Raw genomic sequence first — 116702 nt, 5'->3', positions numbered from 1 at the left:
GACCAGGAATTGAAGGTATGCACTGGCCTGGGGGTGAGGAGGTGGAGCCAGGGCGGGATTAGGATTCAGCGTTGGGCCCTAGCCGTTTAGGAAAATTATCTAAAAGTAAAGGGGTGGGGCAGCAATAGAAATTTAAACAGGTCTAAAAAAATGGGAACAGAATAATGGGTTTAATTGAGCATGATTAGGGTTTTGAGGTGTAACGAGTGGGGTAAATTAGAATAGAAATGCGGACCCGTTTAGAATGTTGAGTCCAAGGGAGTAGGAATGAGAGGCTGAACCCCATCTCCCCACCTCGCCCCCCCCCCCGACCCCCCGTGGAAGCCAGGTTGTGAAACAGGTACCTCCCCCCCAAGAGTGGGATTAGGATTTGGGGGCAGAGCCAAGGAAGGTCTGGTTAGAACCGAGGAGGCGGGTAAGGGCAAGGGAGGGCAGGTCCTCTAAGGGAGGTCTTGATAGGTTTAAGCTCCTGAGGTGGGGGTGGGCTAGTGTCGGAGTAGTTTAGGATGGTGGGTGGGGCCGGGGTGCCCAAGCGCTCTGTCTTTGAGTCACGTGTTGGCCAAGTGTGACTGATCTCGCTATACTAGATTATCTTCTCGATTGTAAACAGGGTTCTGTTGGGGTGTGTGCTGCTTCGTGGGTCCCCTGCGAGAATTAAAGTTGTCTGAGCCTCATAAACTACTTAGCGCGGAACGGCAGTAGCCAGGCTCAATCATGATGAGGGCGGGGCTCAACGGGGGTGTCCCGGGTCTGGGTGGAGGGGTCGGGAACTGTTCTCTGCTGACCTCCCTTTTTTTCCCCAGAGTCTGGCCCCGAGGGCCAGGAGACAGCAGAGATCACCGACTTCCAGAGGGTGCGTTTCTGCAAGGTGGTGGCAGCCGCTCCGCCACCGGGGGCCGCCCGCTGACCGCACCCGCCGACTGTGCACTAACATCCCGCCGCCTCGCTCCTCTGTCCTCTGCTTCCGCCACACTCCAGCCAGGAGAGGGTTAAATGTAAGGGGGGAGGAGTCAGGGACGGAACGGGGAGGGGCCAGGGCAATAGACCAATCTCACAAATCGGGGGCGCCCTGGCACCCGAGTGCTGAGACGCCCCCGGGTTACCCACCTGTGGAGGTCTTGTGGGGTAGGTGCCAGTATCCGGGCCGAGTTTCTCGCCTACAGAAGCTTACATCTGGGGGCATGGCAACTAGCCGGTGACTCTTCCGAAGGACTTGAATTTCTCAGCCAGTGGCCCGGTCTCTATTAAAACGCAGCGCTTTCGCTAATCTTTGAACTGTGTCTCTGGCGGGGGCAGGCTGGGTTGCTGTGCTTCGCAGGCTTTTCCGTGGCGGAAGAGGCGGGAGGAAAGGGTCTTCCTTCCTCCACCCGCCCTGATACGTCTTCCCTTCCCCCCCTCCCGCAGGCCTCCCCGAATTCCTGAAGACGCTGCTGGGAGGGGACTGAAGCTTCCCCGCCTTGATGGGGAGGGGGGCGGCTGGAAGGGGTTATTCTGGCTCTCCAGGCTGTGATCTCTCCTCCTTGGAGCCCACTCTGGACCCCACTGTTTAGAGAAAGGGAGAAATTAAGGGTGGTGGGGAAGGGGCGTGATTGGATGTAGGCTGGAGCTGGAAAGTGCGGGCGTAACCTTTGACCTCCGGACACAAAAGTGAGGAGGAGGCTGGTCCCCTGAGGGGAGTGGTTAGGGCTCCTGGGCGGGGCCGGAATTCTGATGGGCGGGGTTAGGACGCGAATCGTCAGGAAAAGAGGTGGGGCTACGAAAGCCGGTTTATGGGAGTGCCTAATACTGGTGTGGGGGCAGTCACCGGCGGAGAGCGTAGTTAGAATTTGGTGCGGAAACGGGTGAGGAAAAGGAAAGGGGAAAAGGGAGGAGCCTGGACTAGAGAGGGGTGAGGCCAGGGAGAGAAGAGGGCGGAGTCGAATGCTGGAGTATAGTCTGATTCGGAGTAAAGCGAGTTGGAACTGGGGCGCCTAAGGAGGGGCGGGACTTGAGAGGCCTGAGCCAGAAGGAGGCGTGGCTTGGGCGTGGCTAGATGCCTGGAAAAAGTCTGAGTCCCGAAAAGGGGCAGGGTCAGGCCGGGCGCGGGGAAGTGGCCCCCAAAAGAGGGAGGAGCTAAGCGTTGGGGCGGGCTCACATTTAGGAGGCTTGGGTATAACTCAGAAGTCTGTCAGTAGTCGGCTGGTCACAGACCTGAATTTAAGGAAAGATCAAGTATTATAAGCCTGGGGTTGGGGTCAGAACGCTGTGGTTAAATTTTAGCTTGATAATGGTTGGCTAGAGGCTGAGGAAGGGCGGGCCTAGAACGCTGAGGAGGCCCGCCCGCGCGGGGGCGTGACCACGCTGGCGGGGGGGCGCGGTTGGACCAGGGAGATTTAGACCGCGGAGGCGGTCCTCCGAGGGGGCGGGGCCTATGGTGCGGGGGTGGGGTGCGGGCCTCCGCACCCAGCGGAGTGGGCTGCGGGGATGCGGGGCACGAGCTGCGTGGGCGGCGGCGAGAGCCCGGGTGGCGCCGGCCTAAGCGAGGGCCCGCGGGGTCGCTGGCTGCGCCTGGCCCCGGTCTGCGCCTACTTCCTCTGCGTCTCATTGGCAGCCGTGCTGCTCGCCGTCTACTACGGTCTCATCTGGGTTCCCACGCGGCCCCCCGCGGCCCCGGCCGGCCCGCCGGCCAGCGCGCGGTACCCTCAGTGCGCCGCCCGCCCAGGCGCTCCGCCTGCTCCGGCGCCCGCCGCTGCTTCAGTCTCTTGCCTCCTGGGAGCCCCCGACGGGCCGCGACCCCAGGTTGAGCTGCCGCACAGCCGCCGCCGCCGCCGCCGCCGCCGCCACAGCGACCGAAGCCGCCAGACGCCTGGAGAGACGCCGGAGGCCGCGAGGAGGCGAGGGCTCGGGTAATCATCCCAACTACGCTAAGCTAGACCGCTGGTCCTGAAGAGCCCGGCGCCCGCACCGTGGATCCGCCGTTCCCAGTTGGGCCCGGACTCCGTCTTCATGAAATCGCCTAGCGTCTCTGGCGCCGTCATCCTGAAGAATGGGGGCGAGGGGGAGGGCGAAGGGGAGCTGTCTTGGGGCCTCGCGGTTCGCAGCTCTTCCGCTGTTTGGCCCGGTCCTCCACCATCTGGCAGACTACATTTTGACCTCTTTTCCTGACCCTCCGTAGGATTCTGAGCACATAGCCCCCTCTCCGAATCTCCGTATCCAGACGTCCACCTGCAATAAACTCCAGTCCCAACTGCCTCGTGCTTGTTTGTCGTGTTGTCTGCAGAGGTGCCTCCCCTCTCAAGTTTGTGAGGGAAGTCTTTCCTGGCGTCTTAGCTTTGTCTCTCTTGTTCTCGGTGGGCTGGGTGGGTTCTTCCCTTCCCTAGGTGGTCCTTTCTCTTCCATCGCCATCATGTAGTTCTTGGGTTGGGATGGGAAGAAGAGGCTTATCTGCAACAGAGTACTTGAAGATCTGACGGTGTGAAGGACTTCACAATTTTTTGTTCGTTTGTTGTTTTTTTAATGCTTGAGGCAGAGAATAAGCGCCTTTGGAGAGAAGTAGAGAGTCCGCCCTGCTGTTACAGCATGGGGCAAGAGGAGAGGTGGGATGATTTCAGGCAAGAACTGGGTTTCTGGGATTTGTGCTTAGTATAATTATAATGTCAGGGACAGAGTAAAGTCATCCTGAGATGTCCAAATGCTGCTGGGAGGCAATGATGCCTTGTTCCTTGGGTCTGAAAGATGAGGGAGAACGGGTGGTGCTGGGGCTTCGCTACCTCCTTGGAAATCACAGAGGAAGTTCTCAAGGCAGTGCGCTGCCTTTGAACATTAGTACAGCTTCTCTGGCCTTCAATGCTGCTGGTAAACCAAGGCAGAGAAACTGAGGTTCCGCTGAAAGAATCAGAGGTGAGTCCCTTTTCCCACCTGGAAGACTGAGGTCTGACTGGTCTGGGCAGGGCAGTGGACCCTTCATGCAGTAGGTAGTTATCCTTTCCAGCCTGCTGCCTGGAACTGGAGACTTTCTCAGGAGAGTGAAGCTGAGCCTCCTCCCTCAGACGGGTATCTGTGGATGTGGAGAGGGATGGGGTCAGTCATTCTCGGCATGTCCCCACCTCTTGTCTGCCTCTCCAGCACCACTTCCCAGACTGAAGAGAAACTCAGGAAGCCAGTACATCTTTACAGTTAGCATTGGTGGTGGTTAGGGGGGCTCACTTTGGGGCCACGGTGCCCTGATTCAAATTCCAGCTCTTTCTCTCGCTAACTGTGTGACTTTGGGCAGGTTACTCAACCTCTTTGGTCTTGTAAAATAAAGATGATGATAATACCTATCTCACAGAGTTTCTCTGAGGATTAAATAAGCTAGTGATCCAAAGGTCTTAGAACAGCATCACATACTCTTTACCCACCTTTGTCCCTCAGGGCTTCAAGAACCACAGCTTGGATCCCAAGGGATATCAAGTCAGCCCAGAGATCTGGACATCAGCAAACGGTGAATTAGAGGGAGGGACTTCATCTCTGTCCCCACTGGCCCACCCATTTTTTTTTCCAGCTCTCTGCTCCCAGCCCCATTTTTCTCGATCTCTTGGTTTCTCTTCTTGTCTCTGTCTCTCCCTCTCCATCCTCCTCTCTCTCCCGTTTTCTCTTTCTGTTTGTCTCTCTCTCTCAATCCTTGCGTGTCTCTCCCTGATGTCTCTTAACTAGTCTGTATCTCTTACTCTCTGACAGACTCTAATCTCTGTTGCGCTCCACCCAGCTCTCTCTGTCTTCTGCCTTCCTCATTTCTCTCCCCCTATTTTGCCCAACACCCCCACCTCGCTCTTCTTTCCCATTTCTCCCCTAGTTCAGCTTCTCTGACTCCCATATCTCCTCCCTTTGTGTCTCTTCTTGCCTCTCTTTTGGTCACTATCCCTTAATCTTTCATTTAACAAATATTTTGTGAGCATTTACTAAGTGCCAGGCCTTATTTTAAGCACTGGGGACACAGCAGTGAACAAAACAGGCAAAAACTCCTGCTCTCAACGGCACTGACATATTAGTGGGGAGACAGACAAAAAAAATGATGAGTAATTTAAATATATGTTCTGTCAGGTAATAATAAGCACAAAGGAGAAACAGGGTAAAGGTGAAAGGGCGTGATGGAGTTGCTGGTTGCTGAGCAGAAGCTTAAGAGAAATGAGGGTAGGACTTGCACATCTCTGGGGGGAGAGTGCCCAGGAAGTGAGAACAGCAAGTGCAAAGGCTGTGAGGCTGGAGGTGGTTGGCTTGTTGGAGGAACAGCAAAGAGGCCAGTGTGTCTGGAACAGAGTGAGTGAGGAGGCGAGCAGGAGGAGGTAAGACAGCAGAGAGTGGGGGATATTGTGTAGGGCCGAATGGGCCACGGTGAGGACCTCGGCTTCTACTCTGAGTGAGGTGGAGCCATGGGAGACTTCTGAGCCGTGGAGAAATGTGAGCTAACTTAGGTATTAACAGGCCCCCTAACTGCCGCGTGGGGAATGAACTGTAGGGGCTAGGGTGAAACCTGGGAGCCCAGTGAGGAGGCCACTGCCATGGTTCAGGTGAGGGGTGATGGTGGTTAGACCAGGGTGGTGCCTGGAGAGCAGAGAAGTGGATAGTAAGTGTGTGTGTGTGTGTGTGTGAAATGCACATAGCATAAAAGTTACCATTTTAAAGTGTTCAGTTCAGGGCATTAAGTACATTCACAATGCTGGGCAAGCATCACCACCATCCATCCAAGATCTGTGAAAGGTCAGAGGGAAGGAGGGACTGGGTGAGAGGAGCCTCAGGCCGTAATACAGTTCTGAAGAAGTCTGGGTGTATATGTCCATGGGGTGGGGTCCTTGAGCAGAGTTGCCCATCAGAGGAGTCCTGGGTCAGGTAGTGGACTGGCACTAGTACCCACTGTGTTCTGTCATTGGGAACAACCTGAAAGAGGTATAGCCTTGGCACCAATGCGGTGGGGCTGTCAGACAGCTGGGCTCTCAGCAGCAGAATCTTTTCCCCCCCTTCTGCCTCCCCCCTCCCACTCCGGTTCAAGCCGTTGTTTCTCAGTCTAGTTGTGTAGGACACAGCTCCCTGGCCCATGCTGGTATATGAGCCTTGCTCTTCCCCCAGCTGAGGCAGTCAGCCGCCAGTCATTGGTCAGCCGCTCACAGCAGCCTGTGGCAGCTCACGCCAACCTCCGGCTACTCACGGCCACCTAGCTCCAGGAAGAACTGTTGTTCACAATCTTAGCAGCTCACTGGCCCATGTGGGAATCGAACCCGTGACCTCGGAGTTAGAAGCGTGGCGCTCCAACGCCCTTCCATGGCCACTAGGGCCTTAAACTGTTTCTAGTTCTTTCTGCGCACGGGACCAGTCTTATCCCCAGGCGGCTTCGCAAAATGCTCACAGATCTAGGCACCCATGAGCGCCTCATTCCCATCCCTCAGATATAAGGAGGCTTGGCCCCTACCGGTGAGCTTAGGGGCTTTACTTCAATCTGATTGGATCAATATGGCTCACATGACAACCCCAGAACAAATGCCTGCGCCAGAGGTATGTCAGGTGCTGGTTGGTTAAGGCTTGGGTTTCTGAACCACTCACTGGCAAGTGAAGACAGGATGACTCTAAAGGTTTAGACCAATTAGGACTCATCGCTGGATTTGGCCAAAGCCAGTTGACATCCCAACTCCGCAGCCGAATTGCAAGGGCTGGGACTGCCAGGAGGGGGCGCCGAAGAGTCGCTCGCCTCCCGGATCTTGCGGTCCTTTCCCCTGTCCATTCCTGGAATTGAAGATTTACAATCAGAACAGGAATATATGTAGATGTACGTGTGAGGGGCCTGCTAATACACAATCCCGCATCATTTATCTACAATTCCAAATTCCAAAAAGCTAAAAACCAAAAAATATTTCCTTGGGGGTAATTTTGGCCCAGTCTCACGCGGTGGGAAATAAACAAATATCAGTTATTTATACTTTTCATTTATCTTTTTTTGGTGTGAATTTTCACACAGTTTGCTGCAAATATAGTAACATGTCTGATGGGGAGGGGGCTGCTTCAGGCTCTGTGAGTGTTACATAATACATGGCATTCCCTCAGAATTACTTTCCTAAAAGTAGAACAATTTTGAGTTCTGAAACGCATCTGTCTCCAAGGACTTCAGTTAAGGGATTGTGGACCTCTAATTGGGCAGACTGCCAAAACCTAGATTCATTTTAATTATTTGTTCAACATTTATTTAATGGCTTTGGGTAGAAACTCATTTTCAATTGCAGTATTTTAAAAATAGAAAATGACGTTCATTTACTACCGTTATTCCCTGAAAATAAGACCGGGTCTTATATTAAGGTTTGCTCCAAAAGACACATTAGGACTTATGTTCAGGGGATGTCATCCTGAAAAATCATCTAGAGCTTATTTTCCGGTTAGGTCTTATTTTCAGGGAAACACGGTAAATTCCATTGTTAATGATATACAATTTTTAATGTGTGTATCTGTGTATTTGAAAGTGTCTGTGACTATGTGAGTGTGTGCCCATGTGTGAGGTTGTGTCTCTTTGTGTGTGCGTGACATTTCTGTGTGTGCACATACGTGGGTCTCTATGAGAGATGGTGAGTGTGTGATCGTGTCTGTGTCTCTGTGCGTTTTGTTTGTGAACATCTAGTTGTTTCTGTGTGTAAATGTGTGTATGTGTGAATGTGACTGGGTCTCTGAGTGTGTGAATGTGCATGAAAAGGAGGCATGGTTCAGGATTTAAAGTTAACATGCTGAAATAAAGTCCTCATTTCAGGCGATCATCTCTGTTTTGGGATCTCAGCGGACTCTACAATGTAAATTACTCCCCAGAGCAATTTCTCTCTGTCAAGCAATACCTTGTACTTCCACTAGAGGTCGCCTGCCTACTTTGGCCAGAAGAAACTTAAACTACCTTACTGCTATTTAATTCCTGGGCGTTTGCAGTCAAGTGCCAGGGGCAGCTAGCTCAAGCTCACCTCAGCTGTATATAGAGCAGCGGTTCTCAGACTTGTTGGTCTCAGCATTCTTTTATACCCTTAAAAATAAAAAATTATTTAGGACCGCCCAAAGAGATTTTGTGTTGGTGGGATTTATCTATCAATATTTAGGTATTAAACTGAGAAGTTGAAAAAAGTATTTATTAATTCATTTGAAACTAACCATAGTAAATCCATTGCATTTTTTTTAAAAGATTTTATTGGGGAAGGGGAACAGGACTTTATTGGGGAACAGTGTGTACTTTCAGGACTTTTTTCTAAGTCAAGTTGTCCTTTCAATCTTAGTTGTGAAGGGTGCCGTTCAGCTTCAAGTAGTTGTCCTTTCAGTCTTAGTTTTGGAGGGTGCAGCTCAGCTCCAGGTTCAGTTGCCATTTTTAGTTGCAGGGGGTGCTGCCCACCATCCATTGTGGGAGTCCATCGGGCAACCTTGTGGTTGAGAGGATACCCTCCAACCAATTGAGCCATCCGGGAGCTCAGCGGCAGCTCAGCTCAAGGTCCCATGTTCAATCTTAGTTGCAGGGAGCAGAGCCCACCATCCCTTGCGGGACTCGAGGAATTGAACTGGCAACATTGTGGTTGAGAGCGCACTGGGCCATGTGGGAATTGAACCGGCAGCCTTTGGAGTTAGGAGCATGGAGCTCTAACCGCCTGAGCCACTGGGCCGGCCCCAATCCATTGCATTTTTGGCAATTATTTTATTGTGGTAAAATATACATAACATAAAATTGACCATTTTGACCATTTTTTTTGGAGGGGGGAAAAGGGAACAGGACTTTATTGGGGAACAGTGTGTATACTTCCAGGACTTTTTCCAGGTCAAGTTGTTGTCTTTTCAGTCTTAGTTGTGGAGAGCGCAGCTCAGCTCCAGGTCCAGTTGCCATTACTAGTTGCAGGGGGTGCAGCCCACCATCCCTTGTGGGAGTCGAACTGGTAACCTTGTGGTTGAGAGGACACGCTCCAACTGCCTGAGCCACCGGGCCAGCCCCATTTTAACCATTTTTTAAGTGTACTGTTCTGTGGCACCAAGTATAAATTCACATGATTGTGCAACCATCACTACCATTCAACTCCAGAACTTTTCCGTCCTCCCCATCTGAAACTCTGTACCGTTTAAACACTAACTCCCCATTTCCCCACCCCCAATCCTAGGTAATGTCTATTCTACTTTCTGTGTCTATAAATTTGCCTAGAATAGGCAAATTTATAGAATTTGCCTAGAATAGGCAAATTTATCCATGCAAATGGAATCATACGTTTGTCTTTTTGCATCTGTCTCATTTCATTTAGCATAATGTTTTCAAGGTTCATCAATGTTGTAGCATGTGTCAGAATTTCCTTCCTTCTTTTTTTTGTCCCCCTTTTCTTCTGCCTCCCCCCCTTACTCTGGTTCGAGCCATTGTTTCTCAGCCTAGTTGTGTAGGACACAGCTCCATGGCCCATGCTGGTGTTATGAGCCTTGTGCTCCCCTTGCTGAGGCAGTTGATTACCAGTCATCAGTGGGTTGCTCACAGCAACCCACAGCAGCTCATGCCAACCTCTGGCTGCTCATGGCTGCCCAGCTCCAGGGAGAGCTGTTGTTCACAATCTTAGCTGTAGTGGTTGCAGCTCACTGGCCCATGTGGGAATTGAACCAGTGGCCTTCGGCGTTAGGAGCACAACACTCCAACCACCTGAGCCACCGGGCCGGCCCCATTTCCTTCCTTTTTAAGGCTGAGTAATATTCCATTGTACACAAACATTTTGTTTATCCATTCATCTGTTGATGGACATTTGGAAACTCATTGTATTTTAACATCAATAACATTTGGAAATGCTGTATTTTCAAAAAAAAATAATGAGGAAAGTGGCATTATTGTACATTTTTTAGGATATTTAACATCTGCTCAATAGAAGACAACTGGAATCCTCATAGCTGCTTCTGCATTTGATGTGTTGCAGTATCACATGTCATCTAGCCTCCAGAAAAAAAATCTGGGTGAAGTCCAGCCACGTCATGGGAAATCCTGAGCATGGATTTTTCAAGCCTGTTAGCCCCCCTCCCCCAACCACCTCACCCTGAAACTTATGTGGTTGCAAAACCGCCTTTAGCCTTCCAGGTCATCTGAATTTAACATCTGGTTCTGGGAAACAATTTCCCACTATTTTGCCAACATCATCTTGCTCTGTGGATCATAAATAAAATAAAAATAATCTGGTGGTCATATACTCACATTGCAAATATGTAATGAGATGGTTTGTGGGTATACCGCTGGTAATGTATCAGTTAACTCTTTGGGTAACAAACAACCAAAACTTGTGTGTGATGTACACATATGGACATTTATTTAGCACCATGCATCTGGGGGTTTGGCTGAGGGTCAGCTGATTGTGGATGGGTGGCTCTGCTGATCTTGGCTGGGCTCTCCCATATGTCTGAAGTCATCTGGCCTTGATTGACTAGGGCTGGGCATGGCTGGGTTGCTCGATGATCTTGACTGAGCTCCCTCGGGTGTTTGTGGGTGGGCTGATCTTGGCTGGCCTTGGCACATGCCTCCAATGCTTGGAACCAGCGGGCTATTCCAGGAATATCCTTCTCATGGTGATAGCAGAGGTGTGAATCCAACTGCACAAGTATATTTCCAGTCTCTGTGTTCTGTGTGCCATCATCCTATTGGCCAAGCAAGTCACATGGCCAAGCCCAGTATAAAGGGGCAGAAGTACATTCCTTCCAAGGAAATTAGGTGGATGGATTGAAGACTTCTGAAGAGTAATCTAATCTGCCACAGGTGGTCATGTCCCAGCTTAGGCCACCATGGGGTGGGTGGGAGAACCTGGATATTGTGCTCAACTTTGAAATTGAGGATCAACCGATGAGCATTCGAGAAGGCATGGTAAAAGGGCATTAATATTAATCAATACAGTACTTCAGAGAGGTTAAGTAGTAATTCGCGGAGCAATAAGTGTGTGTGTTGGGGGTGGGTCGGTGAGTGGGAAGATGAAAACCAGGCAATCTGACTCTAAACTATGCCCGTTTCACTTCTCAGCCCAAACCGTATGGAGAGCCCACATGTAGGCACTCTGGTTGACAGTCCCAGCTGTGCTCCCACTTTATAGCCAGAATGAACTGCCAGCCATGTGAGCGAGCTGCCTGGCACGTCCAGCCCGGTTAGACCTTCAAGTGAGTACAGCCCCAGCCATCATCTGACTGTAACTGAATAAGAGGCCCCGGGTGAGAACTACCCAGAAGTCCATCCACAGAATCTTGAGAGATTCTATAAAAACATTTTAAAGCTACTTTGTTTGAGATTTGCTGTGCAACAATATAGGAATAAAACCATGCTCCAGGGGCAATCCTCGACCTGTGGGTGACGGGAGTCGGTGGACAGATGGCTCAGCTTCTCTCTCCTAGGAGGAGAATTCTGAGGCACAATCTGCTTGGGTTCACAGGTGTCCCTGTGATTAAGCCCCATCTGCCCTCAGCAGTGACCTACTCATGAGTACCCCCTTTGTTAGATGTCTGCCCGTTCCTGATTCACATTCCCCACTTGTGATTTCTGGAATCGCCTCCTAAATAAACTGCCTGCACTCAAGCTCTTAGAGTCTGCTTTTGAGGAAACTCAAGCCAAGACAGCTGTGATGGTGATGATGATGATGGTGATAGAGGAGGAGGAGGAAAAGATGAGGATGTTATGATGGGGTTAGTAATGACGATGATGCTGGTGAGGAAAGTGACGGTGATGATGATGGTCGTGGTGATTGTTATACTGAGTGCCTGACTAGGAGGAGGGGCCTTCAGGAGGTGTTTAGGTCATGAGGGTGGAGCCCTCACGCATGGGATTCACCCTATACAGAAACTCTGTACCCATTAAGCAATAACTGCCTGTTTCCCCCATACACCCAGCCCCTGGTAACCTTTATACTACTTTCTGTCCTTGAATTTGCCTACTCTAAATATTTCATGTAAGTCTAATCTCAACGTTATTTGTCCTTGTGTATCTGGCTCATTTCACTTAGCATAATGTCTTCAAGGTTCATCCATGTTGTAGAAAGTATCAGACCTTCGTTCCTTTTTTATGGTTGAATAATATTCTATTGCCTGTATACATCTTATATTGCTTATCCATTCCCATGCTGGTGGACACTTGGGTTGTTTCCACTTTTTGACAATGGTGACTAGTGCTGCTGTGAACACTGGTATACACGTATGTGTTTGAGTCCTTGTTTTCAATTCTCGAACTTGTTGCAATGATGTTGCTAACCTTTATTTTATATCAGAGGGATTATTCATTATGAATTTGTACTAACTGGACAAACAGTTAACTAAGTTCACTATTTGGAAGTGCTGAAAAGGCTGCGTGAAAAAGTTAGACAACCTGAACTTATCACCAATAATTCATGGCTCTTGCATCACGACAATGCACCAGCTCACACGGCACTGTCTGTGAGGGAGTTTTTAGCCAGTAAACAAATAACTGTATTGGAATACCCTCCCTACTCACCTCATCTGGCCCCCAATGACTTCTTTCTTTACCTGAAGATAAAGGAAATATGGAAAGGAAGACATTTTGATGACATTCAGGACATCAAGGGTAATACGACAACAGCTCTGATGGCCATTCCAGAAAGAGTTCCAAAATTGCTTTGAAGGGTGGACTAGGCGCTGGCATCAGTACATAGCTTCCCAAGGGGAGTACTTCAAAGGTGACCATAGTGATATTCAGCAATGAGTATGTAGCACTTTTTCTAGGATGAGTTCGCGAACTTAATTGCGAACTTAATTGTCAGACCTCATATAATTAGGACTAGAATTGCTGGGTCATTCTATGCTTAATGTTGTGGGTTGGTTTTTTTTAAAGATTTTATTGGGGAAGGGGAACAGCACTTTATTGGGGAACACTGTGTACTTCCGGGACTTTTCCACGTCAAGTTGTTGTCCTTTCAATCTTAGTTGTGGAGGGTGCCGTTCAGCTTCAAGTTGTTGTCCTTTCAGTCTTAGCTGTGGAGGGCACAGCTCAGCTCCAGGTCCATTTACTGTTGCTCGTTGCAGGGGGCACAGCCCAGCATCCCTTGCAAGAGTCAAAGAGTTGAACCAGCAACCTTGTGGTTGAGAGCCCGCGCTCCAACCCACTGAGCCATCTGGCCGCCCGGGAGCTCAACGGCAGCTCTTTGACTTCACTCTAGTCGCAGAGGGCACAGTTCGCTGGCCTATGTGGGAATCGAATGGGCAGCCCCGCTGCCCAGAGCTTGCGCTCTAACCAACTGAGCCACCCGTCTGCCCCTATGCTTAATGTCTTGAGGAACTGCCAAATTGTTTTCCATAGCAGCTGCATGCAATGACTTTGTAAATCACTGATTTCCCTGCATTAGATCCCTTTATGCTTAAAATACCTAGAGTGACATGTCAGTCATATAAGCTACGTTACGCTGCAGTAACCCCCCACCCCGGCCCCAGTGGCCTAACACACAAAGGTTTATTTCTCGTTCATGCACCTTGTCAGCTGGGAGTGCTATTACACATTATTTTCATCAGCCTGGGTCCCAAGGCTGATGAAACAGCCTCTAGCTAGTCGCCCCAGCCAAGAGAAACTTCAAAACATGGTCAAGTGTGTACGAGTTCTTAAAATTTCCATTGAAGGGGTGCGTAGTCCCTCCTCTCACATTCCACTGGGAAGGTAAGTCACATGGCCCTGCCAAGCTTCAAACAGGCAGGGGTGTGGAACTCCACTCTGTGTGCAGAAGGAGAGCCAGAGTATTTGAGAACGTCTCTAATGACTGTTACAGATGGACTGTTTCTTGGCACTGAAACGTAAGTCACTCCTTCTACAGATCTCCTCTGAAAGACACTCTTTTTGACTAGAAATTGGGCTTGCTTTCTCTTTCTCTTAATATAAAAGAATAGGCTCACAGTTGCCCATTAGGGTCACATAAAGAAAAAGTGGCCACAATCCCCCCACCTATGGCCTTTGCATCGTGACTTTGTAGTTCTTTCTCTCAAGGAATGGAGTCAGTTTCCCCACACCTACAATTTGACAGGCCTTGACCAATAGAATGTGGCAGAAGTGACACTGTGTCGGTTCTGAGTCTAGGTCTCAAGAATCTTTGTATCTCCTGTCTGCTCTCTGGAAAGTTTCCACTGCCATGGGGATAAGCCTGGGCTAACCTGCTAGAGAATGCACTAAATACACCTAGGGCTCCCAACTGACATCCAGCCAACTTCCACAAACAGAACCACCTACCAACCCACACCTGACAGATGAGCTCATCCAAGACCGAAAGAACTATCCAGCTGACCCGTAGACTGGTGATCAACAACCAAAGATATTTTTTAAGCCATTAATACTTGGAGATTTTTTTTTTCACCTCACTGTCTTAGTCCATTTAGGCTGCTATAACAAATTACCATAGACTGGGTGGCTTAAACAACAAACAATTGTTTTTCATAGTTTTGGAGGCTGGCCAGGAAGTGCATGATCAGGGTACAGGGTCCGAGTCTGGGGAGGGCCCGCTTCCTGGTTTGCAGACGGCCATCTTCTTGCTGTGTCCTCACATGGCAGAAAGAGTGAACTCCGAAAAGCTGTTTTCATCACATTTATGGTTTATTACAGTGAAAGGACAGAGCTTAAAATCAACAAAAGAAAAAGGGCCGCGTCCAGGAGAGACCAGGTTTGAGCTTTCAGTTGTCTCTCCCCTTGGAGTGATGTGGACAGCACATTTCTCCCAGCCGCATCACGGGACAGCACACACAGAATATTGCCAACTAGGAAGGCTCACCTTGGTGTCCAGAGTTTTTTGGGGGGGAGGTCAGTTATATAGGCATGGAGCACCCAGGGATCATTTTTCTGTCTTCCACACTGTACAATGGAATACAACTTAGCAAGAAAAAGGAATAGACTCCTGGTGCTTGCAATGACATGATGAAACCCCAGAACATTATAGTGAGTGAAAAGCCAGGCCAAAATAATCCTCTCATAGTGTGTGATTTCACTGATAGGAAATTCTAGAAAATGCAAACTACACTGACAGGAAGCAGTTTAGTGGTTTCCTGAGGATGAGAGTGGAAGGAAGGGTAGATGACAAAGGACCCCAAAGAAATTTCTGTGTGTCATGGAAATGTTTGTTAAATTGATTGTGGTGATGGTTTCACGTACAAATTTCATTCTAAATATGTGCTGTTTTATAGTACATCAATTATACTTCAATAAAGTTGTAAAAATAGTACATAGTAACTATATTATATACTTAATGGATTTACTAATGAAACATCTCACTTTGATTTTGCATCCTTAGCTGTTTTGTTCAATTGCAGCAATCATTCTATGGTCATTTAAAAAACTTTATCATGATATCTCCCATATGATCAATGGCATTCTGCCAAGCCTATGAGGTAAATATTCTTTTGTATCTGAGGTGGGGATTTACGTTTATTTATGTTTCACAATTTATGTACCTGACTTCATGGTTCTGAAATATAAAATGTTTATTCTCTTGAAATCAAACAACATACATTTATGTGCTACTTTATCGTAGATAGTAGGTTGTCATGAGATAAATATTCTTCTCCTCATTTTACAGATAAGGAATGGGGTTTAGAGGAGGTGAAAAGCTTGTCTAGAGTCACGTACTGGGTTTTCCCTGATTGCAAAGACCTCTGTGGATTCTGAATTCTTTTTTTAAAAAAATTGAGATATAATTGACATATAACATGATATTAATTTCAGGTGTACAACATAATGATTTGGTATTTGTACATATTGGGAAATCATCACCACAATAAATCTAGGTAACATTCATCACCATACATAGTTACAAATGCAATGCAGTATTATTAACTATGGTTACCATGTTGTACATTGCATCCCCATGAATTGTTTATTTTATAACTGGAAGTTTGTACCTTTTGACCACCTTCACCCATTTTGCCCACTCCTCACCCCCTGCAACCACCAATTTCTTCTCTGTAGCTATGAGGTAGGGTGTGGTTTTTTTTTTTTTTTAGATTCCTCATATAAGTGAGATCATATGGTATTTGTCTTTCTTTGTCTGACTTAGCATAATGCCCTCCAAGTCCATTTATGTTGTCCCAGATGGCAAGATTTCCTTCTCTTTAATGGCTCAATAATATTCCATTGTGTGTGTGTATATATATATATCAATATGTATATGCATAGATGGATAGATAGATAGATAGATGATAGATAGATTTTATATATATATATATATATATATATATATATATATATATATATATATATATATATATAACATTTTCTTTATCATTCATCATCTATGGACACTTAGGTTGCTTCCATGTCTTGGCTATTGTAAATAATGCTGCAATGAACATGGGGGTGCCTGTATCTTTTTGAGTTAGTGTTTTAATTTTCTTCAGCTAAATATCCAGAAGTGGGATTGCTGGATCGTATGGCAGTTCTATGTTTAATTTTTTGAGGAACCCTCATACTGTTTTCCATAGTGGCCGCACCCATTTACATTCCCGCCAACAGTGCTTGAGGGTTTTCCCTTCCCTCTCATCTTCACCAACATTTGTCATCTCTTGTCTTGCTGATCGTAGCCATTCTGACAGATGTGAGGTGGTATCTCATTGTGGTTTTGATTTGCATTTTTCTGAGGACTAGTGATGTTACGCACTTTCTCACGTGCTCACTGGCCCTCTGTATGTCTTCTCTGGAAAAATGTCTATTCAGATCCTCTGCTCACTTTTTAATCAGATTGTGGGTTTTTTTGGCTATAGTGTTGTATGAATAAAAAGGTAGGCCACCTTTTCATTTCACTGATGGTTTCCTTGCTGTGCCGAAGCTTTTTAGTTTGATGTAGGCCCACTTGTTTAGTTCTGTTTTTGTTGCCTTTGTTTTTGGTATCAATACCATGCTCTCTCATTGTTTTCTTTTAATTCTTTTTTTTTTTTTTTTTTTAAGATTTTATTGGGGAAGGAGGACAGGACTTTATTGGGGAACAGTGTGTACTTCCAGGATTTTTTTCCAAGTCAAGTTGTTGTCCTTTCAATCGTAGTTGTGGAGGGCGCAGCTCAGCTCCAGGTCCACTTGCCGTTACTAGTTGCAGGGGGCACTGCCCACCATCCCTTGTGGGACTCGAGGAATCGAACTGGCAACCCTGTGGTTGAGAGGATGCGCTCCAACCAACTGAGCCATCCAGGAGCTCAGTGGCAGCTCAGCTCAAGGTGCCGTTTTCAATCTTAATTGCAGGGGGCAGAGCCCACCATCCCTTGCGGGACTCGAGGAATCGAACTGGCAGCCTTGTGGTTGAGAGCCCACTGGCCCATGTGGGAATTGAACCGGCAGCCTTCGGAGTTAGGAGCATGGAGCTCCAACCGCCTGAGCCACCAGGCCGGCCCCTCTTTTAATTCTTTACTCTCACCTTTCATCGAGTATATCAATTACTTTTCTATACTGCTTTGAAAGTTTCATTGTAATCCCTTTAGTGATTCCCCTAACTTATTGAGGGACAATATGAACACTTAATTTTTTCTTATCAATGTTTGAATCAAACAAGGCAAGAACCTAAGCATGCCTTCACCTTCCTTCCTTCACTTCCACCTACATTTTGATATCGCTGAGTTTTATATACAAATTTGTATGGACGAGGATTTCTTTTTATGATCACTACTGTTTTTTTTCTCACCTGTCTCCAACAACTTGTTTCTTCCTCTTGAATTAATTCCGTTTCTCGTTTCTGAGTTCTTTCAAAGAGTGACTAGGGGAGGCAAATTTTCTGAGTTTTTGAATATCACCCTCCAGTTAATAATCCATCATCTGGTTATTCCATTCCACATTTAGACATGTAATCTATCGTCATGTCGATGGTGTTTCTCCATTATCTCTTTGCATCTAGATTTGCTGTGGAGAAGTTGATGCCAATCTGATTCTTATTCTTTTTATTTTTTTTAAATATTTTATTGGGGAAGGGGAACAGGACTTTATTGGGGAACAGTGTGTGCTTCCAGGACTTTTTTTTTCCAAGTCAAGTTGTTGTCCTTCCAATCTTAGTTGTGGAGGGTGCCGTTCAGCTTCAAGTTATTGTCCTTTCAGTCTTAGTTGTAGAGGGTGCAGCTCAGCTCCAGGTCCAGTTGCCATTTTCCAGTTGCAGGGGGCAGAGCCCACCATCCCTTGCGGGACTCGAGGAATTGAACCAGCAACCTTGTGGTTGAGAACCCACTGGCCCATGTGGGAATCGAACCGGCAGCCTTTGGAGTTAGGAGCACGGAGCTCTAACCGCCTGAGCCACCGGGCCGGCCCTGATTCTTATTCTTTAATAAGTAATGTCTCCTCTTTTCTGTCTCGGGACTTTTGTGACTTTCTCTAGTTCTTTGATATTTTAAAATTTTGCTAATATTTATCTCATTTTGTTACCCCCCCTCACCACACCTGTCCTGCTCATCATGCAGTAAGCATTTCAGTATCGAAGTACTGTGTCTTTCGTTCTTGGTTTATATTCTTAGTTATTATTTATAATAACAATATTTGTTATAGAATTCTTAGTTAATATTTTCCACACAGTGCTTCCCTAGACACTCTCTCTTTTCTCTTCTTCAGAGAGATTCTATATGCTAGAAGTTAGGACTTTTATTTATATCATCCAAACATCTTAATTTTTTCTTCCTTAGAGTTTTTCTCTGCCCTTTACGGATGCCTTTTGGGATTGTATTTTCAGCTCACTCATGTATTCTTTAGCTGTATCTATTCTGCCAAAGAACACCTCTTGAGTTCTTTATTTCAATAATTACATTGTTCATAGCCTTTATCTACAGTTAGTTTCTACTTCATAACATCCTCTTCTTGCTCTGAGTTTTCAATATCCTCCCTTATTTCTCTAAGGATATTTATTATGCTTGTTTTACATGCCCTATTAGCTCCACTTCACTGGGTGTAGTTTCCCCTGCCTGAGCGAGAGAGCTGAGCCTCCTGGGCACGCTGACAATTTCGCACTTCAGAAAAGGTAACAATCCCGTGCTCCTTAAACCTGATAGTTTTACATTACGTTTCTTGGAACATTGACTGAGGTGAAGTAGAGAAATGATGTCTATTCACCAAAAACACATGGGCAGAATGAGAATTACAGCTTCTGGCTAGAGCAGAGACAATTTTTTGGTAAAAAAATAAAATAAAATTATCCAGGGTCATCCGCGAGTAGGAGACACTGTGGGTGCCCCTCCCCACCTTTGACCCACCCAGGCTCACCCGCCGCTGGGGCTGGCAGTTTCCAGTTGACAGCCTCAGCTCAGTACCCATATGTCTCCTTACAGCTTTCTCTGGCATCACTCAGCTTACCTGGACTCCTTGTGCAACCCCAAAAGTGAGTGGGGGCAGTTAATGTCCCCTGGAGAAACCCATACCCAAAGGGGGGTGGGAGGGAGAGCACCAGTGCCCCAGCTTCCCTGTGCTGCAGTGGGAAGATCCTACTGGTTCCTCAGAGGGTCCCCAGCAGGATTGAGCCCCAGTTGCTCATAGCGGTACCCCACTGACTAACACATCCTTCCCTGGCTTTTCTCCCTTCTCTGACTCAGTTCTCTCTTTCCTCATTTCTGTGTCCTGAGATCACCTCCCAAATAAACTACCACCACCCAAGACATCGTCTCAGAGGCTGCTTTGGGGAAAGTCAAGCAAAACTGCTTGACTTACTCTCTAGGTCTAGTTCTAGTTTCATTTGTCTCATGTTTTTTTTGTGTGTGTTGTTGTTTTTTCAGACAAAGTCTGATGTCCAAGAAAACATCTCTGCCTTTATTTTCAGCTGATTGCAAATGTATGTACCAACAATAGAGATAGACCCTAAAAAGGAGAGGGCTTAAAACATCCACACAGGGGGCCACCATCCATGTAGTGAGGGTGATACAGGAAGTTTTGAACAATTTCTCCCAGTGAAGCTCTAGCCCAGCGTTTCATAGCCCGTAAGGCGCCTAGGAATCACCTGGGCCTCTTGTTAAAATACAGGTTCTAATTCAGCAGGGTGGCGGCGGGGCCTGAGTTTCTGCCTTTCTTGCATCTCAGGAAATGCTGATGCTGGGTGCTGGGGATTGTACTTTGGGGAGCGAGGAGCTAAAAGACGGCCTTGAAGATGGCTAACCTAAGAAAGTGCGGTAGCCCCACCTGACCCGTTTCTCCTTATTCCCCCTAACCCTGTTCAGTTTAGGATCTTTAAGACAATCTGCTGGTGGGAACGCAAAATGGTGCAGGCATTTTGGAAAACTATCACTGTAATATATTGAATGGTGTCTCCTCAAAAGATGCATCCACCCGGAACCTGTGAATGTGACCTTATTTGGAAAAACAGTCTTTGCAGATGTAGTTAAGGATCTCAAGATGAGGTCATCTGGACTTATCTACATTGGTCCCAAATCTAATGACAAGAGACGGAAGAGGAGACATAGACACAGAGGCCATGTGAAGACAGAGGCAGAGACTGGAGCGAAGCAGCCACACAGAATGCCTGGAGCCACTGGAAGCTGGAAAAGGTGAGGATGGACCCTCCCCTAGGACCTTCCAAGGGAGCACCGCCCTGCTCACACCTAGATTTCAGACTTCTGGCCTCCAGACCTGTGAGGGAATCAATTACTATTGTTTTAAGCCACCCAGTTTGTGGTCATTTCCTTTTTTTAAAAGAAGGGCGCCCAAGCAAGGATTGAACCGGCAACCTTGACGTTATTAGCACCACACTCTAACCCACTGACTTAACCGGCCACCCCAATTTGTGGTCATTTGTTACTGCAGCTGCAGGGAACTAATAGTCCGTTTCTTATAGAGCTAATAATATACTTACCATAGGACCCAGCAATCCTACTCGTAGGTTCACCTTGGAGCAGGGAACATTTAGGATCACAGAAAACCCTGGATGAGAATGTTTACAGCAGCTTTTTTAGTTACGCAAATATTAATAATAACTCAAATATTTCTCAACTGGTGAGCGGATAAGCAGACTGTGATACACCCATACGATGGAATACCGCTCAGCTACTGAAAGGAACCTGTGATACACTCAATGAGATGCATGAATTTTAAACGTATGACGCTAAACAAAAGTAGTCAGATTCGGAAGATCCATTTCTTGTATGTTCTGGAAAAGGCAACTATGGTGAGGGAGACTAGCTCAGTGGTTGCCAGGGGTTACAGGAGGGGGACGGGCTGACTCTAAGGAGGGAGCCTGAGGGAGTTTTCTGGGGTGATGGGACTGTTCTGGGTCTTGTTTGTGGTGGTGGATACACGACTCATGCTTTTGTCAAGACCCATAGAAATGTATACCCGGAAGAGTGGGTTTTACTGCATGTAAGTTAAAAATAAATTAGCAGCAATTAAAAAAAAAAGAGAGACTCTTAGAACTGACATTTTAGGATCAGAGATGCTATGCTCTTCATACACTTACAGCATTAGAGTTAGAAACTTCTAGAATTTTCAGAGTAGTAATAATATAAGCTCCCATTCTAAGTTCTGTCAGGGTTAACACTTCCCATCTTAAACGGCTTTAGTTATTGTGAAGTGCTTGGAGCAGCACCTGGCACGGGACGATTGTTCAGCGAGTGTTGGCTATTATTATTATTATTATTCTTGCTGGTGGTGGTGTTTCCCAGCAGCCTTCCAGAGGCTCTCTGCCTGATGCTTCCTCAGCTCCTTCCTCCAAGCCTCCCTCCGGGGCTTCCTGCACCCCTGGTTCTCAGGTTCAGCTGGTGCCGGAAGCGCTGGTGAGCCAGCCTGGCCAGGGTCAGAAGGCTGTGGGGGCCCAAGCACTGCTGTTGACGGGTCACCACATCCTGCCTCAGAAGCCACTGTGGCCACACCTGAGGCGCCTCGGCATAGATGGCTAACATCTGGCTGGCTTTGGGCTTCCTGTGGCAGCCAGCAAGGTGGGGGCTGGCCATCGCTGCTTCTCTTTAAGGTGTGGTAGTTGCAGCCACTTGCTTAGCCCAGTCCTTCCAGATGGGGTTAGGCTTTGCCCAGTGCTAGGGACTGTGGTTACAAAATAATATGCCACATAATCCTTTTTTTCTTGCCTTTCCATTGTGTAAATTTTAAGCCTCTCAGGCCTACTTAAAAAAAACCCCACAACTTTCATTGACGTAAAATACACACAGAAGAGTTCACAAATCATAAAGGTACAGCATAATGAATTTTCACAGCTGAGTGTCCCTGTAATTTACATCCAGATCAAGGAAAATAATGCTTCCAGGCCCCCAACCCCTGCCCCAATGCCCCTCAAAGTTTCTACCCCTCCAAAATAACCTCTATCCTGGATTATAACAACAAAATCTACTTTTGTCTGTCCTTGAACTTCATATAAACAGAATTATACAGTATGTATGTGTACTGTCTGCTTCTTTCACTGAACAGAATGGCTCTGAGATTCAGCTATGTTGTTTGTTGCATGTATCCGTTATTTTACTATTAGTTTTTGCATTCTTCTTTCTGTTATATAGTATTCCATTATACAAATATACAACTTATTTATTCATTCTACTGTTGATGGACTTTTGGTTGATTTCCAGTTGTTGATTATTATGAATAAGGCGGCAACGAACATTCTCGTACATTCTTTTGCTGACACATGCTTGCTGTCTGTCAGGTAAATACTTAGAAGTGGGATTGCTGGGTCAAAGGTTAGGTGTGTATTTCGTTGACACATGGTGCTACCATTCAACAGTTTCTGAAAGTGGTTGCACCATTTTTCACTGTCTCCAGCTGTGTATGAGAGTTCAACTTGCTCCACAGGGTCATCAGCACTTGATATTTTCCTTCTTTTTCATCTTAGCCTTTCTGGTATGTGTATAGCAGAACCACATTGTATTTAATTTGTGTTTCCCTGTTGACCAGAAAAGTCATCAGCACCTTTCTATGTGTTGATTGGTTGTTTGTATATCCTTGTTTATGAAGTGCCTGACCAAACCTTTGGCCCATTTTTCTATTGGGTTATCTTTTCCTTACGATTTGTAAGACTTCTTTACAGAGTCTAGGTACAAATTCTTTGCTAATGTATCGTCTCCCACTCTGTGGGTTGTCAGTCCTACCATTTTTTGTTGTTGTTTTTGTTCTCTTAGTGCTAGCTGAAAGAATCTCATTTCAATTATTTTGAAACTGTAGGTCTTTCTAACTCCTGGTGAAAACAAATTTCAGCAAGATAAGAAAGAAAGCTTTACCCTTTTCCTCCACAATTTCAGGAAAGCAGACATGATCCTGCATCATAAGAATACCCCTGTAAATACGTCTAACAAAGGGATCTTACAAGCTATCTAAACTTCAGATTTAGTTGTTATAGCCTATGTAAGTAACTTTTTTTTTTAAATAAAATTTTATTGGGGAATATTGGGGAACAGTGTGTTTCTCCAGGGCCCATCACCAACAAGTTGTTGTCCCTCAATCTAGTTGTGGAGGGCGCAGCTCAGCTCTGAGTCCAGTTGCCGTTTTCAATCTTTAGGTGCAGGGGGAGAAGTCCACCATCCCATGCGGGAATTGAACTGGTAACCTTGTTGTTCAGAGCTCGCGCTCTAAACAACTGAGCTACCTGCTGCCCTGTACGTAACTTTTAACCCCAGAAAAGTCTGTCATTATGATTGGTTGCTGTGTAGTAAAAAATTTAACCTTGTCCCAAAGAGAGCTCTGGCCTTTGCCCTCAGCCCCTGGGAGGTAGTCCTAAACCCTTGGAATATCCTGCCTGATAAAAGTGTCTTTGTTTACTTATGGCCTTGGGCCATTCATGATAATCTAACAGTGTGCTGGAGGTGCTGGAGACCAAGATTACCACGTTGGTCACTAGCCAGGTCTACATGACCAAGTCCCAGCAAAAAGACTCACCAAAGCCTGGGCAAGCGTCCTGGTTGGCAGTACTCCATTTGTATTGTCACACATTGTTGCTGAGGATGAGCAGTCCGTGACTTCTCTGGGAGAGGACAAATGGACAACTGGAAGCTACGGGTATAGGACTTTCCTGGATGCTGCCCCATGTATCCCTTCCCTTGACTGATTTTAATCTCTATCCTTTTGATGTAATAAACTGTAACCATGAGCATAATAGCTTTCAGGCAGTTCTGGTAATCTTAGCAAATGATCAAACCTGAACGGGGTCTTGGGGACCCTCAAACTTGCAGTTGGTGTCAGAAGTGAGGGTGGTCTGGTGGGTTGTTCGTGTATCCCATAGTTGTCTGACTTAATAAATATTATTATTTGAATTGACATCCCTGTCTTCTGGAAAATGTAAGTATGTGTGAATTTTCTTTAGTAAACCAGAAGAAAATCATTAGCACATCCTTCTCCTCTCACACATGTTCCTCTGCTGAATTTCTTATTTACACAATAATAAGATTGTCTTATTTAAATTAAAGCTACCCTTCTTGATGTTGTTTGTGACTGATTTCTAGTTGTCGTCTAATAGCTATTTTTCCATTTGTTCACTAGAATAGAGTTTTAACAGGACACAGCAACACCCAGCTGAAGACCAGATTCCAGCCTTCCTTGTAGCTAGGTGTGGCCAGGTGACGACGTTCTAGCCAACGGGCTGTGACTGGGAAGCAAAGTGTGCCACTTCTGAGTCTCATCCATAAAACCTTGGACATCTACACTGCTGACTCCTTTTTCTCTTTCTATTGGGATGTAGTGGGAGCTCAAATAGCCACCTTACACCCCAAAGTAGAAGCCATGAGTTGCATATGGTATGTGAGAGAAAAATGAACCTAAGGGTAACACTCACAAGTGGCTCTCCTTGTCAAATTATGTGTGTGTCCTGGCATGGGGCTCTAACTACCTGAAAAGGGCACCTCTTTGTAATTCACACAAAGGCTCATGGTGGCTCTAGAGCAGTGTTGTCCTATAAAAATACATATAATGTGATCCACAAATGCAAGCTTCAGAGGTAATCAGAAAATTTCTAGGGGCCGGCCCGGTGGCTCAGGCGGTTAGAGCTCCGTGCTCCTAACTCCAAAGGCTGCCAGTTCGATTCCCACATGGGCCAGTGGGTTCTCAACCACAAGGTTGCTAGTTCAATTCCTTGAGTCCCACAAGGGATGGTGGGCTCTGCCCCCTGCAACTAAGATTGAACACGGCACCTTGAGCTGAGCTGCCTGCCGGATGGCTCAGTTGTTGGTTGGAGCGCGGGCTCTCAACCACAAGGTTGCCAGTTCGATTCCTCGACTCTCACAAGGGATGGTGGGCAGCACCCCCTGCAACTAAAATTGAACACGGCACCTTGAGCTGAGCTGCCGCTGAGCTCCTGGAGGGCTCAGTTGGTTGGAGTGTGTCCTCTCAACCACAAGGTTGCTGGTTCGACTCCCGCAAGGGATGGTGGGCTGCGCCCCCTACAACTAGCAACGTCAACTGGACCTGGAGCTGAGCTGCGCCCTCCACAACTAAGACTGAAAGGACAACAACTTGAAGCTGAACAGCACCCTCCACAACTATGATTGAAAGAACAACAACTTGACTTGGGAAAAAAAAAAAAAACGTCCTGGAAGTACACACTGTTCCCCAATAAAGTCCTGTTCCCCTTCCCCTTTTTTTTTTTTAAAAAAAAAAGAAAGAAAAAAATTCTAGTAGTTGCATTAAAAAGGTAAAAAGAAATAGATGAAATAATAATAGTAGCATATTAATATGGTTATATATTAGATTAATATCAATGATATTAATGATATATTAATATATTATAGTCATAGTAATGTTAATTTACATATTTATATTATATTGTTACAATGATCTTTAATGTGTAATAACAATATTATAATTAATAATATATTTTGCTTAACCCAATTTGTCCAAAATATTATTATTATATTGTTTTTATAAAAGTTCATGAATTTTTCTTTTTTTTAAATTTTATTGGGGAATATTGGGGAACAGTGTGTTTCTCCAGGGCCCATCAGCTCCAAGTCATTGTCCTTCAATCTAGTGGTGGAGGGCGCAGCTCAGTTCCAAGTCCAGTTGCCGTTTTCAATCTTTAGTTGCAGGGGACGCAGCCCACCATCCCATGTGGGAATTGAACTGGCGACCCTGTTGTTCAGAGCTCGCGCTCTAACCAACTGAGCCATCTGGCCACCCCTAAACAAAATGTTATTTTAATATGAAATACAACATAAAAATTATTGAGATTTTTTACAATCTTTTCTTTTTTTGCAGGAAGTCTTTGAAATCTGAAGTGTGTGTACTCACAGCACATCTCAATTCGGACTCACAACATTTCAATTAGTTGCCACATGTGGCTGATGGCTGCTGTATTAGTCAGCACAGGTCTGGGTCTTGCATAAGAGGATAAAAAAACACCAGCATTAGGGTTACAATTTCATTTCTAGAGAGTTATCTTCCATAAATACTTGTACCACAGGCACCAGGATGTATTTACGAGGTGTTCACTATGGTATGAACAAAAATATTGAAAACCACCTAAAGTTTTAGCCATGTGAAAGTGGTTAAATAAGCAGGTTTCAAATGAACAATGGATTTATTATGCTATTAAAGTGAAACAAGGTGTTTTAAAATGTACTTACAAAAACATTCTGAAAAAAAGTAGTGATGCAACGACATTATTGGAACCATTGATGAAGTTTGAACGAGGACCACAGATTACATAATGGTGGTGTACCAGTGTCACATTTCCTTATTGCAAAAGCTCACTGACTATGACAAAACACTCTTGCTCTCCAAGAGATACACTGAAGCATGATGAAGCAAAGAGGCATGATGTTTCCAATTTACTCTCAAATGATTCAGGGAAATGCACAATAGATATATAGATACAGATATGTAGATATATAGATATAGACATAGACGTCTTGTATTAGTTTCCTAGGGCTTGCCAACCCCCACAATTGCATGAGGCAATTCCTTAAAGCAAATCTCTCTCTCTCCCATTAGTTCTGTTTCTCTGGAGAACCCTGGTTGATACCCGCTCCACCCTCACAAGTATACAGTAGGAGCATACTAAAGACAAAGGGCCAATGCAAAAATGAAGGACTCTAGGTAAAGGGCATATAGGAGTTGCTTTTATTCTCCTTGCTATTTCCCTTTAAGTTTGAAATTATATCAAAATAAAACGTTGCAAAAAAGTTATTCTGAGAAGGGATTCATAACTTCACCAAGGGTTCAGGGCAGAGAAAATGTGAAGAATTCATGATTTAAGGCAATACGCAACTTTGGTCCAAAATCCTAAAATATCAAGAGGATATAGCCTGGTGTTATGCGTCTCTCTCAACTCAAGCGCCCCCTTGAGGTCAGAGTCGGTATAACAACACCCCATTCTTACCAGCACCAAATCCCCACAAATCTATCTTCAAAATCCTTGCTGAGTAATGTGGACCATACACATGGCTTCATTTAGTAGAACTAAAAGCTTGATGAACATCGTACCCCAGCATGTCCGTACTCAATTACAAATACCACATTTTAAAAAATCTGGGTGAATACACACCAAACTGCTAGCAGGAATTTCAGAAAGGTGCTATCAGGGGCTTTCTCAAAGCATTTTTTGTTTTTTGGGTGGGGGGAGTGCATTTCTGAATTGTTCAAATGTTTGCAATGTACATGGATTACTTTTGTAATGAAAAGAAAGCTTGACCTTTCCAAATCGGAAGTTGCTGTGGAAAAATACTATTTGTGTGGGAAGAATGTGGGTGGTAGGTTGTAGAAATGCAGAACAGCGTGGGGACATGAGACTGAGTCCGTGCTCCTCACCATAGTCAGTCTCATTGTGGTGGGCTGAAGAGCGGGTCCCACAGATGTCCACATCCTAATTCCTGGAACCTGTGGCGTGACCTTATGTAGCAGAAGGGACTTTGCAGATAAATCAAGGATCTTGCAATGGGAGATTATCCTGGATTTCCAGGGGGACCCTCAATGTAATTACAGGGATGCTTATATGAGGCGGGCGGGGGGGGGATTTGTGACACACAGCAGGAAAGAAGGACACGTGACCATAGAGGCAGAGACGGGAGTGACGACCATTAGCCAAGGAATGGGGCAGAGGCAGGAACAGATCCTCGTCCAGAGCCTACGGAGGGAGTGTGGTCCTGCCCACCCCTTGATTTCGCTCATTGGGCCTCCAGAACTATGAGAGGATACTTTTCTGTTGTTTTTCGCCACTCAATTTGGGGCAATTTGTTACAGCAACAATGGGACCCTAATCTAGGCTCCTTCCTCAATCCAGGTTCCAGCACACTTCCATGAGAACTCAGAATGAAGCTGGAGAGGATGATTGTGGCTGGGGTAGGGTGGGGTGGGGTGCCAAATTCAAAGCCCCAGGGAGGAAGATTTAACAGTCCCCAAGCCCTGGGCCACTTCCACACACCTGCTTTGCTTCTCTGGGCCTCCAAGTAACCTGGTTGGGTGGCTGGGCTCAACAGCCCCGCTTCCCAGGACGCCAGGGGAGTTTAAGCCAGTCGGACCCCTGAGCTTTTCCACAGCTGCCTGGGGCCCTAGAAAGAAAGAGAGAGATGGCCACAAATGGGAAACCAAGGCCCAGAGAGGGGTCAAGTCTGTATTGGAGCAGGGGGTCTCTCATCTGGCTTCCTCTCTCCTTGGACCGGAAGGGAACTTCCTCAGTTTACCTAGCCCTGGCTTCACTCCTCTGACTCCCTTCTGTGCCCACAGAAGGAGCCCCAGCCGGGATGCCCAGTGTGCAGACCAATGAGAACCTTAGAGGAGAGAGACGGGTCATTTCCTTCCTGGCTATCTGCACCCTCCCTTGGGGTTTTAAAAACCACAGCCCTCAGGCATGAGGGACCTTTGATCAGCGGGAAACTCGGGAGAACTGAAGATGGTGAGTCTACAAGGGGTGTGGGTACAGGAACCCTCTACCTCGCCCTCTCCTCTCTGGGCCCCCCTGCTCCTTGCTGTCTCTCTCTCCCCTTCCTCTTTCTCCCTGTCCTCCATCTCCCCCTTCTTCCCTCACCCCCATCTCAGACTCTCCCACTCCTGGCTGGGGTGCAGCTGAGGAGTAAGTTTGTCAAGGAGTCACTGCAAGGCCATGGGCTGGAATCCAAAGGTTCTCCAGGGCAGGAAATGTGTGCGTTGGATCATGTAAGATGACTTCCTTCCTCTAGTGGAGAGATCCAGGAAGGATCTGGGCAGCGGGAATGGCAGGAGCGAAAGTAGGGAGATGGGGAGGAAACCAGTTTGGAAGAACGGTCCAGTTAACTCCTCGGGGTGGTCAGGTGTTCTGGATTGTAGAGATGGGTAAACTGAGGCAGGAGCAGAGATGGCCCGGGTCTGTCAGTAGTTGGTGGCAGAACCAGACTGTCCCATGGGTTCTGTGAGCGTCAGAGGGAGACGGTGTCCAGGCTACATGAGGTCCCCTTGCGCACCTGTGCCCTGAGGCCTGCAGCCAAGTGAGCAGGCTCTGATTTAGCCCTGCTGGGCTGGATGGTCTCACCTTCATGTGGGTGAAAGGGGAAACGGGAGAACACACTGGCTGAACCAGGAAGGGGACTGGCATTGCTTCATTGCCCTCACCCCACTTCTGAAACCTGGTTTGAGCCAACAGGACTTCAGAATAGAGCCCACGATTAGCTTGACTTCTCTTTCTTTCTATAAAGTAGTGCCAGTTACCACTGGGTATTCAGTGAAAAGTCACTCTCTCTGACCTCCCCAGGGTCTCAGGTTCTTCATCACCACCCCGGAGGTGACCGGAGGCACCAGTTTGTGGTGGATCCTTCCAGAAACAATCCATAGGTGCTCAAGGATGATGCATAGGGAACGAAGTGAGGAGTGATTTGACAGGGGGTCAAATTAAAACAGGGCTCAAATTCTGCCTGTCTGTGGAATAGCTGAGGGGACTTGCCTTTTCTGGGTCTTCTTCTCCTTATCTTTAAGATGGGGATAAAAATCCTACAGAATTAGAACCTACATCATAGTGATAACGAAAAACATGGACTAAGTGTTGCTAAGAGAGTCAGTTAAATTTAGAATCTGGACCTCTTAGGGAAGGGGCCTGGGTCCATCTCTTGCCTTGGTTCTCAGAGCTGCTATTAATTGCTAAGCTCAGCTCAAGGCCCAGCCATAAACAGCCTGGAACAGCAGCGGGAGTCACCCGTGGACTTGACCTCCTCCTCATAGTTTTTCACCCTCCTCATGTACATATTGGAACTAACCCAGCCCTGTGAACTCAGCCAACCATCCTGTCTTCCTTTTCATGAAAGAATTACACTTTGTGGTTTTTAGCTTTATAAACTTGCCTTTCTTTGTTCTCTCTGGAGACCAGTTTAGGTTGCTTTCTGAATTTGCATCTCTGGCGTTGCAACTCCTTTTGCTCAAAGAAATGCTTTTTATTCTTTATTAGAGCCTGAACCTTTTTTGGGGGGCGGGGGAGAGTGGTTGACAACAGGATTGTTAAATTAAATGAGATAATACATGGAAACCTCTTACAACGGTGCTTTGCCAACAGCTGATGCTCAATGCAGGTAACATTATCCTTCCTCCAGCCACTGCAAATAGAACTCTTTCACACATTATCTTAACATCTTGCTTTTTTCATGAATATCATATATTATTAACCAGCATTTATTGAATGCCTGCTGTATGCCAGGCACTGTGCTATGCACTTCACATTTACTAATTTCATCTTAACCGACGAGGAAGGTATTATTATTATCCCCATGTATTTCAAGGGAGTTGCCTCTTTCTTTTTATTAGCCGTATAATTTTTTAGTGGGAGTTCCCTATCAATGGAGATTTCGGTAGTTTCTAATATTTTATCTTTAAAATGAAAATTATGTCTTCGGACCCACATCTGGGTTTCCAGAACACTGGCAATGCTTCTTCTAACAGATATTGCCAAACGTTATACCAACTTACATTTCACATCCACAGTGCACGAGAGTTTCTATCTGTCTACACCTTCATCTGCAGTATATCACGTTTGTTTTTGCCAACCTGAGAAACAGTTCTTTGCATCCACAAGAATCTGGAGGCTGGTCTTTTGCACGTGATTTTCAAAATATGAGTGTGTATGTTTCTTAATGCTTAGGGATTTGGAAACACAAATGCTGTACACATTTAAGAAGATAAATCAGAACTGAGGTGCCCACTGCCACCTTGTATCCCACTGCTCAGAGGACACAGTCTAGAATGGTTTTAGGTGGGTCTGGGGGTGGATTGTTTAAAGACGTTGTGTCCATGTAGGAATGGGGGGGAATGTTCCAGAAAAAAAGCAGAACTTGCCTTTCGTGTGTTACTGTCTCTGACACCAGGGATGAGAACTCTCTCCATGCAGACCGTAACCTTTTCGAGGGCACATACCAGGAACCAATCTACTAGCCAGTTAATATTTATGCAATGAAGAAATACTCGTAGAATCTTCTTAGACTCCCAGAATTGTAGAACCACAAATCCTTTTCTATATTCTACATAATACCCATTTTTTGGAATGGTCAGTGCACTCCTGGTATGGTTGCACATACAAGCAGAACAAAAGCACATACGGTGAAAAGCTGCCTTCTGATGCCGGACCCATCCCCTACTTCCCCTCCCCAAGGGGGACCACTATTACAAGTGTCCTCTGTCTGCTTCCGTAGCTAGACTGTGCAACACACACACACACACACACACACACACACACACCCAGAATGAGAGAGAGAGAGACAGAGAGAGAGACAGAGAGAGACAGAGAGAGACAGAGAGAAAGAGAGAGAGAGAGAGAGAGGTGAGTTTCCTCTTTTGTTTGTTTTACACATTGTCTGGTCCTTGCTTTTTCTATTTCACCTTGGAGCCCTTCCATATCAGTGCATAAGCTTCTTCATTCTTTTTAATAGTTACATAGTATTCTGTTGCCTGGATGTGCCATCATTAATTTAGCCAGTCCCCTCTTGCTGGACACTTTGGTTATGTCCAGTCTCTAGTGATGCTGCAAAAGCCAGACTTTGCAAGCCATTTGCAAGCCATTTGCAAAGTCTCAGATGGAAACCACCAAGTGTTTGAATCAGCATATTTTCTCTGTACTCATAAGAGGAAATGGCAGTGAGCTCATTCCAGGAAAGAAGTTTTGTCATCTGATGAGAGGAGGGATAAAGAGTGTGTGTAGGAGGCATGGAGCTTTTTTTGGGGTCTGACTCATTCTGCAGCCAAGGATGGCAGAGAGCTTGTGAAGTCAGCAGAGGAAAAGTTAGCCTCATGTCTCCCACCCAAGGAGGACATTTAAAATATTTGACAACTTGCAGAGCCCCCCTAAGCAGGGTCTGGGGCCTCCGGCCGTGCCTGGCATTAACCATTCAGTGACTGGAGCAGGGGGACCTGGAGGGAAAGGATCCCAGAGTAGCCGGGGTGCTGGTGGGGGGAATGACAGGGGGAGATGGCTCAGGGCAAGCGCTATTTACCAATGAAAATATTTCAACAATTTTAACTTCCTATTTTGAAATATTTTCACACTTACAGAGAAATTGCAAGAATAGTACAAAGAACTTCCATATACTCTTAACCCAGCTTCTCCAAATTTGCCCTATCTGTTATATCTATCTATCTATCTATCTATCTATCTATCTATCTATCTATCTATCTATCTATCTATCTATCATCTATCATCTACCATCTTTATTCTGAACCGTTTGAGAGTAAGCTGCAGGCATTATGCCCCTTTGCATCTAAATGCCCCAGTGTCTGTTTCTCAAGGACGGGACAGTCACTACGTGAGCACAGCGCAATTACCATTGTCAGGAAATTTAACATTCCATGCAGTGCTAGTATCTCGTCTACAGACCATATTCAAACTTGTCCAATTGTCCAAATAATGCCCTGTAGAGTGAATTTCTTTTTCCCGTTCCAGGCTCCAGGCCAGGCTGTCACATTGAGTTTGGTGGTCCTGGCTCCTTAGTTCCCATTCATCTGGGACAGTCCTGCAGCCCTTCCTTGTCTTTATGACACTGGCATTTTTTTTTTTTTTAATTGAGTAAAATTCACCTAATATATAATTTGCCATTTTAAAGCAGACACTTCAGTGGCGTTTAGTACACTCACAATGTTGTGCCACCACCACCTCTATTTAGTTCCAGAACATTTTTGGCACCCTCAAAAAGAAACCCCACACCTATGAAACAGTCACTCCCTATTTCCCCTCCCCCAGCCCCTGGCAACCACTAACCCACCTTCTGTCTCTGGATTTGCCTGTTCTGGACATTTCATATTCATGGAATCCTGCAACATGTGGCCTTCTGTGTGTGACTTCTCTCACTCGGCGTAGTGTTTTCGAGCCTCATCTACTCTGTATTTTGTATCAGGGCTCCATTCCTCTCCCCCGCTTCCTCCTCCTCATCCCCCACTCTGGTTCAAGCCGTTGTTTCTCAGTCTAGTTCTGTAGGACACAGCTCCCTGGCCCATGCTGGTATATGAGCCTTGTGCCCCCCGCTGAGGCAGTCGGTTGCCAGTTGTCAGTTGGCCGTCACAGCAGCTCTTGGCCGCTCATGATGGCTGCCGGCTACTCACACTGGCCACCAGCCGTTCATGGCAGCACACGGTAGCCCACAGCAGCACACAGCAGCCCACGGCAGCTCACGCTGACCTCCGGCTGCTCACAGCAGCCCAGCTCCAGGGAGAGTTGTTCACAATCTTAGCTGTAGAGGGTGCGGCTCACTGGCCCATGTGGGAATCGAACCAGCAACCTTGGTGTTAGGAGCACAGAGCTCCAACCACCTGAGCCACCTGGCCGGCCCCCATTCTTTGTTTTTCTTTTTTTAAAAAAGAAATGTAATGTGTCAACCATTTTTTTTATTGGGGAATATTGGGGAACAGTGTGTTTCTCCAGGGCCCATCAGCTCCAAGTCGTTGTCCTTCAATCTAGTTGTGGAGGGTGCAGCTCACTGGCCCATGTGGGAATTGAACTGGCAACTCTGTTGTTCAGAGCTCGAGCTCTAACCAACTGAGCCACCTGACCGCTCCCCCGCATTCCTTTTCTATGGCTGAATAATATTTCACTGTGAGGATAGAACACTCCCTACTCATCAGCCAATACTGACGTTCTCCCTTGAATATATATATTTTTTAATTTTATTGAGGAATATTAGGGGACAGTGTGTTTCTCCAGGGCCCATCAGCTCCAAGTCATTGTCCTTCAATCTAGTTGTGGAGGGTGCAGCTCAGCTTCAAGTCCAGTTGCCGTTTTCAATCTTTAGTTGCAGGGGGCGCAGCCCAGCATCCCAGGTGGGAATTGAACGGGCAACCTTGTCGAACCGGCAACCCTGTTGTTCAGAGCTCGTGCTCTAACCAACTGAGCCATCTGGCCGCCCCCTCCTTTGAATAATTTAATCACTGATATGTCTCTACCAGCAAGTACCCCTTACCATCAGCTTGGCCGACCTTCGGGCAACATAAAGGGATGAGAAACAGAAGATTGGTTCAGAGAAAGAGCTCAGCTCCTCAATAATCATAATATCGATAAGTGATAATAGCCTTGGCGGCCATTCCTTGTCCCCCTTCTCTATGCCAGGCATGCTGCTAGGTGCTTGAACGTTTCTTATTTTATTTAATCCATGAGGTGGGTGTTTCAGTGGGTATAAACCTCAGCCTGCAAATTCAGGTGTACTAAAAATACAGCTCTGAATATTTCTGTAATGAGACCTTCGATTTCTCTCTGTCTCCTTTCCCTGGGTGGGTGACAAAATGGCCTTCAGAGATGGGCTAGCTCCAAGGGCCCCAGAGCTCTCCCCTGAACGGTCCTTACCCTGTCCAGAGTCTGTCCTTGGAGATGGTCAGCAGCAGCCTGCCTGGGTTTGTATCCCACTCTGTACAGGTTTGAATTCCTATCTATGTGACCTGGAACAGGCTACTGCTCCTTCTGGTGCCTCTGTTTCCTCATCAATAAAATGGGCATAGGAATAGAACCTACTTGTAGGGTTGTGGTCAGGTTTGAAAGACCCAAGGTCATGCCTGGCACAAAGTAGGTGCTCAAAAAATACTGCTTTAATGTGATCTTTCCATTCCCTGCACAAAGATTTTCCTGCTATGTCTGGTGCCTGTGGGGCCCTGGCTTGCCGACAAGGTCCTCTCCAGCCTAGCTGCCACCCTCGGCACCCTTTCTCTCATGGGGGGTGGGTGCATAACACTTCTGGCAGCTCTGTCTGCGAAGACGTGTTCAGGACCCCTCTGTTCTTTATTTTATTTTATTATGGAAAATTTCAAACACAGAAAAGTGGAGAGAATGATATTGTGAACCCAAGGGCACCTATCACCCAGCTTCAACAGTTATAAACACTTTGACATTCTTAGTCGTCCAGAGTCCTCCGTCCCTCCCTCCTTCCTTTCTCTCTCCCTCTCTTTGGCTGGAGACTTTTAAAGCAAAACCAAGACATCCCGTTTTACCAGCTACGTATCTCTACCTGAAACAGCCTTCTTCCTCCTTTTATTTATTTTTTAGCATAAACACAATACCATATCACCCTCAATAAAACTGGCACTGATGTCTTGCTATTGTCTAACATCCAGTCTGTTTCTAAATGTCCCAGATTGTCTCAGAAATGTCTTATTTTCCCGTTGATTATTCCACTCAGGATCCAAGTGACGTCTCCATATTGCCTTTGGTTGATGGGCCTCTTAAATCTCTCTTTAACCCATGACACTTCCCTTTCCTTTTGTAAACAGGCCATTTACTTGTGGGAGAAACCCGACCCTTTGTCCTGTCGAGTTTCCCTCCGCCTGATTGGGTTGATTTCATCCCTGTGGTGTTATTCATTGTATGCCTCTCTCCCCTGCTTTTCCTGTAAACTGGTAGTTTTAGATCTAGAACCTTGGTTAGATTCACGTTCGATTTTTAAAAAAAATTACTTTGTAGGTGGTACTGGGTCTTTCCTACTGCATCACATTATATAGAACAGAATGTCTGATTGCCTCTCTTCCCAGGGTGCTGATGCCGATTGGTGGGTTTGGGGCGCCAGCCCGACCCATTAATTGTAGAATTCCCATCAATTTTTCACCTGATGGTTTCAATCAGTTGTCGGGGACCATCCTGCAGTTCCATTCTTTCTTTGATTCTATCATTCCTCCCATAGGTAGCATTCTTAGATTCTTCTCTAAAGAACGACCGTCCCATGTTACCTTTTTGTTTCCCTGAAATATACTCTGTATAGAAATGGCAGGATGTAGGCTTGATTCCTTCCCTTTCCAGAACAAAAAGATGACCAATGGGTTTGTTTGTTCTAATTATCAGTATGAACTCGTAGCTCTTTATCTACTGATGTGCTTCACCCTACCACAGTTATTTTTATTATTAGATACTCAGATTGCCCTGTCTTTGACTAGTGGGAGCCGTTTCAAGCTCTCTCTCGTGTACCCATTACAAATTTCCTTACTTTCCAGTATGAGATGTATTGGGCTCCTCTTGTACATTTCCTGTCCCAGAACAGGAGTCAGCCCTTCCCCAAGGAGACCTGACTCCTTTGAATGACAAATGGTAATTAGAGACCATAATCTTTGGTCTTTACCTCACATCCTTCTCTGTTCCTCTCACCCCTTCTGCCCTCCCTCCAGCGAAGTAAAGATCGCTTTCGTATTCCCATTTCTCACTCTTCTTCTTGTTGTCCCCAAATATTTTCTCTCTGCTCTGAGACTGAGGTTTTGGAATGACGACCATGAAAACCAGCAGGCTGCTAGGAGTTAACTCAGAAAGAAATGGAGGCACAGAGCAAGTCATGGAATTTGCTGAGGGCCATGCAGGTTTCAAGTAGAACAGTTGGGATCTGAGCTGAGCTATCCTGGAACCCAGGGCATCAGGACACATTGCACCATATCTACACTTAACAGAATATCCTCCTGTTGCCTGAACCAAGTTGAAAAAGTAAATAAAGCTCTACCAACCGCCCCCCCAAAACCCCCCCCCCACAAACCTCCAAAATCCCAACAGCACGACTGCACATAAAACCCCATAGCGCCTGATATATTTTCATGCACACTGTCATCCTGCAAAGAGCTGCCCAGCTGGGAGTGTAATCTGTGGGCTGAGCAGACGGTGCCCCTTGTATAATAACGCAGCCTCATAAAACGAATAAACAATTGCAGCAGCCTGTCTTTATTCAAACTTTTTCCCACTATAGATTCTTTTTTTAAAGCTTTAAAAATTTTTTTTTATTGGGGAATATTGGGGAACAGTGTGTTTCTCCAGGGCCCATCAGCTCCAAGTCATTGTCCTTCAATCTAGTTGTGGAGGGCGCAGCTCAGCTCCAAGTTCAGTTGCCGTTTTCAATCTTTAGTTCCAGGGGGCGCAGCCCACCATCCCATGTGGGAATTGAACCAGCAACCTTGTTGTTCAGAGCTCGCGCTCTAACCAACTGTGGATTTTTTTAAAAATTAAATTTATCGGGGTCACATTGGTTAATAACATATAAAGTTCAGGTGTACAACTTTGTAATATGACATCTATATACTCCATCGTGTGCTCACCACCTGAAGTCTAGTTTCCTTCCATTACCATATATTTGACTCCCTTTACCCTCTTTATCTTCCCCCACCCACCCCCTTTCCCCTCTGGTAACCGCCATTCTGTTGTCTATGTCTATGAGTTTGTTTTGTTTGGTTCGTTTGTTGCTTTCTGTTTTATATCATACATATCAGTGAAATCAGACTGTTCTCGTCCTTTTCCATTTGACTTATTTCACTTAGCATGATACTCTCAAGATCCATCCATGTTGATACAAATGGCAGTGTTTCATCTTTTTGGTGGCCGAGTAGTATTCCATTTTATAGATGTCCCACCTGTTCTTTCTCCAATCATCCATTGAAAGACAGTTGGGTTCTTTCCATGTCATGGCTGTTGTAAATGATGCTGCAATGAACGTGGGGGTGCATAGAGCTTTTCAAATAAGTGTTTTTGATTCTTTATTCTTTATATTATTTATCTTGATGACTGAGTTTTTTCAGTGCTCCATCGCCCCCCTGCCCCTTAAATGTTGTGCCTGAGTATGTGAGACCCTGTTCAACCACTGCCTTCTCTGGGTAACCACTCCCAGAGAACACAGAGCAGCCTCAGGGGGTGCAAGGCAGCAAAAGGGGGTGATGGTGGTGGTGGGTAACTCTCTAGTAATATCATCTCAGTTTGTTGGTGACATTAAAAATGTCTGAGAAGCAGTGTGTCACAGGCACTGACCCTTCAGAATGGGTTGTGACCACACGTGGCAACAGGCCTAGGCTTTAACCATTTGGTCGCTGGATCATGGGGGAAATCCAGGTACTTCAGGGAGAGGTGGCAGGGTGGCAGGGAGTCAAATCAGCATGGAAGGGTTTTCAGTACTTTAAAAAGTGGTGTGACACCCGACTGGCTCTCAGCCCTCAGCAGTCCCCCATTTCCCTAGAGAGACCTGAGGCTCAGAGGAGTGGAGTGATGGGCTCAAAACCATGTAGCTCTGATGGGCCCCCTGGCACCTGGCTGCAGACTCATACTCTCCCTGCCTCTCTGATTCCACCCAGGACTCTGTGGAAACTAGCACCATTGATTACAACGATTATGTCTCCCTGGACCCCGACATATCAGTGGATAACTCTTCCAACAGCAGCAGCCTGAGCGCTCCGAATGTGGTTGCCCTGGTGATCTTTGCAGCCGTCTTCCTGGTGGGACTGCCAGGCAATGCCCTGGTGGTCTGGGTGACAGGGTTCGAGGCCAAACGAGCCGTCAACGCCATCTGGTTTCTCAACCTGGCGGTGGCCGACCTTCTCTCCTGCCTGGCACTGCCCATCTTGTTCGTGAACATCGTCCAGGACGACCACTGGTTCTTGGATGACACTGCCTGCCACATCCTCCCCTCCCTCATCCTGCTGAACATGTACGCCAGCATCTTGCTTCTGGCCGTCATCAGCGCAGACCGCTTTCTGCTGGTGTTTAATCCTATCTGGTGCCAGAACTACAGAGGGGCCCACTTGGCCTGGATGGCCTGTGGTGTGTCCTGGGGCTTGGCCCTGCTGCTGACCATACCCTCCTTCATATATCGTAGAGTGCACAGAGAACCCTTTCCACCCAAGACATCGTGTGTTGTTGACTATGGCCGAGAGGATGTCTATAAAAAGAGGGGCGTGGCTCTGCTCCGGCTGGTCGTAGGCTTCCTGTGTCCGCTGGTCACACTTACAATCTGTTACACCTTCCTTCTGATCCGGACATGGAGCCGCAGTGCCACGCGCTCCACCAAGACACTCAAGGTGGTGGCAGCAGTGGTGATCAGCTTCTTCATCTTCTGGCTGCCCTACCAGGTGACAGGGGTAACGATCGTCTTCTTCCCCACGACCAGTGACACCTACAAAGTCACGTCCAGTTTGGATGCTCTGACTGTCTCCATTGCTTACATCAACTGCTGTATCAACCCCGTCATCTATGTGGTCGCCGCCCACGGCTTCCACTCCCGGTTCCTCAAGTCCCTCCCTTCCAGGCTCCGGAATATGTTGACCGAAGAGTCCATGGTTAGGGAGAGCAAGTCTTTCACGCTCTCCACGACGGATAACACAGCCCAAAAGAGCCAGGCGGTGTAAGGGGAGGCACGTGGCTGCACCACTCTTCTGGTCCATTCTCTTTCTGCTTATTTGAACTCAGCCCTGGGTTAGCTGGTATTGTTTTAGTGAACTCTTCTTCTTTTCCCAGGTGAAATCTCCTCATCCTTCCTCATTTCCAAGGTCAATACTTCCTTCTAGGGGCATGGAACCTTTCTTTTCATGCAAGGACATTGAAAACAAACAAAAAGCAATACACCTGGAGTACCCCCAGACAGAGACAGGTCTGCCCAGGCAGGGAGTGTGAATACAATACATTAGGTACATAGACTAGACAAAGAGAAACATTCTAACCTTTCAAATAATAGTTCTGTATTTATGAAATGCAGACTTGGGAAAAGAATGTTATCTGGCATTTCAAAAGTTATTCTCGTTTAGGACAAAGCGAAAGTCCATGGATCGACTAAGCTTTGATAAGTGAGTTGATTTCAAGAAAAACAGTAAGTTACAATGGTACTTAAATAAGTTTTGAAAAAGCTTTAAGTAAAAAGATGGTATGTGGTTATGGGGAAAAACAAGTGTGAGCAATATGTTTTGAAGGCTGACCGTGGTAGACATTGGTTGGGTATCTCCAGACAACGGGGTCACAAAGGAATTTTACTTTTATTTTGTAAGCTACTGTTTGTTTGCACTTACAAATAATTAAACCTTTTATTTTGACTTTATTGTAGACTTATGTCCAGTTGTAAATAATAACATAGAGGGGTCTTGCGCTGGTGACCTATTTCCCTCAATAGAAACATCTTGCAAAACGACATTACGCAGCCGCAACCGGGATGTTGACATTGATACAGTACAGGGACAGGACACTTTCATCACCAGCAGGATCCCTCATGATCCCTTCTTCTAGCCACCCCACTTCCCTCCAGCACCCCCAGCCAGTCCTGAACCACCAGCAACCATGAACTGCTCTCCATCTCTGTAATTTTTGCCCTTTCAAGAATGTTGTATCAGTGGAATCCATACAGCATGTAAGTTTTTGACTGTTTAAAAAGCTAGCATCCGTCACTTGAACAGTGAAAATAAAAATAAAAATAAATGTTGAAATGTTGTTATGTATACTTGACGTCACAACCTTTCTGCTTAGTGTTTTGTGTGTGCGTGGGGGGGGATTGGCTAGAAATAGTGTGTGGACCAGCGCTGTCCAACAGAAATGTGGTGTGAACCACGTCAGTGGTTTTAAATTTTCTAGTAGCCACATTAAAAAATTAAAAAGAAACAGATGAAATAATAATAATAATATATTTAATAATGTAATATAATGATATTGTATTAACAATGACATGAATGCTAATTATATTATATGAATATTATATATTATACGATTATGTGTTATGATTATATATTATCTGAACAATATATTATATAGTAATTTTATAATATAGAAATATATAACTATATTATATAATGTAGAAAATTAGAACACACACACACAAAAAAAGAAAATTAGAACACATACTATACTATAGTCATGTATATATGTATTAACATAGTATAGTAATATTAATGCTATTAATATGATATATTTATATTAGATTGCTATATTTAATATATAAAATAATAATAATATAGTAACATATTTTTCTTTATATAGCCAAAATATTTTTATTTCAACATATAATCAATGTGAAAAACTATTAACGAGATCTTTTACATTCTTTTTTTTTTTTTTGGTACCAAGTCTTCAAAATCCTGTGTGTATGTTGCACCCACAGCACAGCTCAATTCGGACTGGCCCATTTCAAGCGCTCAGGAGGCACTCAGGGCTCATGGCCACCAAGTTAGATGTCATAGGTATTGACCCCCTCCCTGCTCTTTGCAAAAGCAGGAGGAGTGCAGTGGAGGGAACAGCCTAGAGCATGGGGCGCCCGCCAGGCTGGGTTCTTGCCTGAGGCTGCACTGCCACGTCTGCCTTGGGTACAACTTTTATTTAAAGATGCTGTCTGACGTAGAGGGAAAACTGAGGGTTGCTAGATGGGAGGGGGGTGTGGATAAGGGGGAAGGTGAGGGGATTAGAAAGCACAATCGGTAACCACAAGATGGCCACAAGGATACGAAAGTCAATTTGGGGAATGTAATCAATAATGTTGTAAAGATTTTGTAGGGTATCCGATGGACACTTGTCTCATTAGGGAGACCACCTCAGGGATGATGTAGATGCCTGATCACTGCACTATACACCTGAAGCTGAAACTGAACAATAATGAATGTCAACTACAATTTTATATATATATATTTACAAGAAGTGGAGTACAGTATTAGGAACAGAGACAGTGGAAATATAATGGCTGTATGTGATGTCAGAGGGGTAGTAGATGGGGGGAGGGGGGTTATCACTGGGTGAGGGATATAAATGATCGATGTCTATTACATTGTTTTGTACATCTGAAATTAAAAAAAAAAAAAAAGAAAAAGATGCTGTCTGAGCACCTAGATGGACAGGTGCTGTGCTGTGCCTCCAGAAAACATTGGTTCCTGTGCAGAGCCCCTGGCAACAAGGTCGTTAAGGAGAAGACCTGAGCCCAACTACCTTCAGGTCTGGATGGCGGTCACCTGGTAGCCCCTGGGAAGACCCTCGTGATCCCGGATGTCCCTTCTCCCTTGACTGCCAGCATCCCTCCTGCTGCCTTCCTCCTAGGCTGGCTCCAGGCCTGGCTGGTTCTCTTTCTGTGCGTCTCACTCTCTCTGTCTCTGTCTTTCTTTGTCTGTCTCTATCTCTGTCTGTCTCTGCATGTGTCACTCTTGGTGTCTCTGTCTCTCTGCCTCTGTGTGCTCACTCTCTGCCTCCTCTACAAAGTTTCTTCCTCTGACCTTAAATGTTGGCTTGCTACTTACTCACTTTTGCTTGTCACTTTTGCAGATATCTTCAGAGCTCTCTGTAGGGTGTGGCCTCCACACCCACTCACCTGGCCCAACCTGACCTTGGCATCTTCTCCTAAGCCTCCCACTCCCCTTGCATCCCCATCCCAGGGGAAGGGGTCCCTTTGACCCATGCTGGATGCCACCCTATTCCCACCCCACACCCTGTCTGGTCCAAGTTCTCCATCCTTTCCTGCTTGTGTCCTTACCTCTCCTCCTGCCTGGTCTCCCAGCTGCCTGGCTTGTTTATAACAGACCATCCCTGTCCCTATTGTACCTTCCTTCATGGCACAGCCTCCTCCAGGAAGTCCTCCCTGACTTCCTCTGTCTTACCACCCCCATGTTCCATCCCTTTTTCTGGCCGTTCTCTAGCTTTCCTAGTTTGGGGAGTGGGCTGTAAGCAATGAGGTCTTTCCTTCATCCTGATTTGGGGAGGAGATGCTATCCCAAGTGCTGAGGCACACAATGGTCTTCTAGAAACACTTGGAGGCCAATGAACGGGATCTAAGTGGCTTCTCCGAGGTAGCTTCTCTTTAGTTTCTGCCTGGTGTTGACCCGTCCTTCCCAAGAGGGAAGTGGGCAGAAAACCCAGGCAATTGCCAAATCTGGGGCCTAGGCATATGCTGGGTCAACAAGTCTGAAGAGGAAGTGGTGAGGAAGGGAAGTGGATGATGGGTTTGGCTGAGTCTGCTGTGTTTTGCTTTCCCCCCCAAATCCCCTGTCACTCATCCACCTGTTCCTGAGACCTGGCTCCCCAAGACCCACAGTGTCATTTCGATATAGGATCAATATAAAAAGTTATTGAGAGATTTCACATTCTTCTTTTTTGGTACCAAGTCTTCGAAATCTGGTGTATATTTAGCACTCACAGCCCCTGTCATGTCAGATCCACCACAGTTCAAATGCTCACAGCCTCGTGTGGTCAGTGGCTACCGTATTGGACAACTCAGAGCTAGAATTCCTTAACTAATGTTTAGACTACCTACAAGATTCTAACATCCAACAGCTGGAAACTTATACTTCTAACATTACAAGATTCTGGTGTGACATTCTAGAATCCTGTGATTCAGTCTTTGACTAACACTGTAGGATCCCTTTGACTAACATTGTATGATTCCAATGTTCTAAGAGTCTGTGATTCCAACACTCTAGCCTTCAGAGTCTTTGACCTAGATCAGGGGACAGCAAACTCCAGCCTGTGGGCCAACTCTGGCTCACTGCTGGTTTTTGTAAATAAAGTTTTGTTGGAACATAGCCATGCCCATTCAGTCTGTGGTCACTCCATTCTACCAGGGAGGTTGAATAGTTGTGACAGAGACTATGCGTGACCTCTTGACCAGCAAAAACCAAAATATTTATTCTCTGTCCCTTTACCAAAAAACTTGATTGACCCTTGATCTACATATTCAAAGATTCCAAGATGGATGCTGATTTTTACAGATGTTTATATATTGTTGCACTTTATAACTTACACGTACGTTCCATACAGTCTTTCACATGCAGCAAATATCACGCGATAATAAATATTGTTCGAAAGAGACTGGTTTTCTCATCTTAGCCATTCACGCTTTCAGACTTCTAGAATTCCATCAGGTAACTCTACAAGATTGCACTATTTTGGGGTGAGGAGGTATAAAGTTTCACTTATTACTTTACAAAAATTGTAAAATGCACATAACATAAAATTCACCATCAATGGCATTTAGTATATTCACAATGTTGTGCAACTGTCACCAGTGTCTAGTTCCAGATGTTTCATCACCAAAAGAAAACCCCCTTACCCATTAGCAGTCTCTCCTTATTCTCCCTCTCTTTCCCCCAGTTTCTGGCAACCACGAATCTGCTTTCTGTCACCATAGATTTGCTGGAAGTCAACGCATTTTGACCCACAAAAATGTCCATTTCATATGCGTCAATTTTATAACCTTCTAGGGTGTTTTCACTCTAAGTTTCTCCCAGTGTTGAGGTGTAGAGACCTCGTCCTGGGCCCATAGTGGCCCCCAGGCCCCAAGGGAAGGGCCCCCAGCTTCAGACACACCAGAAAACCTTAGCCTTCCAGAATTCAAGAGACGTATGCCTTGAGACTCAGTGGCCGAGGAGTTTAAGATCCAGCGATCTGAGAAACACACTCTTATAAACTTGATCAGATCAGAGAAAGTTTGCACTGATCAAAGATAGTCCCTACTCTAGGCTTCTTCCATTCTAATATTTTTCTGACCAGAGAGGGCTCCCACAGAGGCCTGGAGCTGGCGGAATGTGGGAGATGAGGGCTTTCCAACTGTGGTGTGAGGGGGGAAAGGGGTGTTTGCCTCCACGGGGGTCTGAGGCCAGGCTCAACCAAGACTGGGTCACTCAGAAAGGCCTGGAGACACCCCAGAGTGACTTCCAGTTTCAACTCGGAAACAACTTCCTCTAACAACATGATTTAATTCTCTAAACACAACAAAAAAAATGTATAAACATAAGCCTCAACCTCTAAAGCACACATACATGGAGAGACATGCAAACACACAAAAAACTGCTGAACCAAGGGTTCCAAAGTTGGAGAGCCACTTCCTCTTGCTAAGCCTGCGTTCTTAAAATGTAAATTTCAGGAATTTGTGTTATATTCTTTTTGTTGTTAATTTAACAAACATAGCGTGTTCTACGAACCAAGCACCGTTGTGTGTGTTTTAATCTCTTTGCCCATTTAATGCTCCGAGCAAAACATCCACTTTCCAGGTGAGGCAGCTGAAGCTCAGGGGGTGCTGGGGCTCTGGAACTCCTCAGTGGTGGGCCTGAACCAGAATCTTATTGTTCCGGCTCTTGAGTCCATGTTCTCAGCCTCTGCGCTATGCTGAGAGGGAGGTTGATAACCACTATGGTCAACATCTTCCCATTTTAGAGATGGAAAACTGAGGCCCACAGAGGGGATTGGACTTGTTTGTGTTCTGTCTGCCTGTGAGGCCTCAGGCCCTGCACTCAATGGCCTTGGCCTTTTTGTGGAGGATGTGACCCTGAGCTGTCTCCCTCAGAACGTGAGAGGCGGGAAAAAGTTTACCTGTCCTTGGGGCTCAGCAAAGGAGGTTCTGGGTACACAGTTGGAAGCTGGGAGGGGGGTAAGGGCAGTGGGTGCTCGGTGAGAAAGGCCTCAGAGGGCCCTGTGGGGAAAGCCAAGACCCGTGGGCCTGCAGATCAAAGGACACACAGGTCTGGCTTCCAGGAAGCTGGTGACACCAAGTCTGGGCTTGGAAACATGGTTAGCTCTCCACCCACCAAGACCTCTCCGACCTCATCTGCTGCCCAGTAATTTTGGGATATGTGAGTCATGGGAAGAATACAGGACAAACACACCCTGGGAACACGAAAAGGCCATTCCTTTTTTCCTGGGTTATGAAGATTTGCTGGGGTCCGTGAGGTGGCAGTGTCCAGTAGCGTCCCATAGGAGCCCTGGCAAACGGGACGAACTTCCAGGATCCACCAGCTGCCAGACACGTGAGAGAGACTCCAGACTTCCTGGGTCCTGGCTGTGAGCCTGGATCGTGCTCCCAGTGGCATTTGGCCAAACTAGGGGCCCTCTTTCAAGAAAAGGTAAGGATAGAGGGAAGGAGGAAGGCGGGGAATTTCACAATCTTGGCCTATTTGACTCATTCTTTTCAGAATCTGGGCACACGAATTCGAATTTGAGAAATGGAATCTTAATTACTATCACACTGGAATTCACATCAGAATCCCAGAGCCTTGGAATTGATTTGGGTAGAAAAGCTTTTATAACGATCCAAATATATTATCACGCCCAGGTGTTTAGGAAATAGCCATTCTCAAATCTGCAGCTTCTGGAAAACCCATCAAATGATTCCATGCCCAACGAACAAGCCCTTTGACTCAACGATTCCACCTCTTACGAAAGGTCCTTTAACTTGATTGTCCTGGGTGACATACACACAGAAAGGTGTGCACCTCAGGAATGGGCAGCTCTGCTTATCTCCAGGAGCTGGGCACCAGGTAACTGGCACCCAGGGTCAAGAACTGACATGAGCCCACTCCTGGAGTCCCCTCCGCTAACCCCCAGTCACTACCCACCCCGATAGAATTCTTTTGCCTGTTTTTCAACTTTATGCGAATGGAATCATCCAGTAAACTTCCCAGTGTGTCTGGTTTCCCGTTCCACCCACCCACGTTCATTCTCATACCACAGGATAGTCCACTGCATGAATATACCCTGATACATGTATTTGTTCTCCTGTGGGTGAATATTCAGATGCTTTCCCATCTCAGGCCGAATGTTCCAGTACATGTCTTTTGCTGAGCATATGTGTGCATCTCATATGTTCAGCTTTAGTAGATTCTGCCCCACGGTTTCCTAGAGTGGACGCTCCAGCCAGGCTGCCTGATGTACAAACACATGTGTGGCAAGAGCGCGGGCAAGGGTGCTTGTAATTGCGAGGAACAGATAGAAATCTAAGTGACCTCTTACCTGCCCTGTGCCTCAGTTTCCCTCTTCATTCTTGTACTCACCAGATATCACCTAAGCGCGTGCTGTGTGCCAGATTCTGTTCTAGATGCTGGGAACACAGCAGAGCCCAAAGCAGGGAAGAGCTGACACCCTGGAACATGGGGATAATAATAATCCTGACCTTCTGGGATGTAGGAATAGTAATACTGTTTATCTCACAGGGTTGTTATAAGGGTTATGCCTGGTATATAGCAGGTACTTGATAAAAGTCATCTATTGTTTGAAATATTACAAACTAAAAATTGTGGTAATTATTGTATGTTTTATATGTAGATGTAAATATATAAGTAGAATTTATTGTATTAAATAATAATCCACTCATGGTTAATTATCATTAAGAATCCTTTAGCCTGAGGCTGGTTAATAAGCACGACACGCTCAGACAATGGACTGATTTTTAAGCCATTGTGAAAACAGGGGCGATATTCATGAATATAGGGAAACAGACCTAAGGCACATTAAAAGGAACAGATTAAGGGGTGATGCAGAGGGTGTTGCATGTTCCCATTTCTGTTTAATATATTAAAAGGGAAATACCACACACAACTGAATTGCTTACACACAGAAAATGTCCTGGATTTTTATGAGAAAGGTGGGGTCTTAGGGAGAGAGAGTGCAGTAGATAAGCAGATAGTGGTGACAGCAGCTAACATGCGCTGTGTTCAGCTCTTCACTCCTATTAACTTGGTGGATTCTCATAACACTGTACAAGGTAGGTATATTATTCTCATTTTATAGACGAAGAAGCTGAGGCACAGAGAGGTTAAGTGACTTGCCCAAGGCCACAAAGCTGGTGAGGGTTTGAGTGTTTTTTTTAATTAAAGTTTATTGGGGTGACAATTGTTAGTAAAGTTACATAGATTTCAGGTGTACAATTCTGTATTACATCATCTATATATTACACTGTACGTTCACCACCCAGAGTCAGTTCTTTTTCCAGTACCATATATTTGATATAGGGTTTGAGATTTTAAAGCCTGCAGACATTTACTCCAGTGATGAAAATAATATGAAAGCAGAGTACCAAACTTCAAACATGCACACACAAAGTGGCTTGACCGCTTAGCAGCAACTCGGCAGGGTGGAGGGAACGGAGGGCGGTGCCCCAACTTCCCCTCTGTCTTTCCTGTGGCGTCAACCCTGGCTGGAGCCCTGGGCAGTGCCAGCCAGCCCTGAGAGTCAGCAGATAGCTGCAGGGTCAGGTCACTCTGACAGGTCTACCATCTACCTGAACCCTTGCTCTGCGCTGTGTGCTTTACTTTGTTAACTCCTCAAGGCCTCCCAAAACCGGTGAGGTAGGTTCACCCAGGTGACTCTCATTTTTCAGAGTAGGAAACAGAGAGAGAGCCAACTGAAACTGAGTCACAGACCCAGGTCTGCTCAGGGTCACTGGCTGTCTTGCCTTGTAACTCTCCTGAATCTAAGATTTTTGCGTGATAATATTCCAGGGTCCAGCATTCTGGAGTAGGGTTAACACAGTTCAAAACTCAGCTGTGTTACTTCCTTAGCTGAGTAATCTTAGGTAAGTTACTTAACTTTTCTGTGCCTCAGTTTCCTCATCTGCAGAATGGGTATAACAGTAGTATTAAAATCAGAGAGAGTTGTTGTAAGGATTAAGCGATATGATATTTAAAGTTGCTTGGAGCAATGCTGGGTACATGACACAAAGCGCTCAATGGATGGTGGTTTCTATTAATAATATTAATAATAATACCAACAACAATAGTTATTATTATTGCTATGATAGATTATGTCGCTTCTCTGCTCAGCACCCTCCCATACCTCCCTTATCTTTTATCTCACATGGAGTAAAAGACAAAGTCTTTACACTGTCCTATATGGCCCCTGATATCTCTGTTCTTATCTCCCCTTAGTCCCCCTCCGTCTATTTCACTCCAGCCACACTGGCGTTTTCGATGTTCCCTGAACAAGACCATCATGTTCCCACCTCAGGACCTTTACACTGGCCATTCCCTCTGCCAAGAACTCTCTTCCCCCAGATCCCCATCTCCCTCCCTCACTTCATTTATGGCTTTGCTCAAAGGTCAGCTTCTCCCTGACCACTCATTTAAAACTCCAACATAGGGAATTAAAAATTCCCTGTGGTTTTTTTTCTTTTGCCATAACATTTATCATCTTTAGAAATACTGGGTATTTATCTTTTTTTTATTCCTGACTGTCCAACTCCTCCCATTAGAGTGGCCGCTCCAAGATAAAAGAGGTTTCTATGTCTTGTCCCCTGCCGTGCGTCCAATGCCTGGAACAGAGAAAGCACTCTGGAGCTGTGTTGAATGAATGAATGAATGAATGAATGAATTGTAGAGAATTTTATTTTATTTCAACATTTTATTTTTTCTGTTTTCCCAACACTATCATTATGTTGATAATTTGCTTCAGTAGGATTCTATAAATGTTCTGTTTCTTGACCTGGTTTCTAGGTACAGAGTTGTGTCCATGTTGTGAAACCCAGCAAGCGTACCTCTGTGAGGTGTGCATGTTTCACGATGACCTAGTTTATGTTAAAAAAAAAAAAGGTGACAAAATTGCTCCACAGGTACTTTTATCACACCAAGATTCGAAAATACTGATGAAGAACCGAGTCAAACACTTTTGCTGTGACTACATTAAGCTTTTCCCCTCTTGGTGGCTATTCAGAGTCTAATATTTTAAATTCTGGAATTCCAGGCTGCTGATGGGTGAGTGTTTGAACATTTCTGTGCTCTAGAACTTCATTGTCCAATAAGGTGGCCACTAACCAGGTGTTGCTATTTAAATTAATTAAAACGAAGTAGAGGTTCCAACAGATCAGCAGCTTCATTTGCCGCAGTTCTGTCCTCAGGCTTCGGCTTCACGATGTTTCCCTTGGTCAAAAATGCACTCAGTAGTCTCCCAGCTCAAAGTATTCAGCAAACAATAGCAAGGCAGATTTACCAGAAACTGCACACCTGATTTCCATGACAAATACGGTAATGCTGTTTTAGCTAGTGGAGTCACTTTCTGTGTTGCTACATGGACATATTCAGCAACGCAAATTGGAATAGAATGGAACGCTCTCCTCTGTTGGCATAGTCACCCCAAAGGAATGCGAGATCAGTAATCATCCCAGCTAGCATAATACTGAATTGTTTCAAAACCAACTCATAACTGATGCAAGTGAAAGCACTATGTACCCATAAAAATATGGCACGATTGAAGAAACAAAGTGCATTTGAAACCTTAAAAAAAAAAAAAAACTAAGCAAAATTGAAAATTTAGCCTCTCAGGTACGCTGGCCCCATTTCAAATGCTCCATAGCTGCCTGTGGCTGGCAGCTACCATAGTGGATAGCACAATACAAAACATTTTCATCGACATTGAGAGTTCAATCGGACAGAGCTGCCTGAGAATCCCAACTGGTAATTGGCTAGGGTTCTAATAGTGTAATATTTTGGAATTCCAGGATTTTTGACCATGATTGTGTTCTAACTTTGTAAATTTCTGGAATTCCAAGATACTCATAAGCTGAGGTTCTAACACTGTAGTATTCTAAAATTCCAGAATGCTCGCAAGCCAGTGTTCTGACACTGGCAATCTAGAATTCCAATGTTCTAACGTGCTGGGGTGGGGGTTCTAGGTTGGCATATTCTAGAATTCCAACATGCTTAGCGAGCTAGTGGTATTCTAGAATTCCAATATTCAAATGTGTTGGGGTCCTAATGTGTCACATCCTAATTTCTGAGATGCTAATGGGCTGAGCTTCCTGCACCCGAGGAATCCAAAGTCCTGAGAGTTTTTGTCACTGAGGTTTCATGGCCTTTGTCTCCTGTCCAGGTGTCTGGGGCCATGATGGAGAACACTTCTCTCATCTACGAGTACGACCACTATGGCGAGACTCCGGATTTCCCTGTGGACTGCCCTGATGGCTCCTGCATCTCCGTCGACCCCCTCCGCATGGCCCCACTCCCGCTGTATGCTGCTGTCTTCCTGGTTGGGGTGCCGGGCAATGCCATTGTGGCCTGGGTGACCAGGAAAGAGGTCCGCCAGAGGGTCGGTGCCACCTGGTTCCTCCACCTGGCTGTGGCGGACATGCTCTGCTGTTTGTCTCTTCCCCTCCTGGCGGTGCCCATCGCCCGTGAGGGCCACTGGCCATATGGGGCCGTGGGCTGTCGGGCCCTGTCCTCTGTCATCTTGCTGTCCATGTACGCCAGCGTCCTTCTCCTGGCTGCTCTCAGTGCGGACGTCTGCCTGCTGGCCCTCAGGCCCCCCTGGTGGGCTGTGGCTCGGCGGGCATGCAGGGTGCAGGTAGCCTGTGGGGCAGCCTGGATCTTGGCCTTGCTGCTGACCGTTCCCTCGGCCATCTACCACCGCTTGCACCAGGAGTACTACCCACCCCAGCTGGAGTGCGTGGTGGACTACGGCGGCTCGGCCATGGCTAAGAACACAGTGGCCGCCACCCGCTTTCTTTTTGGCTTCCTGGGGCCGCTGGTGGTTGTGGCCAGCTGTCACGGTGTCCTCCTGTGCCGGGCGGCCCGACGCTGCTGGCCCCTGGGCACAGCCATCGTGGTGGGGTTTTTCGTCTGCTGGGCTCCCTACCATGCGATGGGGCTGGTGCTGACCGTGGCTGCCCCACACTCCGCGCTCCTGGCCCGGACCCTACGGGCTGAACCCTTCATTGTGGGACTCGCCCTTGCTCATAGCTGCCTCAATCCCATGCTCTTCTTGTATTTCGGCCGGGCTCAACTTTGCCAGTCACTGCCAGCTGCATGTCGCTGGGCCCTGAAGGAGTCACGGAGCAAGGATGAAAATGTGGCCAGCAAGAAATCAACCAGCCATGACCTGGTCTCGGAGATGGCTGTGTAGGCCAGAGGGAAACTGGTTTGTATCCTCCCATCCCATTTCACAAAACTGGTCTTCATAGAACTAACATAGGTAGATCCAGGGGCTCAATGATATCACTCTTTACTCCTTTATTCACGCAACAAGCATTCATTATGCACCTGCTCTGTGCAAGGCCACATGATAGACACTGGGATGTAGCAGCAACCGGAACAGACACACATGCCTGCCTTCAGGGAACTGACATCCTCATGGAAGAAGACAGACAATAAGCCAGGAAATAAAGACATACGGAATCTGTGAAGTGGTGATACGTGCTAAACCTAAGGGAGACAAAGAGGGCTGAGTGGGGCAGGGAGGCAAAGCCTCTTGGGTAAGGTGATATTTGAGCCAAGGCCTGAATAAGGGAGGAAGAAAAACATTTCAAGCAGAGGGAATAGTAAGTGCAAAGGCCCTGGGGCAGGATATGCTTGGCATGTTCCAGGAACAGTGAAGAGGCCAGTGTGGATGGAGCAGAGTGAGCCAGAGGGAGAGTGGTGTGAGATGCAGGGAGACAGGTAAGGGGGACGAACTTTGAAAGCCTTCTAGGCCATAACACATGTTTGGGGATCCATAGGAGGGTTCTGAGCTACCATTACCAGATAAAAATACAAAAATTCCCAATTAAATTTGAATTTCAGATCAACAACATTTTTTAGCAAGAGTATGTCCTGTGCACGCAATACTGGAGATATACTAAAAAAAATATTTGTTGTTGACCTGAAATTCAAATTTAACTGAACAGTGTGTATTTTTTCCCCCCTCCTAAATCAGGCAACCCTATTCTTAGCAGAGAAATGTTCTGATTTGACTTGGATTTTAAGAGGATCTCTCTGGCTGCTCGTGGAGACTGGACTGTGGGGGACGGGAGAGAGGAGTGAGGAGATATTGCAATAGTTGATGGTGCAAGAGGTGATGGTGACTGATGGTGACTTGCATCAAGGTACTGGCAGCTGAGGTGGGGAGAAGGTGACAGGTTATGGATTTACTTTGAAGGAAAGGCCATGTTCAAGTTCCATGGCTTAGTATTCGAGACCTCTCTCCATCACTGGACATGCTTATATTCTAGGTGCTCAGACCCTATAGCAGACAGTATAATGGCCCCCAGCCGAATCCCCTGAACCTGTGACCTTACGTGACAAAGGGAACTTCGTATATATGATTATGTTAAGGATCTTGAGATGGGAAGATGATCCTGGATTATCCAGTGGGCCCAGTGTCACCACAAGGCTCCTTAGAAGAGGGAGGCAGGAGGCCCAGTGTCACCACAAGGCTCCTTAGAAGAGGGAGGCAGGAGATGTGACAATGAAAGCAGATGTCAGGGTGACGTGAGAAAGGGGCCACGAGTCAAGGAAGGTAGGCAGCCTCCAGTAGATGAAAAAGGCCAGGACATGGATTCTCTCCAAAGCTCCCAGAAGAAACACAGACTTCCCAATGCCTAGATTTCAGACTTCCGATCTCCAAAACTTTAATTGAATAAATTTGTGTTGTTTTAAGTCACTAAGTTTGCGGTAACTTGTTACCAAAACCACAGGAAATGAATACAGATCCTCTGCGCTGTATTCCCTTCCTGCCTCTGGGCTTTTTGTCAAGCTGGTGCCACTATCTGGAATGTTGCCCAACTGGTAACCACTAGTTGTCAGTGGCTACGCAAATTCAAATTAATTCAATTAATTTAAATAAAACATTTAGTTCGTCAGTTGCACTAGCCACAGTTCAAGTGCTCAATAGCCACAGGTGGCTGGTGTCTACTGTATTGGGCAGGGCAGACAGAAAATATTTCCATCATCATATAAATTTCTGCTAGTCAGGGCTGCTCTAGAATTTCACCTGCACAGACCTTTTAAATCACACAGCAGTGTCACTGGCATGTAGAGTCATTACCCCAGAACAGCCCTTTACTGGTTGTTTCTCCTTTAAGGTAATTCTTACAACCCAGGGAGGTGGGGGAGATACTTCATTTTATAAACTGAGGCCCAGAGAGGGGAGGTCATTTGCCTAAGATCACACAGCAAGGAAATTATAGAGCTAAGATTTGATAAGATGTTTACTTGACTCCATTGCCCATGCTCTTAATCACCGAAATTTCCCTTCAACACCTTGCTCAAAAGACACTTCCTCCAGTGAGCCCTCCCTGATTCATCCTCCTTCCAGGGAGTAAGTAGTGTTCTCTTTTCCAAGTTTCCGGAACACAAATTCCCATCTAAATTGTAAATTCCCCAAGGGCAACATCTGGGCCACTTGAATTTCTGTTTCTCCTCCACCCATCCCAGGCCTTAAAAAAAGCCAAATTATCTTTGTCTACACCTTGTTTTCTTCCAATTAGATTGTGAGCTCCCGGGTGGCAATCCCTATCTTGGTATCTCTTTTCTTTATCTGACACAGGAACACATAGTAGGTCCTCAACAATACATATTTTATTCCTTGGTATTTTGTTCAGATTTCCTGTACATGAATTATTAAGACTAAGATTGCCTTGTAGAATGAATTATATAAATTATATAATTTATAATTTATGTTTATATAATTTATAATTTATATAACTTCATGAAAAGTGTATGTGGGGGGGAGTCCTGCCGTTGATCTGCTGGGGCCAGGTGCCATTTAGGAGAGTTCTGCTTTGGTACATTTTATAAAAAGTCTTTGTGTGTTTTGAAAGTTTATTTTCATTTCTTATTGTGTCAGCCTTCCTTTTTGTTAAGAAGGGTCAATTTCAGGAAAGCTTTCAAACATATTTCTGTACAACTTTTACATAGAAGCCCCTGGATCATTAAAAGCAATATTTCTTTTTGTTTTTTTTGTAAGTCCCACCTTTTTTGTTAAGTTGTTTCTGTTTGTTTGTTTTGTTTTTTACCATGAATGTATTGACTTCTTTAAGTTTCCAAAGAACCGGGTCTTAATGGTTTTTCCAAGAGTGAGTTTCAAGTTTGCTACCCAATCCTAGTGTTGGTAGTTTATGGCTTTATTCTTGATTTCATATTTGTTGTTTACCTCCTCCCATTTTCCTTTAAAATTTTATAGTTCTCTTTTGCAGATTTGAAGCAGAGTCAATTTCTTTTCCTTCTTTGGATAATGACATATGAATTGACCTCTCTACGTTCAAGTTATTTCCCGAAAGTTTGATAATTACACCTGTGAAAAGTTCAGAAATAACAGAAGCAATTCCCATCTATCACCAGAGTAGTAATTAGTAAAAGTTTACTGTGCACACATCAAAAGACAGTTTGCAAGGGAGCAGTTAAACCAAAACAAGGAATGAGGCTTAGGAGTGTGTGACTGTTTATTCTTCATAGTGATTGGTTGTAATATTAGCATTTTCTTAAATAATAGGGAATTGGTCAATGGTTACATCATACCTATGTTGGGAAATAGTTCAAGTTTTGCTTATAATTTCCAGAAGCATAAGCAAGAAATGATTCATGTTGGGTAAGTCTTGCAAAATATGCTAAATTCAGCTTTGTTTGTATGCCAAAACTGGTTTTGTCTATTCAGGGAATTTTCAAGGTTGGTCTCTGTTTTCTATTTTAACACATCCAGCTTCCCACTTGACATCCCAACTCGATGTCCAATACATAACTTAAACTTAATATGCTCAAAATAGAACTTCCGATTTTTCTCTCTCAGCATTCCTCCTGCATCTTCCTGATTTCAGGTGATGGCAACTCCATATTTCCAGACGCTCAGGCCAAAAACTCTGGGATCATCCTTGATGTCTCTCTTTCTCTCACATTCCATGGCCAATCCATCAGCCAATCCTTCTGGGTTCTACCTTAAAAGATCTTCAGCATCCGATCACTTCTCACCAGCTTCTCTGCCATTACCCTGATCCGGCCACCACAATCTCACCTATTCCAGCTGCCTCCTCCCTGGTCCCCTTTTCTCATCTTGGTTCCCTGTGGTTTGATCCCCACACAGGAGCCAGAGGATTCTGTTCAAATCTAAGTCAGGGGGTGGCCGATTGTCTCAGTTGGTTGGAGCGCAGTGGTGCTCATAACACCAACGTCCCTGGTTCGATTCCCACATGGGCCAGTGAGCTGCGCCCTCCACAACTAGATTGAAAACGACTTGACTTGAAGCTGATGGGTCCTGGAAAAACACACTGGTCCCCAATATTCCCCAATTAAAAAAAAAATCTAAGTCAGAGCATGTCTCATGTTCCTCCTCTGCTCAAATTCCTCCCAGGGTTCCTGCCTCACACAGATTAGAAGCCAAAGTCCTCGCCATGGTGTGTATGATCTATCCTCCTCCTCTTCCCACCTCATTCCCTACTAACCTCCCCTCCCCACCCCCGCACTCCAGCCAACAAGCCTGCTTACTGCTCCTTGAATCCACTAAGTTTGTTGACATCTCATTTGTTGCATTTTCTGTTTCCTCTACCTAGAATGCTCTCCCATAGGGGTCCCCAAGTTTCGCGGCCTCAATTTTATCAGCACTCTGCTCAAATGCTACGCTCTAGATGTCTCTGACCATGGTACTTACAATAGTATCATTCCTCATTCCTTTCCTGCTTTGTTTTTCTCCATAGAGAAGGTAGTACGGCTCGGCTCGTAGTACTACAAGCATATTTACTTTTATCTCGGTGCCTGTCTCCCCATGAAATGTGAGCTCCACTGGAGCAAGGACTTTATCTGTTTTGTTAACTGCTGCATCCCCGGTGCCTAGAACTGACTCAAGAACTGAAGGCCGTACCTTCTGAATGGCAATATTATCCTATAATAAAAATGAAAGATCTAACATTTATGGAGCGCCTATATGTACAGTAGTGAAAAAAAAGTTTATGTACCTCATTTTTCATTTAATTTTTCCAACAATCTTGAAAAGTAAGTATTAACCTCATGTTATACAATGTCTGGCATATCTAGGATGAAAGAGTACTCACTTTCCTCATTCATTTAACTAAATTTGAAAGAGGGCCCGGTTGGGACCTCCACACAAGAGGCCTTGCAATGTCCCTGGCTTCACCTCTCCCTGCCTTAGAGCTTAGCAATTCATTTACCTCCTCTCTGTGGTTTGAGCTTGGAATGTCCCCTGTCCCAGTTCCTGTGCTTAGAATGCCCCCTGTCCCAGTTCCCTGTTTTAGAAAGTTACCCTGAAACTGCGGGGTCAGGGTAACTGACCGGGGCCGAGAGGAATGGAGACTAGTAAGTGATAGCTTAATGGCAAGGGGTTTAATTTCGTGGTTTGGAATCAGATAGATGGCATTAGATAGAGTTGACTGATGATTGCTCAATGCTGTGCGTATATTAGTGTCAGTAAATTGTACTTTATACTGGTTCAAATGGCAAAACAAAAAAAAAAGAAAAAGAAAATTACCCTGAAACTTATCATTAATACCCCCATGCTTACTGATCACAATCTTTCTGGCCTAGCCTTCTTTCCAGGTTACTGTCACCACTGCTCCTGGGTTGATGAGCCTGTTGGAGAGCCACATCACCAGAGGGAAGACTCCATGCAGACCCTCGGAACCATCACATACCCTCGGGAGGAATGCCCAGATTTTCCCTTAAATATTCCAGGCTGGTCTGAGAATGTTATCGCAGGTTTTGGAGGTGTTAACCTGCTGTCTTCCCAGACCACCAGTGCTCTGATAATAAATGCTTATTTTATGACGCAACTCCTATGTCCACCTATTGGCCGGAGGCTGTGGAGCAGCACAAGCCTGGGACTGGTTTAGCCTCTGATTTCAAATTCATTCATCAAACATTTACCAACCATCTAATAATCCCTGTGGAGAACATAGGACCTGCAAGCCAGAAATGGCCCCTGCCTTCAGGAAACTGGGACGTTGAATTGGACTATGTATTAGTGAATTGATAGGGTGAATTATACATTACTAGAATTATGCTGTAATAATTATGAATTATGATTAATAAACCTTGGGAGTGTTTTAATAGTATCTGGGCTCCAGCCACCTCCCTTGGGTTAATATTCCAGGGTGCAAGTGGCTGTTCAGGGGCTGGGTCACAGAGCAAGTCTTCGCCGCAGCACCTCCATCAATCCCTAGAGGGCGCGGTGTCACCCAAGGCTAAGGCCGAAAAGAGGCGGGGCCGGAGCGATCGCAGGAGCAGGCGCAGAGTGGGACTTGGGCGTTCGAAGCTGCCCATTGGCTTCTCTGTCTAAGGTGGGGCGGGGCCGAGCCGTGAAGATGGCGTGCGCAGGCGCAGGGAGAGCTTCGCGCCTGTGAGGAGCTGGAGACCGGAAGTTGAAGCTTTCGCGGCCGTTAATAAGGTGAGGGGGCGGGGCGGCTGCGTGTGTCTGTGGTTCCGCGGCTGGAGTTGGAGTGGGTCTGGGCTAGCTTGGGAGCGAGCTATGGGGTGGAGGGAGATCCCGAGATCAGGAAATGTATTGGAAGAGGCCGAGGGGCCGGGAAACGGACAGAGGTGGAGCCTGAGCGTTTCTGAGAGAAGCTGGGGGACAGAGAGGCCCGAGAAATGGAGGCACGAAAAGAAGCTGCGACAAACTGAGGGACCGAGAGACTAGGAGGTTGAGAGAGGAGCAAAGCCGAAAACTGGAGAGGTCGAGGGCAAGGAGCTGATGGGTTCCACCGAGAGAGGCTTACAGAGACTGAGAGAGAAATGTGATCGCACCGGGAACTTGGGAGATGGAGGGAAACGTGGAAAGATCAGAATGGAAGCTAGGGAACAAAAATAGACCGAAGAGGAGGACAGTGTAAATGGAGGAGCGAGAGATTGTATCGTGGGGAGAAACCAATAGATATGGAAAGGCGGAGACAATGAGATAGCGTGAGCCCGACAAAAGCTGACATGGGCGGATGGAGAGAAGGGATTGAGGGAAAGAGATTCGGAGAGAAAGCAGGAGATGAGAACGGGAGTGAGATGGGAAGTGGGAGATAAAGGCAGGCACGTGGACTAATCCTCAGTGTTTAAATGGAGGAATAAAGCCAGCCACTGGAGAATCACATTGAAAAATGGAGAAAGAGGAGTAAAGGAAGCCAGAATCCCGAGATTTGAATTCCTCAACTGCCATTTAAACTACTTACTTAACCTCTGTGGCTCAGTAAAATAGTGATAATAGCACCTTCTTAAGGTTGTGAGAAAAGTATATGTGTGTGTAGGTATGTATATGTGTGCGTCTAAGCAGATGAGTGACGTACAGTAGTACTCCATACAAGTGTAAGCACTAAGTAAATGGTAGCTATTGTTAAAGCTTCAAACAACTGTGAGACACAATTTTAAATAGAGAAATGGAGTGAGATGAAGAGAGTGATGGAGAGAGAACTGGAGAGAGACAAAAATGGAGAGGCAGAAAAAAAGATTGAGGCCGAAAATGAGAGGCAAATGGAGTATTGGAGAGCATCAAATGGAGAAAGACAGTTGGACTTACAGAAAAAAAATCAGACTGAAAAATAGAAACAGTGGGAGAATATCAGATAAATGAAGTGAGGTAGGACCAGACTAGGAACGGGAACAGAGATGCAGGTGGTGAGCAAGATGGACTGAAAACAACAAGACACTGAAACCGTAAGATGGAGAGAGCCAGAGAGGAGAGAAATAGGGACGCAAAGAAAACCTCTAAAAGCCACAAGTATAGGAAAATGAAACCAAGAGATAGAGACACAGTGATAGAGAACCTAATAGATCCAGAAAATCTAAAAGGTAGCTTAAATGAGGAGACCCTTGAGAGCCATGGGGATGCTGAGTTGGGCCCACGTGCCTGCATAGGCAGTTTAAAGTCTGAGAAGAATGCTCTTCATTTCATTCCGAGAACCACTGGTTCAGTATCACAGTAGCCCTTCAAGGCCCTTTCCTCTTACCTCCTTCCTAGAATAGGAATTCCCTCTGAAGCTGCTCTGGCATCACCTAGTCCTGGTGTTTAATAAGTGATGTGCACTCCCCAAGGCTCCTGCTTCTCTGCCAGTTCACAAATTCCTCCTCAGTTGAAACCTGTATCTGGCTCTAATAACTCTCAAGGTTGCCCTGAGTTCCCCCTGAGACCTCAGAGACCCAGTCTCTGAACTCCTCCAGGAAGTCCCTTGAGAGACTGAAGGCAGAGTAGGGGAAAGCATTGCTCATACCATTATGAAGGCGAATTGTGGCCCTTTGGGTGCAATTTCTTTCCAGGTTATGCCCCTGGCTCTTCTCACTGTTTTGCCTGTGTTAGTCATCATTGGGAGAAAGCACTGGACTTGAATACTAGTTATTTGGCTTCTCTGTACCAGGCTAGGTGATAACGTTGCCATGTTTTGTGATGGACACTGTCTGCATTTTATAGATGAAGAACACAGCCTCAAAGAAGTTAATTTGCCAGTGGTCACAGATCTAGTGAATGGTGAAGCCGAGGTTCAAACCCAGATCTGCCTGACACCAAAGCCTTTACCATGGAAGGCTCTGAACCCTTTTAAGATCATAAACCCCTTTAAGAATCTAAGTGATGGACTTCCCCTCCAGAAAATTGCACATATGAGGGTATGTATGCTCTTTATTAGGTAGGACTTAACGCAGCTGAGCGTCAGAAACCCAACTTTAAGCAAAAAGAGATTTTCTTATGTAGCTGGGAAGGGGTGCGTCGGAGGACACTAAGCCTCAAGCACTAGGTAATATTGCCAAGCTTCACCCCCTCCCTCATCCACTTCTTTCTTTCTTTCCTTTCAGTGGCTGAGTGGCCATCCTTGTGTATGCTTTACTGTGCCCACGTGCAGGCTTTTCTCTAGGATAAATATCTAGGAAAGACTATCATCTTCAGGAGCTACTACAACCAGCTCTGGGTTTATATCATCCTTGCCCAGCCACAGTAGATAAAGTGAGAGCTTTTCCCTCCTAGTAACCCAGTAAATCGAGGTAAAGGCCCTCATTGGCCCTCCTTTGGTCATGTGTCCACCCCTCAGACCAGTCACTGATTCAGAGGAGAGTAGGGTACCATGATTGGCTAGGCCGTTGTCACTTGCCCAGCCAATAGGGGCTCTCTGACTTAAAGGCCACCAGAACCGTGTGGAGTCCAGGAAGGGCTGCTCTCTGAAGGAAGGTGCCTAGTATTATCAGGAAAAGAAGGATGGAATGTGCCAGGCAGGCAAGAGCAATACATAGCATAATGCAACACTTGCAAAATTATGCACTTCGTTTCAAAGGGTTCCCAGGTGTCCTGAAGCTCAGCTGACCCCAGGTTAGGAACCCTTGGCTTACTCTTCATTATACCACACCTCTCTCGTGTTTTTGGTCAGCAAAGACTCACATAGCCCCCAGCGCTTCCTTTATCACAGCCCCAATCACTGGATTGTCAGTCTGATGACATGTCTGTCTCTTGCATGTGACCGTGACCATCTGTGGGATCTCAGGGTGATCTTATTCATGACTATCCCTTAGTCCATTGCTTCTGAAACAGTAGGCTTTCAGTAAATGTTTCTAAAGATGAATGAGTTTCTTCTCTCCCTCAAGCATTCAGGGCCTGAAAATCCAGGGTGAACTGTGTATATCCCAGAGATCACTGCAGGAGTTATGAAGTGCCCTGTGTGCCACCAGCTTGGCCCAGGCCCCTGACTACTTACTCTGCTGTCGCCTGTGGTGATCCTGTGCCATCCATGAGGAGGAAAATCAGCTCTTTGAAGAGAAAGTGGTTCCTTATTGCAATCACTGGTGTCTTACCGCAGGAGGTGGGGAATGGATGAGAATGTTTGGTCCAGGTGGTCAGAAGTGAGGCCAGTTTTGTGACAGTGCTGTGATTAAGTACAACATGCCTCCTCCTTCCAGAACAAGGGAGGTCAGGGATCACCGGGACCGCCACCGGGCGCCCGGTGAGGAGGAGGCCCCAGAGAAATGGGACTGGAATTGTTCAGAGACGCGGCGTCTCTTCGAGGATGCCTTCTTCCGTGATGAAGATTACATCCGCCAGGGTTCTGAGGAGTGCCAGAGGTTCTGGACCTTCTTTGAACGTTTACAGAGATTCCAGAATCTCAAGACCACCAGGAAGGAGGAGAAAGAACCTGGCCATCCCGAGCCCAGCATCCCAGCACTGGCCGACTTACCTCGAACTTACGACCCACGTTACCGCATCAACCTCTCTGTCCTTGGCCCTGACACTCGGGGCTCTCGGGCGCCGGGCAGGCACCTGCCGCGGGAGAGAGTGTCCGAGTTCCGCCAAGCCCTGTTGCACTACCTGGACTTTGGCCAGAAGCAGGCCTTTGGGCGGCTGGCCAAACTGCAGCGTGAGCGGGCGGCGCTTCCCATCGCCCAGTACGGGCACCGCATCCTGAAGACGCTGAAGGAGCACCAGGTGGTGGTGGTGGCGGGTGATACAGGCTGCGGCAAGTCCACTCAGGTGCCCCAGTACCTGTTGGCCGCAGGCTTCAGTCACGTGGCATGCACCCAGCCCCGGCGAATCGCCTGCATCTCACTGGCCAAGCGCGTCGGCTTTGAGAGCCTCAGTCAGTATGGCGCACAGGTGAGTGGGGACTAACAGGATTCTGGCTTTTCTCACGTGACCTTGAGCAATAATTTGCTTGCCCTTGACAATATTAATAAGTTACAAAAGCTCTTCTTACCCTTTGACCCAGTGGTGATTCTTCTAGAAATGTATCTACCGATTGGCCTCGGTATGGTCCAAAGGTAGAGGCACTAACAGTACCCGGTAAGGCATGCCTCGTTTTATTGCTCTTCACAGATGTCGCCGTTTTTGGCAAATTGAAAGCAAGACCCTCCACTAGCAAAAAAGATTATAATTCGCTTTATTGCAATACTTGCTTCATTGCAGTGGTCTGGAACCGAACCCGCGATATCTCTGAGGTCTGCCTGTATAGCACTTTAACAGTAAAAAAATTGGAAAAGTCCTAAAAATTCATCAATTTTGTTTTTCTAGGCAGCCATAAAAAAAGAATGAGGACACTTCCTTACTAATGGTTTCTAGGGTTCTAATCCTGGCTCTCCTATTTAAAAAATTTGTTATTTAAGTTAGAATACTCTTCAACACAGAAGAACGCACGTCATAAATACAGAGGGTGCAAAAGAAATGTATACACGTTTTAAGAAAGGAAAACTGTATTAAAATTGTAATACTCAATATATACCGATAACAAAAGATGAATACAAGTCATGTTTGAGTTCTGCAATTACAAGAGGTGCTCAAAGTGGTTCCCATCAGAGTCCAGACACTTCTGATTACGGCAAACTACTGCTTGAGCAATGCTGACCAAAGTGTCCACTTGTATACGTTTTTTTGGCACCTCTGGTATATAGCTCTGTGACTTTTCACAAGTTGAATATATTTGGGTAACTAGCACCCAGATAAAAAAATCAACCTTACCAGCACCCCAGAAATCCTCTTGTTTCCCCTTCTAGTTACTATCTTGAGGCCCTCAGGGTCATCACTATTCTTAGTGATAAATTATCACTTTTGTGCTAGATTATCACACCTGAGTGAATGATAGAATCTCAGATTATTTTTGCCTCTTTCTCTGTGTATAAATGGAATCAAAAAGTCAGTTCTCTTTTGGGCCAGGCCTCTGTTGCTCAATATTAGTTTTGTGAGATCACCTACTCTGTAGCCTATAGGCGTGCTCCGTGCATTCACAGTGCTGTGTGGTATTCCATTGTGAGGCACCGCATGTATCGGAATTTGGGGGATTTCCGGTTTTAGGCTCTTGTGAACGGTATTGCGCTAAACATTCTATAACATGCCTTTGGGTGTCTTTTGGTACATATTTTAGTTGAGTATATATCTGGGAGTGGGATTGCTGGGTCATCAGATCTGCATATATGTTTAGCTTTCGTAGATACTGCCAAACCATTTTGCAAAGCGGTCATACCCATTTACACACCTACCAGCGGTATGTTCCACGTCGTCACCAGCGCTTGCCATTATCAAACTTTTTCATTTTTGCTTTTCCAGTGGTGGTATCATTTTAATTTGCATTTCCCTGATGACTAAGGACGTTGAGCACCATTTCCCGTATTTATTGGCCATTTGGAGATCCTGTTTTTGAAATGTCTGCTCATGCCTTTTTTCCACTTGTCTTTGGCATTGTCTGTCTTTTCTTCTTGATTTATAGGTCTTTTTCAATTCTGGATAAGAGTCCTTTGTAGGATTTATGTATTGCAAATCTTGTCTCCTACTTTGTGAATTGCCTTTCATTTTCTGAATGGTGTCTTTTGATGATGGTATCTTTTCATTGAAATATAATCCAGTCTGTGATTTTCCTTTTATGCTTGCCACACTGGGTTCTGCTTAAGAAGTCTTTCCCCACTTTAAGGTTGTGAAGATGTTCCATGTATTTTTCTAAAAACTTTTACATTTAGAACTAGAACTCCTCTGCAGTCGCACGCGTGCACGTGTGATGTGAGGTACTTTTTAGCTGTGTTGCCTGGTTGACTGACGTCAGTTTCCCCATCTGTGAAGTGAGAATAAGAATCATTCTTACAGCCTGTGGTGGCTGTGGGAATGAAATGAGTTGATATATATGCTCATAAACCATTTAGAATAGTTGGTGGCGCATAGTGAGGACTCTAAGACAGGCTAATTATTAGTACTATTATTAATTAATGTCATTTACCAGGCTCTGTGCCAAATACTTTATGTGCATTAGCATGTATAATTCGCACAGCGTCTGGGAGAAAAAACAAATGTCTCCGAGGGATGGAACTGCTTGCCCAAAGTCAGCGACACTTGAGTAGCAGAAGTGGGATTCGAACCCAGTTCTGTTGGCCTCCAGAGTCTGATGTGGGGGCCTCTGCTCAGTTTTCAGTTTGGGCCAGGTGAGGGGCTGGTGTCCCGACCCAGGGTCCTCTCCTGACTACCCTCCTCCACGCACCCAGGTCGGCTACCAGATCCGCTTTGAGAGCACGCGTTCGGCAGCCACCAAGATTGTGTTCCTGACAGTGGGCTTGCTCTTGAGGCAAATCCAGCGAGAGCCCAGCCTGCCCCAGTACCAGGTCCTGATCGTGGATGAAGTGCACGAGCGGCACCTGCACAATGACTTCCTCCTGGGCATTCTCCGGAGCCTGCTGCCCCAGCGGCCTGACCTCAAGGTCATCCTCATGTCAGCCACCATCAACATCTCGCTCTTCTCCAGCTACTTCGGCAGTGCCCCTGTGGTGCAGGTGCCCGGGAGGCTGTTCCCCATCACGGTCAGTTCCCCCGCTTCCCGTGCTCTGCCTGGCCCTGGGCCAAATGCGGACGTGTCCCATCTCTGCTCTGGGGCTCTGTTTCCCATCCCTTCCATCAATAAGGATATTCTCTCTCTCTCTGTCTTTTTTAAAGCTGCTGTTTTCTGAGCATTTACAGTATGACGGGAAGAGTGCTAAGTGCTTATTAGAGGAGACCCCACAATGTAAAGGCTCAAATAACATAGAAGTTTATTTCTCTAACAGACCGGCTGGTCCAGGCTGATGGGCAGCTCAGTTCCACGTGGTCATTCGGGGACCTAGGCTCTTCCTTTCTCATTGCTCTGCCATCTCATTGGGCAGGGTTTCTCAAACTCAGCGTTGTTCACCTTTTGGGCTGGATAATTATTAGTTGTGGGGCTGTCCTGTGCGCTGGGGGATGTTTAGCAGTGTCCCTGGCTTCTACCACTAGCAGCCAATAACATTCCCCTCCCCCCTGCTGTGACAACCGAATCTTGCTCCAGATATTGCCCCGTGGGGGCAGCACCACGCCCGGAAAGGACCACTGTCCTGGGACATCATCCTGGGCTGTACAACCATAACTTGTAGGAAGAGGGGAGGAGCCACAGTTCAGGGAACGTCCAATTTGTTTTTAAGTTTGACATGACCTTTCAGTTGCTTCCATTCTCTCCGAGCCCCACCTGGCTACAAGGGAGGCTGGTGACATTGCTCTCTAGGTGACTGTGTGCCAGGGAAGAAAAGAGCAGACTTTCTGGGGACCACACCATTCGACATATCCGATCTCATCCCCTTCTCACAGCAGTACTGGGGGTGGGCCTGACTGCACCGTGTGTCATTACACATCCCTCCCCCCAGGTACGTCTATTGCTGAAGAAGCTGAAATCAAGAGACAGGCCTTTCAGGTGGGACAAAGGGAGTTTGGTATTCATCAGAAATCATGTTTTTTAGGTTCTCTTACAATTTGCTCTACCCAGACTAGGCAGAGATCCTTTTTAGCTTCCCAGCTCTTCAGTTTTCCCAGCAATTTGTATCCTGAACTTTCCCTCAGTTTCTTGACTTGCTTTCTCTGGCTTGCATATAGTTTTGTCCATAATATTGGTGATGATCACAGCTAATATTTATTGAGTGTATACTGTATGCTCCACAATTAACATACATGAGCTCATGTGCGTCCCTCTCCACGACCTCAGTAGTTCGGTGCCAGGAATTACAAGCCATGAGGGTAAAAGTGAAGCTCAGAGATGTGAAATCACTTGTTCACAGGACAACTCAGAAGTGGCAGAGCCAGGACTCGAGTCCTGCTCACAGACAGACAGACCCTGTGCCAGACATCTTCTGTTTGTCCTTACAGATCCGCATTTCCTTTTGCCCACCTTCCTGTCTGCCCCAGGAGGTGGACCTGTACGGATGGCACTAATGGACCCCCTTCCCTCTGGCTTCCAGGTGTTTCCACTGCACAGTGAGCCAAGGAGAGTCAGCTCCCTACCTCGAGGTCTCTAGTAGGCTGTGTCTCTCAACCGAAGTCACAGCTCCTTTCAACATGGCTCTCTTCACACAATGCTGTTCTTTATGGTTTTGATGCCCACCTTTCAAACACGAAAGAATGCACACATCCTGTGTATAGCGCAATTGATTTTCACAAATTAAATACCTGTATGCAGCCAGCACCCAGATTAAAAAACATCAAACCTTTCCAGCACCCGAGAAGCCTTCCAGTTACCTTAATACTTTGTCCTTTTTTAAAAAATAATTAATGTTTTTTTGTCTAGTTGTGGAGGGTGCAGCTCAGGTCCAAGCCCATTTGCCGTTTTCAGTCTGAGTTGCAGGAGGCGCAGCCCACCGTCCCATGTGGGAATCGAACCAGCAACCCTGCTATTGAGAGCTCACGCTCTAACCCACTGAGCCATCCAGCTGCCCCAATACTTTGTCACTTTGTTATCCTGTTTGAGTGTGCTGTCTGCCTGCCGCCTGAGTCATGTCTCCTCTGTCAGCCTGTGGCCTCCCAGCCCTGTTGCCCTGAGCTGGAATGACAGGGCGCGCTCCTGCCTGGGGCTGTCTCCTCACAGGTCGTGTACCAGCCGCAGGAGGCCGAGCCGACAACGTCCAAGTCGGAGAAGCTGGACCCGCGGCCCTTCCTCAGGGTGCTGGAGGCCATTGACACTAAGTACCCTCCCGAGGAGCGGGGTGACCTCCTCGTCTTCCTCAGCGGCATGGCCGAGATCAGCGCTGTGCTCGAGGCCGCCCAGACCTACGCCAGCCACACGCAGCGCTGGGTGGTGTTGCCACTGCACAGTGCCCTCTCTGTGGCCGACCAGGACAAGGTGTCACGTGCAGCCAGGCAGGGCGGGGAGGGAGCGGTCTAGCTGAGGGCCAGGGGAGGAGGTGGGGTCGGGGCGATGTGACCCCACAAATGCGGGCTGCACGGGGTGGGGAGTACGCCCGACTGAGCTTCCTGATGAGGGAGGAGGCCCTGGAGCTCAGCTTTGCAGGACTTTGAGCAGGATTTTGAGCAGGAGACAAGGGAGGAAGGCAGTTCAGGAAGCGGGCAGGGAGGCGTGTCCCACTGGTGTGTATGGAGCCCTTGCAGCAGCAGGTCTGAGCTCTGTACGGGGGACTCGTTGAGTCCTCACTGCAGCCCTGTCTGCCACGTCCTGCTGTCATCCACACTAAACAGATGCAGAAACCGAGCTAGGCACTTGTACAAAGCCATGTAAGTAGCAGAGCCAGTCTGTGGAACTTGGTAATTTGGCACCCAAGCCCATGCTCTTAACCAGAGGTTGGCAAACCTCTGGTTTTGTGGATGTAGTTTTAGGTTTTGTGGGCCATCTAGTCTCTGTCACAATGACTCAGCTCTACAGCAGGAAAGCCGCTGTAGACTGACCAGGTGAGGCTGTGTGCCATCACAGCTTGGTTGACAAAAACAGGTGGCAGGCTGGATTTGGCCTCCAGGCCAGAGTTGCTGACCCCACTCTTAGCCACTATGCTTGACTGTCTCTTTTGAGTCTGAGAGAAGGGCTTGTGCAAAGGGCCTGGGGTGAGAGAAAGACGGGGCAGCTGGGAAACGGCGTGCAGTGTGGCTGGGGTCTAGCTTGTGAAGGGGAAGTCCGGAGAGATGAGCCGGGAGAAGAATGCAGGGTTAGACCACAGAGGGCCTGGGGGACCCAGTGTGTGCCTGCGTTTGTCTGGAGCACATGGGGAGCCCTGGGAAGGTTCTGAGCGAGGTGAGGCCAGTGCCAGTTTGTGCTTTAGCAGCTCCCTCTGCTGCATGTGAAGATGGACTGGAAGGGATAAGTCGAGGCCAGAGACCAAGGAGGAAATTGGAGCAGGGTCCGGGTGGGAAAGCAGGGGCCTGGACCAGGGCAGGGGCGGTGAGTTTGGGGAGGATGGTATGAAATCGAGAAATGATCAAGATGGTGAGGTGTGGCTGGGGGCAGGGGGGAGGACCCAGGACAGCCCAGGTTTCTGGCCCAGGTGACATGGTGAAGGATGAGCCATTTCCGAGATGGAGACTGGAGGACGACAGCGTTCAGTGGAAGGCGCTGAGACCGTTTTAGACATATGGGTGTGAGGTGCTTGTGGGGCATCACAGGGGTCGGTAAGGGCCGAGTCAGTCTCTGACGTCACCCCCTCACTTTCCCCAGGTATTTGACGTGGCCCCCCCAGGAGTCCGGAAATGCATTCTCTCCACCAACATTGCCGAGACCTCTGTCACCATTGATGGGATCCGCTTTGTAGTAGATTCTGGTAAGGGCTGCTCCTCCAGCCACCCCAGGGACCTGGGGAGACGTGTGGGGTGTGGAGAGGTGCGGATACAGCAAGGGGACGCCCGGCCAGAGCAGGGAGCCGGCAGTTTAGGGCTGTGGAGCAGATGGGACAGGAGGGTTCCGTGTGCGGTTCTGTCTATTTTTGGGTATGTTTAAAATTCTCCATCATGAACAGACGGTACAGGGGGAGGGGAAACTGAGACACCAGGCAACGTCTCAGCTGGCAAATCTCTGCTCCCTCCCTGAGGCCCTGCTAACGGCAGTGCTTTGCCCCTGACTGCGAGATGCTGTGTTTGTGTTGCTGTTTACCGCCTGCCTCCCCTATTGAGCCCCACAAACTCAATAAATGTTAGCAGTCACCTTATAGTATTGAATCTGGGATGCCAGTGATGAGAAAACATTCCACAGTTTTATGTACCATGAAGAAAACTTTCACATGCTGTCTGTTAAACATGGACATGCCATTGATTCTTAAGGTACATCAGAGACAACACACTATGAAAACAGGTTGGTCTTAGAATTGATGAAATATGGTGTCTGTTCAGCCCTGTGAGACCAGAGACTTTGCTTTGTTTGCAGCTGTATCCTTAGTGCCGAGTACAGTGCCTGGCATAGTAGGTGCTTCATAATACTTGTCACATGACTGAACCAGTGAATAAGCAAAGCCTTGAGCAAATCAATGAAAGGATGTGTGAATGACATTCACAAAATGTCAGGGTTGGGCCCAGACTGACTGTCACTCAGTGTTAATGGAGTAAAGGAGTAAGTGAGGGTGTCAGTGAATGAAGGGCTGGGGAGGCGTGTGCAGGGCCGTGTGGCTGTTGCACACAGGTGCCCTTCCTCCCTGTTCCCCTCCTCCCCACCCAGGGAAGGTGAAGGAGATGAGCTACGACCCCCAGGCCAAACTGCAGCGGCTGCAGGAGTTCTGGATCAGTCAGGCCAGTGCTGAGCAGCGGAAGGGCCGGGCGGGCCGCACGGGCCCCGGCGTCTGCTTCCGCCTCTATGCCGAGTCCGACTACGATGCCTTCGCCCCCTATGCAGTCCCGGAGATCCGGAGGGTAGCCCTAGACGCACTGGTACTGCAGGTGAGGCCTGGGCAGGGAGGGGTGGGGATCCTGAGTGCTGGGGCATTTAGACAGGACCAATCCCGGTTCAGGGCAGGAAGGGCAGAGCTGGCCAGGCCACTACCAAATGTCGGATCCCACTCTCAGGGGATAGTTGTTTTCCAAATCCGCAGGGTCACAGGAACAACCTCGTGACTCAGTCATAGTGCTTTCAGCTGTAACAGAAAACCCGCCAAGAAGTGGCATTTAGAACCAGGGTTTCTGGATACATGTCATGGCTCATATCTCAGCAGTTAGTTTCTCTTAGATAGACCCATTCCCAGAACGGCCAACACAACAGAACTCTCATTCTCTGGTTGGCAGGCGTTTCCTTTATTCAGGGACCCAAACCCCTTCCCTCTTGTGGCTCCATCTTCCCCCCGGGGTCTGTTCATCATCTGTGCCGGCCAGCGAGGGGGAAGGAGCGTGGGAGATGGCTTTGCGGGCTCTGCGGGCCGGGTCCGCAGGGGTGTACTTCCCTTCCACCCACCCTGGCTGGAGCTCCTTCCAGGCCACACCTCGCTGCAGGGGTGGCTGGGAGTGTGTCTGCGCTCAGGACGAAGAGGGACGGGAAGGGTGGAGCGGTGGGTAGCTGCCACAGGCTCACAGGTGCATGAGTGGCGCAAACCAGCCCCTTCCTACGGGTGACACACTCTGATAATTTCTATTCGTTTGACTTCGTTTTTTAAAAATGCTGGTTGTGACCTACTTCATGGAGTTCCTGACCCACATAACCTGCTATTTGAAAAACACTGGCTTGAACAATAAGGAAAATGTACCGTTTCATATAATACGAAGCCTCGAGATAGAGAGGTCCTAGGCTTGGTTATCACCATGGATCAGTCATGTCATAAAGGACCTGGGCTTTTTCTATCTTCCCAACCTCAGTTTATCAGCAGCTCTCCTCATAATGATGAAGATAAAAAGTACTTACCTAGTGCTTGCTGTGGGCTAAAGCTCTGTATTAAGTGTTTTATGTATATAACTGTTTGATCCTCACAAAAACTCTATGGGGCAGGTCACCTTATCATTCCAATGTAAAGATGAGGAAACAGACGCACAGAGAGGTAAAATAACTTGATCCAGGTCACACAGCTGGCAAGTAGCAGAGCTGAGGCTCCGTCTGAGGCTGTCAGGCTCCAAGCCCACGTCATGAATGCCACCTGGCTCTGGCAGCCTTGGGCATCATCTCCTCCTTTATTATTCAGAGACAGGAGCAACAAGCTGCTCCTCATTGTGTGTCTTATTGAAAGGCCACGGGAACCTTTCCCGGAAGCCCCCTGGCTGATTTCCCAACCTATCTTGTCTGCAGAACTGGGTCATATGTGCCCACTCTGTGACCTGTAATTGTCCAGGGCTGTGGTGTCGCCAGACTGGATTGGAGTACTGATTCTTGGCCCCACACATACACTGGAATTACCTGGAGAGCTTCAAAAAAAATCTATGCCCTCTCTCCTGCCCAGAGCTTCTAATTTAAAGGTCTTTGGATGGGTATTGGGTGATCTCCCAGACAACATCAAGGTTTGGTGAGCAGGGAGGAAGGTGGAATGGCTGGTTGCCAAGTGGACAGCTAGAATGTCTGGTGGCCTCTAGATAAGGGCCACGCAAGCAGGTTACCTCGCTGGGAGACTTGGGCTGAGCACCCCCAGGCTGGCTCTCGGAGCCTTCCTCTGGCTCATGCAAGGCCCGGTGATGGGTACATGTTTCACTTCATTTTCCCTACCACCTGCTACCCCTCTGGCCTCTGAATTAATGGGAATTCTTTAGTCGAAAGTGAGAGAAACCCAGCTCAAACTCTTGTAAGCAGAAAAGGGGATTTTATGCATTTGTGTATCCATAATGGGAGTGGGAGGGAGGTCAAGCTTAGGAAAAATTAAGGATTTCTCCATCTGCAGTGGATGGGCTAATCTCCAGGCAATGGAAAAATAACCACAGCAGTTTTGGGCTTCCATCTTGGGTCCTCACAACCAGAGAGGATGCTGGAACTTTTCTCTGCCACCTCCAGTTTCCCAAGTCAGGGAAGGATTCTGATTGGCCCAGGTCAGGTCATGTGCCCGTTCCATGGTCACGGTCTGGTAAAAGAGGTGCTGGGCAGACAGAGAGACAGACGCTGGCCCTTCTCCCCTGCCTCTGTACTATGGCCGTGACAGGAGTTTTAAAGTGTCACCAGTTTGTGATCTCTCAGCCTTCTCACTGCTCCGCAGTGGCTTATGTGTCCCCCATTCTCAGGGAGTTTGGTTCTCATTCCAGATGAAGAGCATGAGTGTGGGAGACCCCCGAACCTTCCCTTTCATTGAGCCCCCACCACCTGCCAGCCTAGAAACAGCCATCCTTTACCTCCGGGACCAGGGGGCCCTGGACAGCTCAGAGGCCCTCACCCCCATTGGGTCACTGCTGGCCCAGCTGCCTGTGGACGTCGTGATTGGTGAGGGATGCCCCCTTGGGGTAATCACACGGGGCACTGGGTGGGTGGAGGGCACTGCTTGCTCTCCAAGTGACTCATGGGCTGGCCTGATCCTTCTCTGGGCCCTGTTCATTTATTCACAGGTCCTCGGTGCCAGGCACTGTTCTAGGTGCCAGGGATACAACAGTAAACAAACAGGCACCACTTTGCCCAATCTGTCCCCAGTTCCGCCCTGGCACGCATCTTGTGTTTCAGTCAAGGATTTCAAAACCTCTTCCTCTTACTGCGTCGTCCCTGTCACTTCTAAGGAACATGCTGACCCAGGCGTGTTCGACTTGCCTAATTCTCCTGACTCAAGAAGTTCTATCAGAAATCTACAGCTCACAGAATAGTCCCAGTGCAGCGCAATCACTCGCGGTACCATTTCCTAAGCACGTTGTGCAATAGAACCTTCTGCCTGTGTTAATATCATTCAAGTCCCCATCATTGCAGTAAACTGGAGCTTTGGTGTGGACAGGAGGTGGAGACCGCCACCTCTGAGGGTCTCCATGGCTGTGAAGTGGTTATTTCTGTTTGTTTTTGAAGGAAACAGGGCTAGAGCAAGGAAGATCAGGTTTGAGAAGAAAAAGAACATTCCGTGGGCATTTGTTGTATGCCAGTGAAAAGCTTTATGGACCTTATGTCATTTCATTCTCATATAGTGAGGGTAGGACCTCCACATACCCCTGTTGTACAGATGAGGAAACAGGCCCAGCTGCAGGGTGGGGGTGGAGAGCTATGCCCAAGGGCATGGAACAAGCGAGTGCCAGCGCCTGGGTTTGGTCTGGTGGCTGGTAAGTGTGTCAGGCACGTCATCTCTTGTGGGACAGGAATGAGTGACACTCACTTTCCAAATGAGGAAAGTGAGGCTCAGAGAAAGGATGTCACTCACTGTCCCCGGGTCATCTGGCGGGCAGAGCCGGGAGGTACTCCCCAGGCAGGCTGACACCGTCCGTCCCTGTGCCCTGCAGGGACAGATGAGTCAGGGACGGGTGAGTCAGTGCTGGGCGGTTCTGGGCCCCGATGACTCAGTCACCCGCCAATCGGGCACCCTGAGCCCTTCCCAGCGTGAAACAGCTCATCCTCACAGCAGGTGGACGCTGCCCTTACCGCCTTCATAGATGGGGAAACAGGCACAGAGGGTGGGGGGACTTGCCCGAGGTGATGGAGCTAAGGGGTCCAGAGACAGACTTGTTGTCCTGCCTCCTGCCTTCATCTTACGAGGCTAGATGTGTAACAGGAACTTTCCGGAAAAGCTGTTGTGGGGACACGTGAGGTTAGGCCGCTGACTGTGGGACAGGCTGGAAGGGCCTGAACTTCGGGAACTGGTGCTGCACCACGTGGTCCTACTGTTCCTGCTGTTTTCTTCCTTCTCTCTGCGTCCGTCCTGTTCTCCCTTCTTTCCCCTGCTCCTTCCCCCCCTTCCCCTCGCCCCCTCCTCTCCATCTTCCTCTGCCTCCACCTTAAACAGAGATGGCAGGAAGAGTCATCCTGAGATAGGCACAAAATTCAGTGCTTGCCGTGTGCCAGGCAGCCAAGTACAGACCCCATGGACGTCATGGTCTAGGGGGGGAGAGAGGCACGACCTTGGCAGGTTAACGTGAGTGCCAGGAAGAAGAAAGCCAGGAAGGCGGGGAGGGGGTCCTGGGGGAGCTGGTTGTAAAGAGAAAAGCAGGGCACGTGGTGGCATTGCTGACAGGAGCAGCCAGCACTTACCAGTGCCCACCACATGCCCGAGGAGGCAGGGACTGTGCTTGTTTCCAAACTCCAGATGGGGAAACTGAGGCTTTGCCCAAGGTCACATGACCAGAAAGCACTGCATGTGGCTTGGAGTCTGGCTCTCAAGGCCCTCTGTGGCGGAGATGGAGGGAGAAGGGCGGGCAAGCTCAGCTTGGTGCCCCCCCCAGGGAAGATGCTCATCCTGGGCTCCATGTTCCACCTGGCGGAGCCCGTGCTCACCGTGGCCGCCGCCCTCAGCGTCCAGTCACCCTTCACCCGCAGCGCCCAGAACAACCTGGAGTGTGCAGCAGCTCGGCGGCCCCTGGAGAGTGACCAGGGTGACCCCTTCACGCTCTTCAATGTCTTCAATACCTGGGTGCAGGTGAGGCCGGTGGCAGGGCCCCCCACTCCTGTCTGGCTGGAAGACCTCGTTTCCACCATTCATGGGACCAACATGTGCAGACACCCAGGCGTGAGGGGGAGCCTGGGGTTTCTAAAGAACCGATTGAAACCAGTGCCATCTGGAGAAAGCCCGGACTCCTAGGGTGGCATCTGTACATCCAACACGTTCCCTGAGCCCCTAGCTCGGGCCTGGCCCTGCACTGGGCAGAGCTGGGGCCCCAGTGGTGATCAAAACCACCTGCCCTGTGCTCCTGGGGCTCCCAGTCCGGTGCAGGAGACCCGTCCCTAGACAGTGACCCCCCCAGAACGGGCTGTGATGGGGAATCCAAAGGGCTGAGAGAGCCCGGAGGGGGCTCTGACCGAGTGTGGTCCGGGAGGGCTTCCTGTCGGGGGAGCAGTGGGGCTGAGACCTGAAGAAGGAAGAAAGCAGGTGACGCAGGGCTGACAGGTCGCCCCCTGCCTTGCATCCTCCCCGTGGCTGGTGTTCGGCCTGTGGGGGGGGGTAGCGGGGGTGGTGTGTTAGCCCCACCCCTCCCCCCGCTGGCAGGATTCTGACACCTGGTGTCTGTCCCTCCACCCAGGTGAAATCTGAACGGAGCAGAAACTCACGCAAGTGGTGCCGCCGCCGGGGTATAGAGGAGCATCGTCTGTACGAGATGGCCAACCTGCGGCGCCAGTTCAAGGAGCTGCTGGAGGACCATGGGCTGCTGGCTGGGGCCCAGGCCCCAAAGCCGGGGGACAGCTACAGTCGGCTGCAGCAGCGCCGGGAGCGCCGGGCCCTGTACCAGCTGAAGCGCCAGCACGAGGAGGGCGGGGGGCGCAGGCGCAAGGTGCTGTGTCTGCAGGAGGACCAGGATGGCTGCTCCAGCGATGAGGACCGGGGTGGCACAGCCTCCCGGGGGGCTGGCGACAATGTGGACATCCAGGTGGGGCGCCATGCGGCTGATGCTTAGGGGGCAGGGCTGGAGTTCACCAGAGTGGGGACATGGCCTGCCCTGGGGGTTTGAGGGGACACAGCCCTGCCTCACCTCGAGAGACAGGATTCCGTGGGTGGACAGGACCTGGCCCCAGAGTCTACAGAACCCCTTGGGTCCACGTATGCTAGTACAAGTCTCTAGGGACCCCACCTTCCCCTGTTCCCACCAGGATGTGAAGTTTAAGCTGCGGCACAACCTGGAGCAGCTGCAGGCGGCCGCCAGCTCGGCCCAGGCCCTGACCCGGGGCCAGATGGCCCTGCTCAAGCTCGTGCTGGGCCGGGGCCTCTACCCGCAGCTCGCCATCCCGGACCTGTTCAACAGCGGCCGCAAGGACTCGGACCAGGTGGGCCTGCTTCCTGCCCCCATTGCCTGTGTGTGGTCATTCCACACAGCTTCCGGCGCCTGCTCTGTGCTGGGGACGTGACTATGACCCATCCATGGGGTTCATGGTCCAGTGAGGAGACAGACCTGTTCCCTGACAGATGAGCCAGCGTGGCTGGGGCTGGGATGGGGGTGGAGCCCAGAGGCTGGGGGAGCACAGGGGCACCTGACCAGCCTGGGCGGGGTCAGACAGGCTTCCCACTGGGGGGGACTTCTGAGCTGAGAAATGCGTGGAGGAGGGAACCTGGCCAAGAGGGTGGAGGAAAAGCGTTCCGAGCAGTGGGGAGAGCAGGTCTGAGGGCCTCTGTCACATGGCGCCTGCCTTTGGCCTCTCCAGATTTTCCACACCCAGGCCAAGCAGGGTACCGTGCTGCACCCCACCTGCGTCTTCGCCAGCAGCCCCGAGGTGCTGCACACACAGGAGCAGGAAGCCAGGGGCGGCGAAGGGAGCCGAGGTACAGTGAGCCCAAGTGGGGAGAGAACGCCCTCCCCGTCTGAAGTTACCCCTTCGTTCCTCCCCACACTCTGCCTTGTCTGGGGCTGCTGCGGGGGGACCTGCAGGAGGGGAGCCAGCCCTGGCTGAGTGGCCTTGGCGACTTGTCCACGCTGAGCCTCGCCCTCCCATGGTTGGCAGACCTGACCCAGCACTGGCCACACCCAGCGACTGGGATTTTAGCCTGTGAGGAGACATGTCCTGTGGGCTCTGGGGGCCCCTGACGGCCCTGCCCAGGGGCCTGTGCCAGCCCCATGGGGCTGGAAGGCAGCGTTCAGGCAGTGCGTCCAGCTTCCCTTCTAGTCAAATCCAGGCCATAAAAGCCACCTCAGCTGAGCAGCTGCTCATAGGCCAGGTGGGGTGCCAGCCAGGGGTCCCCCTCCAAAGATGCAGGCCTGTGTGCTCCCAGGGGGCCTTTGCCCCTGCAACCTGACGGCTAGTTGTGTGCTGTGTCTGAGCTCTGAACACAGCTCCTCTTTCTGCTTGTAAACAAAGGCGCATACTGTGTTGAAATGGGAAATACTGACTCAAAAAGATAAGGTTTATAATTTTCAACGTCAAAAATAGAATATGAAACTTCTAATCTTTAACTGCTGTAAATTCCTAGTCAGTTTACCCTCTTTGTATTATGTTGTTTTTCTCCTTTATTTTTTAATTTTGAAAGTTTCTATACATCATCTAAGTCGAGAGTGTGACAAACCCTCACCCAGCTTCTGTGGCCATCAGCATTTTGCCATCTCTGTTTCTTCTGTCCCCTTACTGTCTTTTCCTTTTTGCCGGAGCATTTTAAAGCAGATCGCAGGTATCATGTCATCTAGTAATAATAATAATAACAGCAATAATAGGGACTAGCATTCCCGCAATACTGTTACCACTCCTAATAAGTTAACAATATTTCTTAACATTACCAAATAGCTAGAGTCATATTCATTATGACAAAGTATTTACAACTAAGTCACAGACCTTTTATGTGTGAGCATATACGGGTGGGTAAATGGCCCAGGTGGGACAGGCGGCCCCCGGGGCACCGTTGGGTGCAGAGGGTATGAGTCAGAGACGAGTGCGCGGGGTGGGCCTGAACTGTCCTCTGACCCTTTCAGACGACAAGGACAAGATGAGCAGCAGGCACCAGCTCCTCGCCTTCGTCTCCCTGCTGGAGACCAACAAACCGTACCTGGTGAACTGCGTCCGCATCCCGGCTCTCCAGGTGTGATAACCGTCCCCAGGGCAGGACGCATGGGGTGGCCCCCGGGCTGGCTGCGCACTGTTGATTGGCTGCTCTTCTCAGTCTGCTATTCATTCAGCAGTTCCTTGCTGAGTGCCTGCCATGTGCCGGGAATGCTGCAGCTCCCTGCTCTCGTGGAGCTGACATCTAGCAGGGGAGGATGGACAATAGCAGTAAACCCAGGACAGCACTAGATGAGATGTTAGAGGGTGATAAGTGATGGGAAGAAGAAAAAGACTAGGACAGGTGGGTTGAGGGTGAAGGTGGGGACAGGTTCTAGTACGAAATAAGCAATCTGGGTGGCCCTTATTGAGAAAATGTGATGGAGCAAAGACCTGAAGGAAGGGAGGGAGGAGCCATAGGGATCCCTGGGGGAAGAGTGTCCTAGGCAGAGGGAGCAGCAAGTGCAAAGGCCCTGAGGCACACACATGTCTGGTGTGCACAAAGAACAGCTGGAACAGTCGGTGAGGGGGAGAGTGGCTGGAGATGAGGTCGGAGAGAGGAGGTCAGAGAGGCAGGTGAGACTGGAGCCCCCCCACACACACACACTCCCAGAAAGGTTCAGAGCAGAGCTGGGACAACATCTGAGGTGGGGTGGAAGCAGGGAGCCCAGCAAGGAGGTGACTGCGGTGTCAGGTGGAAGAGGATGGTGGCTGGACCTCGGTGGAGGCCGAGGACACGCTCAGATTGCAGATATACTTGTAAACGTGCCTGCAGCCAGGAAGTGTAGTCCTGACGGCAGTAGCTGCCACACCCTGCGTGCTCGCTGCGTGCCGCCCTACCGTTCTAGGCCTGGCCGTGATCTCACTGCAGAGGAAAATGGGCTGGGTGGGGTGAGGGGACATGTCACTGGCCTAAGCCAGACAGTGAGCAAGTGGCCAAGCCAGAGCGCCAGGGCCACACGCCGCACCTAATGCCTGTCCTGCTCATCAGATGGGTGCCCCCATTACCAGGACCCCTTCACTTTGACCCCCAGGAAGGTGGAGGGAAGAGAAATCCTTCAGGCTCCTCGAGCCTCAGATTTTGCTGACCCCGTGAAAGCTAGCTCTCATCTGCTCAGTTCCATATTCATTCATATATTGAGCACCGACCTCGTGCCAGGCACTGATTACTGTTCTAGGTGCTAGGGATGCAGTCGTGATCAGAAGTGACAAAACTCCCTGCATTTGTGGGGCTCACACATGAGTGGGGGAGGCAGATGATAAGCAGAAACTCAAATAAATATCAAGGATCACGCCAGGTGCTCTTGCAGTATCAGAAAGAAGGAACAGAGCGCGTTCGGGACAAAGCACTGCCGTTAGCAGGGCCTCGGAGGCAGCAGAGATTTGCCAGCTGCGATGCTGCCTGGTGTCTCGGTCTCCCTTCCCCCTGCACCGTTTGTTCATGATGGAGAATTTTAAACATACACAAAAGGAGACAGAATCACTTGCAGAACCCCCTGTTCCATCACCCAGCCCCTAAACCATTGACGCGTGGCCAGTCCCGCCCCGTCCACTCCCCCCACCCCGTGCCATGGAATGTTCCCCAATAGAGCATGACGGTTTTCAAACAGAAAAATCGAAAGAAGTGTATGGTGAGCACCCAGCCCCTGGCTGCCAAGGTCCTCCCAGTGGCGTTGCTCTGTTGCTTGATCCCATGTCTGTCCCTCTGTCCACTCACCACGCATTGCGGTAGGTGGGTTTTTAAAACTTTCTTGATGTGTTTAAAGTTGTTGACATCAGTGCCCTTCACTCACACACATCAGCACACGTCCAATTAACTAGAGTTCGGTATTTATGTATTTGAGGATAAAATGTATAGAGTGACATGTACAATGGTAGGGACACCATTCGATGAGTGGTGACAAGGCATACACGTGTGTAACCACAGCCTGTAAAGACTGGACTCTCCCACAGCCGTCTGCCCCCAACACCGGTAATGACCACCCTGCCTTCTTAGGACGTCCTCTGAAGTCTTCGTTAGTCTGTCTCTCCAAGTAGAATGTCAGCTCCATGGAGGCAGGGACTTCATCTGTTCAGTTGTATCTCAGGCACCTGGAAGAGTGCCTGGCACAGAGTAGGCGTGCAGGAAATGGTTGTTGGGGTGGGTGGGTGGGTGGATACATTGGCTAGACAGGTAGATGGATAGACAGGTGGATGAGTGGGCCGATGGATGGATGGACAGGTGGATAGATGAGCAAGTAGATGAGTAGACAGCTGGGTGGATAGAGAGGTGGATGGGTGAGGGAACTGATGGGTACATTGGACGGACAGGTAGAGGGATGGCCAGGTGATAGATGAATCAGTGGATGGATGGATAGGTGGATGGATGAATGTGGGGGTGAGCAGGAGCCCAGCTGGGCGGGGGCCCTTCTAAGATGGCATCCTGAGGGGTGGCCAATTAGCTCAGTTGGTTAGAGCGCGGTGCTCTTAACAACCAGGTTGCCGGTTCGATCCCCACATGGGCCACTCTGAGCTGCACCCTCCACAACTAGATTGAAACAACTACTTGACTTGGAGCTGATGGGTCCCGGGAAAACACACTTAAATACAAGTTTAAAAAAAACAACTGAAAAAAGATGGCACCCTGCGCCTCACCCACTGCCTGTCTTCTGCCTCCTCTCTTCCAGTCCCTCCTGCTGTTCAGCCGGTCCCTGGACACCAATGGTGACTGCTGCCGCCTGGTGGCCGATGGCTGGCTGGAGCTCCAGCTTCCGGATAGTGAGAGTGCTGTCCGTCTCCTGGCGGCTTCCTTGCGGCTCCGTGCCCGCTGGGAACATGCCTTGAACCGGCAGCTGGCTCGTCAGGCCCGCCAGGGGCAGCAGCACCAAGAGGGGGAGGAGGAGGAAGAGGAAGAGGAGGCTCCCGTCCCCCGCAAGGAGGTGGAGGCCCTGAGCAGGGAGCTGCTGCAGTTCATGGCATCCAAGGTACCGCCGCCTGGGCGCCTGCGCCACCCTGGGCCTGCGGGGCACCTGCCACCGGGAGGAAGGCTCCAGAGGCCTGGATGCCAGCGCCCCTACTGTGCGCACATTCGGGGGTTTTCAAACCAGAGAGGTCGATGATAAACCCAAGATCCCACAGCTTGGGCTGGAGCCAGGGTTTGCCCCAGGAGCCTGGCTCCAGAGACTGTGCTGTGAAGCCCTGTAGCCCTTATTCCTCGGATGCATATTAATCACTGCATGCGTCGTGCAGGTTCCCCCTCATTAACAGTTAAGGGCATGCAGGGTGTGCGAGCAAAGCGGTAAGGTACCTACTCATGGAGGACAGTTGGAAAGGACTGGGCAGAGCAGATTTGAAACCAATCCCTCACCTCTTAGGTGGGGAGTTGAGAATTGATCCTGATTCTGCTGCATGTGGCAGGGGTGGGGGAGAGGGTGCCATCCAGGATGACTTCGTAGCGGAGCGGAGGGACCCAGTGAACCAGGGGAAGAGGAACAGGTTGTGTCGGGGAGGAGGAGCTAGGTGGTCCGACTTAAAGTCTACACTCAAGGTCTGGATGTGGTCCCACAGGTGGCAGAGCAGAGGGGCCTGGGGAAGGCAGTTGAGGTGGGAGGTGGGGCATCAGGGCATGTTTTAGGCAAAACTCAGGTCATGAGCGTCTGACACCTGTTATGATTAGCTTAAGCAGTTGGCCCTCGTAAGTGAAAAATCCAGGGTGGACTTCAGGCACAGTCAGATCCAGGTGCTCTGCTAGTGTCTCCCTGAGTCCATCTCCTGTCTCTCTTTCCTCAGGTTCTCTACAGCCTCCGGCGTCTCACGGGGCTGGAAGCCCAGAACCTCTATGTGGGACCCCAGACCATCACAACTGCCCCCAGTCTCCCTGGCCTCTTTGGCAATTCCACCCTGTCCCCCCACCCCACCAAAGGGGGCTACGCGGTCACTGACTTCCTCACCTACAACTGCCTCACTGTGAGCATGGACCCCACCTTGGCTCCTCACCCTCCTGCCCCTGAAGATGGGATTTTAGGGAGCTCCCCGCCAACCCCATTCCAACCTAGTCCAGGGGTGCAGTTTCCAAATGGGGCCTGACAGCCCCAGGGGCTCTGGGGAGGGTCCTAGCTGGCTGTAGTGGGGCGGGGATAGGGGCTTAAGCCCTGACACGGCCTGCCTGCCGCAGAGCGACACGGACCTGTACAGTGACTGTCTCCGCACCTTCTGGACCTGCCCCCACTGCGGCCTGCACATGCCGCTGACGCCCTTGGAGCGCATTGCCCATGAGAACACCTGCCCTGAGGCCCCGCAGGACGGCCCCCCGGGTAAGGATGCGGCTGTGGGGACTGGGGACCTGTGCCCCCCAGTTATCTGTCTGTCCCTGGTGGTTTCCTGTGCGTCTGGGCATTCACTGGACACATTGGGGATTGCCTGGCAGGTGCCACATACAGACTTGGTCACAGAAAGCTGGCACCCGGGTTGGGGTGGGCCTGGAGTGCCACCTCGTTCTCATTTCTGTCTGTCTCTCTTTGGTCTCTCTGGGGTTCGCCGCTGTGTTTCTTTTCTGTCTGTCTGTGGCTCTGTCCACCCTGCTGTTACCCAAGGGATTCTGCAGTGGGCAGACGCTGACCCAGTGCCCGCTGTCGTGCACAGCCCCCACCCCAGGGCCCTCTCAGGCTGTCGCTTTCAGTCTCTGGGACACAAAGTGAAGATTTGCCTGTGTGTGCACAGTGATCAAGGAAGGCTTCCCGGAGGAGGCAGAGCCAGATTCCCCAAAGGCTGGGAGAGCCTGAGCCCCTGAGGTGCCCGGAGTTTAGGTGGGGGTGAGAGCCTGCAGCGGAGCGCCCCCTCAGCCGTCCTTCCCCTCTCTCTTAGGGGCTGAGGAAGCCGCCCCCGAACCCCCGCAGAAGGCGTCGGCCCTGCAGAGGCCTTACCACTGCGAGGCCTGCCAGCAGGACTTTCTGTTCACGCCCACGGAGGTGCTGCGGCACCGGAGGCAGCACGTGTGAGCCCAGCGCAGGGACTGGCGCTCCCCCTGAGGCCCCGCCCCGAACTGTGGCCTGCCCCCCCCAAGTGGGGAGATGGTGTGAGGAAAGTGTCGCATACTGAGTCGGACCTTTCAGCTTGCTCCTGCCCACCCTGCAAGGAGCAGCTGCCCTGTCGGTCCCCACGGTCTCGCTCTCATGCCGTGTGATGGGGCCTGGGGTGGCTGTGGCCGAGCAGGGACTTCTGCTTTGGGGACAGGATCATGGCGCCTCCGGCTGCTGCTCTCACCTGTCTGTACAGGGCCTCTGCTTTCCCTTGAACGCGGGAGACCAGGCTCTGGCCCATCCACGCGTGTCACTTGGAGAGCTGGTGAGGAGGGTGGTGTCAGTGTTCACGTGGGACCACAGGCTGCCCTGCAGGACCCACCCCCAGCACGGTCACGGTGGCCGTTCCTGCTTCAGGGGCTGTTCTCAGGCCCTCACGACGGTCCGGCTATGCCGTCCCCCTCCCTGAAGTGCCTCCTTGCCGTGGTGGGGAAGAGGGGCACCCCTGCCATAGATGCCCCCTCCCTGGCCTCTCAGGCTTCCTCCCCTCCCTGCCCTGCCCTCACCTCCCTCCGCCTGCACTCCCCGTGAGCTCAGACAATCCTCGGCTTCAGGCTCACCATCCCATCTCTCCCCGCCCTTGGCTCTGCCCACTGCCCGCCGCCCCAGCGCCTGCGTCCAGCTGCCTTCTTGGCATCAATACGTGAAGCTTCATGGGCATCTCAGGCTTAACACAGCCGAGGCCGAATCGGGTTCCCTGGGATCGCCCCTTCCCAGTGAGTCAGTTTTTAGTCAGTGCTCATTCATTCAGCCGTTTACCATTCATGCATTCATCTTCTGTCTCTACCAACCAAGATGTTTGAGCTTTACTTTCGGGAGTTTGTATTCCCCCAAATCAGAGGCCTGTGCCCCAGCTCAGTAACAGCGCACCTCCATTTCCCATCAGGCCAAGGTCCTCCATGTCGCCTGGTCCCTCTCTCCCACCTGCTTGCACTCTTAGCCCATCCCATTGGCACCCCCTTCAATATGGATCCAGCATCTGACCGCTAGTCCCCTCCTGGCCTGGCCCCACCTGGGCTCCTGCCATCCCACACACGGACTGTTCTCCCAGCTGACCAAGGTCAAACCGGCTGGTGTAACTCTAGTCAGTCACATGTGCATGTGGAAATAGCATGTTTTGAGTTTTCAAAACACGGGACCATACCACCCATGGTTCTGCAACTTGCACATAGTAGAATTCGGAGATCTTGTGAGCCAGTGAGGCTGCGTGTTCTGTTGAGTGGCTGCAGAGTGCTCCATTACATGGCTGTGCCACACGCTTGTGTAACGGCTTGTGTGGAGAGACAGTGAAGCTGCTTCCAATCTTTGGCTCCTACAAACAGCTGGCACGGATATCCTTGTACACATGTAATTCCCAGATGCATGGGTGTCTGTAGGATAAATACTTGGAGGTGGAATTGCTGGTCCAAGGGAAGGTGCGTTTTACAGGTCATTTGATCCATTGTCCCAGTGTCCTGCCATACAGGCTGTACCAACCTACATTAGTTTTATTTCCCCTGATTGCCAGTGAGCCCGAGCATCTTTGCATTATCCTGGCCCATTTGTATTTCCTCTTCTGTGCTGGCTCCAATCTTTTGACTATGTTTTTCCTAGGCTTTTTGTCATTTTTTTAACTGGTTCACAGTAGCTCTTTATATATTTTGCATCTTAAGCTTCGTCATAGATGTAACAAACATTTCTCCCAGTCTGCTGCTTATCCTTTGGCTTTGTTCATGGTTACTTTACTCAAAACTTTTCCATTTTGGGGTTGTCAGATCTCTGTCCCTTTTCTGTTGTGGCCCCCAAAAATGCCTTCCCCAACTCAGAGTATTAAAAATCGAGAAATAAATGGGTGAAGGGACAGGCTAACCTCAGAGCTTCCCCGCCCCTGTCCAGCCAATCTCAGAACATTATGACTTGTCAGGACACTGTTCTTGCTTTTCTTCCTTTTTCCATGTTAAAACAAAATAAAATGAATGTCCTACAGGCAAGAAACAGTTATTTATATTTGTGTTGGGGGGCGGGGGGCTGAAAATGAAAGCTACCCAGTGTCTGTCAAAAAGCCTTAAACATGTCCATTATGTCCATCCTGGGGAGTGAGTTTGAAGGAACCTGCTGGAAGAAGGGAGGAAACAAACTCTTAATGCCCCGAGATGGCCATCAGCGCATCTGTCCAAATTGAAGAAACCCAGGGGTCATAGCCCCTCAGGAGTGAACTCTATGGCCCTTAACAGTATCAGGCGTTCTTACTACCCACTCCTTACCTGGGGAGATAAGTGTGTTCCGGTATGTGTGCAAAAACTCCAGGTGGGGCTGGGCTTTGCCATTCTCACAACTGCATGGAATAAACCTGGAGACGTCATTTTGCATCCATCAGATTGGCCCAGGTTAAGAAGATTGATGATGCCTCCTGCTGGTGAGTGTGGGGGAAATGGGCACTTGTATCCACCTTGAAGGGAGTTGGTCCTTCTCTGGAAGATCGATTTAGCAGGATCTTTAAACATGCAAATTGTGCACGTCTTCATTCCAGGCTTTTATTAGATTGGTGCAAAAGTAATTGCGGTTTAAAAGGTTAAAAATAGGGGCCGGCCCGGTGGCTCAGGCGGTTAGAGCTCCGTGCTCCTAACTCCGAAGGCTGCTGGTTCAATTCCCACATGGGCCAGTGGGCTCAACCACAAGATTGCCAGTTCAATTCCTCGACTCCCGCAAGGGATGGTGGGCAGCGCCCTCTGCAACTAAAATTGAACACGGCACCTTGAGCTGAGCTGCCGCTGAGCTCCCGGCTGTCTCAGTTGGTTGGAGCGTGTCCTCTCAACCACAAGGTTGCCTGTTCGACTCCTGCAAGGGATGGTGGGCTGTGCCCCCTGCAACTAGCAACGGCAACTGGACCTGGAGCTGAGCTGCGCCCTCCACAACTAAGATTGAAAGGACAACAACTTGACTTGGAGAAAAGTCCTGGAAGTGCACACTTCCCCAATAAAATCTTTTTTTTTTTTTTTAAAAAAAGGTTAAAGGGGCTTGGGTCTGCGGTGCCCGCCGGGTTTTTGTGGTTGAAGAGGCCGGCTCTCCGCTACTGGGCCCAGGAAGATGGTGCTGGGTGGTTGCCCGGTGAGTTACTTACTTCTGTGCGGCCAGGCGGCTTTACTGCTGGGAAATCTACTTCTGCTGCATTGTGTCTCCCGGAGCCACTCGTACAACGCTACCGCAGAGCCCGAGCTCACATCCGCTGGCGCCGCCCACCCGGAGGTCTCCGCTGGCGCTCCGAGCTGGGAATATGGCGACCCCAACTCTCCAGTCATCCTTTGCTCTTACTTACCTGATGAATTCATAGAATGTGATGACCCAGTGGATCATGTTGGAAATACAACGGCATCTCAGGAACTTGGTTATGGTTGTCTCAAGTTCGGTGGTCAGGCCTACAAGGATGTGGAACACACATCAGTCCATTGCCATGCCTTAGATGGAATTGAGTGTGCCAGTCCTAGGACCTTCCTACGAGAGAATAAACCTTGTATAAAGTATACCGGACACTACTTTATAACCACTTTACTCTACTCTTTCTTCCTGGGATGTTTTGGAGTGGATCGTTTCTGTCTGGGACACACTGGCACAGCCGTAGGGAAGCTATTGACACTTGGAGGACTTGGGATTTGGTGGTTTGTTGACCTTATATTGCTTATTACTGGAGGGCTGATGCCAAGTGATGGCAGCAATTGGTGCACTGTTTACTAAAAAGAGCTGCTGTTATAGCCCAGAGAGACAAGTCTTCTGAATTCATCTCTTCAGACTCACAATTCTTCCTTGATATCAGCCCTGACCATTACTCTCACTCTTTGGAGGGAATGGGTTTGGTTACGGAGGTTTCTTTGGACTGTGGATTTTCAACCCAAATTTTACCGTGCAGAATAGAAATGACAAACAGTGTTGTGTGAACCAAGTTTGTACCTTTCCTCGTGTACAAAATATAAAGGCTAGTGACTAACTTATAAGCAGTGGAAGGGTTTCCATACTCTTTTTTCTGTACATGGCTGTATCTTCAATCCTTTGGAGCAGGTGAGTCTGACAGGATGAGCGAAGGGATTATTTTTAGCCTTGTGCCTTTTGTGACCCTGAGTCTTCATGCAGAGGAGATCTGAAGCTGAACCTATGAATATCTTCAGCAGAAGTAGAAATGGCCATGGATTTTAATGCACACTGAAATTCTGACTTTCCGAATTTAAATTGCAGAATAAATTTTGCCAACCTGGAATGCTGTTTGGGTATTCTTAGTAGGTAGAGTAAAACTCAAAATTACATGTGTTTCGCTAAAAGCTAGGTGGTTAAAGTGAACCACCCTATTAATAAACCCTATTGTTTCACCATTATTATGCTTTAAAAGGCACTATATACATAGAAATATATATATGCATGGAAATAATTTTTTCATTTCCAATTATAGTTTGAAAGCCAAAATATCAGACCTGTCTGGGTTAGGCTATCCTCTTGGCAGAATTTCCCTATCTGAAAAGTAGTTATTTACCAGTTTAGAGAGGTTCTGTCGTAGGCTGGTAAAAGAAATTCATACAAGTGACTATAAAGCTATTCTTCATGATTAGGTAAAATAAGGTGAGGAGCCTCATGTCCTTGGAAAAAAAAACAGACTCTTACCTAAAGGATATTATTAGGGAGTGCTGGATAGAGTTAGGATGTGATTTTATGGGGACAAAGAGAAACAGCACTTTCTGTCAAAATGAGCATGGTACCAGAACCTCTCACTGTGGGCTACAGCAGTCAGTCATAGGGAAAGAGACACCGCCAAGCTTTTGCACTCCCAAGTCACTGAAAATAAAGGAAATGTTTTGAATTATAAGTAGTTTGAAAAACTTAGTTCCCATCCTTTGCAATCTAAATTGAAAAGCATGGCCAAGTATAAAGTAAAAGGGGGACTTTGTGGGTAAGTCAAACTAATCCTGCTCTTGGGAACAACTTATAAATTCTAGAATCAATCAAGGTAGACCTGCTCAAAGTTTGCTTTCATAATAATTGACTTAAAGACCAAGAATCACAGTTAAAATAACTCTGGAAATGCTCTATCATTATGATACAGCTTTCCTAAAAGTTTTAGCTTTATTACCCCTGATTAATGTGATCACTGTTCTTATATTATTAAATGATGGCAATTGTGTAAAAATTAAAAAAAAAAAAAAAAAAGGTTAAAAATAATTGCAAAAACCGCAATTAATTTTGTACCAATCTAATAAAACTTTCTCTTGAAGCACTACATACAGAAGTGCCTACATCATAAGTGAGCAGCTTAGTGAATTCACCCAGAAACTGAAACATACCTGTGCCACTAGCATCCGGACCAGGAAATAAACCAGACCAGCCCCCAGCAACCCAGCTGGGGCTCCCTCCGCCCTGCCCTACCTCTGGCCCCTGCCCTCAGCCCCAAGGAGTGATCAATAGTCTGACTTCTAAAACCAGTGCCCAGTGTTGACCATTCTAGAACTTAAAAAAAAAAGTATTCTCTTGTGTCTGGCTTCTTGCATTCAATATCATGTTGTGTGGAGCTGTTGTTTGTTCTGTTGTATGAATTAATCACAGTGTATTTATCTATTCTTTTGTCATGGGCATTTGGCTTGGTTCCCTTTACAAATAATGCTGCTGGAACACACGGTACCTGGCTTTTGGGAAGCATCTTTGTGCATTTCGGTTGGGCATGTATCCAGTAGTGGATCGGCTAGTCACAGGACTTTATATTAAGTTTTAGTAGATTCTTCGAAATTCTTTTCCAAAGTTGTTTTACCAATTTGCGCTCCCACCAGCAAAGTATGTATGAGAGCTTGAATTTGCCACGTACTGACTCGGTAATGTCAGTATTTGTTACTTAAGCCATTCTAATGATATTTACTTTGGTTTGAATGGTTTTCATGATGACTAATGATGTCAAGTATTTTTTCATGTGTATTTTTTCATGGGCTTATTACTTATTACATTTATTTCCTTTTGGTAGTTTATATTAAATATTTTGCTTCTTACAAAGATGTTGTTTTATTGAGTTATTTTAATGGTGTTTTTTCTTTCAATTTTATTGGGTAACTTTTTTCCAGGACCCATCAGCTCCAAGTCAAATCGTTGTTCTTCAATCTAGTTGTGGAGGACGCAGCTCAGCTCCAAGTCTAGTCGCTGTTTTCAATTGAGTTGCTGGGGGCACAGCCCACCATCCCATGCAGGAATTGAACCGGCAGCCTTGTTGAGAGCTCGCACTCTAACCAACTGAGCTAACTGGCCACCCCATGATTTGAGTTATTTTTATAATAAATATATAGTTTATATAATGTTTCTCTAAATATAAATATATTTGTCAAACATATATACTATGAATATGTTCTCCAAGTCGATACTTGCCATTTAATTTTCTTAACAGTGTCTATTGCAGAGCAGTTTTTAATTTTTATGAAATTCAGTTTATCATTTTTCTTTTATTTGTACTTTAAAATTATTTTTATTTTATTATTTTGTTTATTTTACTTTATGTTTATACCTATTTTTATTTTATTTATATTATTTTATTATTTAAAGGTTTTTATTTTTATTATTCGTACTTATATTATTATTTGTACTTTTTGTGTGCTGCCCAAGAAATCTTTGCCTACCCTCCCAGGTCATGACATTTTGCTCATATATTTTCTTCTAGAAGTTTTATAGTTTTAGATTTTACTTTTAAGTCCAGGTCCATTTCCAGTTTTTGTGTATAACATGAGTTAAGAGTCAAGGTTCATTTTTCTGCATGTTAATGTCCAGTTGTTCAGCACCACTTGTTGAAAAGACTATTCATTCCCCTTTGAATTAACTTAATACCTTTATTGAAAATCAATTGACTAATCCACATGGGTCCATTTCTAGGCTTTATTCCATTGATCTATTTGTTGGAGCTTATCCCTGTATCACATTGTCTTGATTACTGTAGCATTGTAGTAAGCCTTGAAATCAGGTAGTGCAAATCCTCCAGTTTTGTTCTTTGTCAAAATAGTTTTGGCTGTTCTAGATCCTATGCATTTCCATATACATTTTAGAATCAGCTTGTCAGTTTCTACAAAGGCGTGCCGGAATTTCACTGGGATTGTCTTGACTCTACAGATATTAAGGGAGAATTGACATGTTGACATTTCAACAATAGTAAGTCTTTCAATCCATGAATATGGTATATCTCTCTTTTAAAAATGTATTGCAGGTCTTCCTTAATTTCCTCAGCAATGTTTCATGGTGCTCAGTGTACAAGTCTTACACAAACTCAGTACCGAGCCTGCGAGCCATGGTTTGCTGGCTCCTGGGGCTGGTCACTGCATCAGAGACCCTCAAGGGCTGGGAATAGGCAGGGAGAACCCTGTCATCCCTATTTTATGTCTGTTCCTCACCTGTGAAATGGGGATAATAGTCCCACCTCACAACGTTGTGAGTGTTGAATACATTAATCCATGTGCTTAGCACATAATAGGTGCTCAGCAAACAGTAGCTACGATTACCCCTAATGCAATAAGAAAGGCAACCAAGAAGTGCTTGTCAGTCACCCGTCTGTGACATCAGAGAGAAATGGGGGCATTTCTCACATCATGAATCTGAATACAGATCTAGGTTTTTCTTCCCTCTTACCTACTGCATCCAATCAATCAGTAAGTCTTCCTTTCTGCTTCCTTTTAAAAATTTTTACAGGACTTTATTGGGGAACAGTGTGTTTTTCCCAGGACCCATCAGCTCCAAGTCGTTGTCCTTTCAATCTTAGTTGTGGAGGGCGCAGCTCAGCTCCAAGTCCAGTTGCCGTTGTTCAGTCTTAGTTGCACGGGCGCAGCCCACCATCACTTGCGGGAGTCGAACCAGCAACCTTGTGGTTGAGAGCCCGTGCTCTAACCAACTGAGCCACCCGTCCACTCCATTCCTTTTTTTTAAAAAAAATAAGATCTTTCTCATTTTTTTTGAGGGTCACCATTCCACCATTGGGATCACCTGGGATGGACCAGAATTAGGTCTGCACTCCATACACCTGGGGTTGTCTCCAGGCTTCAGCTTCGGCGAAATGAACGCCCTTGGGCTCACATGGCACACTCAGTCCTCACCTCCCAGTCTCACCACTCCCTCCCTGTCAGGCTTCTGCCTCCCCGTTCCCTCTCCCCACTGCAACTGCTCCGGCAAAGTCAATGGTGACCTGCAACTGTTTATTCTTTGGTCCTCAATCTTAGCGGTGTTTTGCATTTACCTGCCTGCCAGGAGCTGTTAGTGTCAGCACACTGATGACCGTTAGGTGATACGTTAATTTGATGGCTCCCTGTCTCTGAAATGTGGCCCTGTTTCTGATATTCTTTCCCTGCACACCTTCCTAAGTAGTCTTGAGTCTGCCCCCTGCTCCCCTCCCACATCCTGCCCTGGCCCACTTCCACTCTCACACCCTGTATCAGTGTCCCACGGCTGCCATAACAAAGTACCACTGAACCGGTGATGCAGAACAACAGAAACTTCTCTCACATTCTGGAGGTTAGAAGTCCAAAATCAAGGTGTCAGCAGGGCTGTGCTCCCCCCGAAACCTGCAGGGGAATCCTTCCTGGCCTCTTCTGGCTTCGGGTGCTTTGCTGGCCATCTTTGGAGTCCCTTGGCTTGTGGCTGCATCACTCCAGCTGTCTTCACATGGCTGTCTTCTCCCCGTTTGCCTGTCTGTGTCCAAATTTCCCCTTTTTTATAAGGACACAGTCATATTGGATCAGGGCTCATGCTATGACCTCATCTTAACTTGATCATTTGCAAAAACCCTATTTCCGAATAAGGTCATATTCACAGATCCAGGAATTAGGACTTCAGTGTATCTCTTTGGGGGATACAATTCAACCAATAGCACCCCCTCTAATCCACCCTCCACATGGCAGCCTAAGGGGCAAAGCACAAACCCTTTACTCAAACCCTGTCCTTTACTCAAAATTCTTTCAAGACAGTGGAGTATTATTCAGCCATAAAAAGGAATGAAGCCCTCACACGCACTACAACATGGATGAACCTCGAAAACATTATGCTGAGTGAAAGAAGCCAGATTCAAAAGACCATATATTGTAATATTCCATTTATATGAAACGTCCAAAACAGGTAAATCCATAGAGACAGAAAGTGGTTTGGTGGTTTCCTAGGTTTGGGGTTTAGGGAGTGGCTGTTAAGGGGTAGGTTTCTTTTGGGGATGATGAAAATATTCTATAATTGATCATGATGATGGGTGCACAATTCTGTGAATGTACTAAAGCTATAGAAGCATACGCTTTAAATGGGTGGGTTTTATGGTATGTGAATCACATTTCAGTAACGCTGTTACCAGCACCTTCCATGGCTCTCCAGCGCCCTCTGGAGGGAGACCAGGCTCATGACCTGCCCCACATTCTGATGCGTCTGAGCTGCATGACCCACAAGCGCACTGCTCTGGCACATAATTCACAAGAGGCTGCAAAGCCACAGAGAGAGACACCGCCATGAACTCATACAAAGAAGCACCCAGTTATAAAGACCAGCTTTGCCACACAATTCCCACCCAGACACACAGAGCAACGCCCGGAGTCATGGACACCCCCACCCCTCCTCCCTAGCAAGGCACAGCGTGACGGCCGGCCAGGGACCCAGCCATTGCTCGGGGACACACACACACTCACTATTCACTAACTCCCTACAGCCACACACAGACCCCAGAATCCAAAGTCTGTAGCCATAGCATCCACACAATGGTCACACACACGCACGCACGCGCGCGCGCGCGCGCACACACACACACACACACACACACACACACACACACACACATCAACCCTAAGACTGCCTGGCCCTGCCCACCCAGCCCACACTGGCCACCCGCAGACCCCGCAGGGGTCCCCACTTCTCCCTAGGCCACTGCACAGGCGGACACAGAACTCAGGGTCCGCCAGCTGGTTCCTCACCCCAGGAAGTGGGAGAGGTATTTTTAGTTACAGTTAACCTCCCGCCCAATTTCCCTCCTCCCCGAGGCACATCCAATTGGTTTAATTAGAGAGAATTAAGCGAGAGGCATTTCCAGTCACCGGGAGAAGTTGGCGGAGGAGCGCTGCCCCTCCCCCACTAGCCAATGTTCCGTTCCCCCATCCACCAGCCAGGCGGGGGTTGCGGGAATGCTCCAGCCTCTCCTTCAAGTAAACCTCAGGCCTCAGCCCAGCCCTGTCCCCTGCCCCATAACCCATCTCCCCTGGCTTTCAGAGCATGGGAGGGGTTTGCAAGTCCTTGCTGTCTGTCGTCATCCATCCCACTTTAGTACTGGCGAGTGTGGGGAAAGAGAAACATTCATCACAGCCATCAAAACAATGTCTAACTCCGAAAACATTTCATGTCAGGCCCTTTCAAAATCATAGAATCTTAGATTCTATTTTTTTAAATGACAGGCTGTTGAGCAGAGTGGTTAGCATACAGGCTGTGGAGCTGCCAGGTGGTCTTGGTTCTCCATCTGGGTGACCCTGGGCAAGCGACTTCACCTCTCTGGGCCTCGGTTTCCTCATCTGCTTAATGGGGACAATGATCATCCCATCTCCTGGGACTTAATGGTGGGTTTCCATGGTTGGTAGGCTATAGCTCCTAGAACAGCCTGACACGCAGCATGCACTAGATAAAGGTAAATTAATGCACAAAGGCGGCAGCCTGAACTGACCCCTACCTTGCGCTACCTGTCAGCTTCTAACAGTCAATGATGTGCTCATTTACTTGGCCCATGCAGGTATCCCCACTGGGACGTCAGCTCCCCCAGGGCAGGGGTCTTTGGCTTGTGCACTGATGTGAGGAGCAGAGTTATGTGCCTGGGAAATACCTGTGGCCTGAGTGAATGAATGACAGGTGAAGGCAACTAAGTGTCAAAATTGCTTCCTGCGATGTCCACCCATTTCCCAGGTACCTGGTCACCTCTGAGCTGCAGTTTCTCTAGTTACAAATAATGACCCCTGACTTTGAGCCCTTATGGTTCTCGGCACTTCCCTTGCAATACCTTGGTTAGTCGACACAGCAGACCTATGAGGTAGGCGTTGCTGCTCTCCCCACTTCCCAGATGAGGAAACCGAAGAGAGGTGAAGTCGATCGCCCAGAGTTACACAGCTATTACATATAATGTGTTCCAGAGGCAGGATTTGAAACCATGTCTGGTCATCACCACTCTCAATGGGTGAGGCTGCTCCTGCCCTGCTCGCCCGTCTCCCACGGGGCAAAGGAATCTGGAAGCCATAGTGTGGGAGATTGATGCAAAAGCGGCCCCAATTCTCCATCTCCCCTGTATCTGCCTCTCTCGCCATGTGAGTTCGCAGCTCCAGCCACTGAAGGGTGGAGCCTATGTCCCCTCCCTTGAACTAGACTTGAGACATGCCTGTGGCTAAGAAATTGGAGTGGAGATCTGAGTCGGAGCCTCAAAAGGCCTTGAGCCCGTCTGCTTTCTCTTGGAGTCCAACCAAGCCTCTATGTGAATAAACTGGACAGCATGCTGACTGATGGTACCACGTGGTCCAGTCACTCTTGCTGCCCCTGCTGCTAGCGAGCCAACCCCCAGAAGGAGAGCCCCCTTGCTGGCCCATTGCTGGCCACAGATACACAAAAGCCCTGCTGAAACCACAAGAACTGCCCAGCTTAATAACCTAGTTAAGATACCAACCCGTAGAATAATGAACTAAAAAATTGTGGGTATTTTGAGCCACAAAGTTTTGGAGTTGCTTGTTACACAGCAAAAGTTAACTGATACACAGAGTGCCCACCGACAGAGCAGGATAAAGAGCATCGATTACCATAATGAGTGATTCATGAGCTTCAAATCAATGAGAATTCAAATCTTGGAAGAGACATAAGAACTCAGATTAGTGGCTTTTTGTTTTTAAGACTTTATCATTTAAAAAAAAGTAGAAGACATCAGAGAAGGGAGGTAGGGGGAGAGGAGGGAGATGCGCTGGGAGGACAAAGGGAACCTCCCCAAATGTCGGATCCGGGTGACCCTCTTCCCCTGACAGCCCCAGCCCACCCCCAATTCCATCTCTGTCCTAGAGGTGGGGGCCCCCAGCCACCATCTTCTGAAGACCCAGGCCCGGGTTCTGGGCAGAGGTGAGGGCAGAAATGGGGCACAGAGCCTGGAGGCCTTGTTTTTGTCCTTGAGAGACCCTCAAGTGGGCGCTCAGGCCCCCCATGTCCCAGCGGGGCCCCAGGGAGGTAGGCATTGAGTGGGAGGGCCATAGGCGGTGGGGTCCTGAAGCCAGAGGGCTAGGCGGGGACCAGAACCAGGTGTCACAGTCTGAAGCCTGGGGTCTGTGGAGGGGGGAGGAGAGGCCACGTCAGGAGGTGGGGAGGGCGTCTGGCTTCATGTCAGCCCTTCTCTGAAGTCCCCACCGGCCCCACAGCGAGACAGACTCAGAAAAAGAGAGAAACAGAAAGAGGGAGATGGAGAATCAGAACAAAAATGGAGGAGGGAGAGAGATAAATGAAGACAGGAACAAGGAGATAGTGAAGACAAAGAAAGAGAGACAGACAAGGAGAGAGAGTGGGACAGAGGGAGAGACATGAAGAGAATCAGAGATGGAGATGTGGAAAGAGAAAGAGAACGAGGCATGCAGAGATAAACACAGAGAGACAGAAATAAAGAGAGGGACAAAGAGGAAAAGACAAGGGTGGGAGACAGAAAAGGGCAGAGAGAAAAGACAGCCTGCTGGGGGAGTAGGGTTGGTCAGAGCAGAGCTGAGACCCCCCTACTGACCTGCCAGGATCTGAACAAACCCACCCATCTCTCCTTCCCAGGCTCGGGAAGTGCCCCTCCATGCCCAAGCCCTCCCACGTCTCCACTCATTTACTAGCCTTTCTGTTGGCCCTGAATTTCTTACTCACCCACCTGACTCACCAGCCTCAGCCCAGCCCAGTTCTCCCTCCCGTGTGTGTGTGTGTGTGTGTGTGTGTGTGTGTGTGTGTGTGTTTGTATTGGGGAGAGGGTCTCATAGCTGTGAGGTTTCTAAGTGTGCCAGGCCTTTGCATATGCTGTTCTCTCCTCTCCTGCCTCACTCTTCCTATTCTTCTGGTCTGGGTTCCAAATTCACTTCCTCTAGGAAGTCCTCCCTGAACCTCTCTGTCTGGTTCTGATTCCCTCTCTGGGCTCCTCCGATTCCTGTGTTCCCTCATCCCAGCCTTGCCTACTCTGGCTTGTCACTGTCTGAGATGGGTCTGTCTCCCCCACTGGACTGTGAACCCCATTAGGGCAGGGCTGGGTTTTCGTGGTGATTACTGTGTGCCTAGCACCACCCAGCACAGGGCCAGGCACAGAATTGCTCAGGGAATGTGTGTTGAATGAAAGAATGAATGAATGAATGAATGAATGAATGAATAGATGCTAAACTAAGAAGTTTGAACTTCATCCAGAGGGCACTAGGGAACCACAGTAGAATTTTAGTCAGGGAGAGTCAAGCAAGATCTGATCTGTGCTTTAGAAACTCCAGGCAACTTCTCAAACCCAGGCCTTTGCACAGGCTGTTTCCTCTGCTTTTCTGAGCTGGGTGAACCTGCATAAGTGACCTCCTCTCTGAGCCTCAGTTTTCTCATCTATAAAATGAAATAAGTTTCTCTCTCTAAGGGTTGTTGTGAAGACTAAACAAGATGATGTTATAAGGTCTTAAGAGCTGGAAGAGTAAAAGAATGTACCCTATTACTTTGCCACCTCCCCCCCACTTCTACCCAGTGGACTCCTATTCATCCTTCAATGCCCCACCCGGAAGCTACTTCCTCCATGAAGTCTTCCCTAATATCTCCTCTGAGCAAGCTGTTTTACTGTTTCAACTATTGTACTGGATTATTATTGGTTTCTGGTGTTCACTTCCTTCAAGTCCAGAATCTTCTCAAGAGCAGGATACTATCTGTGGCATGTCAGGGCATAGAGTGAGAGTTTAATATGTTTGGGGGTGTATGTATATTTGTATGTATGTATGGATGGATGGATAAATCATTTCCCCATCAAACCTTGGAGAACCCTCAGTTCAGGGACCCACGCTGCCCCTCCTCTGGGTGGCCCATTATTGGAGTCCGGAGGTCTCACAAAGGTTTGAGAGCTGTACAGCTCCCAACCTAGCACCCCTCAACACTGGACACTCACACTTCTCCTGAATCCAGCCTCTATAGATAATGCCACTCTCCTTCTAAGTTCAAACTCATCCCCATTGATCCTGGAAGACAAAAGAGGAGGGTTAGTGGATCTTCACCAGACTCTCCAATATGCACCTAAAGCCCTCCCAGCCCTTTCTTCCTCAGGGGATCAAAACAGACGAAGTCATAATTTAAGAGGGTGCTGATCCTTTAAGAAAAAGCTGAGACTTCCAATAAGTGGGCAGAGCCTGGAAGAAGCAAACTGTGAGGACAAGTTGGGCACTGAGAAATCTGCATTTGCATCATCAGCTCCCCTGTTATGCAAATGAGACACTATATTATTCATGAACTAAATCCCAGAAGGTGGAGCATCTTCACTGGGACCTGGCGCCTTGGGGGTGTGGCTTAGTTAAGGGATTAGGGCCTTACCTGGTGGCCTGACGGTCATGTGTGGCTGTGTCTCGGTGTAGCCCCCCATAGGCTGGCCCTCTGGACTGAAGGCTGCACTCTGTCCTGCAAGGGGGGTTGAGGGGTGCAAGATGAGCCCCCGGATGCCTGCGTCCGGGCTTTGACACTCCCCCAGGGATACCAGGCCCTCTCTTCCCACCTGCTCCTGGTACCTGTGCGGTTGGATTGATCAATCATTGGTTGCACGATGCGTCTCCGTGCGTTAATGAACCTGGGAGGGGGGTCATAGAAATGGAGGAGGGTGCAAAGAGGGAGTAAGAAAGAGGCAGAGATGAATACACAGAGAGAGATCTGGGAAGAGAGGATGGGGCTGGGGAAGGAAAGAAGGCGCGAGGGGAAGGAGAGGGTCCGAGAGGCTTCATGGCCTCCTTCAGCACCGCGGACAGCGCCGGGATTCCCACGCACGCCTCCCTGCCCAGGCCTCCAGCCCCTCACCAGTTGTTGACTTGCAGAATGGTGAGCCCTGTGTCCTGCGCCAGCTGTTTCTTCTGCTCCTCCGAGGGGTATGGGTGCTGTGGCCACCAGCAAGAGTCACCCTGCCTGCAGGGCTGCCATCTGATCCCCAAAGCCTGGCCCGCCCCCGTCCCCAAGGATGGCGATCCCAGACTGGGGCAGGGGACGGAAAAGCCACCTCATCTGAGCTTCTCCAGCCCAACAGAGGGAAGCCAGCCAAGCTTTGAGCAATTACGCCTGTGCCTGCAGGCACCCTCGCCTCCCAGCAATTAGAGGCTAATTGGCCAGCCCTCATTGGGGGAGACAGAGCTTGGGGACGGGGCTCCCCCGCTGGGAAAGGAGGCAAAACCCAGCAGGGCCTCTTCTGAGTCTCTGTCAGGGCTCCTCTCTTCTTGTCCCAGTTTCTTTCTTTCTCTGTGTTTCTGTCCATCTCTGACTCAGTCTCTCCATGTCTCTTGCACTGATTCCTCCTCCCCATGTCTCTCCATCTCTCTGTTTCAACCTCTCCTTGTCTCTCTTCCTGTCTCCCCTCCCCCTTCATGAGGCAGTGTGGTGCAGTGGTTAAGGCATGCCTGCCTGTGTTTAAACCCACCTCTGGCTGTGAGACCTCTGGGTCTTACTCTGCTCATCTGCAGAACGGTGAAAACACAGCCCCACCCTCTCAGGGTATGTTTGGCTGGATGGTGGGTTGGTGAATGACTGATGCATTGGTGAGTAGATGGGCCAACACACAGATGAATGGGTGGGTGGGTTGGGAAAGAGTGAATGAGTTAAGAGCCCTAGCAGCACCTGACACACAGGTAGCACTCAGGATGCTTTTTCTGGTCTTTCCCCATCTCCTTGAAATTCTCCCTGAATATTTCCCCTGCCTCAGTCTCCCATCTCTGGGACTCGGAGCCTGTCTCTGTGCAGTGTCCTTCTCCATCTCTCTCTGTGCCCATCCTGTCCCCCAAGCGCCAGGCTCTCACCGAGAGGTGCTGGAACAACCAGGCTCTCATGATGTTAGTGGCCACCTTGGGGAAGATGCCCCTTTTCTTATTCCGCCGTCGCTCCTGGTCCAGCTCCTCGTCCTCTCCCCCAGAACTGGGAGAGGCCACACTTGTGTCCAGTCCATCTCCTGAGGGGGGAGAGGCATGCTATGTTTGTGGACAGTGAGGGTGGGGGACCAGAGGGACCCAGAACCCTCATCCAAGACACCATTCCACACCCCGGCTCTCCTTGCCCCTCTGGAAGTCCTACTTGCTGTCTAACTTCAATCCTCAGACTGATTCCCATATTTCCCCTCTACCTCCCAAGGTTCTCACCTTGGTCACTGGAATTGTCCCCACTCTGGGAGGCCAGGCCCCCACTGGATGGACCCGGAGTCCCCAGTTGTATAGACCCGCCATCCTCATGGTCTCTAATCCATGTATTATTCTGGAAAACAAGAGCTGGAAGTCAGTACCAAGGCTTGGGGTACAATATTGCACAGTAGCTAAGACCACGGGCTCTGGAGCTGGAACTGTGTGGGAAACCTACCCTTGCCTCTTCCTTTACTATAACCTTGGGCAAATCATTTTACCTCTCTGTGCCTCAGTTTCCTTAACTGGATAATGGAGGATAATAACGGTCCCCAGCTCAGCATGTGGAAAGGATTCAATGCATTAATTTACATAAAGGTACAGAGCAATCACTCAATAAAGATGAGTTTATACAGGTCTATGGCACCTTATCCGAAGTCTTTGAGGCTGGAGGTGTTTTAGAATTCAGAACTTTTCATGTTTTTAGACAGTAAGTCAGTGCACACACTGAGTATTTCCTAACACCCCCAGCAGGGTCTGGGGCACAACCTCGTCATGAAGCTCATTTACATTTCTGCAGCAAAATGGATGAATATCTAACCGAGTGGAATAAACAAAGGCTATAAATAGAAACGTCTCATTAGTTCAGGTCATATTTTGCTGTCAGATGAGTTTGCACTAAATTTATGGGAGGGAGAAAAACTTTTAGTTTTTAGAGATTTGGGGGCCTCAGACCTGTAGACCAGGCAGTCCAGGACTATGTTTTCTTTATCCAAACTCTGACATACCTTGAGGAGCTTGACAATGTGTCGGGTTTATCCTCTGCCCCCACTCTGTCCCAGGAGGCCAACCCACCCATACACACTGCCCCAAGACTTCTTTGTCACTCGGCTTAAGGTTCAGTTCACTGTGGGGAGGCAGATTGGGTGTGTGGGGGGGTGGAAACGGCTGCCAGCTGTTCCTGAACCCTAAGGTACCCCACCTGCCCTAGTGATTGCCCTAGGCCCTCCCATCTCTTCGTAAACTGTCCCTCTCCACCTGACCCATTGTGGGTGCATCCTGCTGAGGCACAGTCCAAAGCAGAGCAGCTCAAGGAAGTTTCCTCCGGCTCAGTAGGTCTGTGTGGAATTGCTTTTTGGAGTGTATTAGAGGTGGCTTATATGCAAACTGCAGTATCATGAGGTCTGGAGGCTTTTGAGTGTGCCTGTATGTATCACCTGTAGCTCTTCTGGTGGATCCGATCGGATGCTGTGGGTGAGCACCCACCTCAGTGTACCTGAACCTGTCCTGAGACTGTTGTGTGGCCTGCAGTGTGAGTGCCTACATCTATGTCTGAAATGGCATGGTTGTCCCCGGAGAGGCGATGTGGCTGTGTCGTGGTTACTACGTGGGTGGAACTGAGATGCAGTGGGTTTCCAGCGTGGTCATGTCACTCTGAGATGACCACGTGGCCATAGCTATCTCAAAGCCACATTTTTCTAAGTTTGTGGCTGTAGGTCAAAGGGTTGGTTGTCCTATTTGTGAGACAGTGTGTGGTTGTCCTGGTTCCTGCACAAGCAGACGGGTGGCTCTGTGACTACATGGAGTGGTTGATTGTCAAGGGAATGAATTGGAAGCTGTGTGAATAATGAATATGGCTGTGCCTCTGAGGGAGTCATAACCAATCGTCACACCCACGGGGTTGAGTGGGTGCATATGTGGGTTGTGGGCAGAGGGCCGTTGGGACCCACCTGTGACGGCAGTATGCAGCGTGCCTGAGTCTATGTACTTGGGGTGTGGACGTGTGCCTGTATCTGGGGGCAGGTATTGTGTTGTATAATTGCTGGGTGTGTTGAGAGTTGGGTGTTACCGTCGTTGGGATCTGCATGGCTGGGCTGTCGTGTGATTGTCGATGAAGCTGTACTGGATGACTCTGGGCCATGTGTGGCTGTTGAGTGGCATGGTGTGTGTGCACACCTGCCATAGTCCAGTGGTGACATGGCATGTGTGCGAGTGCGTAGGCACTGCTCTCAGTCTGGGTCCCAGTAGACCTGTATCTGATTTATGTGGAGGGATTGCCTATCTGTGTGGCTGTTGTGTGGTGGGGGTATGTGTGCCACACACATACATGCTCCAGAATGATGCTGTCCCAGTCAGACTGTGTGACCGATGCTACCGCTATGCAACTGGGATGTGTCTGTTTAAGTATATGGTGTAGGCTAACACGTGGCTGTGAGGGAGAATGGCTGTGACTATTGGTGTAGTTCTGTGTGAACCTGTGTGTGTGTAGCCGAGCCTATGGATGGTAACCGCAGGTGTGTGTGTGTGTGTGTGTGTGTGTGTGTGTGTGTGTGCGTGCCTGCACGCTGTCCTCCAGCTGGGTCCCTGTCCAGTAACTGCTGCATAGTTGGTGCAGGCCCCGTGGCCAGGCTGTCTCTGACTGTGGCTGCCTGATGCTGTGCGGTGTGTGTTCTCATGCTGTAGCCTAGCTGTGTCTGGGCATGGCTTTGGTTGCGGGGTGATGCCTGGTCCCCATCCCGGGCCCACCTGGTCTTGGAGGCTGGGGCAGGAGGCCGGGTAGTCCTCCAGGTCATCCCTGCAGCCGCCATCCCGATCCTCGATGACCAGGTCAATGGGCATCTTCCCCTTGAGGCAGGTGATGTAGCGGTGACAGAAGTTGTCGCACAGGTCGTGGACCTGAGGGGGCACCGGGGTACTGGGGGGGCCACCCGGGGGCCATGGCTGGGGTGTATGGGAATGGGGGTAGCATTCTGCTCCATCTCCGGTGGGGAGAGAGCCTGAAGGGGGGTGGAAGGGCGAGAGGGGGGGCATGGGGAGCAAGAGAGGGTGTGAGGGGAAGTGAGAAGCACTCACCTTCTCCAGCTCCAGCAGGTGGAAGCGGAGTACCTGAATGGCCTGTATCATCTGAAAACAAAGACAGGAAGAGACAGAGGAGGGGAGCGAGCGAGGGAGGGAGGGAGAGAGACAGAGGAAGAGAGAGGGAGGGAGAGAAGGAAGAGGAGGAGGAGGAGGGGAAAGGAGAGAAGGGAAGAGACAGGGGATCAGAAAGAGGGTGATAGAATGACAAAGATAGAGAGACAGAGCGAAAAGAGAGACAAAGACAAAGTGACAGAGGCAGAGAGAAAGAGAACAGAAATGGAATCCCAAAATTATGGGAAGAGAGAGAATTTGAGTCAGAGACAAAGAGAAGCAAGAGGTACATGAAACAGAAAAGGATCCATCACGAGAGGAGAGAACGAGGGTAAGCTACAATAATAAGAATACCCCCTCTTTTGCCTGCTTGCCCTCTGCTCCATTTGCCACCCTTCACCTGCAAACTACATTTCCCAGAGTCCTTTGCCAAAGGGTTGGGCCAATAGGAAGCCCTGGCGGGAGCTGGAAAAAGAAGGAAAAGGCCAGGGTATTCCTCCTTCTCTCCTTCTCCTCTGCCTTTTCTCTCTCCCTTCCTCTCTCTGCTTTGCAGCTAAGTTCCTGCACTCATTTTGACGTGGGTTCTGTTCTCCTGATGGAACAACAGCTAAAGCTTATCGAATCCCCATTCTGTGCCAGGCATTGTTCTAAGCATTTGACTCTCGTTAACTCATTAAATCCTCACAACAGCCCTAAAAGATAGAAATTACTACTAGCTACACTTTTCAGATAAGGAAACTGAGGCACAGGGAAATGGAACAACTTGTCCTGGTTCACAGAGCTAAGAGGTGACAGAACTGGGATTCGAACTCAGGCCATTGGGTCTGCGTTCTCAAACTCTAGGCTATACTGCATTGCAAATGAGCTAGTTATCACTATCTGAGAACATGGGTCAGGTGGTCTTGTCTTTGCTCCCCTGACCAACCCCAAGGCTATGGATGGCAGGACAGGGGACCCCCGTAGGGAAGGGAGCATTGTGGGGGGCCCAGGTCTCACCAGATTGTCCAGCTCTGGGTTGGAGGAGAAGAGGGGCCTCTCAGAGCGGACCTGGGAGGAAGAGAGAGGCCGGGGAGGGCACATCTTGTCTCCCGCCTGCCCTCCTCCCTGGCTGTTCTGGTGCATGGTGGATTGGGGTGCCCACCTGCTTAGCAAAGGCTGCGATGTCCTCATTGAAGGAATCGGAGGAGCAGACGTCACCACCCAGGGGTGTGCCCAGCCCAGCCCCGGCCCCATCGCGGGGCGAGCAGGTGGCCAATTCACATTTCTCAAAGACCAGAGCCAGCAGTGGGAAGAGCGGGTGTCTAGAGGAAGCAGGAGAGGAGAGCATTCATGAGGGGAAGGCAGGGGTCTGCGAAGTACGGGACAACTGGGAGGGGGACAGGAGACCCAGAGGAAGGAGATAGAGAGACAGAGTAAGAAAGATTCAGAGGAAGAGAAAAAGGTCCAGAGAGACCAACACACAAAGAGAGAGGCCTGCATTCTTAGACCCCATGGAGCCCTGGGCCCTGTCCCACTCACCCGTATATCTCATCCTTCTCCCTCTTCAGGCCATCACTGTCCAAGCCTGGGGGTGGGGGCTGGGGAGGCCGGCGGGGGCCGTAGGGCCCGGAGGCTCTCGGTGTCGGAGGCACTGCCTCCGAGAAGCCAGCCAGGGCTGCAGTGCCATCCACGATGCCTGGGTAGTGGGGCAGCTCATCGTACTGAGGGGAGGCAAGAGGGGGAGAGCCCCAGGGAAGCATCATCACTACCCTCCCCGATGCTGGGACCCACCCTTGTGTTCCCCAAATATCTGAACCCTATCCCCTTAAGCCCCCCAATGTCCCATGGAGCTGTGGGGTGGGACAGAGGGCCCTGTCGCACGGCCTTCTCTTGCACCCCTAAACTGTGACAAATGTCCCGTCAGAGATTCCTGATGTGTAGGCAGGAGGGTCCAGAGAAGAGAGATGGACCCAGGTCTCAGGTCTGTGGGTCAGGATGGGGGGGCGGGGGCAGGAATCAGCTGGCTGGTAACTGCCAGCACTTTACAGAATGAAGGGGGGAAGGAGGGGAAAGAGCCATAGAGAGAGATTCAGAGAAGAGACAGGGGAGTAGAGAGAGAGTGAGATGGTGAAAAATGGAAAGGCAAAGAGAAAGAGACAGGAGATTAAGAGAGATGTAAAGAGACAGAGGGGGAGAGTAGAGGGGGAGACAGAGAAGATACAGGAGAAAAAGGCAAAGAGAGACCGGAGAGAGTGATGCTCACGCACGGACACTTCCCGTAAAAGCAATGCATTGTTTGTACACAAATGCTCGCATACAGTCCCACTTCAGTTTCATTTCAGTTGTCAAATATGCACGTCTGAGCATGTCATAACAACTTATCACACCCCACTCACCATGTGAGTCCAACACACACACAGAGCCAAACTCCAGGCATAGGAATGAATGAGACATTTAGCACATACATGAATGAATGAATGAGGCATTCAGCACAGTGCCTGGCACACACTTCATGCACTCCTGTTAAATGCAATTATAACCCTGCACAACAGCACAAGTCCACTTGTGCAAACAGCCCCCAACAGAAACCATGGGCATCCGGGGGAGATTTCTATGTCTGGTCATCAAAGAAGCACACAAGCTGGGGAAGACCTGGCAGCAGGAGTGGGGCTGAAATAACCCAGGTCAAACCCTTTCCTTAGAGATAAAGACACTGAGGCTTAAAGAAGCAAAGGGACTTAAAAAGGAGAAGCAAACGAGTTCCTGCTACCTCCCGTCTCTACACTGAGGGCTGTCCTGTGTGTTTTTCCCTCTCTCCCCTTTCACTTCCTCTTCTCCTAACTTCTCCTGAGCCCAGAAGTTGCATCCAGTTGCTCCCCGCTGTTCATCGCACATCCGAAGATGTGCAGTGGAGTGCTCACACCCTGCCATGTCCGCCCCCCCCCCCCCAGGTGCCTCCTCAGGTCCAGGCCAGTCTCCGCTGATCTGGCCCATCTCCAGGACATAAAGGAGAGGTGAGAGGGGCCCTGCCTGTGAGACCCACCTCTCCCAGCACTGTCCCCACCCTTACCATTCGGAGGACTTGGAACAAAAGTAGAGCAGGGAGGATTGGAGGGGGGCAGAAAAGGGAGTGGGGGTAGGATAAAGGGCCTGAGATGGAGGGGGAGACTCAGAGAAGGGGAGATGGAGGGACAGAGTGGGGGGAGACCGAGGGGCAGAGAGAGGGAGGCAGACAGAGAGATGGTGGAGAGGGTGGGATGGGCTGATGGGGCCAGAGCGCGGGGAGAGGGCGAGCTGGAGGGATGGGGAAGGCGGAGACGGGTTAGGGCACAGGGGTGCCCGCCCTAAGACCTACCCTCCGGGCCATGGGCTGATGCCGGCGGCAGTTTCTGGGTCCCTCCAGGGCCTGGCCGGCCGGGAGGGCGCAGCCAGGGGCAGCCGCCCCAAATAGCCCGCGGTGCCGACGCCAGGGGGTGGGGCAGGAGGCTGGGTGCCCGGCCCCCCCACCCCCGCCGTCGTCAGTGGCAGGCGCGGGGCAGTGCGGAGGCTGAGAGCATGGACCCCCCAGTCCCCTCCCCCTGCGGAGGTCACAGCCGGGGGCTCATGCCGAGGGAGGGGGCGAGAAGGCGGGGAGGGTCGCCCCAGGCCCCCTCCCCGGGGGCCCCAGTCCCACCCCGGGTCCTGGGAGGACAGAACCAGCCCGAGACAAACAGATCAAGAAACGGGGGAGAGTGGGGGTAGGGGGAGAGGGGTTGGCCCGGCCTGGGGCGGCGGGGGGCGTCGGGGCTCCCCGCGCGGGTGCGGGGTCCCGGCGTGGGCGGCCCGGAGGGATGCTGGCGGCTCTGGCTCTCCCTCTCCCCTTCTCCCGGTCTCTCCCTCTCTCTGTGGTCACATCCGGAAGTTCCACAGCGGAGATGCTTAACCCACTGTCCGCCGGTGGCGCGGGCGGCAGGCGGGGCGGGAGCGTCCGGAGCCCCCTCCCCCCATCTCCCCTTCCTGGGTAGGGGGCTGCAGCAGCTTTCCCGAGCTGCTTTTGTATCTAAGTCTCCCCGCTCTTGTCTTTCACGTTTCCCATCCCTCCTGCCTCCCTCTTTCTTATCGCTCCCCCCACCCCACCTCAGGTCTTCTCTGCCTCCCCCTGTCTCGGCCGCCGCCACAGGTCTCTGTCCCTCTGTCCCCCTTTTCTCCTTTCTCTCCACCCTTCCTGGTCTTTCTCTCCATCTCCCTGGTTTCCTTTTTTCTATGTCTTCAAGTGTTCTCCCCCGCCATTTCTTTCTCTCTGTATCTCTTCCTCTCTCATCTCTGCCCCACACGTCCCTGCTTCTCTCTGTCTCTCTCACCACCCCACCTCCCACAGGCCCTCTCTTCAGTCGGTCGCTCCTTACCCTGTCTCTGTTCTCTGTGAGACAGATCAGAGGAGAGAACCAGAGGCTGTAAGTAACCAAACCCCCATATTTTAGTTCTCTTCTTGCTCTGCACCCTCCGTCCCCTAGAAAATATCACTCTGTTCCTCTGCCCGTTTTTGACCCCTGCCTTTTAGAATGGCCTTAGTCTCCAAAACAGGGTGAATGACGTGGCTGGCTACAATGTTGGAGAGAACGTCCACAGCTTTTATGTGATTCCTGGAGGAGGCTGGGACCCAGACAGCCTTTGAAACTGGTGTTCTAATGAGGTAAAGAAGATTGTGCAACACAAACTTAACCCAGCACCTTCCATGTGCCAGGAGATATTCTGGGGATGCAGCAGTGAGGGAAAGACAAACTTCCTAGCCTCACGGTGGTCACATTCTATTGAGGATGGGGTGGGGGAGAGAGACTCGTCAAGTAAATAAATGTTTAAGTACAAAACAATGCCTGGAGGTGATAAGTGCTCGGAAACAAAGCAGAGTAAGGACAGGGAGAAGGATGTATATAAGCTGGACAGGGAAAACCCTCAGAAGAGGTGACATCCGCGCAGAGGCCTGAAGAAGGTGAGGGAGCCACGTGGATTTCTGGGAGAAGATCATCGCAGGCAGGGGAACCGGCAAGATGCAAATGCCCTGGGGCAGGAATGTGCCTGGTGTGTTCTAGCAACAGTGAGGAGGCCAGCGAGGGCAAGGCCGAGAAGCTGGCTTTTTCTACATTAGGGTCTTTCTCTGATACCCTCGGATTCCTTGGGCGGGGAGAGGGAGGGGAGGAGGGTGTGCAAATGGCTGTCGGGACTCCTTGTGAACTCCCTACAATTGCATGGTGAATTGTGGCCTGATGGTTATGTATTTTTTCCCCAGGGAGATGGCCCATAGTTTTCATCTTATTTTTTCAAAAGGATTCTTGACACCCCTCCCCCAAAAAGTTACAAACCATCACTCCAGAGGGATAATGGCAAAGAGAAGTGAGAGATCCAGAGAGAAAGGAACAGAAAGTTGGGAGGAGACAGAGACGGGGGAGGATAGAGATCCAGAGAGAGGGGGCCAAGGCACGGAGACCAGCGAGAGGGGGAGGCTGACCGGCTCGAGGCAGTATGTTACCCCTGCTGGGCTCTAGAAGGATGTTTTTACGACCCTCATAAACAGCTCAACCTGTTTCTCCTTCATCCTCTAGTCTTGTGGAAATTAAACAAAACCACCCAGGCCCGGGGGCAGGGTGAATTCCTGGAGCTACCACCTGAGGGACTGCGTTCAGCCCGGCAGCAGCACATCCCAGTGGGGAGGGCGATGGGGAGGGCGGGGATGACGGCCCAGGGCTCCCTCAGAGCCTGGGAAAGCCGTCCTCTCCCACCCGGGGCTCAGTTTCACCTCCAAGCCCTCCCACCCATCTTGGCCCCTCCATCTCTGTCTCTTACTTTCTCACTCACCCTCATTCTCTTTGTCTCACCCAGGATCTCTTTCCCTGTCTCTCTCCTGTCCTTTCTCACTGTCCCTGACCCCCGACATACTGTCAACCCTCTTCTCTGGCTGAATCTGGGGTTTGGACCCATCTCAAAGAATCCTCCCCTCTCTGAGCCTCAATCTCCCCATCTGCTGGATGGGCAATGGGCCTGGGTTGGTGGGGTGATGGGGAACCAGTTCAACTAGAGGGTGCCAGGACTATGGGGACCCTTGGCGCTCTCCCAGAACCCATTACATTCAACTGTCTTGCAGGTGACACTGGCCCTTTAAGGAAGGCAGTGGGGAAAGGGGGGCTTTAATCACTGCCACACGCACCCTGCCCCCTAGATAGGGGTTTTGGAGCAGAAAATTAATTTAAATCACTTTTTAATTAAAGATGCAAAGCTCTTCTGTGTGCCCCCCACCCCCGTGGCCCTCAGCCAATGTTCAGGGTGGGGGAGCCAGTGGTCTGGGCCCCCAGGCTCGCTTTGTGTCTTGGGGGGTATGCTGAGGTCCCCTTCCCCCAGCTGATTCTGAAAACAAGAAGTATGGCCTGAAGGATAGTCTCAATGGTGGGGTGAGTGGACAGGGATGGGGGCGACTTTGTCTTAACTGGTTGGGGGATGCAGTGAGGTTAATGAGGGGGTGTGATGTGGGGAAAAAAACGGTTGTTTCTTCCATTGCTCTGAATGCAGGACCCTCCACCCCCAAAACGAGGAGGAGGGGCTCGGGCTCCTGGGCATCAATCTTTTTAATTAAAGAGAGGAGTGAGATGTTGGAAAGGGAAGAAACAGGAGTGTCTGGGAGAGAAACTGATGGGAAAGGCAAGGGAGGGGAGGGAGGGGGAGCAGAGGGGGCTGCAGGCTTTCCCACTCCTCTACCCCCAGTCTGTGTGTGTCACACACACACACACACACACACACACACACACACACATCTGTCCCATTTCTCTCTGACCTCAGGGGGCCCCCTCTTGCTAGCTGTCTCCTTAAATGGTCCTTGGACCCTGAACCCTTGAGTTCAGGGGAGGGAAAATGTGGAGTCCAGGCCTGGGTCTTGCTGTGTGTCGGGTGCTTGCTGACCTCAGTGTGGCTGCATCTGTGAGGGTGATGTTTGGGCCCCTGGGTGTCTGTGTTAGGAAGTGTCGTAACTGCTCGTGTGTGTGTGTGTGTGTGTGTGTGTGTGTGTGTGTGTGTGTGTGCATGCCAGTGTGGGTGGGCACAGACTCGCAAAGGTACACCGGCCCAGGGAGGGGTCTCACCCTTCAGCCCCACCCTCCTCCCATTTTATAGCTGGGAAGGCCCAGGTCTTGCCCACCCCGTTGAACCCCCCATGAGTAGATCTGGGGCACCCCCCAAGTCTCCCCAACACAGGTTTTCCCCCACCTTGGCTGTCAACCCCTCAGTGGCCTGGGCGGGACCCTCTCTCTCACCTCAGTCCCTGAGCCCTGACCACTGGGGCTGTGCCCACCAGGCAGGCCCCTTCCCAGGGACCCCCAACAATCCCCAATATCTGCTCTCAGGCTGTGGGAGCTGAGAGACTGAGCAAGCAGCTGCTCAGGGCCCCCTTCTGTCTTCTTTCTTGGTCCTGCAGCTCTTGCCTCAGTTTCCCCTCTTTATCATCAGCTCTGTTTGCCTCTGTCTCTTTCTTGGGGAACCCTCCTAACCTCAGTCCTAGACTCTCCAAGGATCTGTATATCTGCTCAGGGATGGGGGATGAGGGGTCTTCTGTGTCTGTTTCTGTCTTGGGTGTGTCTGTCTCATGTGTCTCTCCATCATTGTGTCTCTATCTCTGTGTCTCTCTGGATAATCTCTCAATTTCTGTCTCTGTGTGTATGTCTGTCACCATCTCTCTCGTTCTTACTGTAGCTCTCAATCTCTCCTTTTTTCTTTCTCTCAGTCTCTCTCTCTCCCCCACCCCCCACTCCATCTCTGGGGACCTCTGTCTTAGCCTTTGTGTCCCCACCTCTCTCTGCCCCCGCCCCTTGTCCCTGGGTTTCTGCTTTTCTGTCTCTGTTCCCTGCTCCCCCACCCCACTGCCCAGACTTTTCATAGATGCATCGCCCCAAATCCCCAGTTCCTCCCCCTGCCTGGCCTGGCTCCAGGAGAAGGAAACATTTATCTTGGTGGGCCGCTCCCCCCATCCCGCGCCCGCCCCTCTGCCCGCCTCCCAGGCCCATCCATCACCTGAGCTAGCGACTCGGTCGGCTCATTTGTCACCCGCCGACTGCCACCCCACCAAGCAATCATACCATTAGCCATGGCTCGGCAGAGGCCACCAGGAGGACCGGGCCTGACCCGGGCGGGGGAGGGGCACAGGCAGCGAGTCCCCCACCCCCCCAATCCCAGCTTCCTGTCTCCCTGTCCTTTCTCTGTATTTGCCTTTCTCTGCCAATTTCTCTTTGTGCCTCTGTGTCTCTTTTCTGGGTCTTTTCACTTCTCTCCTTCTCCTCTCTCTCCCACTTCCTTTCTTTCTCTGTTTCTCTTTCACTGTGTGCCTCCCAGTGTCTGTCTAGCTTATCTGTCCATCTGTCTGTCTCACATGTGTCTCCCTCCATCTTTTTCTTTCTATCTGTGTGTCTCTTTTTCTCTGGATGTTCTCTGTCTCTCTCTGACTCCTGTCTTTCTATCTCTCATTCTCACTTTCACTCTCAATCTCTCCCTTTCTCTCTGTCTTTTTCTCTCAGTCTCTCTCCCTCCCCCAGTCTCCCAACCCATCTCTTTCTGTCTCTGGGGATCTCTGTCTCTCTCTTTCCCTCTCCGCCTGTCTGCGCCCCAGCCCTGGGTCTCTGTCTCTCTTTGTCTCTCGCCCCCTCCCTCACTGTGTCTCTGTCTCTCCCTCTCTCCCTCTCCCCGACCTGGCCCTGCTCTGGTCCTGACTGTTGGCCCATTTAATCTCTGGTTTTCTCTCCGCACATCTGTAGGCAGCTCCTCTCTCTGGCTTTGTGTGCTGGTTACGGGGCTGGAGGATTACTTTAAACCTCTGGCACCATCTCTGCCCGGATTTTTCTTTCCCTCAGCATTGTGTTAAGGCTCTCTCCTCCAATTCTGTCTCCACGCTGTGTCTGTTTTGTTCTCTGGTCCCTCCCCCATCCTCCCTGCCTTTCTCCCCCCTTTTTCTGTTCGTTTTCCCCTCCAGCCCTGCGGTCCCTCCTCTGCTGACCCCAACTGCCCCTTTTCAATCCATCATCCTTGCTTGACATTTCCTTCCCTCCACCTCCGGGGAGAAAATTACAGGGAGAGGGCAGGGGAATGGGGAAGTGAGGAGGGAGGAGAAAGAGAGCGAGTGCCTTGGAAGGCACTGAGGACTGAACCCCTATCCTTTCTCTCCCCTAGTCTGAATGCCTGGAAGTCCTCCCTAGCGTCTGACTTCAATCCTGGGGGGGCGGGGAGGGGACAGCAGGACTCAGAGGAGGTGCTGGGAGCCAGCCCTTCCCTGTTCCCTAGAGAGACCAGAAGATGTTTGCTTGGCTGGGGCCAGAAGATGGGGAGACCTGGTGCAGTCGTCCCTCCCCTTACTGGTGCCCATGCATTTTCCCACTGGGAGAGAGGCAGTAAGGCCCCACGGGCTCTGCATGCTGCAGCTGCCCACACTGCCTGCTACGCCCCTTCACCAGTGAGCTCTTCAGCCAAGGGGGCAATGTGCTGGGAGTCAATCCCTAAAAGCAGCCTCCTCCCCGGTAGCCAGGAGTTAGTGAATAAACACCCCAATTCCTCATCTTTAGGTTGGGCACCTTGGAGAGGGTTCTGCAGTCCCCAGCGGAGCCCATTGCCCATAGGAGGTGACCTGCTTATCAACACATTTTTTAATGGCTTCCTTCCCTGTCTCCCCTCCAGTGTCTCCTGGAATCACCTCCCAAATAAACCACTTGCCTCCCATCCTTGTGGCGCTTCTGTGGCTTCTGTGGAGCCCAACCTAAGACAATGGCCAGGAGGGGATATGGCGGACGGACGGGCAGAAAGATGGCACAAGGGGCATGAGATCCCCCTGTGATGGTGACTTGTACATGTCACTCGGCTGGGCTATCATACCCAGCTGTCTGGTCCAACGTCACTCTAGATGTTGCTGTGACGGTATTTTTCAGATGAGACTAACTCATTTATAAATGAGTAAAGCAGATTACCCTTCATAATGTGGTGGGCCTCCTCTAATCAGTTGAAAGCCTTAAGAGAAAAAGACTGAGGTCCCCTAAGAAAGAGGGAATTTTGATTCCGGATTGCCTTTGAACTTGAGCTGTAACATCAGCATCTCCCTGGGTCTCAGACCCACCCTGTGGAATTGGGACCTGGCAGCCCCTACGACTGCACGTGCCAATTCTTTAAAATAAATATCTATCATCTATCTATCTATGTATCCATCCATCTGTCTACCTATCCATCTATCTATCTGCACATCCTACTGGTTCTGTTTCTCTGGAGAACCCTCACTAATCCCTCCCTCAACTAAAATGTTGAGAATGTGAGACATGGCAAAGGAACAACAACAAAAAAAACATAAAAGTTTGAGATGTAGCAACAGATGAATGGATAAGCAAAACGTGCTGTATTCAATGCAGAGGAATAGTACTCAGCCGTAAAAGGCAATGAGGCACTAATGCATGTTGCCACGTGGACGGACCGTGAAAACATTAAGCTAAGTGAAAGAAGCCAGGCCACGTATTGTATGATTCTATTTAAATGTCCAGAACAGGCAAATCCCTGGAGACAGAAAGCAGATTAGTGGTTGCCAGGGGCTGGGAGTAGGGGTGAATGTGGAGTGACTGCTAATGGGTACGGGGGTTTCCTTTGTTGGGGTGATGAAAATGTTCTGGAACTAGAAGGAGGTGATGGTTGCCCAATATCATGTATGTACTAAGTGCCACTGAATTGTACACTTGAAGATGGTAATTTTATATATGTATTTAACCACATTTTTTTAAAAAAGAGTTCAAGATGTAGAGATACATAGAAACTAAGAGACAAGAGGCAGTGGTGGTGAATTAGCTCTAAAGATGGAATATTAGTTTCCTGTGGTTGCTACAAATTAGCACAAACTCAGTGGCTTAAAATGACAAATTTATTTTTCCACAGTTCTGGAGGCTGAGTCCAAAATCAGTCCCAATGGGCCACAGTCAAGGTGTCAGCAGGGCTGCAGTCACTTGGAAGGCTGTGGGGGAGAATCCATTCCCCGACTCTTCTAGCTTCTGGGGGGTTGTGGCATTCCTTGGCTGGTGGCCACATGGCTCCAATCTTCAAGGTCAGCATCTTCAAATCTCTGCCCGGTCTTCACATAGCTTCTTCCTCTGCATGTCATATAATTTCCCTCTGCCTCCCTCTTATAAGGGTCCACGTGATTGCATTTAGGACCGACCCAGGTCATCCAGGACCATCTCTCCACCTGCAAAGTCCTTTTTCGTCATGTAAGGTAACTGTCAGGTTTCACGGATTAGGACACAGATCTTTTTGGGGAGGCTGTTACTCAGCGTACCCCAAATGGTCACCAACAGTTCCTCCCCTCTATGCACACGCTCCACTCATCAAAAGGTGGCGTCTATTTCCCAGCCCCTGGAATCTTATGACTTGCTTGACCAACAGAATGTGGGGGAAGTGACCCGAGGCCTTGCAGCTTCCACTGTGCCTCAATTGGAACCTGGCCACCATGCTATTAAGAAGTGGGTCTAGCCAACTAGGGGAGGAAGTGGGGAACCACTGGGCGAAGTGAAACGGCCTAGACCACAGACAGCTCCCCCTGCCATTCACAGTGGTGGCGTCTTGCACAGTCTAGCCCCAGCCAAGCTCCAAAATGAACGCAGCACATTCTAGCCTCAGCCAACTGCACATGGAATACAAGAGCCACTATGAACAGACAGAATCTTGAGAAATAGTATACATTGTCTAAGCCACCAAGTTTCAGGGTGGTTTGTTACGCAGCAGCAGATAACTGAGACAGACAGACAGACAGACAGACACACACACACACACACACACACGGTGAGGGTGGGGGGCTGACTTGGAAACAGGGAGTGATGATACAGACGAAAAAGCAAAGTAGAGAAATTGAGAGAGATGTGTGGAATTAAGGAAGAGGAGACGGTCAAAAAGACATGTGCAGAGATAAAAGGCAAAGAAAGAGACAGAAATTGTCAAGAAGGACATGGGCTTCTGTCAATAGCCCCAGCTTTCAGCTGACTGCCAGCACCACCTGTCAGCCTGGTGAGTGAGTTATCTGAGACATCAGATAACCTAAGTCTCAGCCGACATCTGACTGCAATTGTGTGAGAACCCACTGAGAGATAATAACTTGTCATTTTAAACCACTAAGTTTTAGGATGGTTTTTGTTGTGTAACAACAGATACCCAGAACAAGATGCTTGAAGGGTCAGGTAAAGGTGGATGAGGAGTAGGAAGGTGGGGGAGAGGGAGGTCTGAGTCTGCAGATTTATTTGAAGGAAACAGGCTAAGGACTTGGGGAACCGTTTGGAAAGACGAGGCTGAGGAAATGTGTGTTCCAGAGTCTAGGGAAGCTTAGAGGATCAGGACTGAATCCAGCTGGGGAACTTGATCTTGAAATGGGTGATGCAAAGGCCCTGGGCTCGTTGGCAATTATTTCAGTGGTGATTTTGTCTGGTACCCATAATCTGATTGGTTAGTTTCTGAGTATCACCTCTGTGTGTTCATTCAAAACTTTTTGCAGAAGAGGTTGCTCATTTTCTTTCAACATCGAATGTCCACATTTGCTTAAAAATGCTCTATGATTTTTAGCAGGATGACTTGGAATAAAAACTACGTATTTTTCAGCTCCCTTGGCAGCTAGTAAGTGTGGCCACGGGATTCAGGTCTGGTCCCTGAGATGAAGGAGGACATGATATGTAGAACTCCTGGGTAAAAAGTTACAGGGAACAGTGGATCTTGCACCGCTCCTCCCCTTGCCATCCTTTTCAATGCCCCGGAGGTGAGCCATCTGGGACCGAACAGACCAGAGCCATACTCTAGCTACGTCAGAGCAACAAGATAGAAGAAACGGAGGTTTTATTGTCCTCACGAAAGAGAGTTGCCATACCAGATGTGGACTGTTACACAAAGAGAGAAATAAGCTCGTTTAAGCCATTATTATTTTGGATCTCTGTGAAATCACATCTAAACTTGTATCGAAGTACTATTAATAAAAATATTAATAGGAAGCCCTTACGAGGGCTTACATACAGCCACCCTCTCCAGGTTCCAGAAGTCACTCTTGTCCCTCAGTTTAGGGGTGACACCCCACCTCTGCCAGCCCCAGGGTGCTGTGCCATCCCTTATCTGTTGCCTATACCCTGCACATCTTTTGCTGTCCCCTTCTTACACTCACCTCAGTCACCCAATTCTGTGCCATCTGTGTCCTGACACAGTGACCTTGCCCTCACACATCCCATCCTGACCACCACCTCTTGCACCCTCTTTGGCATATGTGCCCCACTGCACTGTGAGCCCGGTGAGAGCAGGGACATTTGGGTCACAGCAGGGCACCAGGCACAGAGCCACTGAACAATCAACAAAGTGAATTAAAGAATCCAGGATGCTGGAGGGAGAAGAAAGAATATTCCGCCTGGTCCACTTCTTCCAGGGTTTGGTGATCTAGCAACTGGGACTCGGGTGGGAAAGCAGGTTTATGGGGACTCTACCTGTCTCTGTCCTTCTGAGGCTGTTTGTTCCAGATGGGGAGTGTAGGTGTGTGTGTGTGTGTGTGAGAGAGAGAGAGAGAGAGAGAGAGAGAGAGAGAGAGAGAGAGAGAGAATGAAATATGAAAGTAAGCAAGCAAGCTAAGAATACCTGGAAAGTATAACTATTTCCATCTATTGAGCTCTTACTATGTGTCAGCTATTATTCTAAAACTATATATAAACATAATTATATTAAATTCTATATGTAATTATAAGTTATGTACAATTACATATATAATTTAATGCAACAGCCCTGTGAAACAGCTGCCACTAGTCCCATTGTTACTGCTATCCCCATTTTCTAGATGAGGACACTGAGGCACCAAATTCTCTTACGCCGGAGTTCAGTGCCCTCCTGCTCCACACCTCCCCACCTTGGCGGAAAAGTCCGCTCATGCCCCACATCTTCCTCCAGCAACTCCCTTCCCTACTGCCAGATTCTCCAAAATGTGGTATACAGGCTCTGACTCGGTTTCCCCACCTGCCACTCCCTCCTCACTCCAGAGCAGCCTGACTTCAGTCCCCTCACCGTCCACCCAACTGCTCTAAATCCTGGGGTCACTTCCTAGTCCTCACCCTCCCCACCTCTCTTCGGCTTTAACTGTTTACCACGCCCTCATTCTGGAACTCTCTTCTGGCTTCAGGTGCCCCAGTCTCCTGGTTTCCCACCTACCTCTCTGGCGCGTCCTTTGCCTTCGACAGGTCTCCCATTTTCCACGTGTCCTAGATGTTGGGGCCCCTCAAGGCACTGCCCATGCCCCTTTCTCACACTACACACTCCCTGGGCAGCCCCGCCCTCTCCTGAGGCTTTCCTCTCTCACGTGCAGCCCCTCTCCGGGGCTCCGGGTGTCCCCAGATGTCTTCCCTCTGACATCTCTGGATGCCCCATAGGCATCTTGTGCTCAGTCTGTACTCACCTGAATCCAGCACATTCTCCAAGCAGCCAATTCTTCCGACTTACCCCACCTTCGTTCCCCAAGCCCAGAGACCTCGCTCTCTGGAAACTTCCCGCTGCTCCCCCTGCCGGATCGACTCTCCACCTTGCTCCCTCCTGCTCTGTGGCCCAAGAAATGGACCTGTATACACCACACCTATTACCTCTCTTGACCTGTAGCTTCTGGTTAAGTTCAGCCAATGGGAGACACCAGCAGGAGAGTAAGGTTGGGGTGTTCACTCTCTTTCCCCTTTCTCTTTTGGCGTGGACTGGGGGTGCCTGTAGTCTCCTCCACGACTGCTGCAGCCTCAACAGTTCAGACACTCGGCTCACATCTTCAAGCCCAGAGCATAACTGCTCCCCCTACTGCTGGCCTCAGGTACTGCACATTCCTTCTTTTGTTTTCCCTAATCCTACCCACCCCTTAATATCCCTTTCATTAAACTCTTTCTGGCTACGCTGAGTGCACCATCTCTTTCCTGCCGGGGCCCGATCCATTCTTTCTCTAAATCACCCCCTTCTGACCATTCCCCTTCCCACCACCCGACTCCAGGACACCCTCCTCTGCTGCCCCAGCCTCTTCCCTCTTCTCCCAACCTCCAGACTTACAAGTAGCAAAAGGAACATTTGAAAATGTAAATCAGATGATATCAACTGCCTGCCCCGCCCACTATCCCCCATTGAAATCCCTTCCAAAGCTTCCTTTGCTCTGAGGATAAATTCCAAGCTCCACTGCATGGCTGATAAGGTATCTTATAATTGGTCCTCTTGAGCTCGCTTCACTCTCCACTTCCCCACACTCCATTCATGCTAACCACTTGCACGAAAAACACTAGTAACTCCCAAGTCTGCACACCTTTATGTAGGCTGTGTCTTTTATCTG

The 116702-nt window shown here is 49.0% G+C and overlaps 7 protein-coding genes, 1 long non-coding RNA gene and 1 pseudogene across 16 annotated transcripts in view; 8 read left to right on the top strand and 1 right to left on the bottom strand.

Moving 5' to 3' along the window:
* Positions 1–1267, top strand: part of CCDC9 (coiled-coil domain containing 9) — a 12238-nt gene extending 10971 nt beyond the window's left edge. Inside the window, exon 15 of the mRNA XM_088800736.1 lies at positions 804–1267. Within this exon, the coding sequence (XP_088656862.1) occupies positions 804–907 (104 nt within the window). The 3' untranslated portion in view covers positions 908–1267. The remainder of the gene's footprint in view (positions 1–803) is intronic.
* INAFM1 (InaF motif containing 1) lies at positions 1026–3230 on the top strand. Its single transcript, XM_019752633.3, has 2 exons — positions 1026–1125; positions 1405–3230. Exon 2 carries the CDS (start codon positions 2464–2466, stop codon positions 2887–2889), a length of 426 nt encoding a protein of 141 aa, XP_019608192.3. The 5' UTR covers positions 1026–1125; positions 1405–2463; the 3' UTR covers positions 2890–3230.
* Positions 3231–18834: 15604 nt separating this feature from the next.
* On the top strand, positions 18835–22287 carry LOC141567660 (uncharacterized). Of its 2 annotated transcripts, none has more exons than XR_016022226.1 (4): positions 18835–18920; positions 19228–19277; positions 19669–19724; positions 20253–22287. It is a non-coding gene; the product is annotated as an uncharacterized LOC141567660 (long non-coding RNA). The 2 variants fall into 2 exon arrangements; XR_012490499.2 differs by having other exon boundaries at positions 20107–22287.
* A 6291-nt stretch (positions 22288–28578) lies between these two features.
* Positions 28579–40438, top strand: C5AR1 (complement C5a receptor 1). Its single transcript, XM_019752586.3, has 2 exons — positions 28579–28703; positions 38324–40438. Exons 1-2 carry the CDS (start codon positions 28701–28703, stop codon positions 39371–39373), a joined length of 1053 nt encoding a protein of 350 aa, XP_019608145.2. The 5' UTR covers positions 28579–28700; the 3' UTR covers positions 39374–40438.
* A 7473-nt stretch (positions 40439–47911) lies between these two features.
* C5AR2 (complement C5a receptor 2) lies at positions 47912–57094 on the top strand. 2 transcript variants are annotated; one of them, XM_074316196.2, is made up of 3 exons: positions 47912–48040; positions 50556–51599; positions 56969–57094. In XM_074316196.2, the coding sequence occupies exon 2, from the start codon at positions 50568–50570 to the stop codon at positions 51582–51584; it is 1017 nt and encodes a 338-aa protein (XP_074172297.2). In that variant the 5' UTR covers positions 47912–48040; positions 50556–50567; the 3' UTR covers positions 51585–51599; positions 56969–57094. The 2 variants fall into 2 exon arrangements, with proteins under 2 accessions (XP_074172297.2, XP_019608133.3); XM_019752574.3 differs by lacking the exon at positions 56969–57094 and having other exon boundaries at positions 50556–51724.
* On the top strand, positions 49507–49934 carry LOC148757544 (cytochrome c oxidase subunit 7B, mitochondrial pseudogene; annotated as a pseudogene).
* A 631-nt stretch (positions 57095–57725) lies between the features above and the next one.
* Positions 57726–85149, top strand: DHX34 (DExH-box helicase 34). Of its 2 annotated transcripts, XM_019752640.3 has the most exons (17): positions 57728–57827; positions 59832–60025; positions 60992–61994; positions 64361–64672; positions 66736–66990; positions 68311–68413; positions 69301–69518; positions 71787–71961; positions 73887–74080; positions 74682–75026; positions 75247–75420; positions 75796–75913; positions 77052–77158; positions 79785–80081; positions 80887–81063; positions 81272–81410; positions 81961–84149. In XM_019752640.3, the coding sequence occupies exons 3-17, from the start codon at positions 61287–61289 to the stop codon at positions 82092–82094; spliced, it is 3456 nt and encodes a 1151-aa protein (XP_019608199.3). In that variant the 5' UTR covers positions 57728–57827; positions 59832–60025; positions 60992–61286; the 3' UTR covers positions 82095–84149. The 2 variants fall into 2 exon arrangements, with proteins under 2 accessions (XP_019608197.3, XP_019608199.3); XM_019752638.3 differs by lacking the exon at positions 59832–60025 and having other exon boundaries at positions 57726–57827; positions 81961–85149.
* An 11-nt stretch (positions 85150–85160) lies between these two features.
* LOC148757543 (TM2 domain-containing protein 2) lies at positions 85161–86087 on the top strand. Its single transcript, XM_088800076.1, has one exon. It carries the CDS (start codon positions 85242–85244, stop codon positions 85884–85886), a length of 645 nt encoding a protein of 214 aa, XP_088656202.1. The 5' UTR covers positions 85161–85241; the 3' UTR covers positions 85887–86087.
* Positions 86088–94023: 7936 nt separating this feature from the next.
* On the bottom strand, positions 94024–105935 carry MEIS3 (Meis homeobox 3). Of its 6 annotated transcripts, none has more exons than XM_019752668.3 (13): positions 104718–105464; positions 102902–103083; positions 102525–102684; positions 102380–102430; positions 101327–101377; positions 101000–101098; positions 98498–98609; positions 98162–98310; positions 97176–97252; positions 96893–96951; positions 96702–96785; positions 96283–96352; positions 94024–94457 (listed from the first exon to the last, which is right to left on the bottom strand). In XM_019752668.3, the coding sequence occupies exons 1-12, from the start codon at positions 104727–104729 to the stop codon at positions 96303–96305; spliced, it is 1086 nt and encodes a 361-aa protein (XP_019608227.2). In that variant the 5' UTR covers positions 104730–105464; the 3' UTR covers positions 94024–94457; positions 96283–96302. The 6 variants fall into 6 exon arrangements, with proteins under 6 accessions (XP_019608227.2, XP_019608226.2, XP_088656199.1 ...); XM_019752667.3 differs by having other exon boundaries at positions 101000–101149; positions 104718–105463; XM_088800073.1 differs by having other exon boundaries at positions 94287–94457; positions 96880–96951; positions 104718–105931.
* Between the last annotated feature and the right edge of the window lie 10767 nt (positions 105936–116702).

The sequence above is a fragment of the Rhinolophus sinicus genome, chromosome 8 (assembly GCF_057876585.1).
Source record: "Rhinolophus sinicus isolate RSI-liver-muscle chromosome 8, RSI-T2T, whole genome shotgun sequence".
NCBI lineage: Eukaryota > Metazoa > Chordata > Mammalia > Chiroptera > Rhinolophidae > Rhinolophus > Rhinolophus sinicus.
The sequence above is the reverse complement of the archived record's forward strand: the minus strand, read 5'-3'. Positions and strand labels throughout refer to the sequence as shown.

Bases quoted from the DNA above. Each gene is read 5' to 3' on its own strand.
- INAFM1 (XM_019752633.3), top strand. From the start codon at position 2,464: ATGCGGGGCACGAGCTGCGTGGGCGGCGGCGAGAGCCCGGGTGGCGCC.
- C5AR2 (XM_074316196.2), top strand. From the start codon at position 50,568: ATGATGGAGAACACTTCTCTCATCTACGAGTACGACCACTATGGCGAG.
- DHX34 (XM_019752638.3), top strand. From the start codon at position 61,287: ATGCCTCCTCCTTCCAGAACAAGGGAGGTCAGGGATCACCGGGACCGC. The intron at 69,519-71,786 runs GTGAGGCCTGGG...TTCTCATTCCAG, and splicing joins TAGACGCACTGGTACTGCAG to ATGAAGAGCATGAGTGTGGG. The intron at 81,411-81,960 runs GTAAGGATGCGG...CCTCTCTCTTAG, and splicing joins CCCGCAGGACGGCCCCCCGG to GGGCTGAGGAAGCCGCCCCC.
- LOC148757543 (XM_088800076.1), top strand. From the start codon at position 85,242: ATGGTGCTGGGTGGTTGCCCGGTGAGTTACTTACTTCTGTGCGGCCAG.
- MEIS3 (XM_088800072.1), bottom strand. The intron at 96,353-96,701 runs GTAAGGCCCTAA...TTTGTCTTCCAG, and splicing joins CATGACCGTCAGGCCACCAG to GATCAATGGGGATGAGTTTG. The intron at 94,458-96,282 runs GTGAGTGTCCAG...CCCCCTCCACAG, and splicing joins AGGCTGGATTCAGGAGAAGT to ACCCCAGGCTTCAGACTGTG.